Genomic DNA, 144,179 nt, shown 5'->3' with positions numbered 1-144,179 from the left:
ATAAACTACACAGAAGCATTCTGTGAAACTTCTTTCTGATCTGAGCATTCAGCTAACAGAGTTAAACCATACTTTTGATTGAGCAGTTTTGAAACACTCTGTCTGTAGAAAATGCAACTGGACATTCGTAGCGCTAAGTGGGTAATAGTGGAAAAAAGAATATGTTCAAATATAAACTACACAGAAGCATTGTATGAAACTTCTTTCTGTTCTGTGCATTCAACTAACAGAGTTGAACCTTACTTTTGATTGAGCCTTTCTGAATCACTCTTTCTGTACAAACTGCAATTGGACATTCTGAGCGCTAAGAGGCCTCTATTGGGAAAAATAATATCTTCAAATAAAAACTACACAGAAGCATTGTGTGAAACTTATTTCTGATATGTTCATTAAGCTAACAGAGTTAAACCATACTTTTGATTGCGCAGTTCTGAACACTCTTTCTGTAGAAAATGCAAGTGGACATTCGGAGCGCTAAGAGGGTAAGAGTGGAAAAAGGAATATATTCAAATATAAACTACACAGTAGCACTCTGTGAAAATTCTTCCTGTTCTGTGCATTCAACTAACAGAGTTGAACCTTACTTTTGATTGAGCCTTTCTGAAACACTCTTTCTGTAGAAACTGCAATTGGACATGCTAAGCGCTAAGAGGCCTACATTGGGAAAAGGAATATCATCAAATAAAAACTACACAGATGCATTCTGTGAAACTTATTTCTGATCTGTAAATTCAGTTAACAGAGATAAAACATATTTTTGATTGAGCAGTTATGAAACACTCTTTTTGTAGAAAATGCAAGTGGAGATTCGGAGCACTAAGAGGGTAATAGTGGAAAAAGGAATGTCTTCAAATATAAACTACACAGAATCATTCGGTGAAACTTCTTTCTGATCTGTGCATTCAGCTAACAGAGTTAAACCATCCTTTTGATTGAGCAGATCTGAACACTCTTTCTGTTGAAAATGCAACTGGACACTTGGAGCGCTAAGAGCGTAGTAGTGGAAAAAGGAATATATTCAAATATAAACTACACAGAAGCATTCTGTGAAACTTCTTTGTGATCTGAGCATACAGCTAACAGAGATAAACCATACTTTTGATTGAGCAGTTTTGAAACACTCTGTCTGTAGAAAATGCAACTGGACATTCGTAGCGCTAAGTGGGTAATAGTGGAAAAGAGAATATATTCAAATATATACTACACAGAAGCATTGTATGAAACTACTTTCCGTTCTGTGCATTCAACGAACAGAGTTGAACCTTACTTTTGATTGAGCCGTTCTGAAACACTCTTTCTGTAGAAACTGCAATTGGACATTCTGAGCGCTAAGAGGCCTATATTGGGAAAAAAATGTCTACAAATAAAAACTACACAGAAGAAATGTGTGAAACTTCTTCCTGTTCTGTTTGTTCAACTAAAAGTGTTGAACCTTAGTTTTGATTGAGCCGTTCTGAAACACTCTTTCTGTAGAAAATGCAAGTGGAGATTCGGAGCGCTAAGAGGGTAATAGTGGAAAAAGGAATGTCTCCAAATATAAACTACACAGAAACATTCTGTGAAACATCTTTCTGATCTGTGCATTCAGCTAACAGAGTTAAAACATACTTTTGATTGAGCAGATCTGAACACTCTTTCTGTAGAAAATGCAACTGGACATTTGGAGCGCTAAGAGAGTAGTAGTGGAAAAAGGAATATATTCAAATATAAACTACACAGAAGCATTCTGTGAAACTTCTTTCTGATCTGAGCATTCAGCTAACAGAGTTAAACCATACTTTTGATTGAGCAGTTTTGAAACACACTGTCTGTAGAAAATGCAACTGGACATTCGTAGCGCTAAGTGGGTAATAGTGGAAAAAAGAATATGTTCAAATATAAACTACACAGAAGCATTGTATGAAACTCCTTTCTGTTCTGTGCATTCAACTAACAGAGTTGAACCTTACTTTTGATTGAGCCTTTCTGAAACACTCTTTTTGTAGAATCTGCAATTGGACATTCTGAGCGCTAAGAGGCCTATATTGGGAAAAATAATATCTTCAAATAAAAACTACACAGAAGCATTGTGTGAAACTTATTTCTGATATGTTCATTAAGCTAACAGAGTTAAACCATACTTTTGATTGCGCAGTTCTGAACACTCTTTCTGTAGAAAATGCAAGTGGACATTCGGAGCGCTAAGAGGGTAATAGTTGAAAAAGGAATATATTCAAATATAAACTACACAGTAGCATTCTGTGAAAATTCTTTCTGTTATGTGCATTCAACTAACAGAGTTGAACCTTACTTTTGATTGAGCCGTTCTGAAACACTCTTTCTGTAGAAACTGCAATTGGACATGCTAAGCGCTAAGAGGCCTACATTGGGAAAAAGAATATCTTCAAATAAAAACTACACAGATGCATTCTGTGAAACTTACTTCTGATCTGTAAATTCAGTTAACAGAGATAAAACATATTTTTGATTGAGCAGTTATGAAACACTCTTTTTGTAGAAAATGCAAGTGGAGATTCGGATCGCTAAGAGGGTAATAGTGGAAAAAGAAATGTCTTCAAATATAAACTACACAGAATCATTCGGTGAAACTTCTTTCTGATCTGTGCATTCAGCTAACAGAGTTAAACCATACTTTTGATTGAGCAGATCTGAACACTCTTTCTGTAGAAAATGCAACTGGACATTTGGAGCGCTAAGAGCGTAGTAGTGGAAAAAGGAATATATTCAAATATAAACTACACAGAAGCATTCTGTGAAACTTCTTTCTGATCTGAGCATTCAGCTAACAGAGTTAAACCATACTTTTGATTGAGCAGTTTTGAAACACTCTGTCTGTAGAAAATGCAACTGGACATTCGTAGCGCTAAGTGGGTAATAGTGGAAAAAAGAATATGTTCAAATATAAACTACACAGAAGCATTGTATGAAACTTCTTTCTGTTCTGTGCATTCAACTAACAGAGTTGAACCTTACTTTTGATTGAGCCGTTCTGAAACACTCTTTCTGTAGAAACTGCAATTGGACATTCTGAGCGCTAAGAGGCCTATATTGGGAAAAAGAATGTCTACAAATAAAAACTACACAGAATAATTGTGTGAAACTTCTTTCTGTTCTGTTTGTTCAACTAAAAGAGTTGAACCTTAGTTTTGATTGAGCCGTTCTGAAACACTCTTTCTGTAGAAAATGCAAGTGGAGATTCGGAGCGCTAAGAGGGTAATAGTGGAAAAAGGAATGTCTCCAAATATAAACTACACAGAATCATTCTGTGAAACTTCTTTCTGATCTGTGCATTCAGCTAACAGAGTTAAAACATACTTTTGATTGAGCAGATCTGAACACTCTTTCTGTAGAAAATGCAACTGGACATTTGGAGCGCTAAGAGAGTAGTAGTGGAAAAAGGAATATATTCAAATATAAACTACACAGAAGCATTGTGTGAAACTTCTTTCTGATCTGAGCATTCAGCTAACAGAGTTAAACCGTATTTTTGATTGAGCAGTTTTGAAACACTCTGTCTGTAGAAAATGCAACTGGACATTCGTAGCGCTAAGTGGGTAATAGTGGAAAAAAGAATATGTTCAAATATAAACTACACAGAAGCATTGTATGAAACTTCTTTCTGTTCTGTGCATTCAACTAACAGAGTTGAACCTTACTTTTGATTGAGCCTTTCTGAAACACTCTTTCTGTAGAAACTGCAATTGGACATTCTGAGCGCTAAGAGGCCTCTATTGGGAAAAATAATATCTTCAAATAAAAACTACACAGAAGCATTGTTTGAAACATAATTCTGATATGTTAATTAAGCTAACAGAGTTAAACCATACTTTTGATTGCGCAGTTCTGAACACTCTTTCTGTAGAAAATGCAAGTGGACATTCGGAGCGCTAAGAGGGTAATAGTGGAAAAAGGAATATATTCAAATATAAACTTCACAGTAGCATTCTGTGAAAATTATTTCTGTTCTGTGCATTCAACTAACAGAGTTGAACCTTACTTTTGATTCAGCCGTTCTGAAACACTCTTTCTGTAGAAACTGCAATTGGACATGCTAAGCGCTAAGAGGCCTACATTGGGAAAAAGAATATCTTCAAATCAAAACTACACAGATGCATTCTGTGAAACTTATTTCTGATCTGTAAATTCAGTTAACAGAGATAAAACATATTTTTGATTGAGCAGTTATGAAACACTCTTTTTGTAGAAAATGCAAGTGGAGATTCGGAGCGCTAAGTGGGTAATAGTGGAAAAAGGAATGTCTTCAAATATAAACTACAAAGAATCATTCGGTGAAACTTCTTTGTGATCTGTGCATTCAGCTAACAGAGTTAAACCATACTTTTGATTGAGCAGATCTGAACACTCTGTGTGTAGAAAATGCAACTGGACATTCGTAGCGCTAAGTGGGTAATAGTGGAACAAAGAATATGTTCAAATATAAACTACACAGAAGCATTGTATGAAACTTCTTTCTGTTCTGTGCATTCAACTAACAGAGTTGAACCTTACTTTTGATTGAGCCTTTCTGAAACACTCTTTCTGTAGAAACTGCAATTGGACATTCTGAGCGCTAAGAGGCCTATATTGGGAAAAATAATATCTTCAAATAAAAACTACACAGAAGCATTGTGTGAAACTTATTTCTGATATGTTCATTAAGCTAACAGAGTTAAAACATACTTTTGATTGCGCAGTTCTGAACACTCTTTCTGTAGAAAATGCAAGTGGAGATTCGGAGGGCTAAGAGGGTAATAGTGGAAAAAGGAATATATTCAAATATAAACTACACAGAATCATTCGGTGAAACTTCTTTCTGATCTGTGCATTCAGCTAACAGAGTTAAACCATCCTTTTGATTGAGCAGATCTGAACACTCTTTCTGTTGAAAATGCAACTGGACATTTGGAGCGCTAAGAGCATAGTAGTGGAAAAAGGAATATATTCAAATATAAACTACACAGAAGCATTCTGTGAAACTTCTTTCTGATCTGAGCATACAGCTAACAGAGTTAAACCATACTTTTGATTGAGCAGTTTTGAAACACTCTGTCTGTAGAAAATGCAACTGGACATTCGTAGCACTAAGTGGGTAATAGTGGAAAAGAGAATATGTTCAAATATAAACTACACAGAAGCATTGTATGAAACTTCTTTCTGTTCTGGGCATTCAACTAACAGAGTTGAACCTTACTTTTGATTGAGCCGTTCTGAAACACTCTTTCTGTAGAAACTGCAATTGGACATTCTGAGCGCTAAGAGGCCTATATTGGGAAAAAGAATGTCTACAAATAAAAACTACACAGAAGAATTGTGTGAAACATCTTTCTGTTCTGCTTGTTCAACTAAAAGAGTTGTACCTTAGTTTTGATTGAGCCGTTCTGAAACACTCTTTCTGTAGAAAATGCAAGTGGAGATTCGGAGCACTAAGAGGCTAATAGTGGAAAAAGGAATGTCTCCAAATATAAACTACACAGAATCATTCTGTGAAACTTCTTTCCGTTCTGTGCATTCAGCTAACAGAGTTAAACCATACTTTTGATTGAGCAGATCTGAACACTCTTTCTGTAGAAAATGCAACTGGACATTTGGAGCGCTAAGAGAGTAGTAGTGGAAAAAGGAATATATTCAAATATAAACTACGCAGAAGCATTCTGTGAAACTTCTTTCTGATCTGAGGATTCAGCTAACAGAGTTAAACCATACTTTTGATTGAGCAGTTTTGAAACACTCTGTCTGTAGAAAATGCAACTGGACATTCGTAGCGCTAAGTGGGTAATAGTGGAAAAAAGAATATGTTCAAATATAAACTACACAGAAGCATTGTATGAAACTTCTTTCTGTTCTGTGCATTCAACTAACAGAGTTGAACCTTACTTTTGATTGAGCCTTTCTGAAACACTCTTTCTGTAGAAACTGCAATTGGACATTCTGAGCGCTAAGAGGCCTCTATTGCGAAAAATAATATCTTCAAATAAAAACTACACAGAAGAATTGTTTGAAACATATTTCTGAGATGTTAATTAAGCTAACAGAGTTAAACCATACTTTTGATTGCACAGTTCTGAACACTCTTTCTGTAGAAAATTCAAGTGGACATTCGGAGCGCTAAGAGGGTAATAGTGGAAAAAGGAATATATTCAAATATAAACTACACAGTAGCATTCTGTGAAAATTATTTCTGTTCTGTGCATTCAACTAACAGAGTTGAACCTTACTTTTGATTCAGCCGTTCTGAAACACTCTTTCTGTAGAATCTGCAATTTGACATGCTAAGCGCTAAGAGGCCTACATTGGGAAAAAGAATATCTTCAAATCAAAACTACACAGATGCATTCTGTGAAACTTATTTCTGATCTGAAAATTCAGTTAACAGAGATAAAACATATTTTTGATTGAGCAGTTATGAAACACTCTTTTTGTAGAAAATGCAAGTGGAGATTCGGAGCGCTAAGTGGGTAATAGTGGAAAAAGGAATGTCTTGAAATATAAACTACACAGAATCATTCGGTGAAACTTCTTTCTGATCTGTGCATTCAGCTAACAGAGTTAAACCATACTTTTGATTGAGCAGATCTGAACACTCTGTGTGTAGAAAATGCAACTGGACATTCGTAGCGCTAAGTGGGTAATAGTGGAAAAAAGAATAGGTTCAAATATAAACTACACAGAAGCATTGTATGAAACTTCTTTCTGTTCTGTGCATTCAACTAACAGAGTTGAACCTTACTTTTGATTGAGCCTTTCTGAAACACTCTTTCTGTAGAAACTGCAATTGGACATTCTGAGCGCTAAGAGGCCTATATAGGGAAAAATAATATCTTCAAATAAAAACTACACAGAAGCATTGTGTGAAACTTATTTCTGATATGTTCATTAAGCTAACAGAGTTAAAACATACTTTTGATTGCGCAGTTCTGAACACTCTTTCTGTAGAAAATGCAAGTGGAGATTCGGAGCGCTAAGAGGGTAATAGTGGAAAAAGGAATGTCTTCAAATATAAACTACACAGAATCATTCGGTGAAACTTCTTTCTGATCTGTGCATTCAGCTAACAGAGTTAAACCATCCTTTTGATTGAGCAGATCTGAACAATCTTTCTGTTGAAAATGCAACTGGACATTTGGAGCGCTAAGAGCGTAGTAGTGGAAAAAGGAATATATTCAAATATAAACTACACAGAAGCATTCTGTGAAACTTCTTTCTGATCTGACCATACAGCTAACAGAGTTAAACCATACTTTTGATTGAGCAGTTTTGAAACACTCTGTCTGTAGAAAATGCAACTGGACATTCGTAGCGCTAAGTGGGTAATAGTGGAAAAGAGAATATGTTCAAATATAAACTACACAGAAGCATTGTATGAAACTTCTTTCTGTGCTGTGCATTCAACTAACAGAGTTGAACCTTACTTTTGATTGAGCCGTTCTGAAACTCTCTTTCTGTAGAAACTGCAATTGGACAATCTGAGCGCTAAGAGGCCTATATTGGGAAAAAGAATGTCTACAAATAAAAACTACACAGAAGAATTGTGTGAAACTTCTTTCGGTTCTGTTTGTTCAACTAAAAGAGTTGAACCTTAGTTTTGATTGAGCCGTTCTGAAACACTCTTTCTGTAGAAAATGCAAGTGGAGATTCGGAGCGCTAAGAGGATAATAGTGGAAAAAGGAATGTCTCCAAATATAAACTACACAGAATCATTCTGTGAAACTTCTTTCTGATCTGTGCATTCAGGTAACAGAATTAAAACATACTTTTGATTGAGCAGATCTGAACACTCTTTCTGTAGAAAATGCAACTGGACATTTGGAGCGCTAAGAGAGTAGTAGTGGAAAAAGGAATATATTCAAATATAAACTACGCAGAAGCATTCTGTGAAACTTCTTTCTGATCTGAGCATTCAGCTAACAGAGTTAAACCATACTTTTGATTGAGCAGTTTTGAAACACACTGTCTGTAGAAAATGCAACTGGACATTCGTAGCGCTAAGTGGGTAATAGTGGAAAAAAGAATATGTTCAAATATAAACTACACAGAAGCATTGTATGAAACTTCTTTCTGTTCTGTGCATTCAACTAACAGAGTTGAACCTTACTTTTGATTGAGCCTTTCTGAAACACTCTTTCTGTAGAATCTGCAATTGGACATTCTGAGCGCTAAGAGACATATATTGGGAAAAATAATATCTTCAAATAAAAACTACACAGAAGCATTGTGTGAAACTTATTTCTGATATGTTCATTAAGCTAACAGAGTTAAACCATACTTTTGATTGCGCAGTTCTGAACACTCTTTCTGTAGAAAATGCAAGTGGACATTCGGAGCGCTAAGAGGGTAATAGTGGAAAAAGGAATATATTCAAATATAAACTACACAGTAGCATTCTGTGAAAATTCTTTCTGTTCTGTGCATTCAACTAACAGAGTTGAATCTTACTTTTGATTGAGCCGTTCTGAAACACTCTTTCTGTAGAAACTGCAATTGGACATGCTAAGCGCTAAGAGGCCTACATTGGGAAAAAGAATATCTTCAAATAAAAACTACACAGATGCATTCTGTGAAACATATTTCTGATCTGTAAATTCAGTTAACAGAGATAAAACATATTTTTGATTGAGCAGTTATGAAACACTCTTTTTGTAGGAAATGCAAGTGGAGATTCGGAGCGCTAAGAGGGTAATAGTGGAAAAAGGAATGTCTTCAAATATAAACTACACAGAATCATTCGGTGAAACTTCTTTCTGATATGAACATACAGCTAACAGAGTTAAACCATACTTTTGATTGAGCAGTTTTGAAACACTCTGTCTGTAGAAAATGCAACTGGACATTCGTAGCGCTAAGTGGGTAATAGTGGAAAAGAGAATATGTTCAAATATAAACTACACAGAAGCATTGTATGAAACTTCTTTCTGTTCTGTGCATTCAACTAACAGAGTTGAACCTTACTTTTGATTGAGCCGTTCTGAAACACTCTTTCTGTAGAAACTGCAATTGGACATTCTGAGCGCTAAGAGGCCTATATTGGGAAAAAGAATGTCTACAAATAAAAACTACACAGAAGAATTGTGTGAAACATCTTTCTGTTCTGTTTGTTCAACTAAAAGAGTTGAACCTTAGTTTTGATTGAGCCGTTCTGAAACACTCTTTCTGTAGAAAATGCAAGTGGAGATTCGGAGCACTAAGAGGCTAATAGTGGAAAAAGGAATGTCTCAAAATATAAACTACACAGAATCATTCTGTGAAACTTCTTTCTGATCTGTGCATTCAGCTAACAGAGTTAAACCATACTTTTGATTGAGCAGATCTGAACACTCTTTCTGTAGAAAATGCAACTGGACATTTGGAGCGCTAAGAGAGTAGTAGTGGAAAAAGGAATATATTCAAATATAAACTACACAGAAGCATTCTGTGAAACTTCTTTCTGATCTGAGCATTCAGCTAACAGAGTTAAACCATATTTTTGATTGAGCAGTTTTGAAACACTATGTCTGTAGAAAATGCAACTGGACATTCGTAGCGCTAAGTGGGTAATAGTGGAAAAAAGAATATGTTCAAATATAAACTACACAGAAGCATTGTATGAAACTTCTTTCTGTTCTGTGCATTCAACTAACAGAGTTGAACCTTACCTTTGATTGAGCCTTTCTGAAACACTCTTTCTGTAGAAACTGCAATTGGACATTCTGAGCGGTAAGAGGCCTATATTCGGAAAAATAATATCTTCAAATAAAAACTACACAGAAGCATTGTTTGAAACTTATTTCTGATATGTTCATTAAGCTAACAGAGTTAAACCATACTTTTGATTGCGCAGTTCTGAACACTCTTTCTGTAGAAAATGCAAGTGGACATTCGGAGCGCTAAGAGGGTAATAGTGGAAAAAGGAATATATTCAAATATAAACTACACAGTAGCATTCTGTGAAAATTCTTTCTGTTCTGTGCATTCAACTAACAGAGTTGAACCTTACTTTTGATTGAGCCGTTCTGAAACACTCTTTCTGTAGAAACTGCAATTGGACATGCTAAGCGCTAAGAGGCCTACTTTGGGAAAAAGAATATCTTCAAATAAAAACTACACAGATGCATTCTGTGAAACTTATTTCTGATCTGTAAATTCAGTTAACAGAGATAAAACATATTTTTGATTGAGCAGTTATGAAACACCCTTTTTGTAGAAAATGCAAGTGGAGATTCGGAGCGCTAAGAGGGTAATAGTGGAAAAAGGAATGTCTTCAAATATAAACTACACAGAATCATTCGGTGAAACTTCTTTCTGATCTGTGTATTCAGCTAACAGAGTTAAACCATACTTTTGATTGAGCAGATCTGAACACTCTTTCTGTTGAAAATGCAACTGGACATTTGGAGCGCTAAGAGCGTAGTAGTGGAAAAAGGAATATATTCAAATATAAACTACACAGAAGCATTCTGTGAAACTTCTTTCTGATCTGAGCATACAGCTAACAGAGTTAAACCATACTTTTGATTGAGCAGTTTTGAAACACTCTGTCTGTAGAAAATGCAACTGGACATTCGTAGCGCTAAGTGGGTAATAGTGGAAAAGAGAATATGTTCAAATATAAACTACACAGAAGCATTGTATGAAACTTCTTTCTGTTCTGTGCATTCAACTAACAGAGTTGAACCTGACTTTTGATTGAGCCGTTCTGAAACACTCTTTCTGTAGAAACTGCAATTGGACATTCTGAGCGCTAAGAGGCCTATATTGGGATAAAGAATGTCTACAAATAAAAACTACACAGAAGAATTGTGTGAAACTTCTTTCTGTTCTGTTTGTTCAACTAAAAGAGTTGAACCTTAGTTTTGATTGAGCCGTTCTGAAACACTCTTTCTGTAGAAAATGCAAGTGGAGATTCGGAGCGCTAAGAGGGTAATAGTGGAAAAAGGAATGTCTCCAAATATAAACTACACAGAATCATTCTGTGAAACTTCTTTCTGATCTGTGCATTCAGCTAACAGAGTTAAACCATACTTTTGATTGAGCAGATCTGAACACTCTTTCTGTAGAAAATGCAACTGGACATTTGGAGCGCTAAGAGAGTAGTAGTGGAAAAAGGAATATATTCAAATATAAACTACACAGAAGCATTCTGTGAAACTTCTTTCTGATCTGAGCATTCAGCTAACAGAGTTAAACCATACTTTTGATTGAGCAGTTTTGAAACAGTCTGTCTGTAGAAAATGCAACTGGACATTCATAGCGCTAAGTGGGTAATAGTGGAAAAAAGAATATGTTCAAATATAAACTACACAGAAGCATTGTATGAAACTTCTTTCTGTTCTGTGCATTCAACTAACAGAGTTGAACCTTACTTTTGATTGAGCCTTTCTGAAACACTCTTTCTGTAGAAACTGCAATTGGACATTCTGAGCCCTAAGAGGCCTCTATTGGGAAAAATAATATCTTCAAATAAAAACTACACAGAAGCATTGTGTGAAACTTATTTCTGATATGTTCATTAAGCTAACAGAGTTAAACCATACTTTTGATTGCGCAGTTCTGAACACTCTTTCTGTAGAAAATGCAAGTGGACATTCGTAGCGCTAAGAGGGTAATAGTGGAAAAAGGAATATATTCAAATATAAACTGCACAGTAGCATTCTGTGAAAACTCTTTCTGTTCTGTGCATTCAGCTAACAGAGTTGAACCTTACTTTTGATTGAGCCGTTCTGAGACACTCTTTCTGTAGAAACTGCAATTGGACATGCTAAGCGCTAAGAGGCCTACATTGGGAAAAAGAATATCTTCAAATAAAAACTACACAGATGCATTCTGTGAAACTTATTTCTGATCTGTAAATTCAGTTAACAGAGATTAAACATATTTTTGATTGAGCAGTTATGAAACACTCTTTTTGTAGAAAATGCAAGTGGAGATTCGGAGCGCTAAGAGGGTAATAGTGGAAAAAGGAATGTCTTCAAATATAAACTACACAGAATCATTCGGTGAAACTTTTTTCTGATCTGTGCATTCAGCTAACAGAGTTAAACCATACTTTTGATTGAGCAGATCTGAACACTCTTTCTGTTGAAAATGCAGCCGGACATTTGGAGCGCTAAGAGCGTAGTAGTGGAAAAAGGAATATATTCAAATATAAACTACACAGAAGCATTCTGTGAAACTTCTTTCTGATCTGAGCATTCAGCTAACAGAGTTAAACCATACTTTTGATTGAGCAGTTTTGAAACACTCTGCCTGTAGAAAATGCAACTGGACATTCGTAGCGCTAAGTGTGTAATAGTGGAAAAAAGAATATGTTCAAATATAAACTACACAGAAGCATTGTATGAAACTTCTTTCTGTTCTGTGCATTCAACTAACAGAGTTGAACCTTACTTTTGATTGAGCCGTTCTGAAACACTCTTTCTGTAGAAACTGCAATTGGACATTCTGAGCGCTAAGAGGCATACATTGGGAAAAAGAGTGTCTACAAATAAAAACTACACAGAAGAATTGTGTGAAACATCTTTCTGTTCGGTTGTTCAAATAAAAGAGTTGAAACTTAGTTTTGATTGAGCCGTTCTGAAACACTCTTTCTGTAGAAAATGCAAGTGGAGATTCGGAGCGCTAAGACGGTAATAGTGGAAAAAGGAATGTCTCCAAATATAAACTACACAGAATCATTCTGTGAAACTTCTTTCTGATCTGTGCATTCAGCTAACAGAGTTAAACCATACTTTTAATTGAGCAGTTTCGAAACACTCTGCCTGTAGGAAATGCAACTGGACATTCGTAGCGCTAAGTGGGCAATAGTGGAAAAAAGAATATGTTCAAATATAAACTACACAGAAGCATTGTATGAAACTTCTTTCTGTTCTGTGCATTCAACTAACAGAGTTGAACCTTACTTTTGATTGAGCCTTTCTGAAACACTCTTTCTGTAGAAACTGCAATTGGACATTCTGAGCGCTAAGAGGCCTATATTGGGAAAAATAATATCTTCAAATAAAAACTACACAGAAGCATTGTGTGAAACTTATTTCTGATATGTTCATTAAGCTAACAGAGTTAAACCATACTTTTGATTGCGCAGTTCTGAACACTCTTTCTGTAGAAAATGCAAGTGGACATTCGGAGCACTAAGAGGGTAATAGTGGAAAAAGGAATATATTCAAATATAAACTACACAGTAGCATTCTGTGAAAATTCTTTCTGTTCTGTGCATTCAGCTAACAGAGTTGAACCTTACTTTTGATTGAGCCGTTCTGAAACCCTCTTTCTGTAGAAACTGCAATTGGACATGCTAAGCGCTAAGAGGCCTACATTGGGAAAAAGAATATCTTCAAATAAAAACTACACAGATGCATTCTGTGAAACTTATTTCTGATCTGTAAATTCAGTTAACAGAGATAAAACATATTTTTGATTGAGCAGTTATGAAACACTCTTTTTGTAGAAAATGCAAGTGGAGATTCGGAGCGCTAAGAGGGTAATAGTGGAAAAAGGAATGTCTTCAAATATAAACTACACAGAATCATTCGGTGAAACTTCTTTCTGATCTGTGCATTCAGCTAACAGAGTTAAAACATACTTTTGATTGAGCAGATCTGTACACTCTTTCTGTTGAAAATGCAACTGGACATTTGGAGCGCTAAGAGCGTAGTAGTGGAAAAAGGAATATATTCAAATATAAACTACACAGAAGCATTCTGTGAAACTTCTTTCTGATCTGTGTATTCAGCTAACAGAGTTAAACCATACTTTTGATTGAGCAGTTTTGAAACACTCTGTCTGTAGAAAATGCAACTGGACATTTGTAGCGCTAAGTGGGTAATAGTGGAAAAAAGAATATGTTCAAATATAAACTACACAGAAGCATTGTATGAAACTTCTTTCTGTTCTGTGCATTCAACTCACAGAGTTGAACCTTACTTTTGATTGAGCCGTTCTGAAACACTCTTTCTGTAGAAACTGCAATTGGACATTCTGAGCGCTAAGAGGCCTATATTGGGAAAAAGAATGTCTACAAATAAAAACTACACAGAAGAATTGTGTGAAACTTCTTTCTGTTCTGTTTGTTCAACTAAAAGATTTGAACCTTAGTTTTGATTGAGCCGTTCTGAAACACTATTTCTGTAGAAAATGCAAGTGGAGATTCGGAGCGCTAAGAGGGTAATAGTGGAAAAAGGAATGTCTCCAAATATAAACTACACAGAATCATTCTGTGAAACTTCTTTCTGATCTGTGCATTCAGCTAACAGAGTTAAACCATACTTTTGATTGAGCAGATCTGAACACTCTTTCTGTAGAAAATGCAACTGGACATTTGGAGCGCTAAGAGAGTAGTAGTGGAAAAAGGAATATATTCAAATATAAACTACACAGAAGCATTCTGTGAAACTTCTTTCTGATCTGAGCATTCAGCTAACAGAGTTAAACCATACTTTTGATTGAGCAGTTTTGAAACACTCTTTCTGTAGAAAATGCAACTGGACATTCGTAGCGCTAAGTGGGTAATAGTGGAAAAAAGAATATGTTCAAATATAAACTACACAGAAGCATTGTATGAAACTACTTTCTGTTCTGTGCATTCAACTAACAGAGTTGAACCGTACTTTTGATTGAGCCTTTCTGAAACACTCTTTCTGTAGAAACTGCAATTGGACATTCTGAGCGCTAAGAGGCCTATATTGGGAAAAATAATATCTTCAAATAAAAACTACACAGAAGCATTGTGTGAACCTTATTTCTGACATGTTCATTAAGCTAACAGAGTTAAACCATACTTTTGATTGCGCAGTTCTGAACACTCTTTCTGTAGAAAATGCAAGTGGATATTCGGAGCACTAAGAGGGTAATAGTGGAAAAAGGAATATATTCAAATATAAACCACACAGTAGCATTCTGTGAAAACCCTTTCTGTTCTGTGCATTCAGCTAACAGAGTTGAACCTTACTTTTGATTGAGCCGTTCTGAAACACTCTTTCTGTAGAAACTGCAATTGGACATGCTAAGCGCTAAGAGGCCTACATTGGGAAAAAGAATATCTTCAAATAAAAACTACACAGATGCACTCTGTGAAACTTATTTCTGATCTGTAAATTCAGTTAACAGAGATAAAACCTAATTTTGATTGAGCAGTTATGAAACACTCTTTTTGTAGAAAATGCAAGTGGAGATTCGGAGCGCTAAGAGGGTAATAGTGGAAAAAGGAATGTCTTCAAATATAAACTACACAGAATCATTCGGTGAAACTTTTTTCTGATCTGTGCATTCAGCTAACAGAGTTAAACCATACTTTTGATTGAGCAGATCTGAACACTCTTTCTGTTGAAAATGCAGCCGGACATTTGGAGCGCTAAGAGCGTAGTAGTGGAAAAAGGAATATATTCAAATATAAACTACACAGAAGCATTCTGTGAAACTTCTTTCTGATCTGAGCATTCAGCTAACAGAGTTAAACCATACTTTTGATTGAGCAGTTTTGAAACACTCTGCCTGTAGAAAATGCAACTGGACATTCGTAGCGCTAAGTGTGTAATAGTGGAAAAAAGAATATGTTCAAATATAAACTACACAGAAGCATTGTATGAAACTTCTTTCTGTTCTGTGCATTCAACTAACAGAGTTGAACCTTACTTTTGATTGAGCCGTTCTGAAACACTCTTTCTGTAGAAACTGCAATTGGACATTCTGAGCGCTAAGAGGCATACATTGGGAAAAAGAGTGTCTACAAATAAAAACTACACAGAAGAATTGTGTGAAACATCTTTCTGTTCGGTTGTTCAAATAAAAGAGTTGAAACTTAGTTTTGATTGAGCCGTTCTGAAACACTCTTTCTGTAGAAAATGCAAGTGGAGATTCGGAGCGCTAAGAGGGTAATAGTGGAAAAAGGAATGTCTCCAAATATAAACTACACAGAATCATTCTGTGAAACTTCTTTCTGATCTGTGCATTCAGCTAACAGAGTTAAACCATACTTTTAATTGAGCAGTTTCGAAACACTCTGCCTGTAGGAAATGCAACTGGACATTCGTAGCGCTAAGTGGGCAATAGTGGAAAAAAGAATATGTTCAAATATAAACTACACAGAAGCATTGTATGAAACTTCTTTCTGTTCTGTGCATTCAACTAACAGAGTTGAACCTTACTTTTGATTGAGCCTTTCTGAAACACTCTTTCTGTAGAAACTGCAATTGGACATTCTGAGCGCTAAGAGGCCTATATTGGGAAAAATAATATCTTCAAATAAAAACTACACAGAAGCATTGTGTGAAACTTATTTCTGATATGTTCATTAAGCTAACAGAGTTAAACCATACTTTTGATTGCGCAGTTCTGAACACTCTTTCTGTAGAAAATGCAAGTGGACATTCGGAGCACTAAGAGGGTAATAGTGGAAAAAGGAATATATTCAAATATAAACTACACAGTAGCATTCTGTGAAAATTCTTTCTGTTCTGTGCATTCAGCTAACAGAGTTGAACCTTACTTTTGATTGAGCCGTTCTGAAACACTCTTTCTGTAGAAACTGCAATTGGACATGCTAAGCGCTAAGAGGCCTACATTGGGAAAAAGAATATCTTCAAATAAAAACTACACAGATGCATTCTGTGAAACTTATTTCTGATCTGTAAATTCAGTTAACAGAGATAAAACATATTTTTGATTGAGCAGTTATGAAACACTCTTTTTGTAGAAAATGCAAGTGGAGATTCGGAGCGCTAAGAGGGTAATAGTGGAAAAAGGAATGTCTTCAAATATAAACTACACAGAATCATTCGGTGAAACTTCTTTCTGATCTGTGCATTCAGCTAACAGAGTTAAAACATACTTTTGATTGAGCAGATCTGTACACTCTTTCTGTTGAAAATGCAACTGGACATTTGGAGCGCTAAGAGCGTAGTAGTGGAAAAAGGAATATATTCAAATATAAACTACACAGAAGCATTCTGTGAAACTTCTTTCTGATCTGTGTATTCAGCTAACAGAGTTAAACCATACTTTTGATTGAGCAGTTTTGAAACACTCTGTCTGTAGAAAATGCAACTGGACATTTGTAGCGCTAAGTGGGTAATAGTGGAAAAAAGAATATGTTCAAATATAAACTACACAGAAGCATTGTATGAAACTTCTTTCTGTTCTGTGCATTCAACTAACAGAGTTGAACCTTACTTTTGATTGAGCCGTTCTGAAACACTCTTTCTGTAGAAACTGCAATTGGACATTCTGAGCGCTAAGAGGCCTATATTGGGAAAAAGAATGTCTACAAATAAAAACTACACAGAAGAATTGTGTGAAACTTCTTTCTGTTCTGTTTGTTCAACTAAAAGATTTGAACCTTAGTTTTGATTGAGCCGTTCTGAAACACTATTTCTGTAGAAAATGCAAGTGGAGATTCGGAGCGCTAAGAGGGTAATAGTGGAAAAAGGAATGTCTCCAAATATAAACTACACAGAATCATTCTGTGAAACTTCTTTCTGATCTGTGCATTCAGCTAACAGAGTTAAACCATACTTTTGATTGAGCAGATCTGAACACTCTTTCTGTAGAAAATGCAACTGGACATTTGGAGCGCTAAGAGAGTAGTAGTGGAAAAAGGAATATATTCAAATATAAACTACACAGAAGCATTCTGTGAAACTTCTTTCTGATCTGAGCATTCAGCTAACAGAGTTAAACCATACTTTTGATTGAGCAGTTTTGAAACACTCTTTCTGTAGAAAATGCAACTGGACATTCGTAGCGCTAAGTGGGTAATAGTGGAAAAAAGAATATGTTCAAATATAAACTACACAGAAGCATTGTATGAAACTACTTTCTGTTCTGTGCATTCAACTAACAGAGTTGAACCGTACTTTTGATTGAGCCTTTCTGAAACACTCTTTCTGTAGAAACTGCAATTGGACATTCTGAGCGCTAAGAGGCCTATTTGGGAAAAATAATATCTTCAAATAAAAACTACACTGAAGCATTGTGTGAAACTTATTTCTGATATTTTCATTAAGCTAACAGAGTTAAACCATACTTTTGATTGCGCAGTTCTGAACACTCTTTCTGTAGAAAATGCAAGTGGACATTCGGAGCACTAAGAGGGTAATAGTGGAAAAAGGAATATATTCAAATATAAACTACACAGTAGCATTCTGTGAAAATTCTTTCTGTTCTGTGCATTCAGCTAACAGAGTTGAACCTTACTTTTGATTGAGCCGTTCTGAAACACTCTTTCTGTAGAAACTGCAATTGGACATGCTAAGCGCTAAGAGGCCTACATTGGGAAAAAGAATATCTTCAAATAAAAACTACACAGATGCATTCTGTGAAACTTATTTCAGATCTGTAAATTCAGTTAACAGAGATAAAACATATTTTTGATTGAGCAGTTATGAAACACTCTTTTTGTAGAAAATGCAAGTGGAGATTCGGAGCGCTAAGAGGGTAATAGTGGAAAAAGGAATGTCTTCAAATATAAACTACACAGAATCATTCGGTGAAACTTCTTTCTGATCTGTGCATTCAGCTAACAGAGTTAAAACATAATTTTGATTGAGCAGATCTGAACACTCTTTCTGTTGAAAATGCAACTGGACATTTGGAGCGCTAAGAGCGTAGTAGTGGAAAAAGGAATATATTCAAATATAAACTACACAGAAGCATTCTGTGAAACTTCTTTCTGATCTGTGTATTCAGCTAACAGAGTTAAACCATACTTTTGATTGAGCAGTTTTGAAACACTCTGTCTGTAGAAAATGCAACTGGACATTTGTAGCGCTAAGTGGGTAATAGTGGAAAAAAAATATGTTCAAATATAAACTACACAGAAGCATTGTATGAAACTTCTTTCTGTTCTGTGCATTCAACTAACAGAGTTGAACCTTACTTTTGATTGAGCCTTTCTGAAACACTCTTTCTGTAGAAACTGCAATTGGACATTCTGAGCGCTAAGAGGCCTATATTGGGAAAAATAATATCTTCAAATAAAAACTACACAGAAGCATTGTGTGAACCTTATTTCTGACATGTTCATTAAGCTAACAGAGTTAAACCATACTTTTGATTGCGCAGTTCTGAACACTCTTTCTGTAGAAAATTCAAGTGGACATTCGGAGCACTAAGAGGGTAATAGTGGAAAAAGGAATATATTCAAATATAAACTACACAGTAGCATTCTGTGAAAACCCTTTCTGTTCTGTGCATTCAGCTAACAGAGTTGAACCTTACTTTTGATTGAGCCGTTCTGAAACACTCTTTCTGTAGAAACTGCAATTGGACATGCTAAGCGCTAAGAGGCCTACATTGGGAAAAAGAATATCTTCAAATAAAAACTACACAGATGCACTCTGTGAAACTTATTTCTGATCTGTAAATTCAGTTAACAGAGATAAAACCTAATTTTGATTGAGCAGTTATGAAACACTCTTTTTGTAGAAAATGCAAGTGGAGATTCGGAGCGCTAAGAGGGTAATAGTGGAAAAAGGAATGTCTTCAAATATAAACTACACAGAATAATTCGGTGACACTTCTTTCTGATCTGTGCATTCAGCTAGCAGAGTTAAACCATACTTTTGATTGAGCAGATCTGAACACTCTTTCTGTTGAAAATGCAACCGGACATTTGGAGCGCTAAGAGCGTAGTAGTGGAAAAAGGAATATATTCAAATATAAACTACACAGAAGCATTCTGTGAAACTTCTTTCTGATCTGAGCATTCAGCTAACATAGTTAAACCATTCTTTTGATTGAGCAGTTTTGAAACACTCTGTCTGTAGAAAATGCAACTGGATATTCGTAGCGCTAAGTGTGTAATAGTGGAAAAAAGAATATGTTCAAATATAAACTACACAGAAGCATTGTATGAAACTTCTTTCTGTTCTGTGCATTCAACTAACAGAGTTGAACCTTACTTTTGATTGAGCCGTTCTGAAACACTCTTTCTGTAGAAACTGCAATTGGACATTCTGAGCGCAAAGAGGCATACATTGGGAAAAAGAGTGTCTACAAATAAAAACTACACAGAAGAATTGTGTGAAACTTCTTTCTGTTCTGTTTGTTCAACTAAAAGAGTTGAACCTTAGTTTTGATTGAGCCGTTCTGAAACACTCTTTCTGTAGAAAATGCAAGTGGAGATTCGGAGCGCTAAGAGGGTAATAGTGGAAAAAGGAATGTCTCCAAATATAAACTACACAGAATCATTCTGTGAAACTTCTTTCTGATCTGTGCATTCTGCTAACAGAGTTAAACCATACTTTTGATTGAGCAGATCTGAACACTCTTTCTGTAGAAAATGCAACTGGACATTTGGAGCGCTAAGAGAGTAGTAGTGGAAAAAGGAATATATTCAAATATAAACTACACAGAAGCATTCTGTGAAACTTCTTTCTGATCTGAGCATTCAGCTAACAGAGTTAAACCATACTTTTGATTGAGCAGTTTTGAAACAGTCTGTCTGTAGAAAATGCAACTGGACATTCGTAGCGCTAAGTGGGTAATAGTGGAAAAAAGAATATGTTCAAATATAAACTACACAGAAGCATTGTATGAAACTTCTTTCTGTTCTGTGCATTCAACTAACAGAGTTGAACCTTACTTTTGATTGAGCCTTTCTGAAACACTCTTTCTGTAGAAACTGCAATTGGACATTCTGAGCGCTAAGAGGCCTCTATTGGGAAAAATAATATCTTCAAATAAAAACTACACAGAAGCATTGTGTGAAACTTATTTCTGATATGTTCATTAAGCAAACAGAGTTAAACCATACTTTTGATTGCGCAGTTCTGAACTCTCTTTCTGTAGAAAATGCAACTGGACATTTGGAGCGCTAAGAGAGTAGTAATGGAAAAATGAATATATTCAAATATAAACTACACAGAAGCATTCTGTGAAACTTCTTTCTGATCTGAGCATTCAGCTAACAGAGTTAAACCATACTTTTGATTGAGCAGTTTTGAAACACTCTTTTTGTAGAAAATGCAAGTGGAGATTCGGAGCGCTAAGAGGGTAATAGTGGAAAAAGGAATGTCTTCAAATATAAACTACACAGAATCATTCGGTGAAACTTCTTTCTGATCTGTGCATTCAGCTAACAGAGTTAAACCATCCTTTTGATTGAGCAGATCTGAACACTCTTTCTGTTGAAAATGCAACTGGACACTTGGAGCGCTAAGAGCGTAGTAGTGGAAAAAGGAATATATTCAAATATAAACTACACAGAAGCATTCTGTGAAACTTCTTTCTGATCTGAGCATTCAGCTAACAGAGTTAAACCATACTTTTCATTGAGCAGTTTTGAAACACTCTGTCTGTAGAAAATGCAACTGGATATTCGTAGCGCTAACTGGGTAATAGTGGAAAAAAGAATATGTTCAAATATAAACTACACAGAAGCATTGTATGAAACTTCTTTCTGTTCTGTGCATTCAACTAACAGAGTTGAACCTTACTTTTGATTGAGCCGTTCTGAAACACTCTTTCTGTAGAAACTGCAATTGGACATTCTGAGCGCTAAGAGGCCTATATTGGGAAAAAGAATGTCTACATTTAAAAACTTCACAGAAGAATTGTGTGAAACTTCTTTCTGTTCTGTTTGTTCAACTAAAAGAGTTGAACCTTAGTTTTGATTGAGCCGTTCTGAAACACTCTTTCTGTAGAAAATGCAAGTGGAGATTCGGAGCGCTAAGAGGGTAATAGTGGAAAAAGGAATGTCTCCAAATATAAACTACACAGAATCATTCTGTGAAACTTCTTTCTGATCTGTGCATTCAGCTAACAGAGTTAAACCATACTTTTGATTGAGCAGATCTGAACACTCTTTCTGTAGAAAATGCAACTGGACATTTGGAGCGCTAAGAGAGTAGTAGTGGAAAAAGGAATATATTCAAATATAAACTACACAGAAGCATTCTGTGAAACTTCTTTCTGATCTGAGCATTCAGCTAACAGAGTTAAACCATACTTTTGATTGAGCAGTTTTGAAACACTCTGTCTGTAGAAAATGCAACTGGACATTCGTAGCGCTAAGTGGGTAATAGTGGAAAAAAGAATATGTTCAAATATAAACTACACAGAAGCATTGTATGAAACTTCTTTCTGTTCTGTGCATTCAACTAACAGAGTTGAACCTTACTTTTGATTGAGCCTTTCTGAAACACTCTTTCTGTAGAAACTGCAATTGGACATTCTGAGCGCTAAGAGGCCTCTATTGGGAAAAATAATATCTTCAAATAAAAACTACACAGAAGCATTGTGTGAAACTTATTTCTGATATGTTCATTAAGCTAACAGAGTTAAACCATACTTTTGATTGCGCAGTTCTGAACACTCTTTCTGTAGAAAATGCAAGTGGACATTCGGAGCGCTAAGAGGGTAATAGTGGAAAAAGGAATATATTCAAATATAAACTACACAGTAGCATTGTGTGAAAATTCTTTCTGTTCTGTGCATTCAACTAACAGAGTTGAACCTTACTTTTCATTGAGCCGTTCTGAAACACTCTTTCTGTAGAAACTGCAATTGGACATGCTAAGCGCTAAGAGGCCTACATTGGGAAAAAGAATATCTTCAAATAAAAACTACACAGATGCACTCTGTGAAACTTATTTCTGATCTGTAAATTCAGTTAACAGAGATAAAACATATTTTTGATTGAGCAGTTATGAAACACTCTTTTTGTAGAAAATGCAAGTGGAGATTCGGAGCGCTAAGAGGGTAATAATGGAAAAAGGAATGTCTTCAAATATAAACTACACAGAATCATTCGGTGAAACTTCTTTCTGATCTGTGCATTCAGCTAACAGAGTTAAACCATACTATTGATTGAGCAGATCTGAACACTCTTTCTGTTGAAAATGCAACCGGACATTTGGAGCGCTAAGAGCGTAGTAGTGGAAAAAGGAATATATTCAAATATAAACTACACAGAAGCATTCTGTGAAACTTCTTTCTGATCTGAGCATTCAGCTAACAGAGTTAAACCATACTTTTGATTGAGCAGTTTTGAAACACTCTGTCTGTAGAAAATGCAACTGGACATTCGTAGCGCTAAGTGGGTAATAGTGGAAAAAAGAATATGTTCAAATATAAACTACACAGAAGCATTGTATGAAACTTCTTTCTGTTCTGTGCATTCAACTAACAGAGTTGAACCTTACTTTTGATTGAGCCGTTCTGAAACACTCTTTCTGTAGAAACTGCAATTGGACATTCTGAGCGCTAAGAGGCCTATATTGGGAAAAAGAATGTCTACATATAAAAACTACACAGAAGAATTGTGTGAAACTTCTTTCTGTTCTGTTTGTTCAACTAAAAGAGTTGAACCTTAGTTTTGATTGAGCCGTTCTGAAACACTCTTTCTGTAGAAAATGCAAGTGGAGATTCGGAGCGCTAAGAGGGTAATAGTGGAAAAAGGAATGTCTCCAAATATAAACTACACAGAATCATTCTGTGAAACTTCTTTCTGATCTGTGCATTCAGCTAACAGAGTTAAACCATACTTTTGATTGAGCAGATCTGAACACTCTTTCTGTAGAAAATGCAACTGGACATTTGGAGCGCTAAGAGGGTAGTAGTGGAAAAAGGAATATATTCAAATATAAACTACACAGAAGCATTCTGTGAAACTTCTTTCTGATCTGAGCATTCAGCTAACAGAGTTAAACCATACTTTTGATTGAGCAGTTTTGAAACACTCTGTCTGTAGAAAATGCAACTGGACATTCCTAGCACTAAGTGGGTAATAGTGGAAAAAAGTATATGTTCAAATATAAACTACACCGAAGCATTGTATGAAACTTCTTTCTGTTCTGTGCATTCAACTAACAGAGTTGAACCTTACTTTTGATTGAGCCGTTCTGAAACACTCTTTCTGTAGAAACTGCAATTGGACATTCTGAGCGCTAAGAGGCCTATATTGGGAAAAAGAATGTCTACAAATAAAAACTAAACAGAAGAATTGTGTGAAACTTCTTTCTGTTCTGTTTGTTCAACTAAAAGAGTTGAACCTTAGTTTTGATTGAGCCGTTCTGAAACACTCTTTCTGTAGAAACTGCAATTGGACATTCTGAGCGCTAAGAGCCCTCTATTGGGAAAAATAATATCTTCAAATAAAAACTACACAGAAGCATTGTGTGAAACTTATTTCTGATATGTTCATTAAGCTAACAGAGTTAAACCATACTTTTGATTGCGCAGTTCTGAACACTCTTTCTGTAGAAAATGCAAGTGGACATTCGGAGCGCTAAGAGGGTAATAGTGGAAAAAGGAATATATTCAAATATAAACTACACAGTAGCATTGTGTGAAAATTCTTTCTGTTCTGTGCATTCAACTAACAGAGTTGAACCTTACTTTTGATTGAGCCGTTCTGAAACACTCTTTCTGTAGAAACTGCAATTGGACATGCTAAGCGCTAAGAGGCCTACATTGGGAAAAAGAATATCTTCAAATAAAAACTACACAGATGCACTCTGTGAAACTTATTTCTGATCTGTAAATTCAGTTAACAGAGATAAAACATATTTTTGATTGAGCAGTTATGAAACACTCTTTTTGTAGAAAATGCAAGTGGAGATTCGGAGCGCTAAGAGGGTTATAGTGGAAAAAGGAATGTCTTCAAATATAAACTACACAGAATCATTCGGTGAAACTTCTTTCTGATCTGTGCATTCAGCTAACAGAGTTAAACCATACTTTTGATTGAGCAGATCTGAACACTCTTTCTGTTGAAAATGCAACCGGACATTTGGAGCGCTAAGAGCGTAGTAGTGGAAAAAGGAATATATTCAAATATAAACTACACAGAAGCATTCTGTGAAACTTCTTTCTGATCTGAGCATTCAGCTAACAGAGTTAAACCATACTTTTGATTGAGCAGTTTTTAAACACTCTGTCTGTAGAAAATGCAACTGGACATTCGTAGCGCTAAGTGGGTAATAGTGGAAAAAAGAATATGTTCAAATATAAACTACACAGAAGCATTGTATGAAACTTCTTTCTGTTCTGTGCATTCAACTAACAGAGTTGAACCTTACTTTTGATTGAGCCGTTCTGAAACACTCTTTCTGTGGAAACTGCAATTGGACATTCTGAGCGCTAAGAGGCCTATATTGGGAAAAAGAATGTCTACATATAAAAACTACACAGAATAATTGTGTGAAACTTCTTTCTGTTCTGTTTGTTCAACTAAAAGAGTTGAACCTTAGTTTTGATTGAGCCGTTCTGAAACACTCTTTCTGTAGAAAATGCAAGTGGAGATTCGCAGCGCTAAGAGTGTAATAGTGGAAAAAGGAATGTCTCCAAATATAAACTACACAGAATCATTCTGTGAAACTTCTTTCTGATCTGTGCATTCAGCTAACAGAGTTAAACCATACTTTTGATTGAGCAGATCTGAACACTCTTTCTGTAGAAAATGCAACTGGACATTTGGAGCGCTAAGAGAGTAGTAGTGGAAAAAGGAATATATTCAAATATAAACTACACAGAAGCATTCTGTGAAACTTCTTTCTGATCTGAGCATTCAGCTAACAGAGTTAAACCATACTTTTGATTGAGCAGTTTTGAAACACTCTGTCTGTAGAAAATGCAACTGGACATTCGTAGCACTAAGTGGGTAATAGTGGAAAAAAGTATATGTTCAAATATAAACTACACCGAAGCATTGTATGAAACTTCTTTCTGTTCTGTGCATTCAACTAACAGAGTTGAACCTTACTTTTGATTGAGCCTTTCTGAAACACTCTTTCTGTAGAAACTGCAATTGGACATTCTGAGCGCTAAGAGGCCTCTATTGGGAAAAATAATATCTTCAAATAAAAACTACACAGAAGCATTGTGTGAAACTTATTTCTGATATGTTCATTAAGCTAACAGAGTTAAACCATACTTTTGATTGCGCAGTTCTGAACACTCTTTCTGTAGAAAATGCAAGTGGACATTCGGAGCGCTAAGAGGGTAATAGTGGAAAAAGGAATATATTCAAATATAAACTACACAGTAGCATTCTGTGAAAATTCTTTCTGTTCTGTGCATTCAACGAACAGAGTTGAACCTTACTTTTGATTGAGCCGTTCTGAAACACTCTTTCTGTAGAAACTGCAATTGGACATGCTAAGCGCTAAGAGGCCTACATTGGGAAAAAGAATATCTTCAAATAAAAACTACACAGATGCATTCTGTGAAACTTATTTCTGATCTGTAAATTCAGTTAACAGAGATAAAACATATTTTTGATTGAGCAGTTATGAAACACTCTTTTTGTAGAAAATGCAAGTGGAGATTCGGAGCGCTAAGTGGGTAATAGTGGAAAAAGGAATGTCTTCAAATATAAACTACACAGAATCATTCGGTGAAACTTCTTTCTGATCTGTGCATTCAGCTAACAGAGTTAAACCATACTTTTGATTGAGCAGATCTGAGCACTCTTTCTGTAGAAAATGCAACTGGACATTTGGAGCGCTAAGAGAGTAGTAGTGGAAAAAGGAATATATTCAAATATAAACTACACAGAAGCATTCTGTGAAACTTCTTTCTGATCTGAGCATTCAGCTAACAGAGTTAAACCATACTTTTGATTGAGCAGTTTTGAAACACTCTGTCTGTAGAAAATGCAACTGGACATTCGTAGCGCTAAGTGGGTAATAGTGGAAAAAAGTATATGTTCAAATATAAACTACACCGAAGCATTGTATGAAACTTCTTTCTGTTCTGTGCATTCAACTAACAGAGTTGAACCTTACTTTTGATTGAGCCTTTCTGAAACACTCTTTCTGTAGAAACTGCAATTGGACATTCTGAGCGCTAAGAGTCCTCTATTGGGAAAAATAATATCTTCAAATAAAAACTACACAGAAGCATTGTGTGAAACTTATTTCTGATATGTTCATTAAGCTAACAGAGTTAAACCATACTTTTGATTGTGCAGTTCTGAACACTCTTTCTGTAGAAAACGTAAGTGGACATTCGGAGCGCTAAGAGGGTAATAGTTGAAAAAGGAATATATTCAAATATAAACTACACAGTAGTATTCTGTGAAAATTCTTTCTGTTCTGTGCATTCAACTAACAGAGTTGAACCTTACTTTTGATTGAGCCATTCTGAAACACTCTTTCTGTAGAAACTGCAATTGGGCATGCTAAGCGCTAAGAGGCCTACATTGGGAAAAAGAATATCTTCAAATAAAAACTACACAGATGCATTCTGTGAAACTTATTTCTGATCTGTATATTCAGTTAACAGAGATAAAATATATTTTTGATTGAGCAGTTATGAAACACTCTTTTTGTAGAAAATGCAAGTGGAGATTCGGAGCGCTAAGAGGGTAATAGTGGAAAAAGGAATGTCTTCAAATATAAACTACACAGAATCATTCGGTGAAACTTCTTTCTGATCTGTGCATTCAGCTAACAGAGTTAAACCATACTTTTGATTGAGCATATCTGAACACTCTTTCTGTTGAAAATGCAACTGGACATTTTGAGCGCTAAGAGCGTAGTAGTGGAAAAAGGAATATATTCAAATATAAACTACACAGAATCATTCTGTGAAACTTCTTTCTGATCTGAGCATTCAGCTAACAGAGTTAAACCATACTTTTGATTGAGCAGTTTTGAAACACTCTGTCTGTAGAAAATGCAACTGGACATTCGTAGCGCTAAGTGGGTAATAGCGGAAAAAAGAATATGTTCAAATATAAACTACACAGAAGCATTGTATGAAACTTCTTTCTGTTCTGTGCATTCAACTAACAGAGTTGAACCTTACTTTTGATTGAGCCGTTCTGAAACACTCTTTCTGTGGAAACTGCAATTGGACATTCTGAGCGCTAAGAGGCCTATATTGGGAAAAAGAATGTCTACATATAAAAACTACACAGAAGAATTGTGTGAAACTTCTTTCTGTTCTGATTGTTCAACTAAAAGATTTGAACCTTAGTTTTGATTGAGCCGTTCTGAAACACTCTTTCTGTAGAAAATGCAAGTGGAGATTCGGAGCGCTAAGTGGGTAATAGTGGAAAAAGGAATGTCTCCAAATATAAACTACACAGAATCATTCTGTGAAACTTCTTTCTGATCTGTGCATTCAGCTAACAGAGTTAAACCATACTTTTGATTGAGCAGATCTGAACACTCTTTCTGTAGAAAATGCAACTGGACATTTGGAGCGCTAAGAGAGTAGTAGTGGAAAAAGGAATATATTCAAATACAAACTACACAGAAGCATTCTGTGAAACTTCTTTCTGATCTGAGCATTCAGCTAACAGAGTTAAACCATACTTTGATTGAGCAGTTTTGAAACACTCTGTCTGTAGAAAATGCAACTGGTTATTCGTAGCGCTAAGTGGGTAATAGTGGAAAAAAGTATATGTTCAAATATAAACTACACCGAAGCATTGTATGAAACTTCTTTCTGTTCTGTGCATTCAACGAACAGAGTTGAACCTTACTTTTGATTGAGCCTTTCTGAAACACTCTTTCTGTATAAACTGCAATTGGACATTCTGAGCGCTAAGAGGCCTCTATTGGGAAAAATAATATCTTCAAATAAAAACTACACAGAAGCATTGTGTGAAACTTATTTCTGATATGTTCATTAAGCTAACAGAGTTAAACCATACTTTTGATTGTGCAGTTCTGAACACTCTTTCTGTAGAAAATGCAAGTGGACATTCGGAGCGCTAAGAGGGTAATAGTGGAAAAAGGAATATATTCAAATATAAACTACACAGTAGCATTCTGTGAAAATTCTTTCTGTTCTGTGCATTCAACTAACAGAGTTGAACCTTACTTTTGATTGAGCCGTTCTGAAACACTCTTTCTGTAGAAACTGCAATTGGACATGCTAAGCGCTAAGAGGCCTACATTGGGAAAAAGAATATCTTCAAATAAAAACTACACAGATGCATTATGTGAAACTTATTTCTGATCTGTAAATTCAGTTAACAGAGATAAAACATATTTTTGATTGAGCAGTTATGAAACACTCTTTTTGTAGAAAATGCAAGTGGAGATTCGGAGCGCTAAGAGGGTAATAGTGGAAAAAGGAATGTCTTCAAATATAAACTACACAGAATCATTCGGAGAAACTTCTTTCTGATCTGTGCATTCAGCTAACAGAGTTAAACCATACTTTTGATTGAGCAGATCTGAACACTCTTTCTGTTGAAAATGCAACTGGACATTTTGAGCGCTAAGAGCGTAGTAGTGGAAAAAGGAATATATTCAAATATAAACTACACAGAAGCATTCTGTGAAACTTCTTTCTGATCTGAGCATTCAGCTAACAGAGTTAAACCATACTTTTGATTGAGCAGTTTTGAAACACTCTGTCTGTAGAAAATGCAACTGGACATTCGTAGCGCTAAGTGGGTAATAGTGGAAAAAAGAATATGTTCAAATATAAACTACACAGAAGCATTGTATGAAACTTCTTTCTGTTCTGTGCATTCAACTAACAGAGTTGAACCTTACTTTTGATTGAGCCGTTCTGAAACACTCTTTCTGTAGAAACTGCAATTGGACATTCTGAGCGCTAAGAGGCCTATATTGGGAAAAAGAATGTCTATAAATAAAAACTACACAGAAGAATTGTGTGAAACTTCTTTCTTTTCTGTTTGTTCAACTAAAAGAGTTGAACCTTAGTTTTGATTGAGCCGTTCTGTAACAGTCTTTCTGTAGAAAATGCAAGTGGAGATTCGGAGCGCTAAGAGGGTAATAGTGGAAAAAGGAATGTCTCCAAATATAAACTACACAGAATCATTCTGTGAAACTTCTTTCTGATCTGTGCATTCAGCTAACAGAGTTAAACCATACTTTTGATTGAGCAGATCTGAACACTCTTTCTGTAGAAAATGCAACTGGACATTTGGAGCGCTAAGAGAGTAGTAGTGGAAAAAGGAATATATTCAAATATAAACTACACAGAAGCATTCTGTGAAACTTCTTTCTGATCTGAGCATTCAGCTAACAGAGTTAAACCATACTTTTGATTGAGCAGTTTTGAAACACTCTGTCTGTAGAAAATGCAACTGGACATTCGTAGCGCTAAGCGGGTAATAGTGGAAAAAGAATATGTTCAAATATAAACTACACAGAAGCATTGTATGAAACTTCTTTCTGTTCTGTGCATTCAACTAACAGAGTTGAACCTTACTTTTGATTGAGCCTTTCTGAAACACTCTTTCTGTAGAAACTGCAATTGGACATTCTGAGCGCTAAGAGGCCTCTATTGGGGAAAATAATATCTTCAAATAAAAACTACACAGAAGCATTGTGTGAAACTTATTTCTGATATGTTCATTAAGCTAACAGAGTTAAACCATACTTTTGATTGCGCAGTTCTGAACACTCTTTCTGTAGAAAATTCAAGTGGACATTCGGAGCGCTAAGAGGGTTATAGTGGAAAAAGGTATATATTCAAATATAAACTACACAGTAGCATTCTGTGAAAATTCTTTCTGTTCTGTGCATTCAACTAACAGAGTTGAACCTTACTTTTGATTGAGCCGTTCTGAAACACTCTTTCTGTAGAAACTGCAATTGGACATGCTAAGCGCTAAGAGGCCTACATTGGGAAAAAGAATATCTTCAAATAAAAACTACACAGATGCATTCCGTGAAACTTATTTCTGATCTGTAAATTCAGTTAACAGAGATAAAACATATTTTTGATTGAGCAGTTATGAAACACTCTTTTTGTAGAAAATGCAAGTGGAGATTCGGAGCGCTAAGAGGGTAATAGTGGAAAAAGGAATGTCTTCAAATATAAACTACACAGAATAATTCGGTGAAACTTCTTTCTGATCTGTGCATTCAGCTAACAGAGTTAAACCATACTTTTGATTGAGCAGATCTGAACACTCTTTCTGTAGAAAATGCAACTGGACATTTGGAGCGCTAAGAGCGTAGTAGTGGAAAAAGGAATATATTCAAATATAAACTACACAGAAGCATTCTGTGAAACTTCTTTCTGATCTGAGCATTCAGCTAACAGAGTTAAACCCTACTATTGATTGAGCAGTTTTGAAACACTCTGTCTGTAGAAAATGCAACTGGACATTCGTAGCGCTAAGTGGGTAATAGTGGAAAAAAGAATATGTTCAAATATAAACTACACAGAAGCATTGTATGAAACTTCTTTCTGTTCTGTGCATTCAACTAACAGAGTTGAACCTTACTTTTGATTGAGCCGTTCTGAAACACTCTTTCTGTAGAAACTGCAATTGGACATTCTGAGCGCTAAGAGGCCTATATTGGGAAAAAGAATGTCTACAAATAAAAACTACACAGAAGAATTGTGTGAAACTTCTTTCTGTTCTGTTTGTTCAACTAAAAGAGTTGAACCTTAGTTTTGATTGAGCCGTTCTGTAACAGTCTTTCTGTAGAAAATGCAAGTGGAGATTCGGAGCGCTAAGAGGGTAATAGTGGAAAAAGGAATGTCTCCAAATATAAACTACACAGAATCATTCTGTGAAACTTCTTTCTGATCTGTGCATTCAGCTAACAGAGTTAAACCATACTTTTGATTGAGCAGATCTGAACACTCTTTCTGTAGAAAATGCAACTGGACATTTGGAGCGCTAAGAGAGTAGTAGTGGAAAAAGGAATATATTCAAATATAAACTACACAGAAGCATTCTGTGAAACTTCTTTCTGATCTGAGCATTCAGCTAACAGAGTTAAACCATACTTTTGATTGAGCAGTTTTGAAACACTCTGTCTGTAGAAAATGCAACTGGACATTCGTAGCGCTAAGTGGGTAATAGTGGAAAAAAGAATATGTTCAAATATAAACTACACAGTAGCATTGTATGAAACTTCTTTCTGTTCTGTGCATTCAACTAACAGAGTTGAACCTTACTTTTGATTGAGCCTTTCTGAAACACTCTTTCTGTAGAAACTGCAATTGGACATTATGAGCGCGAAGAGGCCTCTATTGGGAAAAATAATATCTTCAAATAAAAACTACACAGAAGCATTGTGTGAAACTTATTTCTGATATGTTCATTAAGCTAACAGAGTTAAACCATACTTTTGATTGCGCAGTTCTGAACACTCTTTCTGTAGAAAATGCAAGTGTACATTCCGAGCGCTAAGAGGGTAATAGTGGAAAAAGGAATATATTCAAATATAAACTACACAGTAGCATTCTGTGAAAATTCTTTCTGTTCTGTGCATTCAACTAACAGAGTTGAACCTTACTTTTGATTGAGCCGTTCTGAAACACTCTTTCTGTAGAAACTGCAATTGGACATGCTAAGCGCTAAGAGGCCTACATTGGGAAAAAGAATATCTTCAAATAAAAACTACACAGATGCATTCTGTGAAACTTATTTCTGATCAGTAAATTCAGTTAACAGAGATAAAACATACTTTTGATTGAGCCGTTCTGAAACACTCTTTCTGTAGAAAATGCAAGTGGAGATTCGCAGCGCTAAGAGGGTAATAGTGGAAAAAGGAATGTCTCCAAATATAAACTACACAGAATCATTCTGTGAAACTTCTTTCTGATCTGTGCATTCAGCTAACAGAGTTAAACCATACTTTTGATTGAGCAGATCTGAACACTCTTTCTGTAGAAAATGCAACTGGACATTTGGAGCGCTAAGTGGGTAATAGTGGAAAAAAGAATATGTTCAAATATAAACTACACAGAAGCATTGTATGAAACTTCTCTCTGTTCTGTGCATTCAACAAACAGTGTTGAACCTTACTTTTGATTGAGCCTTTCTGAAACACTCTTTCTGTAGAAACTGCAATAGGACATTCTGAGCGCTAAGAGGCCTATATTGGGAAAAATAATATCTTCAAATAAAAACTACACAGAAGCATTGTGTGAAACTTATTTCTGATATGTTCATTAAGCTAACAGAGTTAAACCATACTTTTGATTGCGCAGTTCTGAACACTCTTTCTGTAGAAAATGCAAGTGGACATTCGGAGCGCTAAGAGGGTAATAGTGGAAAAAGGAATATATTCAAATATAAACTACACAGTAGCATTCTGTGAAAACTCTTTCTGTTCTGTACATTCAGCTAACAGAGTTGAACCTTACTTTTGATTGAGCCGTTCTGAAACACTCTTTCTGTAGAAACTGCAATTGGACATGCTAAGCGCTAAGAGGCCTACATTGGGAAAAAGAATATCTTCAAATAAAAACTACACAGATGCATTCTGTGAAACTTATTTCTGATCTGTAAATTCAGTTAACAGAGATAAAACATATTTTTGATTGAGCAGTTATGAAACACTCTTTTTGTAGAAAATGCAAGTGGAGATTGGGAGCGCTAAGAGGGTAATAGTGGAAAAAGGAATGTCTTCAAATATAAACTACACAGAATCATTCGGTGAAACTTCTTTCTGATCTGTGCATTCAGCTAACAGAGTTAAACCATACTTTTGATTGAGCAGATCTCAACACTCTTTCTGTTGAAAATGCAACTGGACATTTGGAGCGCTAAGAGCGTATTAGTGGAAAAAGGAATATATTCAAATATAAACTACACAGAAGCATTCTGTGAAACTTCTTTCTGATCTGAGCATTCAGCTAACAGAGTTAAACCATACTTTTGATTGAGCGGTTTTGAAACACTCTGTCTGTAGAAAATGCAACTGGACATTCGTAGCGCTAAGTGGGTAATAGTGGAAAAAAGAATATGTTCAAATATAAACTACACAGAAGCATTGTATGAAACTTCTTTCTGTTCTGTGCATTCAACTAACAGAGTTGAACCTTACTTTTGATTGAGCCGTTCTGAAACACTCTTTCTGTAGAAACTGCAATTGGACATTCTGAGCACTAAGAGGCCTATATTGGGAAAAAGAATGTCTACAAATAAAAACTACACAGAAGAATTTTGTGAAACTTCTTTCTGTTCTGTTTGTTCAACTAATAGAGTTGAACCTTAGTTTTGATTGAGCCGTTCTGAAACACTCTTTCTGTAGAAAATGCAAGTGGAGATTCGGAGCGCTAAGAGGGTAATAGTGGAAAAAGGAATGTCTCCAAATATAAACTACACAGAATCATTCTGTGAAACTTCTTTCTGATCTGTGCATTCAGCTAACAGAGTTAAACCATACTTTTGATTGAGCAGATCTGAACACTCTTTCTGTAGAAAATGCAACTGGACATTTGGAGCGCTAAGAGAGTAGTAGTGGAAAAAGGAATATATTCAAATATAAACTACACAGAAGCATTCTGTGAAACTTCTTTCTGATCTGAGCATTCAGCTAACAGAGTTAAACCATACTTTTGATTGAGCAGTTTTGAAACATTCTGTCTGTAGAAAATGCAACTGGACATTCGTAGCGCTAAGTGGGTAATAGTGGAAAAAATAATATGTTCAAATATAAACTACACAGAAGCATTGTATGAAACTTCTTTCTGTTCTGTGCATTCAACTAACAGAGTTGAACCTTACTTTTGATTGAGCCGTTCTGAAACACTCTTTCGGTAGAAACTGCAATTGGACATTCTGAGCGCTAAGAGGCCTATATTGGGAAAAAGAATGTCTACAAATAAAAACTACACAGAAGAATTTTGTGAAAATTCTTTCTGTTCTGTTTGTTCAACTAAAAGAGTTGAACCTTAGTTTTGATTGAGCCGTTCTGAAACACTCTTTCTGTAGAAAATGCAAGTGGAGATTCGGAGCGCTAAGAGGGTAATAGTGGAAAAAGGAATGTCTCCAAATATAAACTACACAGAATCATTCTGTGAAACTTCTTTATGATCTGTGCATTCAGCTAACAGAGTTAAACCATACTTTTGATTGAGCAGATCTGAACACTCTTTCCGTAGAAAATGCAACTGGACATTTGGAGCGCTAAGAGAGTAGTAGTGGAAAAAGGAATATATTCAAATATAAACTACACAGAAGCATTCTGTGAAACTTCTTTCTGATCTGAGCATTCAGCTAACAGAGTTAAACCATACTTTTGATTGAGCAGTTTTGAAACACTCTGTCTGTAGAAAATGCAACTGGACATTCGTAGCGCTAAGTGGGTAATAGTGGAAAAAAGAATATGTTCAAATATAAACTACACAGAAGCATTGTATGAAACTTCTTTCTGTTCTGTGCATTCAACTAACAGAGTTGAACCTTACTTTTGATTGAGCCTTTCTGAAACACTCTTTCTGTAGAAACTGCAATTGGACATTATGAGCGCGAAGAGGCCTCTATTGGGAAAAATAATATCTTCAAATAAAAACTACACAGAAGCATTGTGTGAAACTTATTTCTGATATGTTCATTAAGCTAACAGAGTTAAACCTTACTTTTGATTGCGCAGTTCTGAACACTCTTTCTGTAGAAAATGCAAGTGTACATTCCGAGCGCTAAGAGGGTAATAGTGGAAAAAGGAATATATTCAAATATAAACTACACAGTAGCATTCTGTGAAAATTCTTTCTGTTCTGTGCATTCAACTAACAGAGTTGAACCTTACTTTTGATTGAGCCGTTCTGAAACACTCTTTCTGTAGAAACTGCAATTGGACATGCTAAGCGCTAAGAGGCCTACATTGGGAAAAAGAATATCTTCAAATAAAAACTACACAGATGCATTCTGTGAAACTTATTTCTGATCAGTAAATTCAGTTAACAGAGATAAAACATACTTTTGATTGAGCCGTTCTGAAGCACTCTTTCTGTAGAAAATGCAAGTGGAGATTCGCAGCGCTAAGAGGGTAATAGTGGAAAAAGGAATGTCTCCAAATATAAACTACACAGAATCATTCTGTGAAACTTCTTTCTGATCTGTGCATTCAGCTAACAGAGTTAAACCATACTTTTGATTGAGCAGATCTGAACACTCTTTCTGTAGAAAATGCAACTGGACATTTGGAGCGCTAAGAGAGTAGTAGTGGAAAAAGGAATATATTCAAATATAAACTACACAGAAGCATTCTGTGAAACTTCTTTCTGATCTGAGCATTCAGCTAACAGAGTTAAACCATACTTTTGATTGAGCAGTTTTGAAACACTCTGTCTGTAGAAAATGCAACTGGACATTCGTAGCGCTAAGTGGGTAATAGTGGAAAAAAGAATATGTTCAAATATAAACTACACAGAAGCATTGTATGAAACTTCTTTCTGTTCTGTGCATTCAACTAACAGAGTTGAACCTTACTTTTGATTGAGCCTTTCTGAAACACTCTTTCTGTAGAAACTGCAATAGGACATTCTGAGCGCTAAGAGGCCTATATTGGGAAAAATAATATCTTCAAATAAAAACTACACAGAAGCATTGTGTGAAACTTATTTCTGATATGTTCATTAAGCTAACAGAGTTAAACCATACTTTTGATTGCGCAGTTCTGAACACTCTTTCTGTAGAAAATGCAAGTGGACATTCGGAGCGCTAAGAGGGTAATAGTGGAAAAAGGAATATATTCAAATATAAACTACACAGTAGCATTCTGTGAAAACTCTTTCTGTTCTGTGCATTCAGCTAACAGAGTTGAACCTTACTTTTGATTGAGCCGTTCTGAAACACTCTTTCTGTAGAAACTGCAATTGGACATGCTAAGCGCTAAGAGGCCTACATTGGGAAAAAGAATATCTTCAAATAAAAACTACACAGATGCATTCTGTGAAACTTATTTCTGATCTGTAAATTCAGTTAACAGAGATAAAACATATTTTTGATTGAGCAGTTATGAAACACTCTTTTTGTAGAAAATGCAAGTGGAGATTGGGAGCGCTAAGAGGGTAATAGTGGAAAAAGGAATGTCTTCAAATATAAACTACACAGAATCATTCGGTGAAACTTCTTTCTGATCTGTGCATTCAGCTAACAGAGTTAAACCATCCTTTTGATTGAGCAGATCTGAACACTCTTTCTGTTGAAAATGCAACTGGACATTTGGAGCGCTAAGAGCGTAGTAGTGGAAAAAGGAATATATTCAAATATAAACTACACAGAAGCATTCTGTGAAACTTCTTTCTGATCTGAGCATTCAGCTAACAGAGTTAAACCATACTTTTGATTGAGCAGTTTTGAAACACTCTGTCTGTAGAAAATGCAACTGGACATTCGTAGCGCTAACTGGGTAATAGTGGAAAAAAGAATATGTTCAAATATAAACTACACAGAAGCATTGTATGAAACTTCTTTCTGTTCTGTGCATTCAACTAACAGAGTTGAACCTTACTTTTGATTGAGCCGTTCTGAAACACTCTTTCTGTAGAAACTGCAATTGGACATTCTGAGCGCTAAGAGGCCTCTATTGGGAAAAATAATATCTTCAAATAAAAACTACACAGAAGCATTGTGTGAAACTTATTTCTGATATGTTCATTAAGCTAACAGAGTTAAACCATACTTTTGATTGCGCAGTTCTGAACACTCTTTCTGTAGAAAATGCAAGTGGACATTTGGAGCGCTAAGAGGGTAATAGTGGAAAAAGGAATATATTCAAATATAAACTACACAGTAGCATTGTGTGAAAATTCTTTCTGTTCTGTGCATTCAACTAACAGAGTTGAACCTTACTTTTGATTGAGCCGTTCTGAAACACTCTTTCTGTAGAAACTGCAATTGGACATGCTAAGCGCTAAGAGGCCTACATTGGGAAAAAGAATATCTTCAAATAAAAACTACACAGATGCACTCTGTGAAACTTATTTCTGATCTGTAAATTCAGTTAACAGAGATAAAACATATTTTTGATTGAGCAGTTATGAAACACTCTTTTTGTAGAAAATGCAAGTGGAGATTCGGAGCGCTAAGAGGGTAATAGTGGAAAAAGGAATGTCTTCAAATATAAACTACACAGAATCATTCGGTGAAACTTCTTTCTGATCTGTGCATTCAGCTAACAGAGTTAAAACATACTATTGATTGAGCAGATCTGAACACTCTTTCTGTTGAAAATGCAACCGGACATTTGGAGCGCTAAGAGCGTAGTAGTGGAAAAAGGAATATATTCAAATATAAACTACACAGAAGCATTCTGTGAAACTTCTTTCTGATCTGAGCATTCAGCTAACAGAGTTAAACCATACTTTTGATTGAGCAGTTTTTAAACACTCTGTCTGTAGAAAATGCAACTGGACATTCGTAGCGCTAAGTGGGTAATAGTGGAAAAAAGAATATGTTCAAATATAAACTACACAGAAGCATTGTATGAAACTTCTTTCTGTTCTGTGCATTCAACTAACAGAGTTGAACCTTACTTTTGATTGAGCCGTTCTGAAACACTCTTTCTGTAGAAACTGCAATTGGACATTCTGAGCGCTAAGAGGCCTATATTGGGAAAAAGAATGTCTACATATAAAAACTACACAGAAGAATTGTGTGAAACTTCTTTCTGTTCTGTTTGTTCAACTAAAAGAGTTGAACCTTAGTTTTGATTGAGCCGTTCTGAAACACTCTTTCTGTAGAAAATGCAAGTGGAGATTCGGAGCGCTAAGAGGGTAATAGTGGAAAATGGAATGTCTCCAAATATAAACTACACAGAATCATTCTGTGAAACTTCTTTCTGATCTGTGCATTCAGCTAACAGAGTTAAACCATACTTTTGATTGAGCAGATCTGAACACTCTTTCTGTAGAAAATGCAACTGGACATTTGGAGCGCTAAGAGAGTAGTAGTGGAAAAAGGAATATATTCAAATATAAACTACACAGAAGCATTCTGTGAAACTTCTTTCTGATCTGAGCATTCAGCTAACAGAGTTAAACCATACTTTTGATTGAGCAGTTTTGAAACACTCTGTCTGTAGAAAATGCAACTGGACATTCGTAGCGCTAAGTGGGTAATAGTGGAAAAAAGTATATGTTCAAATATAAACTACACCGAAGCATTGTATGAAACTACTTTCTGTTCTGTGCATTCAACTAACAGAGTTGAACCTTACTTTTGATTGAGCCTTTCTGAAACACTCTTTCTGTAGAAACTGCAATTGGACATTCTGAGCGCTAAGAGGCCTCTATTTTGAAAAATAATATCTTCAAATAAAAACTACACAGAAGCATTGTGTGAAACTTATTTCTGATATGTTCATTAAGCTAACAGAGTTAAACCATACTTTTTATTGTGCAGTTCTGAACACTCTTTCTGTAGAAAATGCAAGTGGACATTCGGAGCGCTAAGAGGGTAATAGTGGAAAAAGGAATATATTCAAATACAAACTACACAGTAGCATTCTGTGAAAATTCTTTCTGTTCTGTGCATTCAACTAACAGAGTTGAACCTTACTTTTCATTGAGCCGTTCTGAAACACTCTTTCTGTAGAAACTGCAATTGGACATGCTAAGCGCTAAGAGGCCTACATTGGGAAAAAGAATATCTTCAGATAAAAACTACACAGATGCATTCTGTGAAACTTATTTCTGATCTGTAAATTCAGTTAACAGAGATAAAACATATTTTTGATTGAGCAGTTATGAAACACTCTTTTTGTAGAAAATGCAAGTGGAGATTCGGAGCGCTAAGAGGGTAATAGTGGAAAAAGGAATGTCTTCAAATATAAACTACACAGAATCATTCGGTGAAACTTCTTTCTGATCTGTGCATTCAGCTAACAGAGTTAAACCATACTTTTGATTGAGCAGATCTGAACACTCTTTCTGTTGAAAATGCAACCGGACATTTGGAGCGCTAAGAGCGTAGTAGTGGAAAAAGGAATATATTCAAATATAAACTACACAGAAGCATTCTGTGAAACTTCTTTCTGATCTGAGCATTCAGCTAACAGAGTTAAACCATACTTTTGATTGAGCAGTTTTGAAACACTCTGTCTGTAGAAAATGCAACTGGACATTCGTAGCGCTAAGTGGGTAATAGTGGAAAAAAGAATATGTTCAAATATAAACTACACAGAAGCATTGTATGAAACTTCTTTCTGTTCTGTGCATTCAACTAACAGAGTTGAACCTTACTTTTGATTGAGCCTTTCTGAAACACTCTTTCTGTAGAAACTGCAATTGGACATTATGAGCGCGAAGAGGCCTCTATTGGGAAAAATAATATCTTCAAATAAAAACTACACAGAAGCATTGTGTGAAACTTATTTCTGATATGTTCATTAAGCTAACAGAGTTAAACCTTACTTTTGATTGCGCAGTTCTGAACACTCTTTCTGTAGAAAATGCAAGTGTACATTCCGAGCGCTAAGAGGGTAATAGTGGAAAAAGGAATATATTCAAATATAAACTACACAGTAGCATTCTGTGAAAATTCTTTCTGTTCTGTGCATTCAACTAACAGAGTTGAACCTTACTTTTGATTGAGCCGTTCTGAAACACTCTTTCTGTAGAAACTGCAATTGGACATGCTAAGCGCTAAGAGGCCTACATTGGGAAAAAGAATATCTTCAAATAAAAACTACACAGATGCATTCTGTGAAACTTATTTCTGATCAGTAAATTCAGTTAACAGAGATAAAACATACTTTTGATTGAGCCGTTCTGAAGCACTCTTTCTGTAGAAAATGCAAGTGGAGATTCGCAGCGCTAAGAGGGTAATAGTGGAAAAAGGAATGTCTCCAAATATAAACTACACAGAATCATTCTGTGAAACTTCTTTCTGATCTGTGCATTCAGCTAACAGAGTTAAACCATACTTTTGATTGAGCAGATCTGAACACTCTTTCTGTAGAAAATGCAACTGGACATTTGGAGCGCTAAGAGAGTAGTAGTGGAAAAAGGAATATATTCAAATATAAACTACACAGAAGCATTCTGTGAAACTTCTTTCTGATCTGAGCATTCAGCTAACAGAGTTAAACCATACTTTTGATTGAGCAGTTTTGAAACACTCTGTCTGTAGAAAATGCAACTGGACATTCGTAGCGCTAAGTGGGTAATAGTGGAAAAAAGAATATGTTCAAATATAAACTACACAGAAGCATTGTATGAAACTTCTTTCTGTTCTGTGCATTCAACTAACAGAGTTGAACCTTACTTTTGATTGAGCCTTTCTGAAACACTCTTTCTGTAGAAACTGCAATAGGACATTCTGAGCGCTAAGAGGCCTATATTGGGAAAAATAATATCTTCAAATAAAAACTACACAGAAGCATTGTGTGAAACTTATTTCTGATATGTTCATTAAGCTAACAGAGTTAAACCATACTTTTGATTGCGCAGTTCTGAACACTCTTTCTGTAGAAAATGCAAGTGGACATTCGGAGCGCTAAGAGGGTAATAGTGGAAAAAGGAATATATTCAAATATAAACTACACAGTAGCATTCTGTGAAAACTCTTTCTGTTCTGTGCATTCAGCTAACAGAGTTGAACCTTACTTTTGATTGAGCCGTTCTGAAACACTCTTTCTGTAGAAACTGCAATTGGACATGCTAAGCGCTAAGAGGCCTACATTGGGAAAAAGAATATCTTCAAATAAAAACTACACAGATGCATTCTGTGAAACTTATTTCTGATCTGTAAATTCAGTTAACAGAGATAAAACATATTTTTGATTGAGCAGTTATGAAACACTCTTTTTGTAGAAAATGCAAGTGGAGATTGGGAGCGCTAAGAGGGTAATAGTGGAAAAAGGAATGTCTTCAAATATAAACTACACAGAATCATTCGGTGAAACTTCTTTCTGATCTGTGCATTCAGCTAACAGAGTTAAACCATCCTTTTGATTGAGCAGATCTGAACACTCTTTCTGTTGAAAATGCAACTGGACATTTGGAGCGCTAAGAGCGTAGTAGTGGAAAAAGGAATATATTCAAATATAAACTACACAGAAGCATTCTGTGAAACTTCTTTCTGATCTGAGCATTCAGCTAACAGAGTTAAACCATACTTTTGATTGAGCAGTTTTGAAACACTCTGTCTGTAGAAAATGCAACTGGACATTCGTAGCGCTAAGTGGGTAATAGTGGAAAAAAGTATATGTTCAAATATAAACTACACCGAAGCATTGTATGAAACTTCTTTCTGTTCTGTGCATTCAACTAACAGAGTTGAACCTTACTTTTGATTGAGCCTTTCTGAAACACTCTTTCTGTAGAAACTGCAATTGGACATTCTGAGCGCTAAGAGTCCTCTATTGGGAAAAATAATATCTTCAAATAATAACTACACAGAAGCATTGTGTGAAACTTATTTCTGATATGTTCATTAAGCTAACAGAGTTAAACCATACTTTTGATTGTGCAGTTCTGAACACTCTTTCTGTAGAAAACGTAAGTGGACATTCGGAGCGCTAAGAGGGTAATAGTGGAAAAAGGAATATATTCAAATATAAACTACACAGTAGTATTCTGTGAAAATTCTTTCTGTTCTGTGCATTCAACTAACAGAGTTGAACCTTACTTTTGATTGAGCCGTTCTGAAACACTCTTTCTGTAGAAACTGCAATTGGACATGCTAAGCGCTAAGAGGCCTACATTGGGAAAAAGAATATCTTCAAATAAAAACTACACAGATGCATTCCGTGAAACTTATTTCTGATCTGTAAATTCAGTTAACAGAGATAAAACATATTTTTGATTGAGCAGTTATGAAACACTCTTTTTGTAGAAAATGCAAGTGGAGATTCGGAGCGCTAAGAGGGTAATAGTGGAAAAAGGAATGCCTCCAAATATAAACTACACAGAATCATTCTGTGAAACTTCTTTCTGATCTGTGCATTCAGCGAACAGAGTTAAAACATACTTTTGATTGAGCAGATCTGAACACTCTTTCTGTAGAAAATGCAACTGGACATTTGGAGCGCTAAGAGAGTAGTAGTGGAAAAAGGAATATATTCAAATATAAACTACACAGAAGCATTCTGTGAAACTTCTTTCTGATCTGAGCATTCAGCTAACAGAGTTAAACCATACTTTTGATTGAGCAGTTTTGAAACACTCTGTCTGTAGAAAATGCAACTGGACATTCGTAGCGCTAAGTGGGTAATAGTGGAAAAAAGAATATGTTCAAATATAAACTACACAGAAGCATTGTATGAAACTTCTTTCTGTTCTGTGCATTCAACTAACAGAGTTGAACCTTACTTTTGATTGAGCCTTTCTGAAACACTCTTTCTGTAGAAACTGCAATAGGACATTCTGAGCGCTAAGAGGCCTATATTGGGAAAAATAATATCTTCAAATAAAAACTACACAGAAGAATTGTGTGAAACTTCTTTCTGTTCTGTTTGTTCAACTAAAAGAGTTGAACCTTAGTTTTGATTGAGCCGTTCTGAAACACTCTTTCTGTAGAAAATGCAAGTGGAGATTCGGAGCGCTAAGAGGGTAATAGTGGAAAATGGAATGTCTACAAATATAAACTACACAGAATCATTCTGTGAAACTTCTTTCTGATCTGTGCATTCAGCTAACAGAGTTAAACCATACTTTTGATTGAGCAGATCTGAACACTCTTTCTGTAGAAAATGCAACTGGACATTTGGAGCGCTAAGAGAGTAGTAGTGGAAAAAGGAATATATTCAAATATAAACTACACAGAAGCATTCTGTGAAACTTCTTTCTGATCTGAGCATTCAGCTAACAGAGTTAAACCATACTTTTGATTGAGCAGTTTTGAAACACTCTGTCTGTAGAAAATGCAACTGGACATTCGTAGCGCTAAGTGGGTAATAGTGGAAAAAAGTATATGTTCAAATATAAACTACACCGAAGCATTGTATGAAACTTCTTTCTGTTCTGTGCATTCAACTAACAGAGTTGAACCTTACTTTTGATTGAGCCTTTCTGAAACACTCTTTCTGTAGAAACTGCAATTGGACATTCTGAGCGCTAAGAGTCCTCTATTGGGAAAAATAATATCTTCAAATAAAAACTACACAGAAGCATTGTGTGAAACTTATTTCTGATATGTTCATTAAGCTAACAGAGTTAAACCATACTTTTGATTGTGCAGTTCTGAACACTCTTTCTGTAGAAAACGTAAGTGGACATTCGGAGCGCTAAGAGGGTAATAGTGGAAAAAGGAATATATTCAAATATAAACTACACAGTAGTATTCTGTGAAAATTCTTTCTGTTCTGTGCATTCAACTAACAGAGTTGAACCTTACTTTTGATTGAGCCGTTCTGAAACACTCTTTCTGTAGAAACTGCAATTGGACATGCTAAGCGCTAAGAGGCCTACATTGGGAAAAAGAATATCTTCAAATAAAAACTACACAGATGCATTCCGTGAAACTTATTTCTGATCTGTAAATTCAGTTAACAGAGATAAAACATATTTTTGATTGAGCAGTTATGAAACACTCTTTTTGTAGAAAATGCAAGTGGAGATTCGGAGCGCTAAGAGGGTAATAGTGGAAAAAGGAATGCCTCCAAATATAAACTACACAGAATCATTCTGTGAAACTTCTTTCTGATCTGTGCATTCAGCGAACAGAGTTAAAACATACTTTTGATTGAGCAGATCTGAACACTCTTTCTGTAGAAAATGCAACTGGACATTTGGAGCGCTAAGAGAGTAGTAGTGGAAAAAGGAATATATTCAAATATAAACTACACAGAAGCATTCTGTGAAACTTCTTTCTGATCTGAGCATTCAGCTAACAGAGTTAAACCATACTTTTGATTGAGCAGTTTTGAAACACTCTGTCTGTAGAAAATGCAACTGGACATTCGTAGCGCTAAGTGGGTAATAGTGGAAAAAAGAATATGTTCAAATATAAACTACACAGAAGCATTGTATGAAACTTCTTTCTGTTCTGTGCATTCAACTAACAGAGTTGAACCTTACTTTTGATTGAGCCTTTCTGAAACACTCTTTCTGTAGAAACTGCAATAGGACATTCTGAGCGCTAAGAGGCCTATATTGGGAAAAATAATATCTTCAAATAAAAACTACACAGAAGAATTGTGTGAAACTTCTTTCTGTTCTGTTTGTTCAACTAAAAGAGTTGAACCTTAGTTTTGATTGAGCCGTTCTGAAACACTCTTTCTGTAGAAAATGCAAGTGGAGATTCGGAGCGCTAAGAGGGTAATAGTGGAAAATGGAATGTCTACAAATATAAACTACACAGAATCATTCTGTGAAACTTCTTTCTGATCTGTGCATTCAGCTAACAGAGTTAAACCATACTTTTGATTGAGCAGATCTGAACACTCTTTCTGTAGAAAATGCAACTGGACATTTGGAGCGCTAAGAGAGTAGTAGTGGAAAAAGGAATATATTCAAATATAAACTACACAGAAGCATTCTGTGAAACTTCTTTCTGATCTGAGCATTCAGCTAACAGAGTTAAACCATACTTTTGATTGAGCAGTTTTGAAACACTCTGTCTGTAGAAAATGCAACTGGACATTCGTAGCGCTAAGTGGGTAATAGTGGAAAAAAGTATATGTTCAAATATAAACTACACCGAAGCATTGTATGAAACTACTTTCTGTTCTGTGCATTCAACTAACAGAGTTGAACCTTACTTTTGATTGAGCCTTTCTGAAACACTCTTTCTGTAGAAACTGCAATTGGACATTCTGAGCGCTAAGAGGCCTCTATTTTGAAAAATAATATCTTCAAATAAAAACTACACAGAAGCATTGTGTGAAACTTATTTCTGATATGTTCATTAAGCTAACAGAGTTAAACCATACTTTTTATTGTGCAGTTCTGAACACTCTTTCTGTAGAAAATGCAAGTGGACATTCGGAGCGCTAAGAGGGTAATAGTGGAAAAAGGAATATATTCAAATATAAACTACACAGTAGCATTCTGTGAAAATTCTTTCTGTTCTGTGCATTCAACTAACAGAGTTGAACCTTACTTTTCATTGAGCCGTTCTGAAACACTCTTTCTGTAGAAACTGCAATTGGACATGCTAAGCGCTAAGAGGCCTACATTGGGAAAAAGAATATCTTCAGATAAAAACTACACAGATGCATTCTGTGAAACTTATTTCTGATCTGTAAATTCAGTTAACAGAGATAAAACATATTTTTGATTGAGCAGTTATGAAACACTCTTTTTGTAGAAAATGCAAGTGGAGATTCGGAGCGCTAAGAGGGTAATAGTGGAAAAAGGAATGTCTTCAAATATAAACTACACAGAATCATTCGGTGAAACTTCTTTCTGATCTGTGCATTCAGCTAACAGAGTTAAACCATACTTTTGATTGAGCAGATCTGAACACTCTTTCTGTTGAAAATGCAACCGGACATTTGGAGCGCTAAGAGCGTAGTAGTGGAAAAAGGAATATATTCAAATATAAACTACACAGAAGCATTCTGTGAAACTTCTTTCTGATCTGAGCATTCAGCTAACAGAGTTGAACCATACTTTTGATTGAGCAGTTTTGAAACACTCTGTCTGTAGAAAATGCAACTGGACATTCGTAGCGCTAAGTGGGTAATAGTGGAAAAAAGTATATGTTCAAATATAAACTACACCGAAGCATTGTATGAAACTTCTTTCTGTTCTGTGCATTCAACTAACAGAGTTGAACCTTACTTTTGATTGAGCCTTTCTGAAACACTCTTTCTGTAGAAACTGCAATTGGACATTCTGAGCGCTAAGAGGCCTCTATTGGGAAAAATAATATCTTCAAATAAAAACTACACAGAAGCATTGTGTGAAACTTATTTCTGATATGTTCATTAAGCTAACAGAGTTAAACCATACTTTTGATTGTGCAGTTCTGAACACTCTTTCTGTAGAAAATGCAAGTGGACATTCGGAGCGCTAAGAGGGTAATAGTGGAAAAAGGAATATATTCAAATATAAACTACACAGTAGCATTCTGTGAAAATTCTTTCTGTTCTGTGCATTCAACTAACAGAGTTGAACCTTACTTTTCATTGAGCCGTTCTGAAACACTCTTTCTGTAGAAACTGCAATTGGACATGCTAAGCGCTAAGAGGCCTACATTGGGAAAAAGAATATCTTCAAATAAAAACTACACAGATGCATTCTGTGAAACTTATTTCTGATCTGTAAATTCAGTTAACAGAGATAAAACATATTTTTGATTGAGCAGTTATGAAACACTCTTTTTGTAGAAAATGCAAGTGGAGATTCGGAGCGCTAAGAGGGTAATAGTGGAAAAAGGAATGTCTTCAAATATAAACTACACAGAATCATTCGGTGAAACTTCTTTCTGATCTGTGCATTCAGCTAACAGAGTTAAACCATACTTTTGATTGAGCAGATCTGAACACTCTTTCTGTTGAAAATGCAACCGGACATTTGGAGCGCTAAGAGCGTAGTAGTGGAAAAAGGAATATATTCAAATATAAACTACACAGAAGCATTCTGTGAAACTTCTTTCTGATCTGAGCATTCAGCTAACAGAGTTAAACCATACTTTTGATTGAGCAGTTTTGAAACACTCTGTCTGTAGAAAATGCAACTGGACATTCGTAGCGCTAAGTGGGTAATAGTGGAAAAAAGAATATGTTCAAATATAAACTACACAGAAGCATTGTATGAAACTTCTTTCTGTTCTGTGCATTCAACTAACAGAGTTGAACCTTACTTTTGATTGAGCCGTTCTGAAACACTCTTTCTGTAGAAACTGCAATTGGACATTCTGAGCGCTAAGAGGCCTATATTGTGAAAAAGAATGTCTACATATAAAAACTACACAGAAGAATTGTGTGAAACTTCTTTCTGTTCTGTTTGTTCAACTAAAAGAGTTGAACCTTAGTTTTGATTGAGCCGTTCTGAAACACTCTTTCTGTAGAAAATGCAAGTGGAGATTCGGAGCGCTAAGAGGGTAATAGTGGAAAAAGGAATGTCTCCAAATATAAACTACACAGAATCATTCTGTGAAACTTCTTTCTGATCTGTGCATTCAGCTAACAGAGTTAAACCATACTTTTGATTGAGCAGATCTGAACACTCTTTCTGTAGAAAATGCAACTGGACATTTGGAGCGCTAAGAGGGTAGTAGTGGAAAAAGGAATATATTCAAATATAAACTACACAGAAGCATTCTGTGAAACTTCTTTCTGATCTGAGCATTCAGCTAACAGAGTTAAACCATACTTTTGATTGAGCAGTTTTGAAACACTCTGTCTGTAGAAAATGCAACTGGACATTCGTAGCGCTAAGTGGGTAATAGTGGAAAAAAGTATATGTTCAAATATAAACTACACCGAAGCATTGTATGAAACTTCTTTCTGTTCTGTGCATTCAACTAACAGAGTTGAACCTTACTTTTGATTGAGCCTTTCTGAAACACTCTTTCTGTAGAAACTGCAATTGGACATTCTGAGCGCTAAGAGTCCTCTATTGGGAAAAATAATATCTTCAAATAAAAACTACACAGAAGCATTGTGTGAAACTTATTTCTGATATGTTCATTAAGCTAACAGAGTTAAACCATACTTTTGATTGTGCAGTTCTGAACACTCTTTCTGTAGAAAACGTAAGTGGACATTCGGAGCGCTAAGAGGGTAATAGTGGAAAAAGGAATATATTCAAATATAAACTACACAGTAGTATTCTGTGAAAATTCTTTCTGTTCTGTGCATTCAACTAACAGAGTTGAACCTTACTTTTGATTGAGCCGTTCTGAAACACTCTTTCTGTAGAAACTGCAATTGGACATGCTAAGCGCTAAGAGGCCTACATTGGGAAAAAGAATATCTTCAAATAAAAACTACACAGATGCATTCCGTGAAACTTATTTCTGATCTGTAAATTCAGTTAACAGAGATAAAACATATTTTTGATTGAGCAGTTATGAAACACTCTTTTTGTAGAAAATGCAAGTGGAGATTCGGAGCGCTAAGAGGGTAATAGTGGAAAAAGGAATGTCTTCAAATATAAACTACACAGAATCATTCGGTGAAACTTCTTTCTGATCTGTGCATTCAGCTAACAGAGTTAAACCATACTTTTGATTGAGCAGATCTGAGCACTCTTTCTGTAGAAAATGCAACTGGACATTTGGAGCGCTAAGAGCGTAGTAGTGGAAAAAGGAATATATTCAAATATAAACTACACAGAAGCATTCTGTGAAACTTCTTTCTGATCTGAGCATTCAGCTAACAGAGTTAAACCCTACTATTGATTGAGCAGTTTTGAAACACTCTGTCTGTAGAAAATGCAACTGGACATTCGTAGCGCTAAGTGGGTAATAGTGGAAAAAAGAATATGTTCAAATATAAACTACACAGAAGCATTGTATGAAACTTCTTTCTGTTCTGTGCATTCAACTAACAGAGTTGAACCTTACTTTTGATTGAGCCGTTCTGAAACACTCTTTCTGTAGAAACTGCAATTGGACATTCTGAGCGCTAAGAGGCCTATATTGGGAAAAAGAATGTCTACAAATAAAAACTACACAGAAGAATTGTGTGAAACTTCTTTCTGTTCTGTTTGTTCAACTAAAAGAGTTGAACCTTAGTTTTGATTGAGCCGTTCTGTAACAGTCTTTCTGTAGAAAATGCAAGTGGAGATTCGGAGCGCTAAGAGGGTAATAGTGGAAAAAGGAATGTCTCCAAATATAAACTACACAGAATCATTCTGTGAAACTTCTTTCTGATCTGTGCATTCAGCTAACAGAGTTAAACCATACTTTTGATTGAGCAGATCTGAACACTCTTTCTGTAGAAAATGCAACTGGACATTTGGAGCGCTAAGAGAGTAGTAGTGGAAAAAGGAATATATTCAAATATAAACTACACAGAAGCATTCTGTGAAACTTCTTTCTGATCTGAGCATTCAGCTAACAGAGTTAAACCATACTTTTGATTGAGCAGTTTTGAAACATTCTGTCTGTAGAAAATGCAACTGGACATTCGTAGCGCTAAGTGGGTAATAGTGGAAAAAATAATATGTTCAAATATAAACTACACAGAAGCATTGTATGAAACTTCTTTCTGTTCTGTGCATTCAACTAACAGAGTTGAACCTTACTTTTGATTGAGCCGTTCTGAAACACTCTTTCGGTAGAAACTGCAATTGGACATTCTGAGCGCTAAGAGGCCTATATTGGGAAAAAGAATGTCTACAAATAAAAACTACACAGAAGAATTTTGTGAAAATTCTTTCTGTTCTGTTTGTTCAACTAAAAGAGTTGAACCTTAGTTTTGATTGAGCCGTTCTGAAACACTCTTTCTGTAGAAAATGCAAGTGGAGATTCGGAGCGCTAAGAGGGTAATAGTGGAAAAAGGAATGTCTCCAAATATAAACTACACAGAATCATTCTGTGAAACTTCTTTATGATCTGTGCATTCAGCTAACACCGTTAAACCATACTTTTGATTGAGCAGAGCTGAACACTCTTTCTGTAGAAAATGCAACTGGACATTTGGAGCGCTAAGAGAGTAGTAGTGGAAAAAGGAATATATTCAAATATAAACTACACAGAAGCATTCTGTGAAACTTCTTTCTGATCTGAGCATTCAGCTAACAGAGTTAAACCATACTTTTGATTGAGCAGTTTTGAAACACTCTGTCTGTAGAAAATGCAACTGGACATTCGTAGCGCTAAGTGGGTAATAGTGGAAAAAAGAATATGTTCAAATATAAACTACACAGAAGCATTGTATGAAACTTCTTTCTGTTCTGTGCATTCAACTAACAGAGTTGAACCTTACTTTTGATTGAGCCTTTCTGAAACACTCTTTCTGTAGAAACTGCAATTGGACATTATGAGCGCGAAGAGGCCTCTATTGGGAAAAATAATATCTTCAAATAAAAACTACACAGAAGCATTGTGTGAAACTTATTTCTGATATGTTCATTAAGCTAACAGAGTTAAACCATACTTTTGATTGCGCAGTTCTGAACACTCTTTCTGTAGAAAATGCAAGTGTACATTCCGAGCGCTAAGAGGGTAATAGTGGAAAAAGGAATATATTCAAATATAAACTACACAGTAGCATTCTGTGAAAATTCTTTCTGTTCTGTGCATTCAACTAACAGAGTTGAACCTTACTTTTGATTGAGCCGTTCTGAAACACTCTTTCTGTAGAAACTGCAATTGGACATGCTAAGCGCTAAGAGGCCTTCATTGGGAAAAAGAATATCTTCAAATAAAAACTACACAGATGCATTCTGTGAAACTTATTTCTGATCAGTAAATTCAGTTAACAGAGATAAAACATACTTTTGATTGAGCCGTTCTGAAACACTCTTTCTGTAGAAAATGCAAGTGGAGATTCGCAGCGCTAAGTGGGTAATAGTGGAAAAAGGAATGTCTCCAAATATAAACTACACAGAATCATTCTGTGAAATTTCTTTCTGATCTGTGCATTCAGCTAACAGTGTTAAACCATACTTTTGATTGAGCAGATCTGAACACTCTTTCTGTAGAAAATGCAACTGGACATTTGGAGCGCTAAGTGGGTAATAGTGGAAAAAAGAATATGTTCAAATATAAACTACACAGAAGCATTGTATGAAACTTCTTTCTGTTCTGTGCATTCAACAAACAGAGTTGAACCTTACTTTTGATTGAGCCTTTCTGAAACACTCTTTCTGTAGAAACTGCAATAGGACATTCTGAGCGCTAAGAGGCCTATATTGGGAAAAATAATATCTTCAAATAAAAACTACACAGAAGCATTGTGTGAAACTTATTTCTGATATGTTCATTAAGCTAACAGAGTTAAACCATACTTTTGATTGCGCAGTTCTGAACACTCTTTCTGTAGAAAATGCAAGTGGACATTCGGAGCGCTAAGAGGGTAATAGTGGAAAAAGGAATATATTCAAATATAAACTACACAGTAGCATTCTGTGAAAACTCTTTCTGTTCTGTGCATTCAGCTAACAGAGTTGAACCTTACTTTTGATTGAGCCGTTCTGAAACACTCTTTCTGTAGAAACTGCAATTGGACATGCTAAGCGCTAAGAGGCCTACATTGGGAAAAAGAATATCTTCAAATAAAAACTACACAGATGCATTCTGTGAAACTTATTTCTGATCTGTAAATTCAGTTAACAGAGATAAAACATATTTTTGATTGAGCAGTTATGAAACACTCTTTTTGTAGAAAATGCAAGTGGAGATTGGGAGCGCTAAGAGGGTAATAGTGGAAAAAGGAATGTCTTCAAATATAAACTACACAGAATCATTCGGTGAAACTTCTTTCTGATCTGTGCATTCAGCTAACAGAGTTAAACCATACTTTTGATTGAGCAGATCTCAACACTCTTTCTGTTGAAAATGCAACTGGACATTTGGAGCGCTAAGAGCGTATTAGTGGAAAAAGGAATATATTCAAATATAAACTACACAGAAGCATTCTGTGAAACTTCTTTCTGATCTGAGCATTCAGCTAACAGAGTTAAACCATACTTTTGATTGAGCAGTTTTGAAACACTCTGTCTGTAGAAAATGCAACTGGACATTCGTAGCGCTAAGTGGGTAATAGTGGAAAAAAGAATATGTTCAAATATAAACTACACAGAAGCATTGTATGAAACTTCTTTCTGTTCTGTGCATTCAACTAACAGAGTTGAACCTTACTTTTGATTGAGCCGTTCTGAAACACTCTTTCTGTAGAAACTGCAATTGGACATTCTGAGCACTAAGAGGCCTATATTGGGAAAAAGAATGTCTACAAATAAAAACTACACAGAAGAATTGTGTGAAACTTCTTTCTGTTCTGTTTGTTCAACTAATAGAGTTGAACCTTAGTTTTGATTGAGCCGTTCTGAAACACTCTTTCTGTAGAAAATGCAAGTGGAGATTCGGAGCGCTAAGAGGGTAATAGTGGAAAAAGGAATGTCTCCAAATATAAACTACACAGAATCATTCTGTGAAACTTCTTTCTGATCTGTGCATTCAGCTAACAGAGTTAAACCATACTTTTGATTGAGCAGATCTGAACACTCTTTCTGTAGAAAATGCAACTGGACATTTGGAGCGCTAAGAGAGTAGTAGTGGAAAAAGGAATATATTCAAATATAAACTACACAGAAGCATTCTGTGAAACTTCTTTCTGATCTGAGCATTCAGCTAACAGAGTTAAACCATACTTTTGATTGAGCAGTTTTGAAACATTCTGTCTGTAGAAAATGCAACTGGACATTCGTAGCGCTAAGTGGGTAATAGTGGAAAAAATAATATGTTCAAATATAAACTACACAGAAGCATTGTATGAAACTTCTTTCTGTTCTGTGCATTCAACTAACAGAGTTGAACCTTACTTTTGATTGAGCCGTTCTGAAACACTCTTTCGGTAGAAACTGCAATTGGACATTCTGAGCGCTAAGAGGCCTATATTGGGAAAAAGAATGTCTACAAATAAAAACTACACAGAAGAATTTTGTGAAAATTCTTTCTGTTCTGTTTGTTCAACTAAAAGAGTTGAACCTTAGTTTTGATTGAGCCGTTCTGAAACACTCTTTCTGTAGAAAATGCAAGTGGAGATTCGGAGCGCTAAGAGGGTAATAGTGGAAAAAGGAATGTCTCCAAATATAAACTACACAGAATCATTCTGTGAAACTTCTTTATGATCTGTGCATTCAGCTAACACCGTTAAACCATACTTTTGATTGAGCAGAGCTGAACACTCTTTCTGTAGAAAATGCAACTGGACATTTGGAGCGCTAAGAGAGTAGTAGTGGAAAAAGGAATATATTCAAATATAAACTACACAGAAGCATTCTGTGAAACTTCTTTCTGATCTGAGCATTCAGCTAACAGAGTTAAACCATACTTTTGATTGAGCAGTTTTGAAACACTCTGTCTGTAGAAAATGCAACTGGACATTCGTAGCGCTAAGTGGGTAATAGTGGAAAAAAGAATATGTTCAAATATAAACTACACAGAAGCATTGTATGAAACTTCTTTCTGTTCTGTGCATTCAACTAACAGAGTTGAACCTTACTTTTGATTGAGCCTTTCTGAAACACTCTTTCTGTAGAAACTGCAATTGGACATTATGAGCGCGAAGAGGCCTCTATTGGGAAAAATAATATCTTCAAATAAAAACTACACAGAAGCATTGTGTGAAACTTATTTCTGATATGTTCATTAAGCTAACAGAGTTAAACCATACTTTTGATTGCGCAGTTCTGAACACTCTTTCTGTAGAAAATGCAAGTGGACATTCGGAGCGCTAAGAGGGTAATAGTGGAAAAAGGAATATATTCAAATATAAACTACACAGTAGCATTCTGTGAAAACTCTTTCTGTTCTGTGCATTCAGCTAACAGAGTTGAACCTTACTTTTGATTGAGCCGTTCTGAAACACTCTTTCTGTAGAAACTGCAATTGGACATGCTAAGCGCTAAGAGGCCTACATTGGGAAAAAGAATATCTTCAAATAAAAACTACACAGATGCATTCTGTGAAACTTATTTCTGATCTGTAAATTCAGTTAACAGAGATAAAACATATTTTTGATTGAGCAGTTATGAAACACTCTTTTTGTAGAAAATGCAAGTGGAGATTGGGAGCGCTAAGAGGGTAATAGTGGAAAAAGGAATGTCTTCAAATATAAACTACACAGAATCATTCGGTGAAACTTCTTTCTGATCTGTGCATTCAGCTAACAGAGTTAAACCATACTTTTGATTGAGCAGATCTCAACACTCTTTCTGTTGAAAATGCAACTGGACATTTGGAGCGCTAAGAGCGTATTAGTGGAAAAAGGAATATATTCAAATATAAACTACACAGAAGCATTCTGTGAAACTTCTTTCTGATCTGAGCATTCAGCTAACAGAGTTAAACCATACTTTTGATTGAGCAGTTTTGAAACACTCTGTCTGTAGAAAATGCAACTGGACATTCGTAGCGCTAAGTGGGTAATAGTGGAAAAAAGAATATGTTCAAATATAAACTACACAGAAGCATTGTATGAAACTTCTTTCTGTTCTGTGCATTCAACTAACAGAGTTGAACCTTACTTTTGATTGAGCCGTTCTGAAACACTCTTTCTGTAGAAACTGCAATTGGACATTCTGAGCACTAAGAGGCCTATATTGGGAAAAAGAATGTCTACAAATAAAAACTACACAGAAGAATTGTGTGAAAGTTCTTTCTGTTCTGTTTGTTCAACTAATAGAGTTGAACCTTAGTTTTGATTGAGCCGTTCTGAAACACTCTTTCTGTAGAAAATGCAAGTGGAGATTCGGAGCGCTAAGAGGGTAATAGTGGAAAAAGGAATGTCTCCAAATATAAACTACACAGAATCATTCTGTGAAACTTCTTTCTGATCTGTGCATTCAGCTAACAGAGTTAAACCATACTTTTGATTGAGCAGATCTGAACACTCTTTCTGTAGAAAATGCAACTGGACATTTGGAGCGCTAAGAGAGTAGTAGTGGAAAAAGGAATATATTCAAATATAAACTACACAGAAGCATTCTGTGAAACTTCTTTCTGATCTGAGCATTCAGCTAACAGAGTTAAACCATACTTTTGATTGAGCAGTTTTGAAACATTCTGTCTGTAGAAAATGCAACTGGACATTCGTAGCGCTAAGTGGGTAATAGTGGAAAAAATAATATGTTCAAATATAAACTACACAGAAGCATTGTATGAAACTTCTTTCTGTTCTGTGCATTCAACTAACAGAGTTGAACCTTACTTTTGATTGAGCCGTTCTGAAACACTCTTTCGGTAGAAACTGCAATTGGACATTCTGAGCGCTAAGAGGCCTATATTGGGAAAAAGAATGTCTACAAATAAAAACTACACAGAAGAATTTTGTGAAAATTCTTTCTGTTCTGTTTGTTCAACTAAAAGAGTTGAACCTTAGTTTTGATTGAGCCGTTCTGAAACACTCTTTCTGTAGAAAATGCAAGTGGAGATTCGGAGCGCTAAGAGGGTAATAGTGGAAAAAGGAATGTCTCCAAATATAAACTACACAGAATCATTCTGTGAAACTTCTTTATGATCTGTGCATTCAGCTAACACCGTTAAACCATACTTTTGATTGAGCAGAGCTGAACACTCTTTCTGTAGAAAATGCAACTGGACATTTGGAGCGCTAAGAGAGTAGTAGTGGAAAAAGGAATATATTCAAATATAAACTACACAGAAGCATTCTGTGAAACTTCTTTCTGATCTGAGCATTCAGCTAACAGAGTTAAACCATACTTTTGATTGAGCAGTTTTGAAACACTCTGTCTGTAGAAAATGCAACTGGACATTCGTAGCGCTAAGTGGGTAATAGTGGAAAAAAGAATATGTTCAAATATAAACTACACAGAAGCATTGTATGAAACTTCTTTCTGTTCTGTGCATTCAACTAACAGAGTTGAACCTTACTTTTGATTGAGCCTTTCTGAAACACTCTTTCTGTAGAAACTGCAATTGGACATTATGAGCGCGAAGAGGCCTCTATTGGGAAAAATAATATCTTCAAATAAAAACTACACAGAAGCATTGTGTGAAACTTATTTCTGATATGTTCATTAAGCTAACAGAGTTAAACCATACTTTTGATTGCGCAGTTCTGAACACTCTTTCTGTAGAAAATGCAAGTGGACATTCGGAGCGCTAAGAGGGTAATAGTGGAAAAAGGAATATATTCAAATATAAACTACACAGTAGCATTCTGTGAAAACTCTTTCTGTTCTGTGCATTCAGCTAACAGAGTTGAACCTTACTTTTGATTGAGCCGTTCTGAAACACTCTTTCTGTAGAAACTGCAATTGGACATGCTAAGCGCTAAGAGGCCTACATTGGGAAAAAGAATATCTTCAAATAAAAACTACACAGATGCATTCTGTGAAACTTATTTCTGATCTGTAAATTCAGTTAACAGAGATAAAACATATTTTTGATTGAGCAGTTATGAAACACTCTTTTTGTAGAAAATGCAAGTGGAGATTGGGAGCGCTAAGAGGGTAATAGTGGAAAAAGGAATGTCTTCAAATATAAACTACACAGAATCATTCGGTGAAACTTCTTTCTGATCTGTGCATTCAGCTAACAGAGTTAAACCATACTTTTGATTGAGCAGATCTCAACACTCTTTCTGTTGAAAATGCAACTGGACATTTGGAGCGCTAAGAGCGTATTAGTGGAAAAAGGAATATATTCAAATATAAACTACACAGAAGCATTCTGTGAAACTTCTTTCTGATCTGAGCATTCAGCTAACAGAGTTAAACCATACTTTTGATTGAGCAGTTTTGAAACACTCTGTCTGTAGAAAATGCAACTGGACATTCGTAGCGCTAAGTGGGTAATAGTGGAAAAAAGAATATGTTCAAATATAAACTACACAGAAGCATTGTATGAAACTTCTTTCTGTTCTGTGCATTCAACTAACAGAGTTGAACCTTACTTTTGATTGAGCCGTTCTGAAACACTCTTTCTGTAGAAACTGCAATTGGACATTCTGAGCACTAAGAGGCCTATATTGGGAAAAAGAATGTCTACAAATAAAAACTACACAGAAGAATTGTGTGAAACTTCTTTCTGTTCTGTTTGTTCAACTAATAGAGTTGAACCTTAGTTTTGATTGAGCCGTTCTGAAACACTCTTTCTGTAGAAAATGCAAGTGGAGATTCGGAGCGCTAAGAGGGTAATAGTGGAAAAAGGAATGTCTCCAAATATAAACTACACAGAATCATTCTGTGAAACTTCTTTCTGATCTGTGCATTCAGCTAACAGAGTTAAACCATACTTTTGATTGAGCAGATCTGAACACTCTTTCTGTAGAAAATGCAACTGGACATTTGGAGCGCTAAGAGAGTAGTAGTGGAAAAAGGAATATATTCAAATATAAACTACACAGAAGCATTCTGTGAAACTTCTTTCTGATCTGAGCATTCAGCTAACAGAGTTAAACCATACTTTTGATTGAGCAGTTTTGAAACATTCTGTCTGTAGAAAATGCAACTGGACATTCGTAGCGCTAAGTGGGTAATAGTGGAAAAAATAATATGTTCAAATATAAACTACACAGAAGCATTGTATGAAACTTCTTTCTGTTCTGTGCATTCAACTAACAGAGTTGAACCTTACTTTTGATTGAGCCGTTCTGAAACACTCTTTCGGTAGAAACTGCAATTGGACATTCTGAGCGCTAAGAGGCCTATATTGGGAAAAAGAATGTCTACAAATAAAAACTACACAGAAGAATTTTGTGAAAATTCTTTCTGTTCTGTTTGTTCAACTAAAAGAGTTGAACCTTAGTTTTGATTGAGCCGTTCTGAAACACTCTTTCTGTAGAAAATGCAAGTGGAGATTCGGAGCGCTAAGAGGGTAATAGTGGAAAAAGGAATGTCTCCAAATATAAACTACACAGAATCATTCTGTGAAACTTCTTTATGATCTGTGCATTCAGCTAACACCGTTAAACCATACTTTTGATTGAGCAGAGCTGAACACTCTTTCTGTAGAAAATGCAACTGGACATTTGGAGCGCTAAGAGAGTAGTAGTGGAAAAAGGAATATATTCAAATATAAACTACACAGAAGCATTCTGTGAAACTTCTTTCTGATCTGAGCATTCAGCTAACAGAGTTAAACCATACTTTTGATTGAGCAGTTTTGAAACACTCTGTCTGTAGAAAATGCAACTGGACATTCGTAGCGCTAAGTGGGTAATAGTGGAAAAAAGAATATGTTCAAATATAAACTACACAGAAGCATTGTATGAAACTTCTTTCTGTTCTGTGCATTCAACTAACAGAGTTGAACCTTACTTTTGATTGAGCCTTTCTGAAACACTCTTTCTGTAGAAACTGCAATTGGACATTATGAGCGCGAAGAGGCCTCTATTGGGAAAAATAATATCTTCAAATAAAAACTACACAGAAGCATTGTGTGAAACTTATTTCTGATATGTTCATTAAGCTAACAGAGTTAAACCATACTTTTGATTGCGCAGTTCTGAACACTCTTTCTGTAGAAAATGCAAGTGGACATTCGGAGCGCTAAGAGGGTAATAGTGGAAAAAGGAATATATTCAAATATAAACTACACAGTAGCATTCTGTGAAAATTCTTTCTGTTCTGTGCATTCAACTAACAGAGTTGAACCTTACTTTTGATTGAGCCGTTCTGAAACACTCTTTCTGTAGAAACTGCAATTGGACATGCTAAGCGCTAAGAGGCCTTCATTGGGAAAAAGAATATCTTCAAATAAAAACTACACAGATGCATTCCGTGAAACTTATTTCTGATCTGTAAATTCAGTTAACAGAGATAAAACATATTTTTGATTGAGCAGTTATGAAACACTCTTTTTGTAGAAAATGCAAGTGGAGATTCGGAGCGCTAAGAGGGTAATAGTGGAAAAAGGAATGTCTTCAAATATAAACTACAGAGAATCATTCGGTGAAACTTCTTTCTGATCTGTGCATTCAGCAAACACAGTTAAACCATACTTTTGATTGAGCAGATCTGAACACTCTTTCTGTAGAAAATGCAACTGGACATTTGGAGCGCTAAGAGCGTAGTAGTGGAAAAAGGAATATATTCAAATATAAACTACACAGAAGCATTCTGTGAAACTTCTTTCTGATCTGAGCATTCAGCTAACAGAGTTAAACCATACTATTGATTGAGCAGTTTTGAAACACTCTGTCTGTAGAAAATGCAACTGGACATTCGTAGCGCTAAGTGGGTAATAATGGAAAAAAGAATATGTTCAAATATAAACTACACAGAAGCATTGTATGAAACTTCTTTCTGTTCTGTGCATTCAACTAACAGAGTTGAACCTTACTTTTGATTGAGCCGTTCTGAAACACTCTTTCTGTAGAAACTGCAATTGGACATTCTGAGCGCTAAGAGGCCTATATTGGGAAAAAGAATGTCTACAAATAAAAACTACACAGAAGAATTGTGTGAAACTTCTTTCTGTTCTGTTTGTTCAACTAAAAGAGTTGAACCCTTGTTTTGATTGAGCCGTTCTGTAACAGTCTTTCTGTAGAAAATGCAAGTGGAGATTCGGAGCGCTAAGAGGGTAATAGTGGAAAAAGGAATGTCTCCAAATATAAACTACACAGAATCATTCTGTGAAACTTCTTTCTGATCTGTGCATTCAGCTAACAGAGTTAAACCATACTTTTGATTGAGCAGATCTGAACACTCTTTCTGTAGAAAATGCAACTGGACATTTGGAGCGCTAAGAGAGTAGTAGTGGAAAAAGGAATATATTCAAATATAAACTACACAGAAGCATTCTGTGAAACTTCTTTCTGATCTGAGCATTCAGCTAACAGAGTTAAACCATACTTTTGATTGAGCAGTTTTGAAACACTCGGTCTGTAGAAAATGCAACTGGACATTCGTAGCGCTAAGTGGGTAATAGTGGAAAAAAGAATATGTTCAAATATAAACTACACAGAAGCATTGTATGAAACTTCTTTCTGTTCTGTGCATTCAACTAACATAGTTGAACCTTACTTTTGATTGAGCCTTTCTGAAACACTCTTTCTGTAGAAACTGCAATTGGACATTCTGAGCGCTAAGAGGCCTCTATTGGGGAAAATAATATCTTCAACTAAAAACTACACAGAAGCATTGTGTGAAACTTATTTCTGATATGTTCATTAAGCTAACAGAGTTAAACCATACTTTTGATTGCGCAGTTCTGAACACTCTTTCTGTAGAAAATGCAAGTGGACATTCGGAGCGCTAAGAGGGTAATAGTGGAAAAAGGAATATATTCAAATATAAACTACACAGTAGCATTCTGTGAAAATTCTTTCTGTTCTGTGCATTCAACTAACAGAGTTGAACCTCACTTTTGATTGAGCCGTTCTGAAACACTCTTTCTGTAGAAACTGCAATTGGACATGCTAAGCGCTAAGAGGCCTACATTGGGAAAAAGAATATCTTCAAATAAAAACTACACAGATGCATTCCGTGGAACTTATTTCTGATCTGTAAATTCAGTTAACAGAGATAAAACATATTTTTGATTGAGCAGTTATCAAACACTCTTTTTGTAGAAAATGCAAGTGGAGATTCGGAGCGCTAAGAGGGTAATAGTGGAAAAAGGAATGTCTTCAAATATAAACTACACAGAATCATTCGGTGAAACTTCTTTCTGATCTGTGCATTCAGCTAACAGAGTTAAACCATACTTTTGATTGAGCAGATCTGAACACTCTTTCTGTAGAAAATGCAACTGGACATTTGGAGCGCTAAGAGCGTAGTAGTGGAAAAAGGAATATATTCAAATATAAACTACACAGAAGCATTCTGTGAAACCTCTTTCTGATCTGAGCATTCAGCTAACAGAGTTAAACCATACTTTTGATTGAGCAGTTTTGAAACACTCTGTCTGTAGAAAATGCAACTGGACATTCGTAGCGCTAAGTGGGTAATAATGGAAAAAAGAATATGTTCAAATATAAACTACAAAGAAGCATTGTATGAAACTTCTTTCTGTTCTGTGCATTCAACTAACAGAGTTGAACCTTACTTTTGATTGAGCCGTTCTGAAACACTCTTTCTGTAGAAACTGCAATTGGACATTCTGAGCGCTAAGAGGCCTATATTGGGAAAATGAATGTCTACAAATAAAAACTACACAGAAGAATTGTGTGAAACTTCTTTCTGTTCTGTTTGTTCAACTAAAAGAGTTGAACCTTAGTTTTGATTGAGCCGTTCTGTAACAGTCTTTCTGTAGAAAATGCAAGTGGAGATTCGGAGCGCTAAGAGGGTAATAGTGGAAAAAGGAATGTCTCCAAATATAAACTACACAGAATCATTCTGTGAAACTTCTTTCTGATCTGTGCATTCAGCTAACAGAGTTAAACCATACTTTTGATTGAGCAGATCTGAACACTCTTTCTGTAGAAAATGCAACTGGACATTTGGAGCGCTAAGAGAGTAGTAGTGGAAAAAGGAATATATTCAAATATAAACTACACAGAAGCATTCTGTGAAACTTCTTTCTGATCTGAGCATTCAGCTAACAGAGTTAAACCATACTTTTGATTGAGCAGTTTTGAAACACTCTGTCTGTAGAAAATGCAACTGGACATTCGTAGCGCTAAGTGGGTAATAGTGGAAAAAAGAATATGTTCAAATATAAACTACACAGAAGCATTGTATGAAACTTCTTTCTGTTCTGTGCATTCAACTAACAGAGTTGAACCTTACTTTTGATTGAGCCTTTCTGAAACAGTCTTTGTGTAGAATTTTCAATTGGATATTCTGAGCGCTAAGAGGCCTCTATTGGGGAAAATAATATCTTCAAATAAAAACTACACAGAAGCATTGTGTGAAACTTATTTCTGATATGTTCATTAAGCTAACAGAGTTAAACCATACTTTTGATTGCGCAGTTCTGAACACTCTTTCTGTAGAAAATGCAAGTGGACATTAGGAGCGCTAAGAGGGTAATAGTGGAAAAAGGAATATATTCAAATATAAACTACACAGTAGCATTCTGTGAAAATTCTTTCTGTTCTGTGCATTCAACTAACAGAGTTGAACCTTACTTTTGATTGAGCCGTTCTGAAACACTCTTTCTGTAGAAACTGCAATTGGACATGCTAAGCGCTAAGAGGCCTACATTGGGAAAAAGAATATCTTCAAATAAAAACTACACAGATGCATTCCGTGGAACTTATTTCTGATCTGTAAATTCAGTTAACAGAGATAAAACATATTTTTGATTGAGCAGTTATCAAACACTCTTTTTGTAGAAAATGCAAGTGGAGATTCGGAGCGTTAAGAGGGTAATAGTGGAAAAAGGAATGTCTTCAAATATAAACTACACAGAATCATTCGGTGAAACTTCTTTCTGATCTGTGCATTCAGCTAACAGAGTTAAACCATACTTTTGATTGAGCAGATCTGAACACTCTTTCTGTAGAAAATGCAACTGGACATTTGGAGCGCTAAGAGCGTAGTAGTGGAAAAAGGAATATATTCAAATATAAACTACACAGAAGCATTCTGTGAAACTTCTTTCTGATCTGAGCATTCAGCTAACAGAGTTAAACCATACTTTGATTGAGCAGTTTTGAAACACTCTGTCTGTAGAAAATGCAACTGGACATTCGTAGCGCTAAGTGGGTAATATTGGAAAAAAGAATATGTTCAAATATAAACTACACAGAAGCATTGTATGAAACTTCTTTCTGTTCTGTGCATTCAACTAACAGAGTTGAACCTTACTTTTGATTGAGCCGTTCTGAAACACTCTTTCTGTTGAAACTGCAATTGGACATTCTGAGCGCTAAGAGGCCTATATTGGGAAAAAGAATATCTACAAATAAAAACTACACAGAAGAATTGTGTGAAACTTCTTTCTGTTCTGTTTGTTCAACTAAAAGAGTTGAACCTTAGTTTTAATTGAGCCGTTCTGAAACACTCTTTCTGTAGAAAATGCAAGTGGAGATTCGGAGCGCTAAGAGGGTAATAGTGGAAAAAGGAATGTCTCCAAATATAAACTACACAGAATCATTCTGTGAAATTTTTCTGATCTGTGCATTCAGCTAACAGAGTTAAACCATACTTTTGATTGAGCAGATCTGAACACTCTTTCTGTAGAAAATGCAACTGGACATTTGGAGCGCTAAGAGATTAGTATTGGAAAAAGGAATATATTCAAATATAAACTACACAGAAGCATACTGTGAAACTTCTTTCTGATCTGAGCATTCAGCTAACAGAGTTAAACCATACTTTTGATTGAGCAGTTTTGAAACACTCTGTCTGTAGAAAATGCAACTGGACATTCGTAGCGCTAAGTGGGTAATAGTGGAAAAAAGAATATGTTCAAATATAAACTACACAGAAGCATTGTATGAAACTTCTTTCTGTTCTGTGCATTCAACTAAAAGAGTTGAACCTTACTTTTGATTGAGCCTTTCTGAAACACTCTTTCTGTAGAAACTGCAATTGGACATTCTGAGCGCTAAGAGGCCTCTATTGGGGAAAATAATATCTTCAAATAAAAATTACACAGAAGCATTGTGTGAAACTTATTTCTGATATGTTCATTAAGCTAACAGAGTTAAACCATACTTTTGATTGCGCAGTTCTGAACACTCTTTCTGTAGAAAATGCAAGTGGACATTCGTAGCGCTAAGAGGGTAATAGTGGAAAAAGGAATATATTCAAATATAAACTACACAGTAGCATTCTGTGAAAATTCTTTCTGTTCTGTGCATTCAACTAACAGAGTTGAACCTTACTTTTGATTGAGCCGTTCTGAAACACTCTTTCTGTAGAAACTGCAATTGGACATGCTAAGCGCTAAGAGGCCTACATTGGGAAAAAGAATATCTTCAAATAAAAACTACACAGATGCATTCCGTGAAATTTATTTCTGATCTGTAAATTCAGTTAACAGAGATAAAACATATTTTTGATTGAGCAGTTATGAAACACTCTTTTTGTAGAAAATGCAAGTGGAGATTCGGAGCGCTAAGAGGGTAATAGTGGAAAAAGGAATGTCTTCAAATATAAACTACACAGAATCATTCGGTGAAACTTCTTTCTCATCTGTGCATTCAGCTAACAGAGTTAAACCATACTTTTGATTGAGCAGATCTCAACACTCTTTCTGTTGAAAATGCAACTGGACATTTGGAGCGCTAAGAGCGTATTAGTGGAAAAAGGAATATATTCAAATATAAACTACACAGAAGCATTCTGTGAAACTTCTTTCTGATCTGAGCATTCAGCTAACAGAGTTAAACCATACTTTTGATTGAGCAGTTTTGAAACACTCTGTCTGTAGAAAATGCAACTGGACATTCGTAGCGCTAAGTGGGTAATAGTGGAAAAAAGAATATGTTCAAATATAAACTACACAGAAGCATTGTATGAAACTTCTTTCTGTTCTGTGCATTCAACTAACAGAGTTGAACCTTACTTTTGATTGAGCCTTTCTGAAACAGTCTTTCTGTAGAAATTTCAATTGGATATTCTGAGCGCTAAGAGGCCTCTATTGGGGAAAATAATATTTTCAAATAAAAACTACACAGAAGCATTGTGTGAAACTTATTTCTGATATGTTCATTAAGCTAACAGAGTTAAACCATACTTTTGATTGCGCAGTTCTGAACACTCTTTCTGTAGAAAATGCAAGTGGACATTAGGAGCGCTAAGAGGGTAATAGTGGAAAAAGGAATATATTCAAATATAAACTACACAGTAGCATTCTGTGAAAATTCTTTCTGTTCTGTGCATTCAACTAACAGAGTTGAACCTTACTTTTGATTGAGCCGTTCTGAAACACTCTTTCTGTAGAAACTGCAATTGGACATGCTAAGCGCTAAGAGGCCTACATTGGGAAAAAGAATATCTTCAAATAAAAACTACACAGATGCATTCCGTGGAACTTATTTCTGATCTGTAAATTCAGTTAACAGAGATAAAACATATTTTTGATTGAGCAGTTATCAAACACTCTTTTTGTAGAAAATGCAAGTGGAGATTCGGAGCGTTAAGAGGGTAATAGTGGAAAAAGGAATGTCTTCAAATATAAACTACACAGAATCATTCGGTGAAACTTCTTTCTGATCTGTGCATTCAGCTAACAGAGTTAAACCATACTTTTGATTGAGCAGATCTGAACACTCTTTCTGTAGAAAATGCAACTGGACATTTGGAGCGCTAAGAGCGTAGTAGTGGAAAAAGGAATATATTCAAATATAAACTACACAGAAGCATTCTGTGAAACTTCTTTCTGATCTGAGCATTCAGCTAACAGAGTTAAACCATACTTTGATTGAGCAGTTTTGAAACACTCTGTCTGTAGAAAATGCAACTGGACATTCGTAGCGCTAAGTGGGTAATATTGGAAAAAAGAATATGTTCAAATATAAACTACACAGAAGCATTGTATGAAACTTCTTTCTGTTCTGTGCATTCAACTAACAGAGTTGAACCTTACTTTTGATTGAGCCGTTCTGAAACACTCTTTCTGTTGAAACTGCAATTGGACATTCTGAGCGCTAAGAGGCCTATATTGGGAAAAAGAATATCTACAAATAAAAACTACACAGAAGAATTGTGTGAAACTTCTTTCTGTTCTGTTTGTTCAACTAAAAGAGTTGAACCTTAGTTTTAATTGAGCCGTTCTGAAACACTCTTTCTGTAGAAAATGCAAGTGGAGATTCGGAGCGCTAAGAGGGTAATAGTGGAAAAAGGAATGTCTCCAAATATAAACTACACAGAATCATTCTGTGAAATTTTTCTGATCTGTGCATTCAGCTAACAGAGTTAAACCATACTTTTGATTGAGCAGATCTGAACACTCTTTCTGTAGAAAATGCAACTGGACATTTGGAGCGCTAAGAGATTAGTAGTGGAAAAAGGAATATATTCAAATATAAACTACACAGAAGCATACTGTGAAACTTCTTTCTGATCTGAGCATTCAGCTAACAGAGTTAAACCATACTTTTGATTGAGCAGTTTTGAAACACTCTGTCTGTAGAAAATGCAACTGGACATTCGTAGCGCTAAGTGGGTAATAGTGGAAAAAAGAATATGTTCAAATATAAACTACACAGAAGCATTGTATGAAACTTCTTTCTGTTCTGTGCATTCAACTAAAAGAGTTGAACCTTACTTTTGATTGAGCCTTTCTGAAACACTCTTTCTGTAGAAACTGCAATTGGACATTCTGAGCGCTAAGAGGCCTCTATTGGGGAAAATAATATCTTCAAATAAAAATTACACAGAAGCATTGTGTGAAACTTATTTCTGATATGTTCATTAAGCTAACAGAGTTAAACCATACTTTTGATTGCGCAGTTCTGAACACTCTTTCTGTAGAAAATGCAAGTGGACATTCGTAGCGCTAAGAGGGTAATAGTGGAAAAAGGAATATATTCAAATATAAACTACACAGTAGCATTCTGTGAAAATTCTTTCTGTTCTGTGCATTCAACTAACAGAGTTGAACCTTACTTTTGATTGAGCCGTTCTGAAACACTCTTTCTGTAGAAACTGCAATTGGACATGCTAAGCGCTAAGAGGCCTACATTGGGAAAAAGAATATCTTCAAATAAAAACTACACAGATGCATTCCGTGAAATTTATTTCTGATCTGTAAATTCAGTTAACAGAGATAAAACATATTTTTGATTGAGCAGTTATGAAACACTCTTTTTGTAGAAAATGCAAGTGGAGATTCGGAGCGCTAAGAGGGTAATAGTGGAAAAAGGAATGTCTTCAAATATAAACTACACAGAATCATTCGGTGAAACTTCTTTCTCATCTGTGCATTCAGCTAACAGAGTTAAACCATACTTTTGATTGAGCAGATCTCAACACTCTTTCTGTTGAAAATGCAACTGGACATTTGGAGCGCTAAGAGCGTATTAGTGGAAAAAGGAATATATTCAAATATAAACTACACAGAAGCATTCTGTGAAACTTCTTTCTGATCTGAGCATTCAGCTAACAGAGTTAAACCATACTTTTGATTGAGCAGTTTTGAAACACTCTGTCTGTAGAAAATGCAACTGGACATTCGTAGCGCTAAGTGGGTAATAGTGGAAAAAAGAATATGTTCAAATATAAACTACACAGAAGCATTGTATGAAACTTCTTTCTGTTCTGTGCATTCAACTAACAGAGTTGAACCTTACTTTTGATTGAGCCTTTCTGAAACAGTCTTTCTGTAGAAATTTCAATTGGATATTCTGAGCGCTAAGAGGCCTCTATTGGGGAAAATAATATTTTCAAATAAAAACTACACAGAAGCATTGTGTGAAACTTATTTCTGATATGTTCATTAAGCTAACAGAGTTAAACCATACTTTTGATTGCGCAGTTCTGAACACTCTTTCTGTAGAAAATGCAAGTGGACATTAGGAGCGCTAAGAGGGTAATAGTGGAAAAAGGAATATATTCAAATATAAACTACACAGTAGCATTCTGTGAAAATTCTTTCTGTTCTGTGCATTCAACTAACAGAGTTGAACCTTACTTTTGATTGAGCCGTTCTGAAACACTCTTTCTGTAGAAACTGCAATTGGACATGCTAAGCGCTAAGAGGCCTACATTGGGAAAAAGAATATCTTCAAATAAAAACTACACAGATGCATTCCGTGGAACTTATTTCTGATCTGTAAATTCAGTTAACAGAGATAAAACATATTTTTGATTGAGCAGTTATCAAACACACTTTTTGTAGAAAATGGAAGTGGAGATTCGGAGCGTTAAGAGGGTAATAGTGGAAAAAGGAATGTCTTCAAATATAAACTACACAGAATCATTCGGTGAAACTTCTTTCTGATCTGTGCATTCAGCTAACAGAGTTAAACCATACTTTTGATTGAGCAGATCTGAACACTCTTTCTGTAGAAAATGCAACTGGACATTTGGAGCGCTAAGAGCGTAGTAGTGGAAAAAGGAATATATTCAAATATAAACTACACAGAAGCATTCTGTGAAACTTCTTTCTGATCTGAGCATTCAGCTAACAGAGTTAAACCATACTTTGATTGAGCAGTTTTGAAACACTCTGTCTGTAGAAAATGCAACTGGACATTCGTAGCGCTAAGTGGGTAATAGTGGAAAAAAGAATATGTTCAAATATAAACTACACAGAAGCATTGTATGAAACTTCTTTCTGTTCTGTGCATTCAACTAACAGAGTTGAACCTTACTTTTGATTGAGCCGTTCTGAAACACTCTTTCTGTTGAAACTGCAATTGGACATTCTGAGCGCTAAGAGGCCTATATTGGGAAAAAGAATATCTACAAATAAAAACTACACAGAAGAATTGTGTGAAACTTCTTTCTGTTCTGTTTGTTCAACTAAAAGAGTTGAACCTTAGTTTTAATTGAGCCGTTCTGAAACACTCTTTCTGTAGAAAATGCAAGTGGAGATTCGGAGCGCTAAGAGGGTAATAGTGGAAAAAGGAATGTCTCCAAATATAAACTACACAGAATCATTCTGTGAAATTTTTCTGATCTGTGCATTCAGCTAACAGAGTTAAACCATACTTTTGATTGAGCAGATCTGAACACTCTTTCTGTAGAAAATGCAACTGGACATTTGGAGCGCTAAGAGATTAGTAGTGGAAAAAGGAATATATTCAAATATAAACTACACAGAAGCATACTGTGAAACTTCTTTCTGATCTGAGCATTCAGCTAACAGAGTTAAACCATACTTTTGATTGAGCAGTTTTGAAACACTCTGTCTGTAGAAAATGCAACTGGACATTCGTAGCGCTAAGTGGGTAATAGTGGAAAAAAGAATATGTTCAAATATAAACTACACAGAAGCATTGTATGAAACTTCTTTCTGTTCTGTGCATTCAACTAACAGAGTTGAACCTTACTTTTGATTGAGCCTTTCTGAAACACTCTTTCTGTAGAAACTGCAATTGGACATTCTGAGCGCTAAGAGGCCTCTATTGGGGAAAATAATATCTTCAAATAAAAACTACACAGAAGCATTGTGTGAAACTTATTTCTGATATGTTCATTAAGCTAACAGAGTTAAACCATACTTTTGATTGCGCAGTTCTGAACACTCTTTCTGTAGAAAATTCAAGTGGACATTCGTAGCGCTAAGAGGGTAATAGTGGAAAAAGGAATATATTCAAATATAAACTACACAGTAGCATTCTGTGAAAATTCTTTCTGTTCTGTGCATTCAACTAACAGAGTTGAACCTTACTTTTGATTGAGCCGTTCTGAAACACTCTTTCTGTAGAAACTGCAATTGGACATGCTAAGCGCTAAGAGGCCTACATTGGGAAAAAGAATATCTTCAAATAAAAACTACACAGATGCATTCCGTGAAATTTATTTCTGATCTGTAAATTCAGTTAACAGAGATAAAACATATTTTTGATTGAGCAGTTATGAAACACTCTTTTTGTAGAAAATGCAAGTGGAGATTCGGAGCGCTAAGAGGGTAATAGTGGAAAAAGGAATGTCTTCAAATATAAACTACACAGAATCATTCGGTGAAACTTCTTTCTGATCTGTGCATTCAGCTAACAGAGTTAAACCATACTTTTGATTGAGCAGATCTCAACACTCTTTCTGTTGAAAATGCAACTGGACATTTGGAGCGCTAAGAGCGTATTAGTGGAAAAAGGAATATATTCAAATATAAACTACACAGAAGCATTCTGTGAAACTTCTTTCTGATCTGAGCATTCAGCTAACAGAGTTAAACCATACTTTTGATTGAGCAGTTTTGAAACACTCTGTCTGTAGAAAATGCAACTGGACATTCGTAGCGCTAAGTGGGTAATAGTGGAAAAAAGAATATGTTCAAATATAAACCACACAGAAGCATTGTATGAAACTTCTTTCTGTTCTGTGCATTCAACTAACAGAGTTGAACCTTACTTTTGATTGAGCCGTTCTGAAACACTCTTTCTGTAGAAACTGCAATTGGACATTCTGAGCACTAAGAGGCCTATATTGGGAAAAAGAATGTCTACAAATAAAAACTACACAGAAGAATTGTGTGAAACTTCTTTCTGTTCTGTTTGTTCAACTAATAGAGTTGAACCTTAGTTTTGATTGAGCCGTTCTGAAACACTCTTTCTGTAGAAAATGCAAGTGGAGATTCGGAGCGCTAAGAGGGTAATAGTGGAAAAAGGAATGTCTCCAAATATAAACTACACAGAATCATTCTGTGAAACTTCTTTCTGATCTGTGCATTCAGCTAACAGAGTTAAACCATACTTTTGATTGAGCAGATCTGAACACTCTTTCTGTAGAAAATGCAACTGGACATTTGGAGCGCTAAGAGAGTAGTAGTGGAAAAAGGAATATATTCAAATATAAACTACACAGAAGCATTCTGTGAAACTTCTTTCTGATCTGAGCATTCAGCTAACAGAGTTAAACCATACTTTTGATTGAGCAGTTTTGAAACACTCTGTCTGTAGAAAATGCAACTGGACATTCGTAGCGCTAAGTGGGTAATAGTGGAAAAAAGAATATGTTCAAATATAAACTACACAGAAGCATTGTATGAAACTTCTTTCTGTTCTGTGCATTCAACTAACAGAGTTGAACCTTACTTTTGATTGAGCCGTTCTGAAACACTCTTTCGGTAGAAACTGCAATTGGACATTCTGAGCGCTAAGAGGCCTATATTGGGAAAAAGAATGTCTACAAATAAAAACTACACAGAAGAATTGTGTGAAACTTCTTTCTGTTCTGTTTGTTCAACTAAAAGAGTTGAACCTTAGTTTTGATTGAGCCGTTCTGAAACACTCTTTCTGTAGAAAATGCAAGTGGAGACTCGGAGCGCTAAGAGGGTAATAGTGGAAAAAGGAATGTCTCCAAATATAAACTACACAGAATCATTCTGTGAAACTTCTTTCTGATCTGTGCATTCAGCTAACAGAGTTAAACCATACTTCTGATTGAGCAGATCTGAACACTCTTTCTGTAGAAAATGCAACTGGACATTTGGAGCGCTAAGAGAGTAGTAGTGGAAAAAGGAATATATTCAAATATAAACTACACAGAAGCATTCTGTGAAACTTCTTTCTGATGTGAGCATTCAGCTAACAGAATTAAACCATACTTTTGATTGAGCAGTTTTGAAACACTCTGTCTGTAGAAAATGCAACTGGACATTCGTAGCGCTAAGTGGGTAATAGTGGAAAAAAGAATATGTTCAAATATAAACTACACAGAAGCATTGTATGAAACTTCTTTCTGTTCTGTGCATTCAACTAACAGAGTTGAACCTTACTTTTGATTGAGCCTTTCTGAAACACTCTTTCTGTAGAAAGTGCAATTGGACATTATGAGCGCGAAGAGGCCTCTATTGGGAAAAATAATATCTTCAAATAAAAACTACACAGAAGCATTGTGTGAAACTTATTTCTGATATGTTCATTAAGCAAACAGAGTTAAACCATACTTTTGATTGCGCAGTTCTGAACACTCTTTCTGTAGAAAATGCAAGTGGACATTCGCATCGCTAAGAGGGTAATAGTGGAAAAAGGAATATATTCAAATATAAACTACACAGTAGCATTCTGTGAAAATTCTTTCTGTTCTGTGCATTCAACTAACAGAGTTGAACCTGACTTTTGATTGAGCCGTTCTGAAACACTCTTTCTGTAGAAACTGAAATTGGACATGCTAAGCGCTAAGAGGCCTATATTGGGAAAAAGAATATCTTCAAATAAAAACTACACAGATGCATACTGTGAAACTTATTTCTGATCTGTAAATTCAGTTAACAGAGATAAAACATATTTTTGATTGAGCAGTTATGAAACAATCTTTTTGTAGAAAATGCAAGTGCAGATTCGGAGCGCTAAGAGGGTAATAGTGGAAAAAGGAATGTCTTCAAATATAAACTACACAGAATCATTCGGTGAAACTTCTTTCTGATCTGTGCATTCAGCTAACAGAGTTAAAACATACTTTTGATTGAGCAGATCTGAACACTCTTTCTGTAGAAAATGCAACTGGACATTTGGAGCGCTAAGAGCGTAGTAGTGGAAAAAGGAATATATTCAAATATAAACTACACAGAAGCATTCTGTGAAACTTCTTTCTGATCTGAGCATTCAGCTAACAGAGTTAAACCATACTTTTGATTGAGCAGTTTTGAAACACTCTGTCTGTAGAAAATGCAACTGGACATTCGTAGCGCTAAGTGGGTAATAGTGGAAAAATGAATATGTTCAAATATAAACTACACAGAAGCATTGTATGAAACTTCTTTCTGTTCTGTGCATTCAACTAACAGAGTTGAACCTTACTTTTGATTGAGCCGTTCTGAAACACTCTTTCGGTAGAAACTGCAATTGGACATTCTGAGCGCTAAGAGGCCTATATTGGGAAAAAGAATGTCTACAAATAAAAACTACACAGAAGAATTGTGTGAAACTTCTTTCTGTTCTGTTTGTTCAACTAAAAGAGTTGAACCTTAGTTTTGATTGAGCCGTTCTGAAACACTCTTTCTGTAGAAAATGCAAGTGGAGATTCGGAGCGCTAAGAGGGTAATAGTGGAAAAAGGAATGTCTCCAAATATAAACTACACAGAATCATTCTGTGAAACTTCTTTCTGATCTGTGCATTCAGCTAACAGAGTTAAAACATACTTTTGATTGAGCAGATCTGAACACTCTTTCTGTAGAAAATGCAACTGGACATTTGGAGCGCTAAGAGAGTAGTAGTGGAAAAAGGAATATATTCAAATATAAACTACACAGAAGCATTCTGTGAAACTTCTTTCTGATCTGAGCATTCAGCTAACAGAGTTAAACCATACTTTTGATTGAGCAGTTTTGAAACACTCTGTCTGTAGAAAATGCAACTGGACATTCGTAGCGCTAAGTGGGTAATAGTGGAAAAAAGTATATGTTCAAATATAAACTACACCGAAGCATTGTATGAAACTTCTTTCTGTTCTGTGCATTCAACTAACAGAGTTGAACCTTACTTTTGATTGAGCCTTTCTGAAACACTCTTTCTGTAGAAACTGCAATTGGACATTCTGAGCGCTAAGAGGCCTCTATTGGGAAAAATAATATCTTCAAATAAAAACTACACAGAAGCATTGTGTGAAACTTATTTATGATATGTTAATTAAGCTAACAGAGTTAAACCATACTTTTGATTGCGCAGTTCTGAACACTCTTTCTGTAGAAAATGCAAGTGGACATTCGGAGCGCTAAGAGGGTAATAGTGGAGAAAGGAATATATTCAAATATAAACTACACAGTAGCATTCTGTGAAAATTCTTTCTGTTCTGTGCATTCAACTAACAGAGTTGAACGTTACTTTTTATTGAGCCATTCTGAAACACTCTTTCTGTAGAAACTGCAATTGGACATGCTAAGCGCTAAGAGGCCTACATTGGGAAAAAGAATATCTTCAAATAAAAATTACACAGATGCATTCTGTGAAACTTATTTCTGATCTGTAAATTCAGATAACAGAGATAAAACATATTTTTGATTGAGCAGTTATGAAACACTCTTTTTGTAGAAAATGCAAGTGGAGATTCGGAGCGCTAAAAGGGTAATAGTGGAATAAGGAATGTCTTCAAATATAAACTACACAGAATCATTCGGTGAAACTTCTTTCTGATCTGTGCATTCAGCTAACAGAGTTAAACCATACTTTTGATTGAGCAGATCTGAACACTCTTTCTGTAGAAAATGCAACTGGACATTTGGAGCGCTAAGAGCGTAGTAGTGGAAAAAGGAATATATTCAAATATAAACTACACAGAAGCATTCTGTGAAACTTCTTTCTGATCTGAGCATTCAGCAAACAGAGTTAAACCATACTTTTGATTGAGCAGTTTTGAAACACTCTGTCAGTAGAAAATGCAACTGGACATTCGTAGCGCTAAGTGGGTAATAGTGGAAAAAAGAATATGTTCAAATATAAACTACACAGAAGCATTTTATGAAAATTCTTTCTGTTCTGTGCATTCAACTAACAGAGTTGAACCTTACTTTTGATTGAGCCGTTCTGAAACACTCTTTCTGTAGAAACTGCAATTGGACATTCTGAGCGCTAAGAGGCCTATATTGGGAAAAAGAATGTCTACAAATAAAAACTACACAGAAGAATTGTGTGAAACATCTTTCTGTTCTGTTTGTTCAACTAAAAGAGTTGAACCTTAGTTTTGATTGAGCTGTTCTGAAACACTCTTTCTGTAGAAAATGCAAGTGGAGATTCGGAGCGCTAAGAGGGTAATAGTGGAAAAAGGAATGCCTCCAAATATAAACTACACAGAATCATTCTGTGAAACTTCTTTCTGATCTGTGCATTCAGCGAACAGAGTTAAAACATACTTTTGATTGAGCAGATCTGAACACTCTTTCTGTAGAAAATGCAACTGGACATTTGGAGCGCTAAGAGAGTAGTAGTGGAAAAAGGAATATATTCAAATATAAACTACACAGAAGCATTCTGTGAAACTTCTTTCTGATCTGAGCATTCAGCTAACAGAGTTAAACCATACTTTTGATTGAGCAGTTTTGAAACACTCTGTCTGTAGAAAATGCAACTGGACATTCGTAGCGCTAAGTGGGTAATAGTGGAAAAAAGAATATGTTCAAATATAAACTACACAGAAGCATTGTATGAAACTTCTTTCTGTTCTGTGCATTCAACTAACAGAGTTGAACCTTACTTTTGATTGAGCCTTTCTGAAACACTCTTTCTGTAGAAACTGCAATTGGACATTCTGAGCGCTAAGAGGCCTCTATTGGGAAAAATAATATCTTCAAATAAAAACTACACAGAAGCATTGTGTGAAACTTATTTCTGATATGTTCATTAAGCTAACAGAGTTAAACCATACTTTTGATTGCGCAGTTCTGAACACTCTTTCTGTAGAAAATGCAAGTGGACATTCGGAGCGCTAAGAGGGTAATAGTGGAAAAAGGAATATATTCAAATATAAACTACACAGTAGCATTCTGTGAAAATTCTTTCTGTTCTGTGCATTCAACTAACAGAGTTGAACCTTACTTTTGATTGAGCCGTTCTGAAACACTCTTTCTGTAGAAACTGCAATTGGACATGCTAAGCGCTAAGAGGCCTACATTGGGAAAAAGAATATCTTCAAATAAAAACTACACAGATGCACTCTGTGAAAATTATTTCTGATCTGTAAATTCAGTTAACAGAGATAAAACATAATTTTGATTGAGCAGTTATGAAACACTCTTTTTGTAGAAAATGCAAGTGGAGATTCGGAGCGCTAAGAGGGTAATAGTGGAAAAAGGAATGTCTTCAAATATAAACTACACAGAATCATTCGGTGAAACTTCTTTCTGATCTGTGCATTCAGCTAACAGAGTTAAACCATACTTTTGATTGAGCAGATCTCAACACTCTTTCTGTTGAAAATGCAACTGGACATTTGGAGCGCTAAGAGCGTATTAGTGGAAAAAGGAATATATTCAAATATAAACTACACAGAAGCATTCTGTGAAACTTCTTTCTGATCTGAGCATTCAGCTAACAGAGTTAAACCATACTTTTGATTGAGCAGTTTTGAAACACTCTGTCTGTAGAAAATGCAACTGGACATTCGTAGCGCTAAGTGGGTAATAGTGGAAAAAAGAATATGTTCAAATATAAACCACACAGAAGCATTGTATGAAACTTCTTTCTGTTCTGTGCATTCAACTAACAGAGTTGAACCTTACTTTTGATTGAGCCGTTCTGAAACACTCTTTCTGTAGAAACTGCAATTGGACATTCTGAGCACTAAGAGGCCTATATTGGGAAAAAGAATGTCTACAAATAAAAACTACACAGAAGAATTGTGTGAAACTTCTTTCTGTTCTGTTTGTTCAACTAATAGAGTTGAACCTTAGTTTTGATTGAGCCGTTCTGAAACACTCTTTCTGTAGAAAATGCAAGTGGAGATTCGGAGCGCTAAGAGGGTAATAGTGGAAAAAGGAATGTCTCCAAATATAAACTACACAGAATCATTCTGTGAAACTTCTTTCTGATCTGTGCATTCAGCTAACAGAGTTAAACCATACTTTTGATTGAGCAGATCTGAACACTCTTTCTGTAGAAAATGCAACTGGACATTTGGAGCGCTAAGAGAGTAGTAGTGGAAAAAGGAATATATTCAAATATAAACTACACAGAAGCATTCTGTGAAACTTCTTTCTGATCTGAGCATTCAGCTAACAGAGTTAAACCATACTTTTGATTGAGCAGTTTTGAAACACTCTGTCTGTAGAAAATGCAACTGGACATTCGTAGCGCTAAGTGGGTAATAGTGGAAAAAAGAATATGTTCAAATATAAACTACACAGAAGCATTGTATGAAACTTCTTTCTGTTCTGTGCATTCAACTAACAGAGTTGAACCTTACTTTTGATTGAGCCGTTCTGAAACACTCTTTCGGTAGAAACTGCAATTGGACATTCTGAGCGCTAAGAGGCCTATATTGGGAAAAAGAATGTCTACAAATAAAAACTACACAGAAGAATTGTGTGAAACTTCTTTCTGTTCTGTTTGTTCAACTAAAAGAGTTGAACCTTAGTTTTGATTGAGCCGTTCTGAAACACTCTTTCTGTAGAAAATGCAAGTGGAGACTCGGAGCGCTAAGAGGGTAATAGTGGAAAAAGGAATGTCTCCAAATATAAACTACACAGAATCATTCTGTGAAACTTCTTTCTGATCTGTGCATTCAGCTAACAGAGTTAAACCATACTTCTGATTGAGCAGATCTGAACACTCTTTCTGTAGAAAATGCAACTGGACATTTGGAGCGCTAAGAGAGTAGTAGTGGAAAAAGGAATATATTCAAATATAAACTACACAGAAGCATTCTGTGAAACTTCTTTCTGATATGAGCATTCAGCTAACAGAATTAAACCATACTTTTGATTGAGCAGTTTTGAAACACTCTGTCTGTAGAAAATGCAACTGGACATTCGTAGCGCTAAGTGGGTAATAGTGGAAAAAAGAATATGTTCAAATATAAACTACACAGAAGCATTGTATGAAACTTCTTTCTGTTCTGTGCATTCAACTAACAGAGTTGAACCTTACTTTTGATTGAGCCTTTCTGAAACACTCTTTCTGTAGAAAGTGCAATTGGACATTATGAGCGCGAAGAGGCCTCTATTGGGAAAAATAATATCTTCAAATAAAAACTACACAGAAGCATTGTGTGAAACTTATTTCTGATATGTTCATTAAGCAAACAGAGTTAAACCATACTTTTGATTGCGCAGTTCTGAACACTCTTTCTGTAGAAAATGCAAGTGGACATTCGCATCGCTAAGAGGGTAATAGTGGAAAAAGGAATATATTCAAATATAAACTACACAGTAGCATTCTGTGAAAATTCTTTCTGTTCTGTGCATTCAACTAACAGAGTTGAACCTGACTTTTGATTGAGCCGTTCTGAAACACTCTTTCTGTAGAAACTGAAATTGGACATGCTAAGCGCTAAGAGGCCTATATTGGGAAAAAGAATATCTTCAAATAAAAACTACACAGATGCATACTGTGAAACTTATTTCTGATCTGTAAATTCAGTTAACAGAGATAAAACATATTTTTGATTGAGCAGTTATGAAACAATCTTTTTGTAGAAAATGCAAGTGCAGATTCGGAGCGCTAAGAGGGTAATAGTGGAAAAAGGAATGTCTTCAAATATAAACTACACAGAATCATTCGGTGAAACTTCTTTCTGATCTGTGCATTCAGCTAACAGAGTTAAAACATACTTTTGATTGAGCAGATCTGAACACTCTTTCTGTAGAAAATGCAACTGGACATTTGGAGCGCTAAGAGCGTAGTAGTGGAAAAAGGAATATATTCAAATATAAACTACACAGAAGCATTCTGTGAAACTTCTTTCTGATCTGAGCATTCAGCTAACAGAGTTAAACCATACTTTTGATTGAGCAGTTTTGAAACACTCTGTCTGTAGAAAATGCAACTGGACATTCGTAGCGCTAAGTGGGTAATAGTGGAAAAATGAATATGTTCAAATATAAACTACACAGAAGCATTGTATGAAACTTCTTTCTGTTCTGTGCATTCAACTAACAGAGTTGAACCTTACTTTTGATTGAGCCGTTCTGAAACACTCTTTCGGTAGAAACTGCAATTGGACATTCTGAGCGCTAAGAGGCCTATATTGGGAAAAAGAATGTCTACAAATAAAAACTACACAGAAGAATTGTGTGAAACTTCTTTCTGTTCTGTTTGTTCAACTAAAAGAGTTGAACCTTAGTTTTGATTGAGCCGTTCTGAAACACTCTTTCTGTAGAAAATGCAAGTGGAGATTCGGAGCGCTAAGAGGGTAATAGTGGAAAAAGGAATGTCTCCAAATATAAACTACACAGAATCATTCTGTGAAACTTCTTTCTGATCTGTGCATTCAGCTAACAGAGTTAAAACATACTTTTGATTGAGCAGATCTGAACACTCTTTCTGTAGAAAATGCAACTGGACATTTGGAGCGCTAAGAGAGTAGTAGTGGAAAAAGGAATATATTCAAATATAAACTACACAGAAGCATTCTGTGAAACTTCTTTCTGATCTGAGCATTCAGCTAACAGAGTTAAACCATACTTTTGATTGAGCAGTTTTGAAACACTCTGTCTGTAGAAAATGCAACTGGACATTCGTAGCGCTAAGTGGGTAATAGTGGAAAAAAGTATATGTTCAAATATAAACTACACCGAAGCATTGTATGAAACTTCTTTCTGTTCTGTGCATTCAACTAACAGAGTTGAACCTTACTTTTGATTGAGCCTTTCTGAAACACTCTTTCTGTAGAAACTGCAATTGGACATTCTGAGCGCTAAGAGGCCTCTATTGGGAAAAATAATATCTTCAAATAAAAACTACACAGAAGCATTGTGTGAAACTTATTTATGATATGTTAATTAAGCTAACAGAGTTAAACCATACTTTTGATTGCGCAGTTCTGAACACTCTTTCTGTAGAAAATGCAAGTGGACATTCGGAGCGCTAAGAGGGTAATAGTGGAGAAAGGAATATATTCAAATATAAACTACACAGTAGCATTCTGTGAAAATTCTTTCTGTTCTGTGCATTCAACTAACAGAGTTGAACGTTACTTTTTATTGAGCCATTCTGAAACACTCTTTCTGTAGAAACTGCAATTGGACATGCTAAGCGCTAAGAGGCCTACATTGGGAAAAAGAATATCTTCAAATAAAAATTACACAGATGCATTCTGTGAAACTTATTTCTGATCTGTAAATTCAGATAACAGAGATAAAACATATTTTTGATTGAGCAGTTATGAAACACTCTTTTTGTAGAAAATGCAAGTGGAGATTCGGAGCGCTAAAAGGGTAATAGTGGAATAAGGAATGTCTTCAAATATAAACTACACAGAATCATTCGGTGAAACTTCTTTCTGATCTGTGCATTCAGCTAACAGAGTTAAACCATACTTTTGATTGAGCAGATCTGAACACTCTTTCTGTAGAAAATGCAACTGGACATTTGGAGCGCTAAGAGCGTAGTAGTGGAAAAAGGAATATATTCAAATATAAACTACACAGAAGCATTCTGTGAAACTTCTTTCTGATCTGAGCATTCAGCAAACAGAGTTAAACCATACTTTTGATTGAGCAGTTTTGAAACACTCTGTCAGTAGAAAATGCAACTGGACATTCGTAGCGCTAAGTGGGTAATAGTGGAAAAAAGAATATGTTCAAATATAAACTACACAGAAGCATTTTATGAAAATTCTTTCTGTTCTGTGCATTCAACTAACAGAGTTGAACCTTACTTTTGATTGAGCCGTTCTGAAACACTCTTTCTGTAGAAACTGCAATTGGACATTCTGAGCGCTAAGAGGCCTATATTGGGAAAAAGAATGTCTACAAATAAAAACTACACAGAAGAATTGTGTGAAACATCTTTCTGTTCTGTTTGTTCAACTAAAAGAGTTGAACCTTAGTTTTGATTGAGCTGTTCTGAAACACTCTTTCTGTAGAAAATGCAAGTGGAGATTCGGAGCGCTAAGAGGGTAATAGTGGAAAAAGGAATGCCTCCAAATATAAACTACACAGAATCATTCTGTGAAACTTCTTTCTGATCTGTGCATTCAGCGAACAGAGTTAAAACATACTTTTGATTGAGCAGATCTGAACACTCTTTCTGTAGAAAATGCAACTGGACATTTGGAGCGCTAAGAGAGTAGTAGTGGAAAAAGGAATATATTCAAATATAAACTACACAGAAGCATTCTGTGAAACTTCTTTCTGATCTGAGCATTCAGCTAACAGAGTTAAACCATACTTTTGATTGAGCAGTTTTGAAACACTCTGTCTGTAGAAAATGCAACTGGACATTCGTAGCGCTAAGTGGGTAATAGTGGAAAAAAGAATATGTTCAAATATAAACTACACAGAAGCATTGTATGAAACTTCTTTCTGTTCTGTGCATTCAACTAACAGAGTTGAACCTTACTTTTGATTGAGCCTTTCTGAAACACTCTTTCTGTAGAAACTGCAATTGGACATTCTGAGCGCTAAGAGGCCTCTATTGGGAAAAATAATATCTTCAAATAAAAACTACACAGAAGCATTGTGTGAAACTTATTTCTGATATGTTCATTAAGCTAACAGAGTTAAACCATACTTTTGATTGCGCAGTTCTGAACACTCTTTCTGTAGAAAATGCAAGTGGACATTCGGAGCGCTAAGAGGGTAATAGTGGAAAAAGGAATATATTCAAATATAAACTACACAGTAGCATTCTGTGAAAATTCTTTCTGTTCTGTGCATTCAACTAACAGAGTTGAACCTTACTTTTGATTGAGCCGTTCTGAAACACTCTTTCTGTAGAAACTGCAATTGGACATGCTAAGCGCTAAGAGGCCTACATTGGGAAAAAGAATATCTTCAAATAAAAACTACACAGATGCACTCTGTGAAAATTATTTCTGATCTGTAAATTCAGTTAACAGAGATAAAACATAATTTTGATTGAGCAGTTATGAAACACTCTTTTTGTAGAAAATGCAAGTGGAGATTCGGAGCGCTAAGAGGGTAATAGTGGAAAAAGGAATGTCTTCAAATATAAACTACACAGAATCATTCGGTGAAACTTCTTTCTGATCTGTGCATTCAGCTAACAGAGTTAAACCATACTTTTGATTGAGCAGATCTCAACACTCTTTCTGTTGAAAATGCAACTGGACATTTGGAGCGCTAAGAGCGTAGTAGTGGAAAAAGGAATATATTCAAATATAAACTACACAGAAGCATTCTGTGAAACTTCTTTCTGATCTGAGCATTCAGCTAACAGAGTTAAACCATACTTTTGATTGAGCAGTTTTGAAACACTCTGTCTGTAGAAAATGCAACTGGACATTCGTAGCGCTAAGTGGGTAATAGTGGAAAAAAGAATATGTTCAAATATAAACTACACAGAAGCATTGTATGAAACTTCTTTCTGTTCTGTGCATTCAACTAACAGAGTTGAACCTTACTTTTGATTGAGCCGTTCTGAAACACTCTTTCTGTAGAAACTGCAATTGGACATTCTGAGCGCTAAGAGGCCTATATTGGGAAAAAGAATGTCTACAAATAAAAACTACACAGAAGAATTGTGTGAAACTTCTTTCTGTTCTGTTTGTTCAACTAAAAGAGTTGAACCTTAGTTTTGATTGAGCCGTTCTGAAACACTCTTTCTGTAGAAAATGCAAGTGGAGATTCGGAGCGCTAAGAGGGTAATAGTGGAAAAAGGAATGTCTCCAAATATAAACTACACAGAATCATTCTGTGAAACTTCTTTCTGATCTGTGCATTCAGCTAACAGAGTTAAACCATACTTTTGATTGAGCAGATCTGAACACTCTTTCTGTAGAAAATGCAACTGGACATTTGGAGCGCTAAGAGAGTAGTAGTGGAAAAAGGAATATATTCAAATATAAACTACACAGAAGCATTCTGTGAAACTTCTTTCTGATCTGAGCATTCAGCTAACAGAGTTAAACCATACTTTTGATTGAGCAGTTTTGAAACACTCTGTCTGTAGAAAATGCAACTGGACATTCGTAGCGCTAAGTGGGTAATAGTGGAAAAAAGTATATGTTCAAATATAAACTACACCGAAGCATTGTATGAAACTTCTTTCTGTTCTGTGCATTCAACTAACAGAGTTGAACCTTACTTTTGATTGAGCCTTTCTGAAACACTCTTTCTGTAGAAACTGCAATTGGACATTCTGAGCGCTAAGAGGCCTCTATTGGGAAAAATAATATCTTCAAATAAAAACTACACAGAAGCATTGTGTGAAACTTATTTCTGATATGTTCATTAAGCTAACAGAGTTAAACCATACTTTTGATTGCGCAGTTCTGAACACTCTTTCTGTAGAAAATGCAAGTTGACATTCGGAGCGCTAAGAGGGTAATAGTGGAAAAAGGAATATGTTCAAATATAAACTACACAGTAGCATTCTGTGAAAATTCTTTCTGTTCTGTGCATTCAACTAACAGAGTTGAACCTTACTTTTGATTGAGCCGTTCTGAAACACTCTTTCTGTAGAAACTGCAATTGGACATGCTAAGCGCTAAGAGGCCTACATTGGGAAAAAGAATATCTTCAAATCAAAACTACACAGATGCATTCTGTGAAACTTATTTCTGATCTGTAAATTCAGTTAACAGAGATAAAACATATTTTTGATTGAGCAGTTATGAAACACTATTTTTGTAGAAAATGCAAGTGGAGATTCGGAGCGCTAAGAGGGTAATAGTGGAAAAAGGAATGTCTTCAAATATAAACTACACAGAATCATTCGGTGAAACTTCTTTCTGATCTGTGCATTCAGCTAACAGAGTTAAACCATACTTTTGATTGAGCAGATCTGAACACTCTTTCTGTAGAAAATGCAACTGGACATTTGGAGCGCTAAGAGCGTAGTAGTGGAAAAAGGAATATATTCAAATATAAACTACACAGAAGCATTCTGTGAAACTTCTTTCTGATCTGAGCATTCAGCTAACAGAGTTAAACCATACTTTTGATTGAGCAGTTTTGAAACACTCTGTCAGTAGAAAATGCAACTGGACATTCGTAGCGCTAAGTGGGTAATAGTGGAAAAAAGAATATGTTCAAATATAAACTACACAGAAGCATTGTATGAAAATTCTTTCTGTTCTGTGCATTCAACTAACAGAGTTGAACCTTACTTTTGATTGAGCCGTTCTGAAACACTCTTTCTGTAGAAACTGCAATTGGACATTCTGAGCGCTAAGAGGCCTATATTGGGAAAAAGAATGTCTACAAATAAAAACTACACAGAAGAATTGTGTGAAACTTCTTTCTGTTCTGTTTGTTCAACTCAAAGAGTTGAACCTTAGTTTTGATTGAGCTGTTCTGAAACACTCTTTCTGTAGAAAATGCAAGTGGAGATTCGGAGCGCTAAGAGGGTAATAGTGGAAAAAGGAATGCCTCCAAATATAAACTACACAGAATCATTCTGTGAAACTTCTTTCTGATCTGTGCATTCAGCGAACAGAGTTAAAACATACTTTTGATTGAGCAGATCTGAACACTCTTTCTGTAGAAAATACAACCGGACATTTGGAGCGCTAAGAGTGTAGTAGTGGAAAAAGGAATATATTCAAATATAAACTACACAGAAGCATTCTGTGAAACTTCTTTCTGATCTGAGCATTCAGCTAACAGAGTTAAACCATACTTTTGATTGAGCAGTTTTGAAACTCTCTGTCTGTAGAAAATGCAACTGGACATTCGTAGCGCTAAGTGTGTAATAGTGGAAAAAAGAATATGTTCAAATATAAACTACACAGAAGCATTGTATGAAATTTCTTTCTGTTCTGTGCATTCAACTAACAGAGATGAACCTTATTTTTGATTGAGCCTTTCTGAAACACTCTTTCTGTAGAAACTGCAATTGGACATTCTGAGCGCTAAGAGGCCTCTATTGGGAAAAATAATATCTTCAAATAAAAACTACACAGAAGCATTGTGTGAAACTTATTTCTGATATGTTCATTAAGCTAACAGAGTTAAACCATACTTTTGATTGCGCAGTTCTGAACACTCTTTCTGTAGAAAATGCAAGTGGACATTCGGAGCGCTAAGAGGGTAATAGTGGAGAAAGGAATATATTCAAATATAAACTACACAGTAGCATTCTGTGAAAATTCTTTCTGTTCTGTGCATTCAACTAACAGAGTTGAACGTTACTTTTGATTGAGCCGTTCTGAAACACTCTTTCTGTAGAAACTGCAATTGGACATGCTAAGCGCTAAGAGGCCTACATTGGGAAAAAGAATACCTTCAAATAAAAACTACACAGATGCATTCTGTGAAACTCATTTCTGATCTGTAAATTCAGTTAACAGAGATAAAACATATTTTTGATTGAGCAGTTATGAAACACTCTTTTTGTAGAAAATGCAAGTGGAGATTCGGAGCGCTAAGAGGGTAATAGTGGAAAAAGGAATGTCTTCAAATATAAACTACACAGAATCATTCGGTGAAACTTCTTTCTGATCTGTGCATTCAGCTAACAGAGTTAAACCATACTTTTGATTGAGCAGATCTGAACACTCTTTCTGTAGAAAATGCAACAGGACATTTGGAGCGCTAAGAGCGTATTAGTGGAAAAAGGAATATATTCAAATATAAACTACACAGAAGCATTCTGTGAAACTTCTTTCTGATCTGAGCATTCAGCTAACAGAGTTAAACCATACTTTTGATTGAGCAGTTTTGAAACACTCTGTCTGTAGAAAATGCAACTGGACATTCGTAGCGCTAAGTGGGTAATAGTGGAAAAAATAATGTGTTCAAATATAAACTACACAGAAGCATTGTATGAAACTTCTTTCTGTTCTGTGCATTCAACTAACAGAGTTGAACCTTACTTTTGATTGAGCCGTTCTGAAACACTCTTTCTGTAGAAACTGCAATTGGACATTCTGAGCGCTAAGAGGCCTATATTGGGAAAAAGAATGTCTACAAATAAAAACTACACAGAAGAATTGTGTGAAACTTCTTTCTGTTCTGTTTGTTCAACAAAAGGAGTTGAACCTTAGTTTTGATTGCGCAGTTCTCAACACTCTTTCTGTAGAAAACGCAAGTGGAGATTCGGAGCGCTAAGAGGGTAATAGTGGAAAAAGGAATGTCTCCAAATATAAACTACACAGAATCATTCTGTGAAACTCCTTTCTGATCTGTGCATTCACCTAAGAGAGTTAAACCATACTTTTGATTGAGCAGATCTGAACACTCTTTCTGTAGATAATGCAACTGGACATTTGGAGCGCTAAGAGAGTAGTAGTGGAAAAAGGAATATATTCAAATATAAACTACACAGAAGCATTCTGTGAAACTTCTTTCTGATCTGAGCATTCAGCTAACAGAGTTAAACCATACTTTTGATTGAGCAGTTTTGAAACACTCTGTCTGTAGAAAATGCAACTGGACATTCGTAGCGCCAAGTGGGTAATAGTGGAAAAAAGAATATCTTCAAATATAAACTACACAGAAGCATTGTATGAAATTTCTTTCTGTTCTGTGCATTCAACTAACAGAGTTGAACCTTCCTTTTGATTGAGCCTTTCTGAAACAGTCTTTCTGTAGAAACTGCAATTGGACATTCTGAGCGCTAAGAGGCCTATATTGCGAAAAATAATATCTTCAAATAAAAACTACACAGAAGCATTGTGTGAAACTTATTTCTGATATGTTCATTAAGCTAACAGAGTTAAACCATACTTTTGATTGCGCAGTTCTGAACACTGTTTCTGTAGAAAATGCAAGTGGAGATTCGGAGCGCTAAGAGGGTAATAGTGGAAAAAGGAATGTCTTCAAATATAAACTACACAGAATCATTCGGTGAAACTTCTTTCTGATCTGTGCATTCAGCTAACAGAGTTAAACCATACTTTTGATTCAGCAGATCTGAACACTCTTTCTGTAGAAAGTGCAACTGGACATTTGGAGCGCTAAGAGCGTAGTAGTGGAAAAAGGAATATATTCAAATATAAACAACACAGAAGCATTCTGTGAAACTTCTTTCTGATCTGAGCATTCAGCTAACCGAGTTAAACCATACTTTTGATTGAGCAGTTTTGAAACACTCTGTCTGTAGAAAATGCAACTGGACATTCGTAGCGCTAAGTGGGTAATAGTGGAAAAAAGAATATGTTCAAATATAAACTACACAGAAGCATTGTATGAAACTTCTTTCTGTTCTGTGCATTCAACTAACTGAGTTGAACCTTACTTTTGATTGAGCCGTTCTGAAACACTCTTTCTGTAGAAACTGCAATTGGACATTCTGAGCGCTAAGAGGCCTATATTGGGAAAATGAATGTCTACAAATAAAAACTACACAGAAGAATTGTGTGAAACTTCTTCTGTTCTGTTTGTTCAACTAAAAGAGTTGAACCTTAGTTTTGATTGAGCCGTTCTGAAACACTCTTTCTGTAGAAAATGCAAGTGGAGATTCGGAGCGCTAAGAGGGTAATAGTGGAAAAAGGAGTGCCTCCAAATATAAACTACACAGAATCATTCTGTGAAACTTCTTCCTGATCTGTGCATTCAGCTAACAGAGTTAAACCATACTTTTGATTGAGCAGATCTGAACACTCTTTCTGTAGAAAATGCAACCGGACATTTGGACCGCTAAGAGAGTAGTAGTCGAAAAAGGAATATATGCAAATATAAACTACACAGAAGCATTCTGTGAAACTTCTTTCTGATCTGAGCATTCAGCTAACAGAGTTAAACCATACTTTTGATTGAGCAGTTTTGAAACTCTCTGTCTGTAGAAAATGCAACTGGACATTCGTAGCGCTAAGTGGGTAATAGTGGAAAAAAGAATATGTTCAAATATAAACTACACAGAAGCATTGTATGAAACTTCTTTCTGTTCTGTGCATTCAACTAACAGAGTTGAACCTTACTTTTGATTGAGCCGTTCTGAAACACTGTTTCTGTATAAACTGCAATTGGACATGCTAAGCGCTAAGAGGCCTACATTGGGAAAAAGAATATCTTCAATTAAAAACTACACAGATGCATTCTGTGAAACTTATTTCTGAGCTGTAAATTCAGTTAACAGAGATAAAACATATTTTTGATTGAGCAGTTATGACACACTCTTTTTGTAGAAAATGCAAGTGGAGATTCGGAGCGCTAAGAGGGTAATAGTGGAAAAAGGAATGTCTTCAAATATAAACTACACAGAATCATTCGGTGAAACTTCTTTCTGATCTGTGCATTCAGCTAACGGAGTTAAACCATACTTTTGATTGAGCAGATCTGAACACTCTTTCTGTAGAAAATGCAACTGGACATTTGGAGCGCTAAGAGCGTAGTAGTGGAAAAAGGAATATATTCAAATATAAACTACACAGAAGCATTCTGTGAAACTTCTTTCTGTTCTGAGCATTCAGCTAACAGAGTTAAACCATACTTTTGATTGAGCAGTTTTGAAACACTCTGTCTGTAGAAAATGCAACTGGACATTCGTAGCGCTAAGTGGGTAATAGTTGAAAAAAGAATATGTTCAAATATGAACTACACAGAAGCATTGTATGAAACTTCTTTCTGTTCTGTGCATTCTACTAACAGAGTTGAACCTTACTTTTGATTGAGCCGTTCTGAAACACTCTTTCTGTAGAAACTGCAATTGGACATTCTGAGCGCTAAGAGGCTTATAGTGGGTAAAAGAATGTCTACAAATAAAAACTACACAGAAGCATTGTGTGAAACTTATTTCTGATATGTTCATTAAGCTAACAGAGTTAAACCATACTTTTGGTTGCGCAGTTCTGAACACTCTTTCTGTAGAAAATGCAAGTGGACATTCGGAACGCAAAGAGGGTAATAGTGGAAAAAGGAATATATTCAAATATAAACTACACAGTAGCATTCTGTGAAAATTCTTTCTGTTCTGTGCATTCAACTAACAGAGTTGAACCTTACTTTTCATTGAGCCGTTCTGAAACACTCTTTCTGTAGAAACTGCAATTGGACATGCTAAGCGCTAAGAGGCCTACATTGGGAAAAAGAATATCTTCAAATAAAAACTACACAGATGCATTCTGTGAAACTTATTTCTGATCTGTAAATTCAGTTAACAGAGATAAAACATATTTTTGATTGAGCAGTTATGAAACACACTTTTTGTAGAAAATGCAAGTGGAGATTCGGAGCGCTAAGAGGGTAATAGTAGAAAAAGGAATGTCTTCAAATATAAACTACACAGAATCATTCGGTGAAACTTCTTTCTGATCTGTGCATTCAGCTAACAGAGTTAAAAAATACTTTTGATTGAGCAGATCTGAACACTCTTTGTGTAGAAAATGCAACTGGTCATTTGGAGCGCTAAGAGCGTAGTAGTGGAAAAAGGAATATACTCAAATATAAACTACACAGAAGCATTCTGTGAAACTTCTTTCTGATCTGAGCATTCAGCTAACAGAGTTAAACCATACTTTTGATTGAGCAGTTTTGAAACACTCTGTCTGTAGAAAATGCAACTGGACATTCGTAGCGCTAAGTGCGTAATAGTGGAAAAAAGAATATGTTCAAATATAAACTACACAGAAGCATTGTATGAAACTACTTTCTGTTCTGTGCATTCAACTAACAGAGTTGAACCTTACTTTTGATTGAGCCGTTCTGAAACACTCTTTCTGTAGAAAATGCAATTAGACATTCTGAGCGCTAAGAGGCCTATATTGGGAAAAAGAATGTCTACAAATAAAAACTACACAGAAGAATTGTGTGAAACTTCTTTCTGTTCTGTTTGTTCAACTAAAAGAGTTAAACCTTAGTTTTGATTGAGCCGTTCTGAAACACTCTTTCTGTAGAAAATGCAAGTGGAGATTCGGAGCGCTAAGAGGGTAATAGTGGAAAAAGGAATGTCTCCAAATATAAACTACACAGAATCATTCTGTGAAACTTCTTTCTGATCTGTGAATTCAGGTAACAGGGTTAAACCATACTTTTGATTGAGCAGATCTGAACACTCTTTCTGTAGAAAATGCAACTGGACATTTGGAGCGCTAAGAGAGTAGTAGTGGAAAAAGGAATATATTCAAATATAAACTACACAGAAGCATTCTGTGAAACTTATTTCTGATCTGAGCATTCAGCTAACAGAGTTAAACCATACTTTTGATTGAGCAGTTTTGAAACACTCTGTCTGTAGAAAATGCAACTGGACATTCGTAGCGCTAAGTGGGTAATAGTGGAAAAAAGAATATGTTCAAATATAAACTACACAGTAGCATTCTGTGAAAATTCTTTCTGTTTTGTGCATTCAACTAACAGAGTTGAACCTTACTTTTGATTGAGCCTTTCTGAAACACTCTTTCTGTAGAAACTGCAATTGGACATTCTGAGCGCTAAGAGGCCTCTATTGGGAAAAATAATATCTTCAAATAAAAACTACACAGAAGCATTGTGTGAAACTTATTTCTGATATGTTCATTAAGCTAACAGAGTTAAACCATACTTTGGATTGCGCAGTCCTGAACACTCTTTCTGTAGAAAATGCAAGTGGACATTCGGAGCGCTAAGAGGGTAATAGTGGAAAAAGGAATATATTCAAATATAAACTACACAGTAGCATTCTGTGAAAATTCTTTCTGTTCTGTGCATTCAACTAACAGAGTTGAACCTTACTTTTGATTGAGCCGTTCTGAAACACTCTTTCTGTAGAAACTGCAATTGGACATGCTAAGCGCTAAGAGGCCTATATTGGGAAAAAGAATATCTTCAAATAAAAACTACACAGATGCATTCTGTGAAACTTATTTCTGATCTGTAAATTCAGTTAACAGAGATAAAACATATTTTTGATTGAGCAGTTATGAAACACTCTTTTTGTAGAAAATGCAAGTGGAGATTCGGAGCGCTAAGAGGGTAATAGTGGAAAAAGGAATGTCTTCAAATATAAACTACACAGAATCATTCGGTGAAACTTCTTTCTGATCTGTGCATTCAGCTAACAGAGTTAAACCATACTTTTGTTTGAGCAGATCTGAACACTCTTTCTGTAGAAAATGCAACTGGACATTTCGAGCGCTAAGTGCGTAGTAGTGGAAAAAGTAATATATTCAAATATAAACTACACAGAAGCATTCTGTGAAACTTCTTTCTGATCTGAGCATTCAGCTAACAGAGTTAAACCACACTATTGATTGAGCAGTTTTGAAACACTCTGTCTGTAGAAAATGCAACTGGACATTCGTAGCGCTAAGTGGGTAATAGTGGAAAAAAGAATATGTTCAAATATAAACTACACAGAAGCATTGTATGAAACTACTTTCTGTTCTGTGCATTCAACTAACAGAGTTGAACCTTACTTTTGATTGAGCCGTTCTGAAACACTCTTTCTGTAGAAACTGCAATTGGACATTCTGAGCGCTAGGAGGCCTATATTGGGAAAAAGAATGTCTACAAATAAAAACTACACAGAAGAATTGTGTGAAACTTCTTTCTGTTCTGTTTGTTCAACTAAAAGAGTTGAACCTTATTTTTGATTGAGCCGTTCTGAAACACTCTTTCTGTAGAAAATGCAAGTGGAGATTCGGAGCGCTAAGAGGGTAATAGTGGAAAAAGGAATGTCTTCAAATATAAACTACACAGAATCATTCGGTGAAACTTCTTTCTGATCTGTGCATTCAGCTAACAGAGTTAAACCATACTTTTGATTGAACAGATCTGAAAACTCTTTCTGTAGAAAATGCAACTGGACATTTGCAGCGCTAAGAGCGTAGTAGTGGAAAAAGGAATATATTCAAATATAAACTACACAGAAGCATTCTGTGAAACTTCTTTCTGATCTGAGCATTCAGCTAACAGAGTTAAACCATACTTTTGATTGAGCAGTTTTGAAACACTCTGTCTGTAGAAAATGCAACTGGACATTCGTAGCGCTAAGTGGGTAATAGTGGAAAAAAGAATATGTTCAAATATGAACTACACAGAAGCATTGTATGAAACTTCTTTCTGTTCTGTGCATTCAACTAACAGAGTTGAACCTTACTTTTGATTGAGCCGTTCTGAAACACTCCTTCTGTAGAAACTGCAATTGGACATTCTGAGCGCTAAGAGGCCTATATTGGGAAAAAGAATGTCTACAAATAAAAACTACACAGAAGAATTGTGTGAAACTTCTTTCTGTTCTGTTTGTTCAACTAAAAGAGTTGAACCTTAGTTTTGATTGAGCCGTTCTGAAACCCTCTTTCTGTAGAAAATGCAAGTGGAGATTTGGAGCGCTAAGAGGGTAATAGTGGAAAAAGGAATGTCTCCAAATATAAACTACACAGAATCATTCTGTGAAACTTCTTTCTGATCTGTGCATTCAGCTAACAGAGTTAAACCATACTTTTGATTGAGCAGATCTGAACACTCTTTCTGTAGAAAATGCAACTGGACATTTGGAGCGCTAAGAGAGTAGTAGTGGAAAAAGGAATATATTCAAATATAAACTACACAGAAGCATTCTGTGAAACTTCTTTCTGATCTGAGCATTCAGCTAACAGAGTTAAACCATACTTTTGATTGAGCAGTTTTGAAACACTCTGTCTGTAGAAAATGCAACTGCACATTCGTAGCGCTAAGTGGGTAATAGTGGAAAAAAGAATATGTTCAAATATAAACTACACAGAAGCATTGTATGAAACTTCTTTCTGTTCTGTGCATTCAACTAACAGAGTTGAACCTTATTTTGATTGAGCCTTTCTGAAACACTCTTTCTGTAGCAACTGCAATTGGACATTCTGAGCGCTAAGAGGCCTCTATTGGGAAAAATAATATCTTCAAATAAAAACTACACAGAAGCATTGTGTGAAACTTATTTCTGATATGTTCATTAAGCTAACAGAGTTAAACCATACTTTGGATTGCGCAGTTCTGAACACTCTTTCTGTAGAAAATGCAAGTGGATATTCGGAGCGCTAAGAGGGTAATAGTGGAGAAAGGAATATATTCAAATATAAACTACACAGTAGCATTCTGTGAAAATTATTTCTGTTCTGTGCATTCAACTAACAGAGTTGAACCTTACTTTTGATTGAGCCGTTCTGAAACACTCTTTCTGTAGAAACTGCAATTGGACATGCTAAGCGCTAAGAGGCCTATATTGGGAAAAAGAATATCTTCAAATAAAAACTACACAGATGCATTCTGTGAAACTTATTTCTGATCTGTAAATTCAGTTAACAGAGATAAAACATATTTTTGATTGAGCAGTTATGAAACACTCTTTTTGTAGAAAATGCAAGTGGAGATTCGGAGCGCTAAGAGGGTAATAGTGGAAAAAGGAATGTCTTCAAATATAAACTACACAGAATCATTCGGTGAAACTTCTTTCTGATCTGTGCATTCAGCTAACAGAGTTAAACCATACTTTTGTTTGAGCAGATCTGAACACTCTTTCTGTAGAAAATGCAACTGGACATTTCGAGCGCTAAGTGCGTAGTAGTGGAAAAAGGAATATATTCAAATATAAACTACACAGAAGCATTCTGTGAAACTTCTTTCTGATCTGAGCATTCAGCTAACAGAGTTAAACCACACTATTGATTGAGCAGTTTTGAAACACTCTGTCTGTAGAAAATGCAACTGGACATTCGTAGCGCTAAGTGGGTAATAGTGGAAAAAAGAATATGTTCAAATATAAACTACACAGAAGCATTGTATGAAACTACTTTCTGTTCTGTGCATTCAACTAACAGAGTTGAACCTTACTTTTGATTGAGCCGTTCTGAAACACTCTTTCTGTAGAAACTGCAATTGGACATTCTGAGCGCTAGGAGGCCTATATTGGGAAAAAGAATGTCTACAAATAAAAACTACACAGAAGAATTGTGTGAAACTTCTTTCTGTTCTGTTTGTTCAACTAAAAGAGTTGAACCTTATTTTTGATTGAGCCGTTCTGAAACACTCTTTCTGTAGAAAATGCAAGTGGAGATTCGGAGCGCTAAGAGGGTAATAGTGGAAAAAGGAATGTCTTCAAATATAAACTACACAGAATCATTCGGTGAAACTTCTTTCTGATCTGTGCATTCAGCTAACAGAGTTAAACCATACTTTTGATTGAACAGATCTGAAAACTCTTTCTGTAGAAAATGCAACTGGACATTTGCAGCGCTAAGAGCGTAGTAGTGGAAAAAGGAATATATTCAAATATAAACTACACAGAAGCATTCTGTGAAACTTCTTTCTGATCTGAGCATTCAGCTAACAGAGTTAAACCATACTTTTGATTGAGCAGTTTTGAAACACTCTGTCTGTAGAAAATGCAACTGGACATTCGTAGCGCTAAGTGGGTAATAGTGGAAAAAAGAATATGTTCAAATATGAACTACACAGAAGCATTGTATGAAACTTCTTTCTGTTCTGTGCATTCAACTAACAGAGTTGAACCTTACTTTTGATTGAGCCGTTCTGAAACACTCCTTCTGTAGAAACTGCAATTGGACATTCTGAGCGCTAAGAGGCCTATATTGGGAAAAAGAATGTCTACAAATAAAAACTACACAGAAGAATTGTGTGAAACTTCTTTCTGTTCTGTTTGTTCAACTAAAAGAGTTGAACCTTAGTTTTGATTGAGCCGTTCTGAAACCCTCTTTCTGTAGAAAATGCAAGTGGAGATTTGGAGCGCTAAGAGGGTAATAGTGGAAAAAGGAATGTCTCCAAATATAAACTACACAGAATCATTCTGTGAAACTTCTTTCTGATCTGTGCATTCAGCTAACAGAGTTAAACCATACTTTTGATTGAGCAGATCTGAACACTCTTTCTGTAGAAAATGCAACTGGACATTTGGAGCGCTAAGAGAGTAGTAGTGGAAAAAGGAATATATTCAAATATAAACTACACAGAAGCATTCTGTGAAACTTCTTTCTGATCTGAGCATTCAGCTAACAGAGTTAAACCATACTTTTGATTGAGCAGTTTTGAAACACTCTGTCTGTAGAAAATGCAACTGGACATTCGTAGCGCTAAGTGGGTAATAGTGGAAAAAAGAATATGTTCAAATATAAACTACACAGAAGCATTGTATGAAACTTCTTTCTGTTCTGTGCATTCAACTAACAGAGTTGAACCTTATTTTGATTGAGCCTTTCTGAAACACTCTTTCTGTAGAAACTGCAATTGGACATTCTGAGCGCTAAGAGGCCTCTATTGGGAAAAATAATATCTTCAAATAAAAACTACACAGAAGCATTGCGTGAAACTTATTTCTGATATGTTCATTAAGCTAACAGAGTTAAACCATACTTTGGATTGCGCAGTTCTGAACACTCTTTCTGTAGAAAATGCAAGTGGATATTCGGAGCGCTAAGAGGGTAATAGTGGAGAAAGGAATATATTCAAATATAAACTACACAGTAGCATTCTGTGAAAATTATTTCTGTTCTGTGCATTCAACTAACAGAGTTGAACCTTACTTTTGATTGAGCCGTTCTGAAACACTTTTTCTGTAGAAACTGCAATTGGACATTCTAAGCGCTAAGAGGCCTACATTGGGAAAAAGAATATCTTCAAATAAAAACTACACAGATGCATTCTGTGAAACTTATTTCTGATCTGTAAATTCAGTTAACAGAGATAAAACATATTTTTGATTGAGCAGTTATGAAATACTCTTTTTGTAGAAAATGCAAGTGGAGATTCGGAGCGCTAAGAGGGTAATAGTGGAAAAAGGAATGTCTTCAAATATAAACTACACAGAATCATTCGGTGAAACTTCTTTCTGATCTGTGCATTCAGCTAACAGAGTTAAACCATACTTTTGATTGAGCAGATCTGAACACTCTTTCTGTAGAAAATGCAACTGGACATTTGGAGCGCTAAGAGCGTAGTAGTGGAAAAAGGAATATATTCAAATATAAACTACACAGAAGCATTCTGTGAAACTTCTTTCTGATCTGAGCATTCAGCTAACAGAGTTAAACCATACTTTTGATTGAGCAGTTTTGAAACACTCTGTCTGTAGAAAATGCAACTGGACATTCGTAGCGCTAAGTGGGTAATAGTGGAAAAAAGAATATGTTCAAATATAAACTACACAGAAGCATTGTATGAAACTTCTTTCTGTTCTGTGCATTCAACTAACAGAGTTGAACCTTACTTTTGATTGAGCCTTTCTGAAACACTCTTTCTGTAGAAACTGCAATTGGACATTCTGAGCGCTTAGAGGCCTATATTGGGAAAAAGAATGTCTACAAATAAAAACTACACAGAAGAATTGTGTGAAACTTCTTTCTGTTCTGTTTGTTCAACTAAAAGAGTTGAACCTTAGTTTTCATTGAGCCGTTCTGAAACACTCTTTCTGTAGAAAATGCAAGTGGAGATTCCGAGCGCTAAGAGGGTAATAGTGGAAAAAGGAATGTCTCCAAATATAAACTACACAGAATCATTCTGTGAAACTTCTTTCTGATCTGTGCATTCAGCTAACAGAGTTAAACCATACTTTTGATTGAGCAGATCTGAACACTCTTTCTGTAGAAAATGCAACTGGACATTTGGAGAGCTAAGAGAGTAGTAGTGGAAAAAGGAATATATTCAAATATAAACTACACAGAAGCATTCTGTGAAACTTCTTTCTGATCTGAGCATTCAGCTAACAGAGATAAACCATACTTTTGATTGAGCAGTTTTGAAACACTCTGTCTGTAGAAAATGCAACTGGACATTCGTAGCGCTAAGTGGGTAATAGTGGAAAAAAGAATATGTTCAAATATAAACTACACAGAAGCATTGTATGAAACTTCTTTCTGTTCTGTGCATTCAACTAACAGAGTTGAACCTTACTTTTGATTGAGCCTTTCTGAAACACTCTTTCTGTAGAAACTGCAATTGGACATTCTGAGCGCTAAGAGGCCTCTATTGGGAAAAAAAATACCTTCAAATAAAAACTACACAGAAGCATTGTGTGAAACTTATTTCTGATATGTTCATTAAGCTAACAGAGTTAAACCATACTTTGGATTGCGCAGTTCTGAACACTCTTTCTGTAGAAAATGCAAGTGGACATTCGGAGCGCTAAGAGGGTAATAGTGGAAAAAGGAATATATTCAAATATAAACTACACAGTAGCATTCTGTGAAAATTCTTTCTGTTCTGTGCATTCAACTAACAGAGTTGAACCTTACTTTTGATTGAGCCGTTCTGAAACACTCTTTCTGTAGAAACTGCAATTGGACATGCTAAGCGCTAAGAGGCCTACATTGGGAAAAAGAATATCTTCAAATAAAAACTACACAGATGCATTCTGTGAAACTTATTTCTGATCTGTAAATTCAGTTAACAGAGATAAAACATATTTTTGATTGAGCAGTTATGAAACACTCTTTTTGTAGAAAATGCAAGTGGAGATTCGGAGTGCTAAGAGGGTAATAGTGGAAAAAGGAATGTCTTCAAATATAAACTACACAAAATCATTCGGTGAAACTTCTTTCTGATCTGTGCATTCAGCTAACAGAGTTAAACCATACTTTTGATTGAGCAGATCTGAACACTCTTTCTGTAGAAAATGCAACTGGACATTTGGAGCGCTAAGAGCGTAGTAGTGGAAATAGGAATATACTCAAATATAAACTACACAGAAGCATTCTGTGAAACTTCTTTCTGATCTGAGCATTCAGCTAACAGAGTTAAACCATACTTTTGATTGAGCAGATCTGAACACTCTTTCTGTAGAAAATGCAACTGGACATTTGGAGCGCTAAGTGGGTAATACTGGAAAAAAGAATATGTTCAAATATAAACTACACAGAAGCATTGTATGAAACTTCTTTCTGTTCTGTGCATTCAACTAACAGAGTTGAACCTTACTTTTGATTGAGCCGTTCTGAAACACTCTTTCTGTAGAAACTGCAATTGGACATTCTGAGCGCTAGGAGGCCTATATTGGGAAAAAGAATGTCTACAACTAAAAACTACACAGAAGAATTGTGTGAAACTTCTTTCTGTTCTGTTTGTTCAACTAAAAGAGTTGAACCTTAGTTTTGATTGAGCCGTTCTGAAACACTCTTTCTGTAGAAAATGCAATTGGACATTCTGAGCGCTAAGAGGCCTCTATTGGGAAAAATAATATCTTCAAATAAAAACTACACAGAAGCATTGTGTGAAACTTATTTCTGATATGTTCATTAAGCTAACAGAGTTAAACCATACTTTTGATTGCGCAGTTCTGAACACTCTCTCTGTAGAAAATGCAAGTGGACATTCGGAGCGCTAAGAGGTTAATAGTGGAAAAAGGAATATATTCAAATATCAACTACACAGTAGCACTCTGTGAAAATTCTTTCTGTTCTGTGCATTCAACTAACAGAGTTGAACCTTACTTTTGATTGAGCCGTTCTGAAACACTCTTTCTGTAGAAACTGCAATTGGACATGCTAAGCGCTAAGAGGCCTACATTGGGAAAAAGAATATCTTCAAATAAAAACTACACAGATGCATTCTGTGAAACTTATTTCTGATCTGTAAATTCAGTTAACAGAGATAAAACATATTTTTGATTGAGCAGTTATGAAACACTCTTTTTGTAGAAAATGCAAGTGGAGATTCGGAGCGCTAAGAGGGTAATAGTGGAAAAAGGAATGTCTTCAAATATAAACTACACAGAATCATTCGGTGAAACTTCTTTCTGATCTGTGCATTCAGTTAACAGAGTTAAACCATACTTTTGATTGAGCAGATCTGAACACTCTTTCTGTAGAAAATGCAACTGGACATTTGGAGCGCTAAGAGCGTAGTAGTGGAAAAAGGAATATATTCAAATATAAACTACACAGAAGCATTCTGTGAAACTTCTTTCTGATCTGAGCATTCAGTTAACAGAGTTAAACCATACTATTGATTGAGCAGTTTTGAAACACTCTGTCTGTAGAAAATGCAACTGGACATTCGTAGCGCTAAGTGGGTAATAGTGGAAAAAAGAATATGTTCAAATATAAACTACACAGAAGCATTGTATGAAACTTCTTTCTGTTCTGTGCATTCAACTAACAGAGTTGAACCTTACTTTTGATTGAGCCGTTCTGAAACACTCTTTCTGTAGAAAATGCAATTAGACATTCTGAGCGCTAAGAGGCCTATATTGGGAAAAAGAATGTCTACAAATAAAAACTACACAGAAGAATTGTGTGAAACTTCTTTCTGTTCTGTTTGTTCAACTAAAAGAGTTGAACCTTAGTTTTGATTGAGCCGTTCTGAAACACTCTTTCTGTAGAAAATGCAAGTGGAGATTCGGAGCGCTAAGAGGGTAATAGTGGAAAAAGGAATGTCTCCAAATATAAACTACACAGAATCATTCTGTGAAACTTCTTTCTGATCTGTGAATTCAGCTAACAGAGTTAAACCATACTTTTGATTGAGCAGATCTGGACACTCTTTCTGTAGAAAATGCAACTGGACATTTGGAGCGCTAAGAGAGTAGTAGTGGAAAAAGGAATATATTCAAATATAAACTACACAGAAGCATTCTGTGAAACTTCTTTCTGATCTGAGCATTCAGCTAACAGAGTTAAACCATACTTTTGATTGAGCAGTTTTGAAACACTCTGTCTGTAGAAAATGCAACTGGACATTCGTAGCGCTAAGTGGGTAATAGTGGAAAAAAGAATATGTTCAAATATAAACTACACAGTAGCATTCTGTGAAAATTCTTTCTGTTTTGTGCATTCAACTAACAGAGTTGAACCTTACTTTTGATTGAGCCTTTCTGAAACACTCTTTCTGTAGAAACTGCAATTGGACATTCTGAGCGCTAAGAGGCCTCTATTGGGAAAAATAATACCTTCAAATAAAAACTACACAGAAGCATTGTGTGAAACTTATTTCTGATATGTTCATTAAGCTAACAGAGTTAAACCATACTTTGGATTGCGCAGTTCTGAACACTCTTTCTGTAGAAAATGCAAGTGGACATTCGGAGCGCTAAGAGGGTAATAGTGGAAAAAGGAATATATTCAAATATAAACTACACAGTAGCATTCTGTGAAAATTCTTTCTGTTCTGTGCATTCAACTAACAGAGTTGAACCTTACTTTTGATTGAGCCGTTCTGAAACACTCTTTCTGTAGAAACTGCAATTGGACATGCAAAGCGCTAAGAGGCCTACATTGGTAAAAAGAATATCTTCAAATAAAAACTACACAGATGCATTCTGTGAAACTTATTTCTGATCTGTAAATTCAGTTAACAGAGATAAAACATATTTTTGATTGAGCAGTTATGAAACACTCTTTTTGTAGAAAATGCAAGTGGAGATTCGGAGTGCTAAGAGGGTAATAGTGGAAAAAGGAATGTCTTCAAATATAAACTACACAGAATCATTCGGTGAAACTTCTTTCTGATCTGTGCATTCAGCTAACAGAGTTAAACCATACTTTTGATTGAGCAGATCTGAACACTCTTTCTGTAGAAAATGCAACTGGACATTTCGAGCGCTAAGAGCGTAGTAGTGGAAAAAGGAATATATTCAAATATAAACTACACAGAAGCATTCTGTGAAACTTCTTTCTGATCTGAGCATTCAGCTAACAGAGTTAAACCACACTATTGATTGAGCAGTTTTGAAACACTCTGTCTGTAGAAAATGCAACTGGACATTCGTACCGCTAAGTGGGTAATAGTGGAAAAAAGAATATGTTCAAATATAAACTACACAGAAGCATTGTATGAAACTTCTTTCTGTTCTGTGCATTCAACTAACAGAGTTGAACCTTACTTTTGATTGAGCCGTTCTGAAACACTCTTTCTGTAGAAACTGCAATTGGACATTCTGAGCGCTAGGAGGCCTATATTGGGAAAAAGAATGTCTACAAATAAAAACTACACAGAAGAATTGTGTGAAACTTCTTTCTGTTCTGTTTGTTCAACTAAAAGAGTTGAACCTTAATTTTGATTGAGCCGTTCTGAAACACTCTTTCTGTAGAAAATGCAAGTGGAGATTCGGAGCGCTAAGAGGGTAATAGTGGAAAAAGGAATGTCTCCAAATATAAACTACACAGAATCATTCTGTGAAACTTCTTTCTGATCTGTGGATTCAGCTAACAGAGTTAAACCATACTTTTGATTGAGCAGATCTGAACACTCTTTCTGTAGAAAATGCAACTGGACATTTGGAGCGCTAAGAGAGTAGTAGTGGAAAAAGGAATATATTCAAATATAAACTACACAGAAGCATTCTGTGAAACTTCTTTCTGATCTGAGCATTCAGCTAACAGAGTTAAACCGTACTTTTGATTGAGCAGTTTTGAAACACTCTGTCTGTACAAAATGCAACTGGACATTCGTAGCACTAAGTGGGTAATAGTGGAAAAAAGAATATGTTCAAATATAAACTACACAGAAGCATTGTATGAAACTTCTTTCTGTTCTGTGCATTCAACTAACAGAGTTGAACCTTACTTTTGATTGAGCCTTTCTGAAACACTCTTTCTGTAGAAACTGCAATTGGACATTCTGAGCGCTAAGAGGCCTCTATTGGGAAAAATAATACCTTCAAATAAAAACTACACAGAAGCATTGTGTGAAACTTATTTCTGATATGTTCATTAAGCTAACAGAGTTAAACCATACTTTGGATTGCGCAGTTCTGAACACTCTTTCTGTAGAAAATGCAAGTGGACATTCGGAGCGCTAAGAGGGTAATAGTGGAAAAAGGAATATATTCAAATATAAACTACACAGTAGCATTCTGTTAAAATTTTTTCTGTTCTGTGCATTCAACTAACAGTGTTGAACCTTACTTTTGATTGAGCCGTTCTGAAACACTCTTTCTGTAGAAACTGCAATTGGACATGCTAAGCGCTAAGAGGCCTACATTGGGAAAAAGAATATCTTCAAATAAAAACTACACAGATGCATTCTGTGAAACTTATTTCTGATCTGTAAATTCAGTTAACAGAGATAAAACGTATTTTTGATTGAGCAGTTATGAAACACTCTTTTTGTAGAAAATGCAAGTGGAGATTCGGAGCGCTAAGAGGGTAATAGTGGAAAAAAGAATGTCTTCAAATATAAACTACACAGAATCATTCGGTGAAACTTCTTTCTGATCTGTGCATTCAGCTAACAGAGTTAAAACATACTTTTGATTGAGCAGATCTGAACACTCTTTCTGTAGAAAATGCAACTGGACATTTCGAGCGCTAAGAGCGTAGTAGTGGAAAAAGGAATATATTCAAATATAAACTACACAGAAGCATTCTGTGAAACTTCTTTCTGATCTGAGCATTCAGCTAACAGAGTTAAGCCACACTATTGATTGAGCAGTTTTGAAACACTCTGTCTGTAGAAAATGCAACTGGACATTCGTAGCGCTAAGTGGGTAATAGTGGAAAAAAGAATATGTTCAAATATAAACTACACAGAAGCATTGTATGAAACTTCTTTCTGTTCTGTGCATTCAACTAACAGAGTTGAACCTTACTTTTGATTGAGCCGTTCTGAAACACTCTTTCTGTAGAAACTGCAATTGGACATTCTGAGCGCTAGGAGGCCTATATTGGGAAAAAGAATGTCTACAAATAAAAACTACACAGAAGAATTGTGTGAAACTTCTTTCTGTTCTGTTTGTTCAACTAAAAGAGTTGAATCTTATTTTTGATTGAGCCGTTCTGAAACACTCTTTCTGTAGAAAATGCAAGTGGAGATTCGGAGCGCTAAGAGGGTAATAGTGGAAAAAGGAATATCTCCAAATATAAACTACACAGAATCATTCTGTGAAACTTCTTTCTGATCTGTGCATTCAGCTAACAGAGTTAAACCATACTTTTGATTGAGCAGATCTGAACACTCTTTCTGTAGAAAATGCAACTGGACATTTGGAGCGCTAAGAGAGAAGTAGTGGAAAAGGAATATATTCAAATATAAACTACACAGAAGCATTCTGTGAAACTTCTTTCTGATCTGAGCATTCAGCTAACAGAGTTAAACTATACTTTTGATTGAGCAGTTTTGAAACACTCTGTCTGTAGAAAATGCAACTGGACATTTGTAGCGCTAAGTGGGTAATAGTGGAAAAAAGAATATGTTCACATATAAGCTACACAGAAGCATTGTATGAAACTACTTTCTGTTCCGTGCATTCAACTAAGAGAGTTGAACCTTACTTTTGATTGAGCCTTTCTGAAACACTCTTTCTGTAGAAACTGCAACTGGACATTCTGAGCGCTAAGAGGCCTCTATTGGGAAAAATAATATCTTCAAATAAAAACTACACAGAAGCATTGTGTGAAACTTATTTCTGATATGTTCATTAAGCTAACAGAGTTAAACCATACTTTTGATTGCGCAGTCCTGAACACTCTTTCTGTAGAAAATGCAAGTGGACATTCGGAGCGCTAAGAGGGTAATAGTGGAAAAAGGAATATATTCAAATATAAACTACACAGTAGCATTCTGTGAAAATTCTTTCTGTTTTGTGCATTCAACTAACAGAGTTGAACCTTACTTTTGATTGAGCCGTTCTGAAACACTCTTTCTGTAGAAACTGCAATTGGACATGCTAAGCGCTAAGAGGCCTACATTGGGAAAAAGAATATCTTCAAATAAAAACTACACAGATGCATTCTGTGAAACTCATTTCTGATCTGTAAATTCAGTTAACAGAGATAAAACATATTTTTGATTGAGCAGTTATGAAACACTCTTTTTGTAGAAAATGCAAGTGGAGATTCGGAGCGCTAAGCGGGTAATAGTGGAAAAAGGAATGTCTTCAAATATAAACTACACAGAATCATTCGGTGAAACTTCTTTCTGATCTGTGCATTCAGCTAACAGAGTTAAACCATACTTTTGATTGAGCAGATCTGAACACTCTTTCTGTAGAAAATGCAACTGGACATTTGGAGCGCTAAGAGCGTATTAGTGGAAAAAGGAATATATTCAAATATAAACTACACAGAAGCATTCTGTGAAAATTCTTTCTTATCTGAGCATTCAGCTAACAGAGTTAAACCATACTTTTGATTGAGCAGTTTTGAAACACTCTGTCTGTAGAAAATGCAACTGGACATTCGTAGCGCTAAGTGGGTAATAGTGGAAAAAATAATGTGTTCAAATATAAACTACACAGAAGCATTGTATGAAACTTCTTTCTGTTCTGTGCATTCAACTAACAGAGTTGAACCTTACTTTTGATTGAGCCGTTCTGAAACACTCTTTCTGTAGAAACTGCAATTGGACATTCTGAGCGCTAAGAGGCCTATATTGGGAAAAAGAATGTCTACAAATAAAAACTACACAGAAGAATTGTGTGAAACTTCTTTCTGTTCTGTTTGTTCAACTAAAGGAGTTGAACCTTAGTTTTGATTGAGCCGTTCTGAAACACTCTTTCTGTAGAAAATGCAAGTGGAGATTCGGAGCGCTAAGAGGGTAATAGTGGAAAAAGGAATGTCTCCAAATATAAACTACACAGAATCATTCTGTGAAACATCTTTCTGATCTGTGCATTCACCTAAGAGAGTTAAACCATACTTTTGATTGAGCAGATCTGAACACTCTTTCTGTAGAAAATGCAACTGGACATTTGGAGCGCTAAGAGAGTAGTAGTGGAAAAAGGAATATATTCAAATATAAACTACACAGAAGCATTCTGTGAAACTTCTTTCTGATCTGAGCATTCAGCTAACAGAGTTAAACCATACTTTTGATTGAGCAGTTTTGAAACACTCTGTCTGTAGAAAATGCAACTGGACATTCGTAGCGCCAAGTGGGTAATAGTGGAAAAAAGAATATCTTCAAATATAAACTACACAGAAGCATTGTATGAAATTTCTTTCTGTTCTGTGCATTCAACTAACAGAGTTGAACCTTCCTTTTGATTGAGCCTTTCTGAAACACTCTTTCTGTAGAAACTGCAATTGGACATTCTGAGCGCTAAGAGGCCTATATTGCGAAAAATAATATCTTCAAATAAAAACTACACAGAAGCATTGTGTGAAACTTATTTCTGATATGTTCATTAAGCTAACAGAGTTAAACCATACTTTTGATTGCGCAGTTCTGAACACTGTTTCTGTAGAAAATGCAAGTGGAGATTCGGAGCGCTAAGAGGGTAATAGTGGAAAAAGGAATGTCTTCAAATATAAACTACACAGAATCATTCGGTGAAACTTCTTTCTGATCTGTGCATTCAGCTAACAGAGTTAAACCATACTTTTGATTGAGCAGATCTGAACACTCTTTCTGTAGAAAATGCAACTGGACATTTGGAGCGCTAAGAGCGTAGTAGTGGAAAAAGGAATATATTCAAATATAAACTACACAGAAGCATTCTGTGAAACTTCTTTCTGATCTGAGCATTCAGCTAACAGAGTTAAACCATACTTTTGATTGAGCAGTTTTGAAACACTCTGTCTGTAGAAAATGCAACTGGACATTCGTAGCGCTAAGTGCGTAATAGTGGAAAAAAGAATATGTTCAAATATAAACTACACAGAAGCATTGTATGAAACTTCTTTCTGTTCTGTGCATTCAACTAACAGAGTTGAACCTTACTTTTGATTGAGCCGTTCTGAAACACTCTTTCTGTAGAAACTGCAATTGGACATTCTGAGCGCTAAGAGGCCTATATTGGGAAAATGAATGTCTACAAATAAAAACTACACAGAAGAATTGTGTGAAACTTCTTCTGTTCTGTTTGTTCAACTAAAAGAGTTGAACCTTAGTTTTGATTGAGCCGTTCTGAAACACTCTTTCTGTAGAAAATGCAAGTGGAGATTCGGAGCGCTAAGAGGGTAATAGTGGAAAAAGGAGTGCCTCCAAATATAAACTACACAGAATCATTCTGTGAAACTTCTTTCTGATCTGTGCATTCAGCTAACAGAGTTAAACCATACTTTTGATTGAGCAGATCTGAACACTCTTTCTGTAGAAAATGCAACCAGACATTTGGACCGCTAAGAGATTAGTAGTCGAAAAAGGAATATATGCAAATATAAACTACACAGAAGCATTCTGTGAAACTTCTTTCTGATCTGAGCATTCAGCTAACAGAGTTAAACCATACTTTTGATTGAGCAGTTTTGAAACTCTCTGTCTGTAGAAAATGCAACTGGACATTCGTAGCGCTAAGTGGGTAATAGTGGAAAAAAGAATATGTTCAAATATAAACTACACAGAAGCATTGTATGAAACTTCTTTCTGTTCTGTGCATTCAACTAACAGAGTTGAACCTTACTTTTGATTGAGCCGTTCTGAAACACTGTTTCTGTAGAAACTGCAATTGGACATGCTAAGCGCTAAGAGGCCTACATTGGGAAAAAGAATATCTTCAATTAAAAACTACACAGATGCATTCTGTGAAACTTATTTCTGATCTGTAAATTCAGTTAACAGAGATAAAACATATTTTTGATTGAGCAGTTATGAAACACTCTTTTTGTAGAAAATGCAAGTGGAGATTCGGAGCGCTAAGAGGGTAATAGTGGAAAAATGAATGTCTTCAAATATAAACTACACAGAATCATTCGGTGAAACTTCTTTCTGATCTGTGCATTCAGCTAACAGAGTTAAACCATACTTTTGATTGAGCAGATCTGAACACTCTTTCTGTAGAAAATGCAACTGGACATTTGGAGCGCTAAGAGCGTAGTAGTGGAAAAAGGAATATATTCAAATATAAACTACACAGAAGCATTCTGTGAAACTCCTTTCTGTTCTGAGCATTCAGCTAACAGAGTTAAACCATACTTTTGATTGAGCAGTTTTGAAACACTCTGTCTGTAGAAAATGCAACTGGACATTCGTAGCGCTAAGTGGGTAATAGTGGAAAAAAGAATATGTTCAAATATGAACTACACAGAAGCATTGTATGAAACTTCTTTCTGTTCTGTGCATTCTACTAACAGAGTTGAACCTTACTTTTGATTGAGACGTTCTGAAACACTCTTTCTGTAGAAACTGCAATTGGACATTCTGAGCGCTAAGAGGCCTATATTGGGTAAAAGAATGTCTACAAATAAAAACTACACAGAAGCATTGTGTGAAACTTATTTCTGATATGTTCATTAAGCTAACAGAGTTAAACCATACTTTTGGTTGCGCAGTTCTGAACACTCTTTCTGTAGAAAATGCAAGTGGACATTCGGAACGCAAAGAGGGTAATAGTGGAAAAAGGAATATATTCAAATATAAACTACACAGTAGCATTCTGTGAAAATTCTTTCTGTTCTGTGCATTCAACTAACAGAGTTGAACCTTACTTTTCATTGAGCCGTTCTGAAACACTCTTTCTGTAGAAACTGCAATTGGACATGCTAAGCGCTAAGAGGCCTACATTGGGAAAAAGAATATCTTCAAATAAAAACTACACACATGCATTCTGTGAAACTTATTTCTGATCTGTAAATTCAGTTAACAGAGATAAAACATATTTTTGATTGAGCAGTTATGAAACACACTTTTTGTAGAAAATGCAAGTGGAGATTCGGAGCGCTAAGAGGGTAATAGTGGAAAAAGGAATGTCTTCAAATATAAACTACACAGAATCATTCGGTGAAACTTCTTTCTGCTCTGTGCATTCAGCTAACAGAGTTAAACCATACTTTTGATTGAGCAGATCTGAACACTCTTTCTGTAGAAAATGCAACTGGACATTTGGAGCGCTAAGAGCGTAGTAGTGGAAAAAGGAATATATTCAAATATAAACTACACAGAAGCATTCTGTGAAACTTTTTCTGATCTGAGCATTCAGCTAACAGAGTTAAACCATACTTTTGATTGAGCAGTTTTGAAACACTCTGTCTGTAGAAAATGCAACTGGACATTCGTAGCGCTAAGTGGGTAATAGTGGAAAAAAGAATATGTTCAAATATGAACTACACAGAAGCATTGTATGGAACTTCTTTCTGTTCTGTGCATTCAACTAACAGTGTTGAACCTTACTTTTGATTGAGCCGTTCTGAAACACTCTTTCTGTAGAAACTGCAATTGGACATGCTAAGCGCTAAGAGGCCTACATTGGGAAAAAGAATATCTTCAAATAAAAACTACACAGATGCATTCTGTGAAACTTATTTCTGATCTGTAAATTCAGTTAACAGAGATAAAACATATTTTTGATTGAGCAGTTATGAAACACTCTTTTTGTAGAAAATGCAAGTGGAGATTCGGAGCGCTAAGTGGGTAATAGTGGAAAAAGGAATGTCTTCAAATATAAACTACACAGAATCATTCGGTGAAACTTCTTTCTGATCTGTGCATTCAGCTAACAGAGTTAAACCATACTTTTGATTGAGCAGATCTGAACACTCTTTCTGTAGAAAATGCAACTGGACATTTCGAGCGCTAAGAGCGTAGTAGTGGAAAAAGGAATATATTCAAATATAAACTACACAGAAGCATTCTGTGAAACTTCTTTCTGATCTGAGCATTCAGCTAACAGAGTTAAACCATACTTTTGATTGAGCAGTTTTGAAACACTCTGTCTGTAGAAAATGCAACTGGACATTCGTAGCGCTAAGTGGGTAATAGTGGAAAAAAGAATATGTTCAAATATGAACTACACAGAAGCATTGTGTGAAACTTCTTTCTGTTCTGTGCATTCAACTAACAGTGTTGAACCTTACTTTTGATTGAGCCGTTCTGAAACACTCTTTCTGTAGAAACTGCAATTGGACATGCTAAGCGCTAAGAGGCCTACATTGGGAAAAAGAATATCTTCAAATAAAAACTACACAGATGCATTCTGTGAAACTTATTTCTGATCTGTAAATTCAGTTAACAGAGATAAAACATATTTTTGATTGAGCAGTTATGAAACACACTTTTTGTAGAAAATGCAAGTGGAGATTCGGAGCGCTAAGAGGGTAATAGTGGAAAAAGGAATGTCTTCAAATATAAACTACACAGAATCATTCGGTGAAACTTCTTTCTGATCTGTGCATTCAGCTAACAGAGTTAAACCATACTTTTGATTGAGCAGACCTGAACACTCTTTCTGTAGAAAATGCAACTGAACATTTCGAGCGCTAAGAGCGTAGTAGTGGAAAAAGGAATATATTCAAATATAAACTACACAGAAGCATTCTGTGAAACTTCTTTCTGATCTGAGCATTCAGCTAACAGAGTTAAACCACACTATTGATTGAGCAGTTTTGAAACACTCTGTCTGTAGAAAATGCAACTGGACATTCGTAGCGCTAAGTGGGTAATAGTGGAAAAAAGAATATGTTCAAATATAAACTACACAGAAGCATTGTATGAAACTTCTTTCTGTTCTGTGCATTCAACTAACAGAGTTGAACCTTACTTTTGATTGAGCCGTTCTGAAACACTCTTTCTGTAGAAACTGCAATTGGACATTCTGAGCGCTAGGAGGCCTATATTGGGAAAAAGAATGTCTACAAATAAAAACTACACAGAAGAATTGTGTGAAACTTCTTTCTGTTCTGTTTGTTCAACTAAAAGAGTTGAACCTTATTTTTGATTGAGCCGTTCTGAAACACTCTTTCTGTAGAAAATGCAAGTGGAGATTCGGAGCGCTAAGAGGGTAATAGTGGAAAAAGGAATGTCTTCAAATATAAACTACACAGAATCATTCGGTGAAACTTCTTTCTGATCTGTGCATTCAGCTAACAGAGTTAAACCATACTTTTGATTGAGCAGATCTGAACACTCTTTCTGTAGAAAATGCAACTGGACATTTGGAGCGCTAAGAGCGTAGTAGTGGAAAAAGGAATATATTCAAATATAAACTACACAGAAGCATTCTGTGAAACTTCTTTCTGATCTGAGCATTCAGCTAACAGAGTTAAACCATACTTTTGATTGAGCAGTTTTGAAACACTCTGTCTGTAGAAAATGCAACTGGATATTCGTAGCGCTAAGTGGGTAATAGTGGAAAAAAGAATATGTTCAAATATGAACTACACAGAAGCATTGTATGAAACTTCTTTCTGTTCTGTGCATTCAACTAACAGAGTTGAACCTTACTTTTGATTGAGCCGTTCTGAAACACTCCTTCTGTAGAAACTGCAATTGGACATTCTGAGCGCTAAGAGGCCTATATTGGGAAAAAGAATGTCTACAAATAAAAACTACACAGAAGAATTGTGTGAAACTTCTTTCTGTTCTGTTTGTTCAACTAAAAGAGTTGAACGTTAGTTTTGATTGAGCCGTTCTGAAACCCTCTTTCTGTAGAAAATGCAAGTGGAGATTTGGAGCGCTAAGAGGGTAATAGTGGAAAAAGGAATGTCTCCAAATATAAACTACACAGAATCATTCTGTGAAATTTCTTTCTGATCTGTGCATTCAGCTAACAGAGTTAAACCATACTTTTGATTGAGCAGATCTGAACACTCTTTCTGTAGAAAATGCAACTGGACATTTGGAGCGCTAAGAGAGTAGTAGTGGAAAAAGGAATATATTCAAATATAAACTACACAGAAGCATTCTGTGAAACTTCTTTCTGATCTGAGCATTCAGCTAACAGAGTTAAACCATACTTTTGATTGAGCAGTTTTGAAACACTCTGTCTGTAGAAAATGCAACTGGACATTCGTAGCGCTAAGTGGGTAATAGTGGAAAAAAGAATATGTTCAAATATAAACTACACAGAAGCATTGTATGAAACTTCTTTCTGTTCTGTGCATTCAACTAACAGAGTTGAACCTTATTTTGATTGAGCCTTTCTGAAACACTCTTTCTGTAGAAACTGCAATTGGACATTCTGAGCGCTAAGAGGACTCTATTGGGAAAAATAATATCTTCAAATAAAAACTACACAGAAGCATTGTGTGAAACTTATTTCTGATATGTTCATTAAGCTAACAGAGTTAAACCATAATTTGGATTGCGCAGTTCTGAACACTCTTTCTGTAGAAAATGCAAGTGGACATTCGGAGCGCTAAGAGGGTAATAGTGGAGAAAGGAATATATTCAAATATAAACTACACAGTAGCATTCTGTGAAAATTATTTCTGTTCTGTGCATTCAACTAACAGAGTTGAACCTTACTTTTGATTGAGCCGTTCTGAAACACTCTTTCTATAGAAACTGCAATTGGACATGCTAAGCGCTAAGAGGCCTACATTGGGAAAAAGAATATCTTCAAATAAAAACTACACAGATGCATTCTGTGAAACTTATTTCTGATCTGTAAATTCAGTTAACAGAGATAAAACATATTTTTGATTGAGCAGTTATGAAACACTCTTTTTGTAGAAAATGCAAGTGGAGATTCGGAGCGCTAAGAGGGTAATAGTGGAAAAAGGAATGTCTTCAAATATAAACTAAACAGAATCATTCGGTGAAACTTCTTTCTGATCTGTGCATTCAGCTAACAGAGTAAAACCATACTTTTGATTGAGCAGATCTGAACACTCTTTCTGTAGAAAATGCAACTGGACATTTGGAGCGCTAAGAGCGTAGTAGTGGAAAAAGGAATATATTCAAATATAAACTACACAGAAGCATTCTGTGAAACTTCTTTCTTATCTGAGCATTCAGCTAACAGAGTTAAACCATACTTTTGATTGAGCAGTTTCGAAACACTCTGTCTGTAGAAAATGCAACTGGACATTCGTAGCGCTAAGTGGGTAATAGTGGAAAAAAGAATATGTTCAAATATAAACTACACAGAAGCATTGTATGAAACTTCTTTCTGTTCTGTGCATTCAACTAACAGAGTTGAACCTTACTTTTGATTGAGCCTTTCTGAAACAATCTTTCTGTAGAAACTGCAATTGGACATTCTGAGCGCTAAGAGGCTTATATTGGGAAAAAGAATGTCTACAAATAAAAACTACACAGAAGAATTGTGTGAAACTTCTTTCTGTTCTGTTTGTTCAACTAAAAGAGTTGAACCTTAGTTTTGATTGAGCCGTTCTGAAACACTCTTTCTGTAGAAAATGCAAGTGGAGATTCGGAGCGCTAAGAGGGTAATAGTGGAAAAAGGAATGTCTCCAAATATAAACTACACAGAATCATTCTGTGAAACTTCTTTCTGATCTGTGCATTCAGCTAACAGAGTTAAACCATACTTTTGATTGAGCAGATCTGAACACTCTTTCTGTAGAAAATGCAACTGGACATTTGGAGAGCTAAGAGAGTAGTAGTGGAAAAAGGAATATATTCAAATATAAACTACACAGAAGCATTCTGTGAAACTTCTTTCTGATCTGAGCATTCAGCTAACAGAGATAAACCATACTTTTGATTGAGCAGTTTTGAAACACTCTGTCTGTAGAAAATGCAACTGGACATTCGTAGCACTAAGTGGGTAATAGTGGAAAAAAGAATATGTTCAAATATAAACTACACAGAAGCATTGTATGAAACTTTTTTCTGTTCTGTGCATTCAACTAACAGAGTTGAACCTTACTTTTGATTGAGCCTTTCTGAAACGCTCTTTCTGTAGAAACTGCAATTGGACATTCTGAGCGCTAAGAGGCCTCTATTGGGAAAAATAATATCTTCAAATAAAAACTACACAGAAGCATTGTGTGAAACTTATTTCTGATATGTTCATTAAGCTAACAGAGTTAAACCATACTTTGGATTGCGCAGTTCTGAACACTCTTTCTGTAGAAAATGCAAGTGGACATTCGGAGCGCTAAGAGGGTAATAGTGGAAAAAGGAATATATTCAAATATAAACTACACAGTAGCATTCTGTGAAAATTCTTTCTGTTCTGTGCATTCAACTAACAGAGTTGAACCTTACTTTTGATTGAGCCGTTCTGAAACACTCTTTCTGTAGAAACTGCAATTGGACATGCTAAGCGCTAAGAGGCCTACATTGGGAAAAAGAATATCTTCAAATAAAAACTACACAGATGCATTCTGTGAAACTTATTTCTGATCTGTAAATTCAGTTAACAGAGATAAAACCTATTTTTGATTGAGCAGTTATGAAACACTCTTTTTGTAGAAAATGCAAGTGGAGATTCGGAGTGCTAAGAGGGTAATAGTGGAAAAAGGAATGTCTTCAAATATAAACTACACAGAATCATTCGGTGAAACTTCTTTCTGATCTGTGCATTCAGCTAACAGAGTTAAACCATACTTTTGATTGAGCAGATCTGAACACTCTTTCTGTAGAAAATGCAACTGGACATTTGGAGCGCTAAGAGCGTAGTAGTGGAAAAAGGAATATACTCAAATATAAACTACACAGAAGCATTCTGTGAAACTTCTTTCTGATCTGAGCATTCAGCTAACAGAGTTAAACCATACTTTTGATTGAGCAGATCTGAACCCTCTTTCTGTAGAAAATGCAACTGGACATTTCGAGCGCTAAGAGAGTAGTAGTGGAAAAAGGAATATATTCAAATATAAACTACACAGAAGCATTCTGTGAAACTTCTTTCTGATCTGAGCATTCAGCTAACAGAGTTAAACCATACTTTTGATTGAGCAGTTTTGAAACACTCTGTCTGTAGAAAATGCAACTGGACATTCGTAGCGCTAAGTGGGTAATAGTGGAAAAAAGAATATGTTCAAATATAAACTACACAGTAGCATTCTGTGAAAATTCTTTCTGTTTTGTGCATTCAACTAACAGAGTTGAACCTTACTTTTGATTGAGCCTTTCTGAAACACTCTTTCTGTAGAAACTGCAATTGGACATTCTGAGCGCTAAGAGGCCTCTATTGGGAAAAATAATACCTTCAAATAAAAACTACACAGAAGCATTGTGTGAAACTTATTTCTGATATGTTCATTAAGCTAACAGAGTTAAACCATACTTTGGATTGCGCAGTTCTGAACACTCTTTCTGTAGAAAATGCAAGTGGACATTCGGAGCGCTAAGAGGGTAATAGTGGAAAAAGGAATATATTCAAATATAAACTACACAGTAGCATTCTGTGAAAATTCTTTCTGTTCTGTGCATTCAACTAACAGAGTTGAACCTTACTTTTGATTGAGCCGTTCTGAAACACTCTTTCTGTAGAAACTGCAATTGGACATGCTAAGCGCTCAGAGGCCTACATTGGGAAAAAGAATATCTTCAAATAAAAACTACACAGATGCATTCTGTGAAACTTATTTCTGATCTGTAAATTCAGTTAACAGAGATAAAACATATTTTTGATTGAGCAGTTATGAAACACTCTTTTTGTAGAAAATGCAAGTGGAGATTCGGAGCGCTAAGAGGGTAATAGTGGAAAAAGGAATGTCTTCAAATATAAACTACACAGAATCATTCGGTGAAACTTCTTTCTGATCTGTGCATTCAGCTAACAGAGTTAAAACATACTTTTGATTGAGCAGATCTGAACACTCTTTCTGTAGAAAATGCAACTGGACATTTGGAGCCCTAAGAGCGTAGTAGTGGAAAAAGGAATATATTCAAATATAAACTACACAGAAGCATTCTGTGAAACTTCTTTCTGATCTGAGCATTTAGCTAACAGAGTTAAACCATACTTTTCATTGAGCAGTTTTGAAACACTCTGTCTGTAGAAAATGCAACTGGACATTCGTAGCGCTAAGTGGGTAATAGTGGAAAAAATAATATGTACATATATAAACTACACAGAAGCATTGTATGAAACTACTTTCTGTTCTGTGCATTCAACTAACAGAGTTGAACCTTACTTTTGATTGAGCCGTTCTGAAACACTCTTTCTGTAGAAACTGCAATTGGACATTCTGAGCGCTAAGAGGCCTATATTGGGAAAAAGAATGTCTACAAATAAAAACTACACAGAAGAATTGTGTGAAACTTCTTTCTGTTCTGTTTGTTCAACTAAAAGAGTTGAACCTTAGTTTTGATTGAGCCGTTCTGAAACACTCTTTCTGTAGAAAATGCAAGTGGAGATTCGGAGCGCTAAGAGGGTAATAGTGGAAAAAGGAATGTCTCCAAATATAAACTACACAGAATCATTCTGTGAAACTTCTTTCTGATCTGTGCATTCAGCTAACAGAGTTAAACCATACTTTTGATTGAGCAGATCTGAACACTCTTTCTGTAGAAAATGCAACTGGACATTTGGAGCGCTAAGAGAGTAGTAGTGGAAAAAGGAATATATTCAAATATAAACTACACAGAAGCATTCTGTGAAACTTCTTTCTGATCTGAGCATTCAGCTAACAGAGTTAAACTATACTTTTGATTGAGCAGTTTTGAAACACTCTGTAGAAAATGCAACTGGACATTCGTAGCGCTAAGTGGATAATAGTGGAAAAAAGAATATGTTCACATATAAACTACACAGAAGCATTGTATGAAACTTCTTTCTGTTCTGTGCATTCAACTAAGAGAGTTGAACCTTACTTTTGATTGAGCCTTTCTGAAACACTCTTTCTGTAGAAACTGCAACTGGACATTCTGAGCGCTAAGAGGCCTCTATTGGGAAAAATAATATCTTCAAATAAAAACTACACAGAAGCATTGTGTGAAACTTATTTCTGATATGTTCATTAAGCTAACAGAGTTAAACCATACTTTTGATTGCGCAGTCCTGAACACTCTTTCTGTAGAAAATGCAAGTGGACATTCGGAGCGCTAAGAGGGTAATAGTGGAAAAAGGAATATATTCAAATATAAACTACACAGTAGCATTCTGTGAAAATTCTTTCTGTTTTGTGCATTCAACTAACAGAGTTGAACCTTACTTTTGATTGAGCCGTTCTGAAACACTCTTTCTGTAGAAACTGCAATTGGACATGCTAAGCGCTAAGAGGCCTACATTGGGAAAAAGAATATCTTCAAATAAAAACTACACAGATGCATTCTGTGAAACTTATTTCGGATCTGTAAATTCAGTTAACAGAGATAAAACATATTTTTGATTGAGTAGTTATGAAACACTCTTTTTGTAGAAAATGCAAGTGGAGATTCGGAGCGCTAAGAGGGTAATAGTGGAAAAAAGAATGTCTTCAAATATAAACTACACAGAATCATTCGGTGAAACTTCTTTCTGATCTGTGCATTCAGCTAAGAGAGTTAAACCATACTTTTGATTGAGCAGATCTGAACACTCTTTCTGTAGAAAATGCAACTGGACATTTGGAGCGCTAAGAGCGTAGTAGTGGAAAAAGGAATATATTCAAATATAAACTACACAGAAGCATTCTGTGAAACTTTTTTCTGATCTGAGCATTCAGTTAACAGAGTTAAACCATACTATTGATTGAGCAGTTTTGTAACACTCTGTCTGTAGAAAATGCAACTGGACATTCGTAGCGCTAAGTGGGTAATACTGGAAAAAAGAATATGTTCAAATATAAACTACACAGAAGCATTGTATGAAACTTCTTTCTGTTCTGTGCATTCAACTAACAGAGTTGAACCTTACTTTTGATTGAGCCGTTCTGAAACACTCTTTCTGTAGAAACTGCAATTGGACATTCTGAGCGCTAGGAGGCCTATATTGGGAAAAAGAATGTCTACAACTAAAAACTACACAGAAGAATTGTGTGAAACTTCTTTCTGTTCTGTTTGTTCAACTAAAAGAGTTGAACCTTAGTTTTGATTGAGCCGTTCTGAAACACTCTTTCTGTAGAAAATGCAAGTGGAGATTCGGAGCGCTGAGAGGGTAATAGTGGAAAAAGGAATGTCTCCAAATATAAACTACACAGAATCATTCTGTGAAACTTCTTTCTGATCTGTGCATTCAGCTAACAGAGTTAAACCATACTTTTGATTGAGCAGATCTGAACACTCTTTCTGTAGAAAATGCAACTGGACATTTGGAGCGCTAAGAGAGTATTAGTGGAAAAAGAAATATATTCAAATATAAACTACACAGAAGCATTCTGTGAAACTTCTTTCTGATCTGAGCATTCAGCTAACAGAGTTAAACCATACTTTTGATTGAGCAGTTTTGAAACACTCTGTCTGTAGAAAATGCAACTGGACATTCGTAGCGCTAAGTGGGTAATAGTGGAAAAAAGAATATGTTCAAATATAAACTACACAGAAGCATTGTATGAAACTTCTTTCTGTTCTGTGCATTCAACTAACAGAGTTGAACCTTACTTTTGATTGAGCCGTTCTGAAACACTCTTTCTGTAGAAACTGCAATTGGACATTCTGAGCGCTAAGAGGCCTCTATTGGGAAAAATAATATCTTCAAATAAAAACTACACAGAAGCATTGTGTGAAACTTATTTCTGATATATTCATTAAGCTAACAGAGTTAAACCATACTTTTGATTGCGCAGTTCTGAACACTCTATGTGTAGAAAATGCAAGTGGACATTCGGAGCGCTAAGAGGGTAATAGTGGAAAAAGGAATATATTCAAATATCAACTACACAGTAGCACTCTGTGTAAATTCTTTCTGTTCTGTGCATTCAACTAACAGAGTTGAACCTTACTTTTGATTGAGCCGTTCTGAAACACTCTTTCTGTAGAAACTGCAATTGGACATGCTAAGCGCTAAGAGGCCTACATTGGGAAAAAGAATATCTTCAAATAAAAACTACACAGATGCATTCTGTGAAACTTATTTCGGATCTGTAAATTCAGTTAACAGAGATAAAACATATTTTTGATTGAGTAGTTATGAAACACTCTTTTTGTAGAAAATGCAAGTGGAGATTCGGAGCGCTAAGGGGGTAATAGTGGAAAAAAGAATGTCTTCAAATATAAACTACACAGAATCATTCGGTGAAACTTCTTTCTGATCTGTGCATTCAGCTAACAGAGTTAAACCATACTTTTGATTGAGCAGATCTGAACACTCTTTCTGTAGAAAATGCAACTGGACATTTGGAGCGCTAAGAGCGTAGTAGTGGAAAAAGGAATATATTCAAATATAAACTACACAGAAGCATTCTGTGAAACTTTTTTCTGATCTGAGCATTCAGTTAACAGAGTTAAACCATACTATTGATTGAGCAGTTTTGTAACACTCTGTCTGTAGAAAATGCAACTGGACATTCGTAGCGCTAAGTGGGTAATACTGGAAAAAAGAATATGTTCAAATATAAACTACACAGAAGCATTGTATGAAACTTCTTTCTGTTCTGTGCATTCAACTAACAGAGTTGAACCTTACTTTTGATTGAGCCGTTCTGAAACACTCTTTCTGTAGAAACTGCAATTGGACATTCTGAGCGCTAGGAGGCCTATATTGGGAAAAAGAATGTCTACAACTAAAAACTACACAGAAGAATTGTGTGAAACTTCTTTCTGTTCTGTTTGTTCAACTAAAAGAGTTGAACCTTAGTTTTGATTGAGCCGTTCTGAAACACTCTTTCTGTAGAAAATGCAAGTGGAGATTCGGAGCGCTAAGAGGGTAATAGTGGAAAAAGGAATGTCTCCAAATATAAACTACACAGAATCATTCTGTGAAACTTCTTTCTGATCTGTGCATTCAGCTAACAGAGTTAAACCATACTTTTGATTGAGCAGATCTGAACACTCTTTCTGTAGAAAATGCAACTGGACATTTGGAGCGCTAAGAGAGTATTAGTGGAAAAAGAAATATATTCAAATATAAACTACACAGAAGCATTCTGTGAAACTTCTTTCTGATCTGAGCATTCAGCTAACAGAGTTAAACCATACTTTTGATTGAGCAGTTTTGAAACACTCTGTCTGTAGAAAATGCAACTGGACATTCGTAGCGCTAAGTGGGTAATAGTGGAAAAAAGAATATGTTCAAATATAAACTACACAGAAGCATTGTATGAAACTTCTTTCTGTTCTGTGCATTCAAATAACAGAGTTGAACCTTACTTATGATTGAGCCGTTCTGAAACACTCTTTCTGTAGAAACTGCAATTGGACATTCTGAGCGCTAAGAGGCCTCTATTGGGAAAAATAATATCTTCAAATAAAAACTACACAGAAGCATTGTGTGAAACTTATTTCTGATATGTTCATTAAGCTAACAGAGTTAAACCATACTTTTGATTGCGCAGTTCTGAACACTCTCTCTGTAGAAAATGCAAGTGGACATTCGGAGCGCTAAGATGGTAATAGTGGAAAAAGGAATATATTCAAATATCAACTACACAGTAGCACTCTGTGAAAATTCTTTCTGTTCTGTGCATTCAACTAACAGAGTTGAACCTTACTTTTGATTGAGCCGTTCTGAAACACTCTTTCTGTAGAAACTGCAATTGGACATGCTAAGCGCTAAGAGGCCTACATTGGGAAAAAGAATATCTTCAAATAAAAACTACACAGATGCATTCTGTGAAACTTATTTCTGATCTGTAAATTCAGTTAACAGAGATAAAACATATTTTTGATTGAGCAGTTATGAAACACTCTTTTTGTAGAAAATGCAAGTGGAGATTCGGAGCGCTAAGAGGGTAATAGTGGAAAAAGGAATGTCTTCAAATATAAACTACACAGAATCATTCGGTGAAACTTCTTTCTGATCTGTGCATTCAGCTAACAGATTTAAACCATAATTTGGTTGAGCAGATCTGAACACTCTTTCTGTAGAAAATGCAACTGGACATTTCGAGCGCTAAGAGCGTAGTAGTGGAAAAAGGAATATATTCAAATATAAACTACACAGAAGCATTCTGTGAAACTTCTTTCTGATCTGAGCATTCAGCTAACAGAGTTAAACCACACTATTGATTGAGCAGTTTTGAAACACTCTGTCTGTAGAAAATGCAACTGGACATTCGTACCGCTAAGTGGGTAATGATGGAAAAAAGAATATGTTCAAATATAAACTACACAGAAGCATTGTATGAAACTTCTTTCTGTTCTGTGCATTCAACTAACAGAGTTGAACCTTACTTTTGATTGAGCCGTTCTGAAACACTCTTTCTGTAGAAACTGCAATTGGACATTCTGAGCGCTAGGAGGCCTATATTGGGAAAAAGAATGTCTACAAATAAAAACTACACAGAAGAATTGTGTGAAACTTCTTTCTGTTCTGTTTGTTCAACTAAAAGAGTTGAACCTTATTTTTGATTGAGCCGTTCTGAAACACTCTTTCTGTAGAAAATGCAAGTGGAGATTCGGAGCGCTAAGAGGGTAATAGTGGAAAAAGGAATGTCTCCAAATATAAACTACACAGAATCATTCTGTGAAACTTCTTTCTGATCTTTGGATTCAGCTAACAGAGTTAAACCATACTTTTGATTGAGCAGATCTGAACACTCTTTCTGTAGAAAATGCAACTGGACATTTGGAGCGCTAAGAGAGTAGTAGTGGAAAAAGGAATATATTCAAATATAAACTACACAGAAGCATTCTGTGAAACTTCTTTCTGATCTGAGCATTCAGCTAACAGAGTTAAACCGTACTTTTGATTGAGCAGTTTTGAAACACTCTGTCTGTACAAAATGCAACTGGACATTCGTAGCACTAAGTGGGTAATAGTGGAAAAAAGAATATGTTCAAATATAAACTACACAGAAGCATTGTATGAAACTTCTTTCTGTTCTGTGCATTCAACTAACAGAGTTGAACCTTACTTTTGATTGAGCCTTTCTGAAACACTCTTTCTGTAGAAACTGCAATTGGACATTCTGAGCGCCAAGAGGCCTCTATTGGGAAAAATAATATCTTCAAATAAAAACTACACAGAAGCATTGTGTGAAACTTATTTCTGATATGTTCATTAAGCTAACAGAGTTAAACCATACTTTTGATTGCGCAGTCCTGAACACTCTTTCTGTAGAAAATGCAAGTGGACATTCGGAGCGCTAAGACGGTAATAGTGGAAAAAGGAATATATTCAAATATAAACTACACAGTAGCACTCTGTGAAAATTCTTTCTGTTCTGTGCATTCAACTAACAGAGTTGAACCTTACTTTTGATTGAGCCGTTCTGAAACACTCTTTCTGTAGAAACTGCAATTGGACATGCTAAGCGCTAAGAGGCCTACATTGGGAAAAAGAATATCTTCAAATAAAAACTACACAGATGCATTCTGTGAAACTTATTTCTGATCTGTAAATTCAGTTAACAGAGATAAAACATATTTTTGATTGAGCAGTTATGAAACACTCTTTTTGTAGAAAATGCAAGTGGAGATTCGGAGCGCTAAGAGGGTAATAGTGGAAAAAGGAATGTCTTCAAATATAAACTACACAGAATCATTCGGTGAAACTTCTTTCTGATCTGTGCATTCAGCTAACAGAGTTAAACCATACTTTTGATTGAGCAGATCTGAACACTCTTTCTGTAGAAAATGCAACTGGACATTTGGAGCGCTAAGAGCGTAGTAGTGGAAAAAGGAATATATTCAAATATAAACTACACAGAAGCATTCTGTGAAACTTCTTTCTGATCTGAGCATTCAGTTAACAGAGTTAAACCATACTATTGATTGAGCAGTTTTGAAACACTCTGTCTGTAGAAAATGCAACTGGACATTCGTAGCGCTAAGTGGGTAATAGTGGAAAAAAGAATATGTTCAAATATAAACTACACAGAAGCATTGTATGAAACTTCTTTCTGTTCTGTGCATTGAACTAACAGAGTTGAACCTTACTTTTGATTGAGCCGTTCTGAAACACTCTTTCTGTAGAAAATGCAATTAGACATTCTGAGCGCTAAGAGGCCTATATTGGGAAAAAGAATGTCTACAAATAAAAACTACACAGAAGAATTGTGTGAAACTTCTTTCTGTTCTGTTTGTTCAACTAAAAGAGTTGAACCTTAGTTTTGATTGATCCGTTCTGAAACACTCTTTCTGTAGAAAATGCAAGTGGAGATTCGGAGCGCTAAGAGGGTAATAGTGGAAAAAGGAATGTCTCCAAATATAAACTACACAGAATCATTCTGTGAAACTTCTTTCTGATCTGTGAATTCAGCTAACAGAGTTAAACCATACTTTTGATTGAGCAGATCTGAACACTCTTTCTGTAGAAAATGCAACTGGACATTTGGAGCGCTAAGAGAGTAGTAGTGGAAAAAGGAATATATTCAAATATAAACTACACAGAAGCATTCTGTGAAACTTCTTTCTGATCTGAGCATTCAGCTAACAGAGTTAAACCATACTTTTGATTGAGCAGTTTTGAAACACTCTGTCTGTAGAAAATGCAACTGGACATTCGTAGCGCTAAGTGGGTAATAGTGGAAAAAAGAATATGTTCAAATATAAACTACACAGTAGCATTCTGTGAAAATTCTTTCTGTTTTGTGCATTCAACTAACAGAGTTGAACCTTAATTTTGATTGAGGCTTTCTGAAACACTCTTTCTGTAGAAACTGCAATTGGACATTCTGAGCGCTAAGAGGCCTCTATTGGGAAAAATAATATCTTCAAATAAAAACTACACAGAAGCATTGTGTGAAACTTATTTCTGATATGTTCATTAAGCTAACAGAGTTAAACCATACTTTGGATTGCGCAGTTCTGAACACTCTTTCTGTAGAAAATGCAAGTGGACATTCGGAGCGCTAAGAGGGTAATAGTGGAAAAAGGAATATATTCAAATATAAACTACACAGTAGCATTCTGTGAAAATTCTTTATGTTCTGTGCATTCAACTAACAGAGTTGAACCTTACTTTTGATTGAGCCGTTCTGAAACACTCTTTCTGTAGAAACTGCAATTGGACATGCTAAGCGCTAAGAGGCCTACATTGGGAAAAAGAATATCTTCAAATAAAAACTACACAGATGCATTCTGTGAAACTTATTTCTGATCTGTAAATTCAGTTAACAGAGATAAAACATATTTTTGATTGAGCAGTTATGAAACACTCTTTTTGTAGAAAATGCAAGTGGAGATTCGGAGCGCTAAGAGGGTAATAGTGGAAAAAGGAATGTCTTCAAATATAAACTACACAGAATCATTCGGTGAAACTTCTTTCTGATCTGTGCATTCAGCTAACAGAGTTAAACCATACTTTTGATTGAGCAGATCTGAACACTCTTTCTGTAGAAAATGCAACTGGACATTTCGAGCGCTAAGAGCGTAGTAGTGGAAAAAGGAATATATTCAAATATAAACTACACAGAAGCATTCTGTGAAACTTCTTTCTGATCTGAGCATTCAGCTAACAGAGTTAAACCACACTATTGATTGAGCAGTTTTGAAACACTCTGTCTGTAGGAAATGCAACTGGACATTCGTAGCGCTAAGTGGGTAATAGTGGAAAAAAGAATATGTTCAAATATAAACTACACAGAAGCATTGTATGAAACTTCTTTCTGTTCTGTGCATTCAACTAACAGAGTTGAACCTTACTTTTGATTGAGCCGTTCTGAAACACTCTTTCTGTAGAAACTGCAATTGGACATTCTGAGCGCTAGGAGGCCTATATTGGGAAAAAGAATTTCTACAAATAAAAACTACACAGAAGAATTGTGTGAAACTTCTTTCTGTTCTGTTTGTTCAACTAAAAGAGTTGAACCTTATTTTTGATTGAGCCGTTCTGAAACACTCTTTCTGTAGAAAATGCAAGTGGAGATTCGGAGCGCTAAGAGGGTAATAGTGGAAAAAGGAATGTCTCCAAATATAAACTACACGGAATCATTCTGTGAAACTTCTTTCTGATCTGTGCATTCAGCTAACAGAGTTAAACAATACTTTTGATTGAGCAGATCTGAACACTCTTTCTGTAGAAAATGCAACTGGACATTTGGAGCGCTAAGAGAGTAGTAGTGGAAAAAGGAATATATTCAAATATAAACTACACAGAAGCATTCTGTGAAACTTCTTTCTGATCTGAGCATTCAGGTAACAGAGTTAAACTATACTTTTGATTGAGCAGTTTTGAAACACTCTGTCTGTAGAAAATGCAACTGGACATTTGTAGCGCTAAGTGGGTAATAGTGGAAAAAAGAATATGTTCACATATAAACTACACAGAAGCATTGTATGAAACTACTTTCTGTTCTGTGCATTCAACTAAGAGAGTTGAACCTTACTTTTGATTGAGCCTTTCTGAAACAGTCTTTCTGTAGAAACTGCAACTGGACATTCTGAGCGCTAAGAGGCCTCTATTGGGAAAAATAATATCTTCAAATAAAAACTACACAGAAGCATTGTGTGAAACTTATTTCTGATATGTTCATTAAGCTAACAGAGTTAAACCATACTTTTGATTGCGCAGTCCTGAACACTCTTTCTGTAGAAAATGCAAGTGGACATTCGGAGCGCTAAGAGGGTAATAGTGGAAAAAGGAATATATTCAAATATAAACTACACAGTAGCATTCTGTGAAAATTCTTTCTGTTTTGTGCATTCAACTAACAGAGTTGAACCTTACTTTTGATTGAGCCGTTCTGAAACACTCTTTCTGTAGAAACTGCAATTGGACATGCTAAGCGCTAAGAGGCCTACATTGGGAAAAAGAATATCTTCAAATAAAAACTACACAGATGCATTCTGTGAAACTTATTTCGGATCTGTAAATTCAGTTAACAGAGATAAAACATATTTTTGATTGAGTAGTTATGAAACACTCTTTTTGTAGAAAATGCAAGTGGAGATTCGGAGCGCTAAGAGGGTAATAGTGGAAAAAGGAATGTCTTCAAATATAAACTACACAGAATCATTCGGTGAAACTTCTTTCTGATCTGTGCATTCAGCTAACAGAGTTAAACCATACTTTTGATTGAGCAGATCTGAACACTCTTTCTGTAGAAAATGCAACTGGACATTTGGAGCGCTAAGAGCGTAGTAGTGGAAAAAGGAATATATTCAAATATAAACTACACAGAAGCATTCTGTGAAACTTTTTTCTGATCTGAGCATTCAGTTAACAGAGTTAAACCATACTATTGATTGAGCAGTTTTGTAACACTCTGTCTGTAGAAAATGCAACTGGACGTTCGTAGCGCTAAGTGGGTAATACTGGAAAAAAGAATATGTTCAAATATAAACTACACAGAAGCATTGTATGAAACTTCTTTCTGTTCTGTGCATTCAACTAACAGAGTTGAACCTTACTTTTGATTGAGCCGTTCTGAAACACTCTTTCTGTAGAAACTGCAATTGGACATTCTGAGCGCTAGGAGGCCTATATTGGGAAAAAGAATGTCTACAACTAAAAACTACACAGAAGAATTGTGTGAAACTTCTTTCTGTTCTGTTTGTTCAACTAAAAGAGTTGAACCTTAGTTTTGATTGAGCCGTTCTGAAACACTCTTTCTGTAGAAAATGCAAGTGGAGATTCGGAGCGCTAAGAGGGTAATAGTGGAAAAAGGAATGTCTCCAAATATAAACTACACAGAATCATTCTGTGAAACTTCTTTCTGATCTGTGCATTCAGCTAACAGAGTTAAACCATACTTTTGATTGAGCAGATCTGAACACTCTTTCTGTAGAAAATGCAACTGGACATTTGGAGCGCTAAGAGCGTAGTAGTGGAAAAAGAAATATATTCAAATATAAACTACACAGAAGCATTCTGTGAAACTTCTTTCTGATCTGAGCATTCAGCTAACAGAGTTAAACCATACTTTTGATTGAGCAGTTTTGAAACACTCTGTCTGTAGAAAATGCAACTGGACATTCGTAGCGCTAAGTGGGTAATAGTGGAAAAAAGAATATGTTCAAATATAAACTACACAGAAGCATTGTATGAAACTTCTTTCTGTTCTGTGCATTCAACTAACAGAGTTGAACCTTACTTTTGATTGAGCCGTTCTGAAACACTCTTTCTGTAGAAACTGCAATTGGACATTCTGAGCGCTAAGAGGCCTCTATTGGGAAATATAATATCTTCAAATAAAAACAACACAGAAGCATTGAGTGAAACTTATTTCTGATATGTTCATTAAGCTAACAGAGTTAAACCATACTTTGGATTGCGCAGTTCTGAACACTCTTTCTGTAGAAAATGCAAGTGGACATTCGGAGCGCTAAGAGGGTAATAGTGGAAAAAGGAATATATTCAAATATAAACTACACAGTAGCATTCTGTGAAAATTCTTTCTGTTCTGTGCATTCAACTAACAGAGTTGAACCTTACTTTTGATTGAGCCGTTCTGAAACACTCTTTCTGTAGAAACTGCAATTGGACATGCTAAGCGCTAAGAGGCCTACATTGGGAAAAAGAATATCTTCAAATAAAAACTACACAGATGCATTCTGTGAAACTTATTTCTGATCTGTAAATTCAGTTAACAGAGATAAAACATATTTTTGATTGAGCAGTTATGAAACACTCTTTTTGTAGAAAATGCAAGTGGAGATTCGGAGCGCTAAGAGGGTAATAGTGGAAAAAGGAATGTCTTCAAATATAAACTACACAGAATCATTCGGTGAAACTTCTTTCTGATCTGTGCATTCAGCTAACAGAGTTAAACCATACTTTTGATTGAGCAGATCTGAACACTCTTTCTGTAGAAAATGCAACTGGACATTTCGAGCGCTAAGAGCGTAGTAGTGGAAAAAGGAATATATTCAAATATAAACTACACAGAAGCATTCTGTGAAACTTCTTTCTGATCTGAGCATTGAGCTAACAGAGTTAAACCACACTATTGATTGAGCAGTTTTGAAACACTCTGTCTGTAGAAAATGCAACTGGACATTCGTACCGCTAAGTGGGTAATAGTGGAAAAAAGAATATGTTCAAATATAAACTACACAGAAGCATTGTATGAAACTTCTTTCTGTTCTGTGCATTCAACTAACAGAGTTGAACCTTACTTTTGATTGAGCCGTTCTGAAACACTCTTTCTGTAGAAACTGCAATTGGACATTCTGAGCGCTAGGAGGCCTATATTGGGAAAAAGAATGTCTACAAATAAAAACTACACAGAAGAATTGTGTGAAACTTCTTTCTGTTCTGTTTGTTCAACTAAAAGAGTTGAACCTTATTTTTGATTGAGCCGTTCTGAAACACTCTTTCTGTAGAAAATGCAAGTGGAGATTCGGAGCGCTAAGAGGGTAATAGTGGAAAAAGGAATGTCTCCAAATATAAACTACACAGAATCATTCTGTGAAACTTCTTTCTGATCTTTGGATTCAGCTAACAGAGTTAAACCATACTTTTGATTGAGCAGATCTGAACACTCTTTCTGTAGAAAATGCAACTGGACATTTGGAGCGCTAAGAGAGTAGTAGTGGAAAAAGGAATATATTCAAATATAAACTACACAGAAGCATTCTGTGAAACTTCTTTCTGATCTGAGCATTCAGCTAACAGAGTTAAACCGTACTTTTGATTGAGCAGTTTTGAAACACTCTGTCTGTACAAAATGCAACTGGACATTCGTAGCACTAAGTGGGTAATAGTGGAAAAAAGAATATGTTCAAATATAAACTACACAGAAGCATTGTATGAAACTTCTTTCTGTTCTGTGCATTCAACTAACAGAGTTGAACCTTACTTTTGATTGAGCCTTTCTGAAACACTCTTTCTGTAGAAACTGCAATTGGACATTCTGAGCGCTAAGAGGCCTCTATTGGGAAAAATAATATCTTCAAATAAAAACTACACAGAAGCATTGTGTGAAACTTATTTCTGATATGTTCATTAAGCTAACAGAGTTAAACCATACTTTGGATTGCGCAGTCCTGAACACTCTTTCTGTAGAAAATGCAAGTGGACATTCGGAGCGCTAAGACGGTAATAGTGGAAAAAGGAATATATTCAAATATAAACTACACAGTAGCATTCTGTGAAAATTCTTTCTGTTCTGTGCATTCAACTAACAGAGTTGAACCTTACTTTTGATTGAGCCGTTCTGAAACACTCTTTCTGTAGAAACTGCAATTGGACATGCTAAGCGCTAAGAGGCCTACATTGGGAAAAAGAATATCTTCAAATAAAAACTACACAGATGCATTCTGTGAAACTTATTTCTGATCTGTAAATTCAGTTAACAGAGATAAAACATATTTTTGATTGAGCAGTTATGAAACACTCTTTTTGTAGAAAATGCAAGTGGAGATTCGGAGCGCTAAGAGGGTAATAGTGGAAAAAGGAATGTCTTCAAATATAAACTACACAGAATCATTCGGTGAAACTTCTTTCTGATCTGTGCATTCAGCTAACAGAGTTAAACCATACTTTTGATTGAGCAGATCTGAACACTCTTTCTGTAGAAAATGCAACTGGACATTTCGAGCGCTAAGAGCGTAGTAGTGGAAAAAGGAATATATTCAAATATAAACTACACAGAAGCATTCTGTGAAACTTCTTTCTGATCTGAGCATTCAGCTAACAGAGTTAAACCACACTATTGATTGAGCAGTTTTGAAACACTCTGTCTGTAGAAAATGCAACTGGACATTCGTACCGCTAAGTGGTTAATAGTGGAAAAAAGAATATGTTCAAATATAAACTACACAGAAGCATTGTATGAAACTTCTTTCTGTTCTGTGCATTCAACTAACAGAGTTGAACCTTACTTTTGATTGAGCCGTTCTGAAACACTCTTTCTGTAGAAACTGCAATTGGACATTCTGAGCGCTAGGAGGCCTATATTGGGAAAAAGAATGTCTACAAATAAAAACTACACAGAAGAATTGTGTGAAACTTCTTTCTGTTCTGTTTGTTCAACTAAAAGAGTTGAACCTTATTTTTGATTGAGCCGTTCTGAAACATTCTTTCTGTAGAAAATGCAAGTGGAGATTCGGAGCGCTAAGAGGGTAATAGTGGAAAAAGGAATGTCTCCAAATATAAACTACACAGAATCATTCTGTGAAACTTCTTTCTGATCTTTGGATTCAGCTAACAGAGTTAAACCATACTTTTGATTGAGCAGATCTGAACACTCTTTCTGTAGAAAATGCAACTGGACATTTGGAGCGCTAAGAGCGTAGTAGTGGAAAAAGAAATATATTCAAATGTAAACTACACAGAAGCATTCTGTGAAACTTCTTTCTGATCTGAGCATTCAGCTAACAGAGTTAAACCATACTTTTGATTGAGCAGTTTTGAAACACTCTGTCTGTAGAAAATGCAACTGGACATTCGTAGCGCTAAGTGGGTAATAGTGGAAAAAAGAATATGTTCAAATATAAACTACACAGAAGCATTGTATGAAACTTCTTTCTGTTCTGTGCATTCAACTAACAGAGGTGAACCTTACTTTTGATTGAGCCGTTCTGAAACACTCTTTCTGTAGAAACTGCAATTGGACATTCTGAGCGCTAAGAGGCCTCTATTGGGAAATATAATATCTTCAAATAAAAACAACACAGAAGCATTGTGTGAAACTTATTTCTGATATGTTCATTAAGCTAACAGAGTTAAACCATACTTTTGATTGTGCAGTTCTGAACACTCTTTCTGTAGAAAATGCAAGTGGACATTCGGAGCGCTAAGAGGGTAATAGTGGAAAATGGAATATATTCAAATATAAACTACACAGTAGCATTCTGTGAAAATTCTTTCTGTTCTGTGCATTCAACTAACAGAGTTGAACCTTACTTTTGATTGAGCCGTTCTGAAACACTCTTTCTGTAGAAACTGCAATTGGACATGCTAAGTGCTAAGAGGCCTACATTGGGAAAAAGAATATCTTCAAATAAAAACTACACAGATGCATTCTGTGAAACTTATTTCTGATCTGTAAATTCAGTTAACAGAGATAAAACATATTTTTGATTGAGCAGTTATGAAACACTCTTTTTGTAGAAAATGCAAGTGGAGATTCGGAGCGCTAAGAGGGTAATAGTGGAAAAAGGAATGTCTTCAAATATAAACTACACAGAATCATTCGGTGAAACTTCTTTCTGATCTGTGCATTCAGCTAACAGAGTTAAACCATACTTTTGATTGAGCAGATCTGAACACTCTTTCTGTAGAAAATGCAACTGGACATTTGGAGCGCTAAGAGCGTAGTAGTGGAAAAAGGAATATATTCAAATATAAACTACACAGAAGCATTCTGTGAAACTTCTTTCTGATCTGAGCATTCAGCTAACAGAGTTAAACCATACTATTGATTGAGCAGTTTTGAAACACTCTGTCTGTAGAAAATGCAACTGGACATTCGTAGCGCTAAGTGGGTAATAGTGGAAAAAAGAATATATTCAAATATAAACTACACAGAAGCATTGTATGAAACTTCTTTCTGTTCTGTGCATTCAACTAACAGAGTTGAACCATACTTTTGATTGAGCCGTTCTGAAACACTCTTTCTGTAGAAACTGCAATTGGACATTCTGAGCGCTAGGAGGCCTATATTGGGAAAAAGAATGTCTACAAATAAAAACTACACAGAAGAATTGTGTGAAACTTCTTTCTGTTCTGTTTGTTCAACTAAAAGAGTTGAACCTTAGTTTTGATAGGGCCGTTCTGAAACACTCTTTCTGTAGAAAATGCAAGTGGAGATTCGGAGCGCTAAGAGGGTAATAGTGGAAAAAGGAATGTCTCCATATATAAACTACACAGAATCATTCTGTGAAACTTCTTTCTGATCTGTGCATTCAGCTAACAGAGTTAAACCATACTTTTGATTGAGCAGATCTGAACACACTTTCTGTAGAAAATGCAACTGTACATTTGGAGCGCTAAGAGAGTAGTAGTGGAAAAAGGAATATATTCAAATATAAACTACACAGAAGCATTCTGTGAAACGTCTTTCTGATCTGAGCATTAAGCTAACAGAGTTAAACCATACTTTTGATTGAGCAGTTTTGAAACACTCTGTCTGTAGAAAATGCAACTGGACATTCGTAGCGCTAAGTGGGTAATAGTGGAAAAAAGAATATGTTCAAATATAAACTACACAGAAGCATTGTATGAAACTTCTTTCTGTTCTGTGCATTCAACTAACAGAGTTGAACCTGACTTTTGATTGAGCCTTTCTGAAACACTCTTTCTGTAGAAACTGCAATTGGACATTCTGAGCGCTAAGAGGCCTCTATTGGGAAAAATAATATCTTCAAATAAAAACTACACAGAAGCATTGTGTGAAACTTATTTCTGATATGTTCATTAAGCTAACAGAGTTAAACCATACTTTGGATTGCGCAGTTCTGAACACTCTTTCTGTAGAAAATGCAAGTGGACATTCGGAGCGCTAAGAGGGTAATAGTGGAAAAAGGAATATATTCAAATATAAACTACACAGTAGCATTCTGTGAAAATTCTTTCTGTTCTGTGCATTCAACTAACAGAGTTGAACCTTACTTTTGATTGAGCCGTTCTGAAACACTCTTTCTGTAGAAACTGCAATTGGACATGCTAAGCGCTAAGAGGCCTACATTGGGAAAAAGAATATCTTCAAATAAAAACTACACAGATGCATTCTGCGAAACTTATTTCTGATCTGTAAATTCAGTTAACAGAGATAAAACATATTTTTGATTGAGCAGTTATGAAACACTCTTTTTGTAGAAAATGCAAGTGGAGATTCGGAGCGCTAAGAGGGTAATAGTGGAAAAAGGAATGTCTTCAAATATAAACTACACAGAATCATTCGGTGAAACTTCTTTCTGATCTGTGCATTCAGCTAACAGAGTTAAACCATACTTTTGATTGAGCAGATCTGAACACTCTTTCTGTAGAAAATGCAACTGGACATTTCGAGCGCTAAGAGCGTAGTAGTGGAAAAAGGAATATATTCAAATATAAACTACACAGAAGCATTCTGTGAAACTTCTTTCTGATCTGAGCATTCAGCTAACAGAGTTAAACCACACTATTGATTGAGCAGTTTTGAAACACTCTGTCTGTAGAAAATGCAACTGGACATTCGTACCGCTAAGTGGTTAATAGTGGAAAAAAGAATATGTTCAAATATAAACTACACAGAAGCATTGTATGAAACTTCTTTCTGTTCTGTGCATTCAACTAACAGAGTTGAACCTTACTTTTGATTGAGCCGTTCTGAAACACTCTTTCTGTAGAAACTGCAATTGGACATTCTGAGCGCTAGGAGGCCTATATTGGGAAAAAGAATGTCTACAAATAAAAACTACACAGAAGAATTGTGTGAAACTTCTTTCTGTTCTGTTTGTTCAACTAAAAGAGTTGAACCTTATTTTTGATTGAGCCGTTCTGAAACACTCTTTCTGTAGAAAATGCAAGTGGAGATTCGGAGCGCTAAGAGGGTAATAGTGGAAAAAGGAATGTCTCCAAATATAAACTACACAGAATCATTCTGTGAAACTTCTTTCTGATCTTTGGATTCAGCTAACAGAGTTAAACCATACTTTTGATTGAGCAGATCTGAACACTCTTTCTGTAGAAAATGCAACTGGACATTTGGAGCGCTAAGAGCGTAGTAGTGGAAAAAGAAATATATTCAAATGTAAACTACACAGAAGCATTCTGTGAAACTTCTTTCTGATCTGAGCATTCAGCTAACAGAGTTAAACCATACTTTTGATTGAGCAGTTTTGAAACACTCTGTCTGTAGAAAATGCAACTGGACATTCGTAGCGCTAAGTGGGTAATAGTGGAAAAAAGAATATGTTCAAATATAAACTACACAGAAGCATTGTATGAAACTTCTTTCTGTTCTGTGCATTCAACTAACAGAGGTGAACCTTACTTTTGATTGAGCCGTTCTGAAACACTCTTTCTGTAGAAACTGCAATTGGACATTCTGAGCGCTAAGAGGCCTCTATTGGGAAATATAATATCTTCAAATAAAAACAACACAGAAGCATTGTGTGAAACTTATTTCTGATATGTTCATTAAGCTAACAGAGTTAAACCATACTTTTGATTGTGCAGTTCTGAACACTCTTTCTGTAGAAAATGCAAGTGGACATTCGGAGCGCTAAGAGGGTAATAGTGGAAAATGGAATATATTCAAATATAAACTACACAGTAGCATTCTGTGAAAATTCTTTCTGTTCTGTGCATTCAACTAACAGAGTTGAACCTTACTTTTGATTGAGCCGTTCTGAAACACTCTTTCTGTAGAAACTGCAATTGGACATGCTAAGTGCTAAGAGGCCTACATTGGGAAAAAGAATATCTTCAAATAAAAACTACACAGATGCATTCTGTGAAACTTATTTCTGATCTGTAAATTCAGTTAACAGAGATAAAACATATTTTTGATTGAGCAGTTATGAAACACTCTTTTTGTAGAAAATGCAAGTGGAGATTCGGAGCGCTAAGAGGGTAATAGTGGAAAAAGGAATGTCTTCAAATATAAACTACACAGAATCATTCGGTGAAACTTCTTTCTGATCTGTGCATTCAGCTAACAGAGTTAAACCATACTTTTGATTGAGCAGATCTGAACACTCTTTCTGTAGAAAATGCAACTGGACATTTGGAGCGCTAAGAGCGTAGTAGTGGAAAAAGGAATATATTCAAATATAAACTACACAGAAGCATTCTGTGAAACTTCTTTCTGATCTGAGCATTCAGCTAACAGAGTTAAACCATACTATTGATTGAGCAGTTTTGAAACACTCTGTCTGTAGAAAATGCAACTGGACATTCGTAGCGCTAAGTGGGTAATAGTGGAAAAAAGAATATATTCAAATATAAACTACACAGAAGCATTGTATGAAACTTCTTTCTGTTCTGTGCATTCAACTAACAGAGTTGAACCTTACTTTTGATTGAGCCGTTCTGAAACACTCTTTCTGTAGAAACTGCAATTGGACATTCTGAGCGCTAGGAGGCCTATATTGGGAAAAAGAATGTCTACAAATAAAAACTACACAGAAGAATTGTGTGAAACTTCTTTCTGTTCTGTTTGTTCAACTAAAAGAGTTGAACCTTAGTTTTGATAGGGCCGTTCTGAAACACTCTTTCTGTAGAAAATGCAAGTGGAGATTCGGAGCGCTAAGAGGGTAATAGTGGAAAAAGGAATGTCTCCATATATAAACTACACAGAATCATTCTGTGAAACTTCTTTCTGATCTGTGCATTCAGCTAACAGAGTTAAACCATACTTTTGATTGAGCAGATCTGAACACACTTTCTGTAGAAAATGCAACTGTACATTTGGAGCGCTAAGAGAGTAGTAGTGGAAAAAGGAATATATTCAAATATAAACTACACAGAAGCATTCTGTGAAACGTCTTTCTGATCTGAGCATTAAGCTAACAGAGTTAAACCATACTTTTGATTGAGCAGTTTTGAAACACTCTGTCTGTAGAAAATGCAACTGGACATTCGTAGCGCTAAGTGGGTAATAGTGGAAAAAAGAATATGTTCAAATATAAACTACACAGAAGCATTGTATGAAACTTCTTTCTGTTCTGTGCATTCAACTAACAGAGTTGAACCTGACTTTTGATTGAGCCTTTCTGAAACACTCTTTCTGTAGAAACTGCAATTGGACATTCTGAGCGCTAAGAGGCCTCTATTGGGAAAAATAATATCTTCAAATAAAAACTACACAGAAGCATTGTGTGAAACTTATTTCTGATATGTTCATTAAGCTAACAGAGTTAAACCATACTTTGGATTGCGCAGTTCTGAACACTCTTTCTGTAGAAAATGCAAGTGGACATTCGGAGCGCTAAGAGGGTAATAGTGGAAAAAGGAATATATTCAAATATAAACTACACAGTAGCATTCTGTGAAAATTCTTTCTGTTCTGTGCATTCAACTAACAGAGTTGAACCTTACTTTTGATTGAGCCGTTCTGAAACACTCTTTCTGTAGAAACTGCAATTGGACATGCTAAGCGCTAAGAGGCCTACATTGGGAAAAAGAATATCTTCAAATAAAAACTACACAGATGCATTCTGTGAAACTTATTTCTGATCTGTAAATTCAGTTAACAGAGATAAAACATATTTTTGATTGAGCAGTTATGAAACACTCTTTTTGTAGAAAATGCAAGTGGAGATTCGGAGCGCTAAGAGGGTAATAGTGGAAAAAGGAATGTCTTCAAATATAAACTACACAGAATCATTCGGTGAAACTTCTTTCTGATCTGTGCATTCAGCTAACAGAGTTAAACCATACTTTTGATTGAGCAGATCTGAACACTCTTTCTGTAGAAAATGCAACTGGACATTTCGAGCGCTAAGAGCGTAGTAGTGGAAAAAGGAATATATTCAAATATAAACTACACAGAAGCATTCTGTGAAACTTCTTTCTGATCTGAGCATTCAGCTAACAGAGTTAAACCACACTATTGATTGAGCAGTTTTGAAACACTCTGTCTGTAGAAAATGCAACTGGACATTCGTACCGCTAAGTGGGTAATAGTGGAAAAAAGAATATGTTCAAATATAAACTACACAGAAGCATTGTATGAAACTTCTTTCTGTTCTGTGCATTGAACTAACAGAGTTGAACCTTACTTTTGATTGAGCCGTTCTGAAACACTCTTTCTGTAGAAACTGCAATTGGACATTCTGAGCGCTAGGAGGCCTATATTGGGAAAAAGAATGTCTACAAATAAAAACTACACAGAAGAATTGTGTGAAACTTCTTTCTGTTCTGTTTGTTCAACTAAAAGAGTTGAACCTTATTTTTGATTGAGCCGTTCTGAAACACTCTTTCTGTAGAAAATGCAAGTGGAGATTCGGAGCGCTAAGAGGGTAATAGTGGAAAAAGGAATGTCTCCAAATATAAACTACACAGAATCATTCTGTGAAACTTCTTTCTGATCTTTGGATTCAGCTAACAGGGTTAAACCATACTTTTGATTGAGCAGATCTGAACACTCTTTCTGTAGAAAATGCAACTGGACATTTGGAGCGCTAAGAGAGTAGTAGTGGAAAAAGGAATATATTCAAATATAAACTACACAGAAGCATTCTGTGAAACTTCTTTCTGATCTGAGCATTCAGCTAACAGAGTTAAACCGTACTTTTGATTGAGCAGTTTTGAAACACTCTGTCTGTACAAAATGCAACTGGACATTCGTAGCACTAAGTGGGTAATAGTGGAAAAAAGAATATGTTCAAATATAAACTACACAGAAGCATTGTATGAAACTTCTTTCTGTTCTGTGCATTCAACTAACAGAGTTGAACCTTACTTTTGATTGAGCCTTTCTGAAACACTCTTTCTGTAGAAACTGCAATTGGACATTCTGAGCGCTAAGAGGCCTCTATTGGGAAAAATAATATCTTCAAATAAAAACTACACAGAAGCATTGTGTGAAACTTATTTCTGATATGTTCATTAAGCTAACAGAGTTAAACCATACTTTGGATTGCGCAGTCCTGAACACTCTTTCTGTAGAAAATGCAAGTGGACATTCGGAGCGCTAAGACGGTAATAGTGGAAAAAGGAATATATTCAAATATAAACTACACAGTAGCATTCTGTGAAAATTCTTTCTGTTCTGTGCATTCAACTAACAGAGTTGAACCTTACTTTTGATTGAGCCGTTCTGAAACACTCTTTCTGTAGAAACTGCAATTGGACATGCTAAGCGCTAAGAGGCCTACATTGGGAAAAAGAATATCTTCAAATAAAAACTACAGAGATGCATTCTGTGAAACTTATTTCTGATCTGTAAATTCAGTTAACAGAGATAAAACATATTTTTGATTGAGCAGTTATGAAACACTCTTTTTGTAGAAAATGCAAGTGGAGATTCGGAGCGCTAAGAGGGTAATAGTGGAAAAAGGAATGTCTTCAAATATAAACTACACAGAATCATTCGGTGAAACTTCTTTCTGATCTGTGCATTCAGCTAACAGAGTTAAACCATACTTTTGATTGAGCAGATCTGAACACTCTTTCTGTAGAAAATGCAACTGGACATTTCGAGCGCTAAGAGCGTAGTAGTGGAAAAAGGAATATATTCAAATATAAACTACACAGAAGCATTCTGTGAAACTTCTTTCTGATCTGAGCATTCAGCTAACAGAGTTAAACCACACTATTGATTGAGCAGTTTTGAAACACTCTGTCTGTAGAAAATGCAACTGGACATACGTACCGCTAAGTGGTTAATAGTGGAAAAAAGAATATGTTCAAATATAAACTACACAGAAGCATTGTATGAAACTTCTTTCTGTTCTGTGCATTCAACTAACAGAGTTGAACCTTACTTTTGATTGAGCCGTTCTGAAACACTCTTTCTGTAGAAACTGCAATTGGACATTCTGAGCGCTAGGAGGCCTATATTGGGAAAAAGAATGTCTACAAATAAAAACTACACAGAAGAATTGTGTGAAACTTCTTTCTGTTCTGTTTGTTCAACTAAAAGAGTTGAACCTTATTTTTGATTGAGCCGTTCTGAAACACTCTTTCTGTAGAAAATGCAAGTGGAGATTCGGAGCGCTAAGAGGGTAATAGTGGAAAAAGGAATGTCTCCAAATATAAACTACACAGAATCATTCTGTGAAACTTCTTTCTGATCTTTGGATTCAGCTAACAGAGTTAAACCATACTTTTGATTGAGCAGATCTGAACACTCTTTCTGTAGAAAATGCAACTGGACATTTGGAGCGCTAAGAGAGTAGTAGTGGAAAAAGCAATATATTCAAATATAAACTACACAGAAGCATTCTGTGAAACTTCTTTCTGATCTGAGCATTCAGCTAACAGAGTTAAACCGTACTTTTGATTGAGCAGTTTTGAAACACTCTGTCTGTACAAAATGCAACTGGACATTCGTAGCACTAAGTGGGTAATAGTGGAAAAAAGAATATGTTCAAATATAAACTACACAGAAGCATTGTATGAAACTTCTTTCTGTTCTGTGCATTCAACTAACAGAGTTGAAACTTACTTTTGATTGAGCCTTTCTGAAACACTCTTTCTGTAGAAACTGCAATTGGACATTCTGAGCGCTAAGAGGCCTCTATTGGGAAAAATAATATCTTCAAATAAAAACTACACAGAAGCATTGTGTGAAACTTATTTCTGATATGTTCATTAAGCTAACAGAGTTAAACCATACTTTTGATTGCGCAGTCCTGAACACTCTTTCTGTAGAAAATGCAAGTGGACATTCGGAGCGCTAAGACGGTAATAGTGGAAAAAGGAATATATTCAAATATAAACTACACAGTAGCACTCTGTGAAAATTCTTTCTGTTCTGTGCATTCAACTAACAGAGTTGAACCTTACTTTTGATTGAGCCGTTCTGAAACACTCTTTCTGTAGAAACTGCAATTGGACATGCTAAGCGCTAAGAGGCCTACATTGGGAAAAAGAATATCTTCAAATAAAAACTACACAGATGCATTCTGTGAAACTTATTTCTGATCTGTAAATTCAGTTAACAGAGATAAAACATATTTTTGATTGAGCAGTTATGAAACACTCTTTTTGTAGAAAATGAAAGTGGAGATTCGGAGCGCTAAGAGGGTAATAGTGGAAAAAGGAATGTCTTCAAATATAAACTACACAGAATCATTCGGTGAAACTTCTTTCTGATCTGTGCATTCAGCTAACAGAGTTAAACCATACTTTTGATTGAGCAGATCTGAACACTCTTTCTGTAGAAAATGCAACTGGACATTTGGAGCGCTAAGAGCGTAGTAGTGGAAAAAGGAATATATTCAAATATAAACTACACAGAAGCATTCTGTGAAACTTCTTTCTGATCTGAGCATTCAGTTAACAGAGTTAAACCATACTATTGATTGAGCAGTTTGGAAACACTCTGTCTGTAGAAAATGCAACTGGACATTCGTAGCGCTAAGTGGGTAATAGTGGAAAAAAGAATATGTTCAAATATAAACTACACAGAAGCATTGTATGAAACTTCTTTCTGTTCTGTGCATTGAACTAACAGAGTTGAACCTTACTTTTGATTGAGCCGTTCTGAAACACTCTTTCTGTAGAAAATGCAATTAGACATTCTGAGCGCTAAGAGGCCTATATTGGGAAAAAGAATGTCTACAAATAAAAACTACACAGAAGAATTGTGTGAAACTTCTTTCTGTTCTGTTTGTTCAACTAAAAGAGTTGAACCTTAGTTTTGATTGAGCCGTTCTGAAACACTCTTTCTGTAGAAAATGCAAGTGGAGATTCGGAGCGCTAAGAGGGTAATAGTGGAAAAAGGAATGTCTCCAAATATAAACTACACAGAATCATTCTGTGAAACTTCTTTCTGATCTGTGAATTCAGCTAACAGAGTTAAACCATACTTTTGATTGAGCAGATCTGAACACTCTTTCTGTAGAAAATGGAACTGGACATTTGGAGCGCTAAGAGAGTAGTAGTGGAAAAAGGAATATATTCAAATATAAACTACACAGAAGCATTCTGTGAAACTTCTTTCTGATCTGAGCATTCAGCTAACAGAGTTAAACCATACTTTTGATTGAGCAGTTTTGAAACACTCTGTCTGTAGAAAATGCAACTGGACATTCGTAGCGCTAAGTGGGTAATAGTGGAAAAAAGGATATGTTCAAATATAAACTACACAGTAGCATTCTGTGAAAATTCTTTCTGTTTTGTGCATTCAACTAACAGAGTTGAACCTTACTTTTGATTGAGCCTTTCTGAAACACTCTTTCTGTAGAAACTGCAATTGGACATTCTGAGCGCTAAGAGGCCTCTATTGGGAAAAATAATATCTTCAAATAAAAACTACACAGAAGCATTGTGTGAAACTTATTTCTGATATGTTCATTAAGCTAACAGAGTTAAACCATACTTTGGATTGCGCAGTTCTGAACACTCTTTCTGTAGAAAATGCAAGTGGACATTCGGAGCGCTAAGAGGGTAATAGTGGAAAAAGGAATATATTCAAATATAAACTACACAGTAGCATTCTGTGAAAATTCTTTATGTTCTGTGCATTCAACTAACAGAGTTGAACCTTACTTTTGATTGAGCCGTTCTGAAACACTCTTTCTGTAGAAACTGCAATTGGACATGCTAAGCGCTAAGAGGCCTACATTGGGAAAAAGAATATCTTCAAATAAAAACTACACAGATGCATTCTGTGAAACTTATTTCTGATCTGTAAATTCAGTTAACAGAGATAAAACATATTTTTGATTGAGCAGTTATGAAACACTCTTTTTGTAGAAAATGCAAGTGGAGATTCGGAGCGCTAAGAGGGTAATAGTGGAAAAAGGAATGTCTTCAAATATAAACTACACAGAATCATTCGGTGAAACTTCTTTCTGATCTGTGCATTCAGCTAACAGAGTTAAACCATACTTTTGATTGAGCAGATCTGAACACTCTTTCTGTAGAAAATGCAACTGGACATTTCGAGCGCTAAGAGCGTAGTAGTGGAAAAAGGAATATATTCAAATATAAACTACACAGAAGCATTCTGTGAAACTTCTTTCTGATCTGAGCATTCAGCTAACAGAGTTAAACCACACTATTGATTGAGCAGTTTTGAAACACTCTGTCTGTAGAAAATGCAACTGGACATTCGTAGCGCTAAGTGGGTAATAGTGGAAAAAAGAATATGTTCAAATATAAACTACACAGAAGCATTGTATGAAACTTCTTTCTGTTCTGTGCATTCAACTAACAGAGTTGAACCTTACTTTTGATTGAGCCGTTCTGAAACACTCTTTCTGTAGAAACTGCAATTGGACATTCTGAGCGCTAGGAGGCCTATATTGGGAAAAAGAATTTCTACAAATAAAAACTACACAGAAGAATTGTGTGAAACTTCTTTCTGTTCTGTTTGTTCAACTAAAAGAGTTGAACCTTATTTTTGATTGAGCCGTTCTGAAACACTCTTTCTGTAGAAAATGCAAGTGGAGATTCGGAGCGCTAAGAGGGTAATAGTGGAAAAAGGAATGTCTCCAAATATAAACTACACAGAATCATTCTGTGAAACTTCTTTCTGATCTGTGCATTCAGCTAACAGAGTTAAACCATACTTTTGATTGAGCAGATCTGAACACTCTTTCTGTAGAAAATGCAACTGGACATTTGGAGCGCTAAGAGAGTAGTAGTGGAAAAAGGAATATATTCAAATATAAACTACACAGAAGCATTCTGTGAAACTTCTTTCTGATCTGAGCATTCAGGTAACAGAGTTAAACTATACTTTTGATTGAGCAGTTTTGAAACACTCTGTCTGTAGAAAATGCAACTGGACATTTGTAGCGCTAAGTGGGTAATAGTGGAAAAAAGAATATGTTCACATATAAACTACACAGAAGCATTGTATGAAACTACTTTCTGTTCTGTGCATTCAACTAAGAGAGTTGAACCTTACTTTTGATTGAGCCTTTCTGAAACAGTCTTTCTGTAGAAACTGCAACTGGACATTCTGAGCGCTAAGAGGCCTCTATTGGGAAAAATAATATCTTCAAATAAAAACTACACAGAAGCACTGTGTGAAACTTATTTCTGATATGTTCATTAAGCTAACAGAGTTAAACCATACTTTTGATTGCGCAGTCCTGAACACTCTTTCTGTAGAAAATGCAAGTGGACATTCGGAGCGCTAAGAGGGTAATAGTGGAAAAAGGAATATATTCAAATATAAACTACACAGTAGCATTCTGTGAAAATTCTTTCTGTTTTGTGCATTCAACTAACAGAGTTGAACCTTACTTTTGATTGAGCCGTTCTGAAACACTCTTTCTGTAGAAACTGCAATTGGACATGCTAAGCGCTAAGAGGCCTACATTGGGAAAAAGAATATCTTCAAATAAAAACTACACAGATGCATTCTGTGAAACTTATTTCGGATCTGTAAATTCAGTTAACAGAGATAAAACATATTTTTGATTGAGTAGTTATGAAACACTCTTTTTGTAGAAAATGCAAGTGGAGATTCGGAGCGCTAAGAGGGTAATAGTGGAAAAAGGAATGTCTTCAAATATAAACTACACAGAATCATTCGGTGAAACTTCTTTCTGATCTGTGCATTCAGCTAACAGAGTTAAACCATACTTTTGATTGAGCAGATCTGAACACTCTTTCTGTAGAAAATGCAACTGGACATTTGGAGCGCTAAGAGCGTAGTAGTGGAAAAAGGAATATATTCAAATATAAACTACACAGAAGCATTCTGTGAAACTTTTTTCTGATCTGAGCATTCAGTTAACAGAGTTAAACCATACTATTGATTGAGCAGTTTTGTAACACTCTGTCTGTAGAAAATGCAACTGGACGTTCGTAGCGCTAAGTGGGTAATACTGGAAAAAAGAATATGTTCAAATATAAACTACACAGAAGCATTGTATGAAACTTCTTTCTGTTCTGTGCATTCAACTAACAGAGTTGAACCTTACTTTTGATTGAGCCGTTCTGAAACACTCTTTCTGTAGAAACTGCAATTGGACATTCTGAGCGCTAGGAGGCCTATATTGGGAAAAAGAATGTCTACAACTAAAAACTACACAGAAGAATTGTGTGAAACTTATTTCTGTTCTGTTTGTTCAACTAAAAGAGTTGAACCTTAGTTTTGATTGAGCCGTTCTGAAACACTCTTTCTGTAGAAAATGCAAGTGGAGATTCGGAGCGCTAAGAGGGTAATAGTGGAAAAAGGAATGTCTCCAAATGTAAACTACACAGAATCATTCTGTGAAACTTCTTTCTGATCTGTGCATTCAGCTAACAGAGTTAAACCATACTTTTGATTGAGCAGATCTGAACACTCTTTCTGTAGAAAATGCAACTGGACATTTGGAGCGCTAAGAGAGTAGTAGTGGAAAAAGGAATATATTCAAATATAAACTACACAGAAGCATTCTGTGAAACTTCTTTCTGATCTGAGCATTCAGCTAACAGAGTTAAACTATACTTTTGATTGAGCAGTTTTGAAACACTCTGTCTGTAGAAAATGCAACTGGACATTTGTAGCGCTAAGTGGGTAATAGTGGAAAAAAGAATATGTTCACATATAAACTACACAGAAGCATTGTATGAAACTACTTTCTGTTCTGTGCATTCAACTAAGAGAGTTGAACCTTACTTTTGATTGAGCCTTTCTGAAACACTCTTTCTGTAGAAACTGCAACTGGACATTCTGAGCGCTAAGAGGCCTCTATTGGGAAAAATAATATCTTCAAATAAAAACTACACAGAAGCATTGTGTGAAACTTATTTCTGATATGTTCATTAAGCTAACAGAGTTAAACCATACTTTTGATTGCGCAGTCCTGAACACTCTTTCTGTAGAAAATGCAAGTGGACATTCGGAGCGCTAAGAGGGTAATAGTGGAAAAAGGAATATATTCAAATATAAACTACACAGTAGCATTCTGTGAAAATTCTTTCTGTTTTGTGCATTCAACTAACAGAGTTGAACCTTACTTTTGATTGAGCCGTTCTGAAACACTCTTTCTGTAGAAACTGCAATTGGACATGCTAAGCGCTAAGAGGCCTACATTGGGAAAAAGAATATCTTCAAATAAAAACTACACAGATGCATTCTGTGAAACTTATTTCGGATCTGTAAATTCAGTTAACAGAGATAAAACATATTTTTGATTGAGTAGTTATGAAACACTCTTTTTGTAGAAAATGCAAGTGGAGATTCGGAGCGCTAAGAGGGTAATAGTGGAAAAAGGAATGGCTTCAAATATAAACTACACAGAATCATTCGGTGAAACTTCTTTCTGATCTGTGCATTCAGCTAACAGAGTTAAACCATACTTTTGATTGAGCAGATCTGAACACTCTTTCTGTAGAAAATGCAACTGGACATTTGGAGCGCTAAGAGCGTAGTAGTGGAAAAAGGAATATATTCAAATATAAACTACACAGAAGCATTCTGTGAAACTTTTTTCTGATCTGAGCATTCAGTTAACAGAGTTAAACCATACTATTGATTGAGCAGTTTTGTAACACTCTGTCTGTAGAAAATGCAACTGGACGTTCGTAGCGCTAAGTGGGTAATACTGGAAAAAAGAATATGTTCAAATATAAACTACACAGAAGCATTGTATGAAACTTCTTTCTGTTCTGTGCATTCAACTAACAGAGTTGAACCTTACTTTTGATTGAGCCGTTCTGAAACACTCTTTCTGTAGAAACTGCAATTGGACATTCTGAGCGCTAGGAGGCCTATATTGGGAAAAAGAATGTCTACAACTAAAAACTACACAGAAGAATTGTGTGAAACTTCTTTCTGTTCTGTTTGTTCAACTAAAAGAGTTGAACCTTAGTTTTGATTGAGCCGTTCTGAAACACTCTTTCTGTAGAAAATGCAAGTGGAGATTCGGAGCGCTAAGAGGGTAATAGTGGAAAAAGGAATGTCTCCAAATATAAACTACACAGAATCATTCGGTGAAACTTCTTTCTGATCTGTGCATTCAGCTAACAGAGTTAAACCATACTTTTGATTGAGCAGATCTGAACACTCTTTCTGTAGAAAATGCAACTGGACATTTGGAGCGCTAAGAGCGTAGTAGTGGAAAAAGAAATATATTCAAATATAAACTACACAGAAGCATTCTGTGAAACTTCTTTCTGATCTGAGCATTCAGCTAACAGAGTTAAACCATACTTTTGATTGAGCAGTTTTGAAACACTCTGTCTGTAGAAAATGCAACTGGACATTCGTAGCGCTAAGTGGGTAATAGTGGAAAAAAGAATATGTTCAAATATAAACTACACAGAAGCATTGTATGAAACTTCTTTCTGTTCTGTGCATTCAACTAACAGAGTTGAACCTTACTTTTGATTGAGCCGTTCTGAAACACTCTTTCTGTAGAAACTGCAATTGGACATTCTGAGCGCTAAGAGGCCTCTATTGGGAAATATAATATCTTCAAATAAAAACAACACAGAAGCATTGTGTGAAACTTATTTCTGATATGTTCATTAAGCTAACAGAGTTAAACCATACTTTGGATTGCGCAGTTCTGAACACTCTTTCTGTAGAAAATGCAAGTGGACATTCGGAGCGCTAAGAGGGTAATAGTGGAAAAAGGAATATACTCAAATATAAACTACACAGTAGCATTCTGTGAAAATTCTTTCTGTTCTGTGCATTCAACTAACAGAGTTGAACCTTACTTTTGATTGAGCCGTTCTGAAACACTCTTTCTGTAGAAACTGCAATTGGACATGCTAAGCGCTAAGAGGCCTACATTGGGAAAAAGAATATCTTCAAATAAAAACTACACAGATGCATTCTGTGAAACTTATTTCTGATCTGTAAATTCAGTTAACAGAGATAAAACATATTTTTGATTGAGCAGTTATGAAACACTCTTTTTGTAGAAAATGCAAGTGGAGATTCGGAGCGCTAAGAGGGTAATAGTGGAAAAAGGAATGTCTTCAAATATAAACTACACAGAATCATTCGGTGAAACTTCTTTCTGATCTGTGCATTCAGCTAACAGAGTTAAACCATACTTTTGATTGAGCAGATCTGAACACTCTTTCTGTAGAAAATGCAACTGGACATTTTGAGCGCTAAGAGC

Source organism: Symphalangus syndactylus, chromosome X, assembly GCF_028878055.3.
Source record: "Symphalangus syndactylus isolate Jambi chromosome X, NHGRI_mSymSyn1-v2.1_pri, whole genome shotgun sequence".
Taxonomy (NCBI): domain Eukaryota; kingdom Metazoa; phylum Chordata; class Mammalia; order Primates; family Hylobatidae; genus Symphalangus; species Symphalangus syndactylus.
This window is presented reverse-complemented; position numbering follows the sequence as displayed.